Source organism: Protopterus annectens, chromosome 15.part0 (assembly GCF_019279795.1).
Source record: "Protopterus annectens isolate FY-2018-M chromosome 15.part0, PAN1.0, whole genome shotgun sequence".
Classification (NCBI taxonomy): Eukaryota; Metazoa; Chordata; order Ceratodontiformes; family Protopteridae; genus Protopterus; species Protopterus annectens.
This window is the reverse complement of record NC_056749.1, coordinates 47,773,188-47,909,176: the sequence shown is the minus strand read 5'-3', so window position 1 is coordinate 47,909,176 and position 135,989 is coordinate 47,773,188. Positions and strand designations below refer to the sequence as shown.

Here is a 135,989-nt window from a genome sequence, read left to right as displayed (position 1 = left end):
CAGGCTGGACCCGATCGCAGCTGCTCTACTGCAAAAAAATAATCAGTAAGTAATGGCATCCTTACTAAGTGTTTTACTTTTGCATTTATTAATAAAAACATGTAGAAGATGGGTTAAAGGAAAGGGTATTCTGATTTCCTAAGTACAAAACACATATGGTATATTTTAAGTAGCCAGCTGAATAAGAACGCAAGTAAAATAGCAGGAGTTAAGGTAAGGAGAGCTGGAACTAGTTATATGAACTGATGCTGTGATTAATAAAAGTATATAAGGTTTCTATGAATGACCGTATTGTTGGGATTAAGAATAACTAAAAGTATAAAGGTCAGGAAAGCTGTAAAGGTTGTTGGGATTAGAGGTGGGGTATAATATAAAACAAGCCAAGGAGTATTGCCAAATGCTAGTTTGAAAAGCCACTTTACATTCCGAAGTAGGTACGAGGCAGAAGAGCAAATGGGGAGGGAATGGGAGTACAAGTACGTTTCTGTTGTGTGAGGGAGTCGTTTATAGGTAACAAACATAGTGTAGCTAACATAGCTAAGTATAAAACAACATCAGCAAAATATGGGGACTGGTAGAACCACACGGATCTGCAGTTTTAAAGTTGCCTCTCTGTTTCTGTGCTGGCCAGATATAGAGCTCCAGGTGGTTGGTGAATACAGGGCTTGTAAACATCCATAAAATATGGGGACCTGTAGAACCACAGCGATCCGCATTTTTAAAGTTGCCTCTATGCTGGAAAGGTTTTAGAAACGTAATGAGTACTTTCTCTAATGCTTCACTAAATGCAGTCTTAGGCACCTTTTCCTAAGAAACCTAATGGTTTCTACAAGGTGCCAGACTTGGAAAAGTTCTTATAAAAGAACCCTACTTCTGATCCACTTGTTGTTACTCCTTCCACTGAAAAGCCTGCTAAGTGTCTCCTCTCCTATAATGTTTTACTGACCAGTAAAGACGGGCTATTAATGGATATGGCAAAGCAGTTATACTTCTGTCACTCTAGCTTTTAGGAATATCAGTTACCAAACCCATATGATCAAATACCTTTTATCTGTTCTGCGTAACCTGGGTAAGGTGCTTTCAGATTTTGAAGACTAGAAAGCCAAATCTTCTGTATCATCTCTTATCTCTGCTTCTCAGGTTGCTAGGCATTCAATTAAGTGCAGCTATGATACTGCAGATACCCGTTTCAGAGTACCTGCTACCGGTTTGGTTCTTTGCAGGTTTTCCTGGCTTAGACTTTACCTGAGGATGTCAAAGCAGAGCTGTTTGTCTCTCCTTTGTATAGGCAGCATCTCTCTGGTTCTGTGGCTGCAGAGTTTTTCAAAATCTTGCAGGAGAAAGATAGGGATCATTCAGGATTTTAAGTAAGTTTTTCATGCTGTAGTTCCTAAGTAGCTGAGAAAACTACCCATCCAAGGCTGGTCCCTTCTTTCATAAGGACCAAACATCTTCTCAAAAGAGTAGAAGACCCAGTAAAAGAAAATTCCAGGACAAGTCTCAGCAGGATTCCAAGCATTCTAAACCTTCCTTTCCTGTCAAACCAGCTTCTTAGTCACCAACTGCCCCCTCTTCCTCCCCATTCAACCTCAATCTTTGCCAGGTACATCTCAGAAGCTGTCCCTATCTTTTGCCAACCTGGCATTCCATTAAATTGGAAAAATGGGCTATTTACATCATTTAGAAAGGTTACAAAATGATTAGGAATGTTCTACCTTACTTCAAAGGGTTTTTGCAGCTCCCCTCCTCCGAAATCAGATTCATCTTATTCTTCCTCTTCTTTGAAAAGTCTTCAAACAGGGGACTGTAGAATTTGTGGTTCCTCATTTATAAAAGTGTTTTTACTCAGGAATGTTTCTGGCTCCCATAAAAGAGGGCAGTTGGAGACCTATTTTGGATTTTTCTTTCCTCAACACATTTCTTCAATGGTCCAAGTTTCAGGACATTGGCCCTTCTGTCCTTTCTTCCAATGATGTTTCTTCAAGCTTTTTTGGTGACACTGGATTTAAAAAATGCTTACCTTCATATCTCTATTTATCCACAATGCAGCAAAGTCTTAAGGTTTTGTCTGTCTTCGTATCACTTTCAGTTTTCTGCTTTACTCTTTGTTGAATAGCCTTGGAGGAGTGGAAAGACCAAAGTTCCTAGCTCCTGTCATTGGCATCTGCAGACTTTGAGCTATTCAAATTACTCCTTGTGTGAATGACTTCTCATTCAGGCTACTACACGAGAGTTTTTTCTGACTCATTTGCAGTTTGCTTTGGATCTTCTGAGTAATCTAGGGTTCACTCTGAACATAAGGAATTCTTGCTCAACTCCATCCCAGGATCAGATTTTCCTAAGATGCAGAATCAACACACTGTCAGTGACAACTTTTCTTTCAGCTGACAAGATTCTCTTTAGAACATCCTTCCCCTAGGATTGAGGGAATCGATAATTATGTAATACCTTATGCCAAACTCCACATGAGGGACATCTAGTGCTATCTGAAGTCCATTTGGACTCAGTATTGCCATCCATTAATGTTAATTTTTATCTTGTCCTTCATCAAAATGAATTTCTAAGGTGGATCGACCAGACTCCACTCAGTCCAGTAGTGCCCTTAATGGTTTCTTGTTTCAAGGACCTCACAATCCAGTGTGTTTGAGTCAGACATACCCGCCGAAGTGGAAGAACCTGCAGTATGTTATATGAGGTTTACTATCAAAAATTCGAAGCAAACTCGTTCGACTCCACTTCCGTCAAGAATTGTAATGTCGAATTTGGCTATGTCGAACGCTGATATTGCCGAACTACACACCTCTCCCCTATCTTCACCCATGTTAAAACCCGTCCGTAGGTCAAATTTGGTTTGTGATTCGGCAGTCTCGTTCGACAATGTGAGTTTCGAATTCTTTCGGTCGACCATGTGTGGGTCGACCGAGTTCACTTCGAATTTTTGATAGTAAACCGTTATATTATCTCTCAAGGCCCCGTTACCAAGACTCCATTGGAGGCCAGAATATGTCAGACAAACTGCGTCTTGTCATCATGGGGGACTGCACGGAATTCCTCATATCCTTGTATGGATAGAGGTCCCTGATATGTTTACTGAAATGAGACAGGGTTATTAACCTCCAAGGCTTATGCAGGCAGATGTCACCCCCCCCCCCCCCCACAAAAAACAAAGAAGAATGGATGGTCATCTTTCAAGGCTTATTTAAAGCCAACATGCCCCTGAGGCTTCCTTCTTTTTGTCACCCAACTAACTTAAGCCACATCATGAAAGCACCGCTTAGATGATGACTCCTCCCAGGAAGTTCCAGAATTGGATTTTGATCATTCTGTGGATTAACCTTCACAATTCCACTCTCCTGTGCAGGTCCCTTTGGACGAAGGGGACTTCCTTTCAACTGACTCTCCCTTGGAAGAGGCTTCCTTTGGAGAAACTATTCAGAGCATGGTGAGACACTTTGAATGGCCATTGAGGCAAATCTAAGAGGTACAAAAGAGATACTGCAACCTTCTGGAGATGGGTACTCCCATTTCCCTCACCAGATCCTCCAGTCCACAAGGCTGATCACCCTTTCTTCTTCAACACCTGACTTTCAGCCACCACCTTCTAAAAGACCAGACAGGTTTTAGAAAGTCCTTGATGAGCTTAAATACCTGTATAACAATCCTTTGGCTGACCCTGCAGTAGTCACTCTTCTTGGATACGAAACCCATGCTGATTCCCACTGCTAATACCCTCCCCACTGACAAGGCGAACAGGCCCATGGATAGATGGGGTAAGAAATTGTACACCTCTTCCACTATAGTATTCACAACTATTAATTATCAAACACAGATGACTAAATACCTGCTCTCTGTGCTACAGTCTCTGCATAAGGTCATGACAGAACCTCAAACAACAGATTTTAAATGGCAAATGAAGACTGTTCTGTCCCAATCTACACAAATAGGCAGGCATAGCATCAAATGTAGCTGTGTTGCAGGTGACGCTATGTCTAGGGCTGCTTTGACAGGCTCAATGATTAGATGATTTGCATGGATAAAGACCCATCATTAAAGACTTCAAATCAAAAATCCTGGATCCCCCATTGGACAGTGACTTTTTGTTTGGACCGCAAACTACCAGTCTTTTCAAAACTGGGCAAGAACAAGGCAAGACCATGAAAGACTGCAGACAGATTCTCCGTTGTACAGTCCATAGATACCATTGGAACTATCTGGCCAAATCAACTTCCTTTAAGAGGGAGCCTGGGCCCTCTCACAAACCTAGGAAAGCACTTGGGAAAAGATTTTCTGACATGACAGAGGGTTTCTCCTTCAGAGAGGCCTCCATTTGGACGCAAAACTCTGTGACTGTCTTTCTGTCTTCTCTCTCCCCTCCCCATCAAAAAGACTGTCCCACTCTCTTCTGTTCTGGGAGGTGGTAACTACAGACAGATGGATTATGACCATTATGGAAAAAGGTTAATCCATGTCTTTGGAAAGCATCACCTCTGTAAAAGGGACTCTTCTTCCACCTCCCAACCAGCATCCTTTGATCGGTGACATTATTCAGGATTTGCTAGTGCAGTGCACCATAGAAGAAATACCTTCAGTCTTCATAGGAAATGGTTTCTACTCCAGGATTTTCTTGTTCCAAGGAAGGACAGACAGTGGTGACCCATCCTGGACCTTTCCCTGCTAAACACATTCCTGAAGATACCTAACTTCAGAATGCAATCTTCCCAACCTCCTGCCCTTCATTCATTCTTCCTCAGGTGGTTCCTAAACCTCAAGGATGCCTATCTGCACATCCCTGTCCGCTCTTCTTGCTGGACAATCCTCAGATTCTTTTTTGTTGATCTCATTTTCAGTTTGCTAAGTTACCCTTCGGTTTTCCCATTTCCCCATGCATTTTGACAAAGTACCTAGCACCTGTAGTAGCCTTCTGCTGCACTTAGGGAATTCACATTTTCCCTTACATGGATGACCTGTTGATTCAGGCCATGTCCACAGACATTCTCCTCAAACTTCTTCATTTCACTGTATGGCTTTTAACCCATCTGGATTCACCATTAATTTCAAGAAATTTAATCTCACTCACACTCGGGACCTAGTCTTTGTGGGCTGCACACTAAACATAAGCATGATACAGGCCTCTCTTCATCAGGAAAAAAAGTGCAAAGCTTGGTAAGCTTTTTTTAAACCCTCTACTTCTTGATTCACTGCATGGCAGTGGAGATCCTCAGGGCTCTGGGATTCATTGCTGGGTCCATCCCAGTGATCCCACTGGCCAGACTACATATGAGGAAAATTCAGTGGTACCTGAAATCAGTGTGGCCCCAACACTCACACCTCTTGGATACCCTGATCTCTTTGCTGCTCTGCATCAAGGGAGGAGTTTCTCTGGTCGGAAAAACAGTTTTTTCTCTAGCTGGCCTTCCCTTCAACCCCACCCCTCACAACAGAGGTCTGCACACAGGGCTTGAGCAGACCTGGACAGGATGCCACAAAGTACAGGGGAAATGGCCCTCTTGTCTCTTGAGGGAACATACCACCCTGAAGGAAAAGAGGGCCCTTCTGCAAGCTCTGCAAATTTTCTCACACCTTTGGAAACCAGGCGCTGTTCCGGTGTACACAGACAACACCACAATAATGTGGTATATAAGTAAACAAGGGGGTGCATTGTTTTACTCCCCGTGCAAGTTAGCACAGGAGGATTGGCAAATGGCTACTTAATTAAACATGACACTCACAGTAGCTTACATTCCCTCTGTAGAGAGTATTTTAGCGAACTCTCTGAGCAGGGACCTTGTGGACCCCCACAAATGTACTCTAAACAGAGAGACATTTGTACGTCCTGGCCCTTTTCTGGACAAAACAGCATTGGTTTCCCATCATGTTCCTCCTTTCATAGGGAAACCACTGGAAAATTCCAATACAACCAGAGCTAATCACCCAACAAAAAGGTCTGCTTCTACATCCCAAACTAGCCCCTCTGTCTCACGCTGGATGAATGAGTTCTGATCCCAATAAGACAATTATTTCAGGGGAGGTGGTGCTAGTTTTACAGGAGGTATGAAAGCCTAATACCAGGAAATTATACACTGCTAAGTGGAAAAGGTTCTTCATTTGGTGAGACAAGTACAAACTGGAACCACTCCTATCTGAGACCCTCACTGTCTTTCAGTATTTCTGAGTTTCTGCATTTGGGGTTTGCCTAACTCATCCATTAAAGCCCATGTGTCAGCATCAGTGCCTGTTTGTCTCTGGATCCCTTCTGTCATGTATAAGGTAGAGGTCAAGATCTTCCTGAAGAGAGTCCTTCAACTTAAGCCTCAAAGGAAAACCTCTTCCATGGGATCTTAATTTTGTTCCCGAAAAACTCACTCCACCCATCTTGAACCAGCAAGCATCTGCAGTCTTAAAATTCTGCACATAGAAAACTGTCATCTTACTGCCTCTTAACATTGGGCCCGCACAGTGTCTGAACTCCAGGCACTCATGACTGCTACTCCCTTTCTTGTTTTCCACAAGGACAGGGTAACATTTAGGAACAGTCCATCTTTCATACATAAGGTAATGAATGAGCTATCCCTCAGTTCACCTACCCTGCTTTCTTTCCCAATCCTCAAAATGGGGGGAAATAATCTTACCCTCCATAGACATTCACAAGCAGCTGAGCTTCTATTTGGACAAAACAGAGAGGTCCTCTGTGCACACCTTCAGAAAGTATCTCTAGGTCTAGAGCTGCCTTTGCCAGAGCAGTCCTCTCTGGTCTCCTGGACAGTCGTCGTTCACTCTAGCCATCTACCCCATCTTCCTTTTCTCTCTTCAGCTCTGGGAATTATCCATTTGTTATGAATACTGCAACAGTGATTTCATTTAGGACATAGTACAGTTGTGTAAGAACTTACTGTTTCAGTAGATGTCCTGCTGATCGCTATTGCAGTAGTCCTTCCTTCCCTCCTCCTCCTTTACTCTCTTGTCTTTGGTTCCCACACACACATATATATACTCCTTGGAGGTGTTGCCTACTTGTTTGAGCTACAGCCCTCCTAGCTGACCAATTTCTTCTCTCAGTTGTCTTCAGGCCTCTGGCTTGGAGATAATTTAAAGATCTCGCACATACGTCCATCCTGGTACCCTGGTGCACATTAGCTGAGGTCATATGTCAGATGTATACCCTGGGGAAAGTAAAGCTTTGGTACCCTGGCTGAACATCCGTAACGAAAACCCATCTGTCTTGAATACTGCAACAGCGATCAGTAAGACATCTACTGTTATGGTGAGATCTTACACAACTGCTCTTTTTTTCATACATGGAGAGAGCCCCAAGTTTTACTGCTTCTGCTGACTTGCCATTCATCATAAAAATCTTTCTTCAAGCTGTGTACATATTCTCAGAAAGGAACATTGCAGAACTTTTGACCTGATCCATAGCAGGCCTTCATGAATGGATGTTAAACAGAGGAGTCTTTCTAGACATTGTCCCTTGGTGGTTTATTCCACAGATCTTTATGCTACCATTTGCAACAGACAGCTCAGGCTGTTTTGTTCAAGGTTGTCTTGCCCTCTGGCTTGGAGAACGGACACCATGCCCTCTCCTTGGAAAGGGGAGTTTCCTTTAGCCCTCAACTTCCTCTGACTTCCCAAAGTCATTCTAAAAGTCATTCTAAAAGTCAAGGAGGACAACTCTTATTGGTGACTCCCATTGGCCCAGACAGCATTGGCTCCCCCCTTCTCTTTCACTTGGCCAGGGACAATCTTCACGTTACCTCACAAAGATGGACTTGCTGACACAGAACAACGGATTTTTAATTCACCCCAGCCTGCAGATTTTGAACCTGACTCTCAGGCTGATAGTTTGTTCTCTGTGGGCATCGATTTTCTGTGGACATGCGTAAGGTTTCAAAGGTTAGAAAAACAAACCGAAGGAAGTCTTATATTTTCAAGTGGAAAAGATTTCTTCTTTTGGTGCCAAATAAAGAATCATGGTCCATATCAGCAAGGTGTTCTTTTAATTCTTCTCTGAGCTGCTCAATGTTGAGCTGGCATTCTCTTCTATTAAAGCACATCTGTCAGCCATTTATGTCTTCTTATCTTTGGATTCACCACTTCCTTCTCTGTTTGAGGTCAGTTTTTGAAAGGCGTCTTGCATACCAGACTATCAAAAATAGTTATTCCTTTGTCTTGGAATCTGAACCGTGTCCTATAAAATCTTACTTTATCTCCTTTCGAGCCTGCTATGTATCTTCGTTTCTACATTTTTTTTTACTAGAAGGATGGTGGTGTTGGTCATCTTGACTTTTGCTAAAAGGTGTCAAAGTTGCAAGTTTTGATGGCTCTTACACCCTTTCTCATTTCCTGTCAGGATAGGGTTACTCATCAAACTAATCTTTTTTTTGCCCAAGACTGTTAGAGGTCACTTTGACTTGGGCAGCAACTTGCCCACCTTTCTTTCCTTCTCCTAATAAAGGTGGGTTGGGAGGGATTCTGCATTTCCTTGGTGTGCATAGACAGCTCAGGTTTTACTTTGGAAAGACTGACTGTCAGAAAATATGTGCCTTTTCAGGGCAAGAACTTGGGATCTCTGGTTTCTGAACAAATAGCTGTTGCTGGCTATTCATGGCTATCTTTTGTTCCTTCCATGGCAAGCAACATCAAGCTGCTGTTGAAGTGCATTTCATGAAATGTGGCTTCTTCAGGAGATTTCTTCAAGGGTTTTGATTCTAGATCTATTCTTCAAACAGCTACTTGATCATCTACTCACACTTTAACAAAATGTTTTAAGATTGATGTTTTCTCTTGGACTAGGGAAGGTTTTGCTAGATATGTTCTTGAAGGTCTTTTGGACCATAGTCCTGTTAAGGTTTTTTCTTCCCTGTCTCTTTAAACAGTTTCAAGAATCTCCCATCAGTTCACAATACTGCAACAGTGATCCAAGGAAAGAAAAAAAGGTTGTGTAAGAACTTACAATAATAGTAAAATGTCTGACTGACTACTTTTGCAGTACTACATCTCTCCTTCCTTCCCTCTTTCTTTTCCTTCTGTTGGCCTAGGTGGATTCTTATTTTTTTCCTCCTCTCTTTTGTCTTGTGCATATTTAAATAGTTGCCTCTACTTTTGTTTCAGTTCTTTGGTCTGGAAAACAAAAGTACTGAGGTAATTTGTACCCTTGCATCCCTTGTACACCTTGTACTCCTTCGCGACGAGGTCATAAGTTGGACATAGCACAAAGGGAGGGAGCCCAGGCTTTCATATGCTGATACCATCCTCTGCGAAAGGAAAAAAAAGAGAAAGACTGCTAATGCAGTAGATGGATGAAGTTCTTAAGTCACTCCAGAAATGAAGATGAAAGTCAGAATGTTAACAGTTGTTTTAAGAGCTTTCAGAAATTCCTGTCCTTAGGAGTTAGGACTTAGGAGCACAGCAGTAATGGGAAATGCAATCAAAGAGGGTAGTAGCACAAGGTATTGTATTCTTTCAAGGTATCCATACAGAAATGTATTTTGTTTATCCTTTGTTAAGCAAGTTAGTCCCACTAGGCCAGTGGCCTGTTTTCAAGGGAGACCTAAGGGTGGTATGAAATTTAGCCAGAGCACTGTGGAAATTCCCCTAATCTTTTTGAGTGCTTTTGGATGTTTTTTTTTTTTTTTTTTTTACCTCCCCTGCAGCTACCCCTAACTTAGGCAATTATTAAAATTATCCGGAAATCTTAATTTACAACAAGATTTCTTCTTGAGGTGCAAGTCTGTCTGAGTTAAGCAGTTCATCTTAATCACAGGGTTTGGCTTTATCCACAAATATCATCTATTCCAAGAACTGTTTCTCCACCTGGAAGCCTTCTTGACAGCTGATCTGTTTGAATCTACAGGGGAACACAGACTCTGGGCAAGAGTGCATAAGTGCTCTATCAAGGAGTTTGAAAGAAATCCACTATGCATTTCTTCTACTCTCATTCAGATGCTCCTACTAGAAGGCCAGTTTAATACCATCTGCACTGTTTTCATCCAGCAAGCCTTTGTTTTCCCATCTCAGAGTTAGGGAAGCAGATTGGATATCAGGATTTCTTTATGTTGTATTTTATTTTGGGATTTTTTTTTTTTGTTCAGTATTTTTCCATTCTATTCCCACACTTGAGAAGTTCTCTTCTCCAGCTTGACCATGCTGTAATGTCACATGCTAATCTAGGGCAGCATCCCCTCCCACGTCGTCTTCCATTCTGTTTTTTTTTTTGTACTGTTTGAGGAACAGTAAATTGAAGAACCGGGTCATAGATGTCATTTGTGTGGCCACTAAATCCAGGACCTGTACCAGTGTTCTCTGTTACTTACGGGGAGAATACATTGTGAAGTACATCCATAACCTAAGGTGCTTCAGGGAGAATGTCAGACTTGTGTTATGTTTTATAAGATGGTTGTGGTTGAGAGTGCCCTTTGCAATGATTGTAATGAGAGTCTGTTGCATATTCCAAGGCTAGTGCAAGAACACGAGAGGATGAAGGATGTGGTAGGAGGACACCATTCATACTCTTCTATTGGAAAGTCTGCTGCCAACATGATCTTGTGAGCCTTAAATGTCACAAGGTCTAAAAGGTAAAGGACACCCTTCTTTGAAAGGCAAGTTTTCTAAAATTGCTTTGCACAAGTGATATGATGTACCTGCATCTCTGCAGCCTTCTTTTGGGTTGTGGTGACCTAGGTGTCACTTCCGCTCCCCCACACCTATTTGAGCAGGGTTCACCTATGACCCAAACAGTGGTCCCTTGAGTTGTGTGGCTGATACTGTATAGTAGCACTCGTCAGTGAAGAGTCTTTCTTAATCCTTTTCCACTTTTGATGGCCCAGACTGAATAGGGTTCATTAGGACTTCTTAGGCCTGGACTTGCATTACAGCCCCAGGCACTTGACATGTTTTCCAAAGCTGCACTGCCATACTCATGAGGAAAGATCTCACCATATAAACTGTGTGGTCTAATGCCACTGTCAGATGTCAGATCTCAACAAGCTCTCTAGTCGTCATGCTTCTTTTGGCAGTTGCATCTCTGAATACTGCTGCACCATCTCCTGACCCCTGGCATTCACCGGTTACAAATTTGACCTTAGGAGCATTGGTCCTTCCTACCCAAACAATCAACCCTATACCTTAGACCTCTGACTCGTACGTTTTCCTGCTGGCTGGCCATAGCTATATGGACAACTGGAGTGACATTTAAGCCAAGGTTAACAGTTATCCTCAGGCTTTTGGGATATTTTTTTATGCCCTACTTCAGTTTCCACTCCATGCCTGTTGTGCAAAGGTGTCAGGGTAGATAGTGCCACTGATTCTTTACTGGTCTGCATCCCCATTGCAGCAGAGTTGTAGAACTCCTGTGGGCTATAACCCTTGCCAGGGACTCTCTCCCCTTTCCTAGGCTGGAATGTCTTGCAAAAATGCCTCTCCTTCTTAGCTGTGCCAGCTGACTACTTGGGCTCTGGGTCTGCTACTGTAATGTGAATTGTCTGGGTCACGGTTAGGGCAGCATTCTTCAACTCTTATTTCCTTTCTTAAAATCTTATTTCTTCAGCTTTTTGTTAGTCTTTCATTTAGGCTCGACACACAGAGGTCTTTCATTGTCACTTTCTTATTAAATATGTTAAAAATCAGTTCCTTTGTTGAAAACCCACCTTTGTACATCCTAACTCTATTTTTTTTCAAACATAACTTTAACCATTGTATGGGAAAATGATGCAGTACTTTTTTTCTTTCTAACTGTTCACATTTACTCAAAAAATTGTCTGCATATATAATTCTTGTGTTGTGACGCAGTACTTTTTTCTTTCTAACTGTTCACATTTAGTCAAAAAATTGTCTGCATATATAATTCTTGTGTTGTGACAACCATATAAAGTTTGTTTTCAGATGAGTATTCTTAATTTATCTTGTCACCACTCATTCCTTAGCATCAGAACTGCATGATGTAGAAAAGCAGCTTCGGTCAGATACTATGTTTTCATTAAAGTCAGCCTCACATCTAGCAAATGATAACCTCAATGCCCAGGCCAATGGGTCTGTCACTCCTGGGCATCAAATCAAAAATAAAACCCTGGAATCCAAAAGTAAGCAAGAGTAAAGTGTTCTGTTAGAATCAACTGACAGTTTAAGTAGCAAAGAAGGGAACCAGTCAGTTTAAGGTTTTAGTGCTTTTGCCTGTTTAATGTGGAGATGACTTCAATTTTGTTTCTGAAGAAGGCCTCATATTAGAGGTAAAATGTTCAGTTAGATGAATGGCACTTTGTTAGCTGTCTTGAGTTGGTTTTCTTTACTTTCCTGCACCACTGTGCTTTTTCAGGTTCAACTTGAAGTAGTGCCTTGAGGGCAGAAGCGATAGTTGTGGTGGGTTTTTTTTAAGCACAGTTTGTCTAATTGTGTTTACAGAGACTTGTTTCTTGTTTTCTTGCCTGGATTTTTTTTAGAGTTGCTTAGATTTACATTTAGTCACGGCCTGATATTTGTTACTAGCATATTAAACTGTTGGTGATCTGTACTTGTACCTGAATTTTTATCTCTTTATCTGCTTAGTGGCTGACAGTAGTGACTGCTGAAAATATCTTCTCTGCCCCAAACTGTTATAATTATTTTCTTATAAATATTTTATTATAAATAATTATTTGTAATTGTTCATCAGCTTCCTTTTGATGCTATAGGTGCATTTTTATATGTTTTGGCAAGGGTTGCTATTCCCAGGCTTCTCACACTAACTTCAGGTCTATGTCATCTTCCCACCTCTCAGACTTTCTCAAATAGAAGCACAAACATAGAAAGATATGGCAAGGTTGGAGGAAACAGAAGCATGTATGCTCTAACGTCAGATTGCAACAGGTGAAACTGAAAACACTGTAGAGTATATTTCAGCTTAACATTTGGCTTGTACTGTGGAAAGTCAGTTCTGTGTTGGAGTTTATTTTTTATCTATTTATGTATTTGTGTGTGTGTGTATGTTATTCATTTGCAGCCAGGCAAGGCACATTTGTGTGACTGTTTAAGTTGGGGAGAGAGCAACCACCATGTCTTGTGGTTCTAAAGCGTGTTGTGATTACTCATTTCCATTTGTGAGCCGAGTGTTTTTGGTATTGTAACAAATTTTGTCAGTATTTATACTTGCCATACAGAGTCAGCAAAGCCTCCAGCATGGTGGCATTTAACGTTTCATGCCACAGCACTGGTGGCATTAATCACTTAACATACAGGGTATCATCGGCAGTATAAAGTAAATTGGATAGTCTCTGTGTGTGAACGAATTCATCCTTTGTCTAAGTGGTCTCATTATTCCGTCTCATTATTCCTTTTGAATCTGTTAGTCTTCCACTGCTTTGTCCCTATACAGAGGAAAGATGGTCATACACGGGCAACTTTGGCTTTATTTGATCAGACTATGGAAAGGAAAATCTGAGTTTTGATATGCATGTGCAAGACACAAGGCATCCATTTTATGAAAAAACTATTGCAGGCGGCTTGCACACTGTATTTATTTGATATCATCACAGTTGAGGCTGTCAACATTCAGCCCACAAGGATTGCTTCCTCCTCCAGCTTTTCCAAAACCTAAAAGCCTTTCCACATGGACTTGCCTTCGTATTCAGCAAGTACTATAGGTTTGAGAGTCAAGAAGCAGTGCTCTTCTTTAATAGCTGCTTATCCATATCGGGGTGAGGCTGTACTTGGGAACACACTTGTACTGATGTAGTCATTCTCCTCAAAGAATGAAGAGCTGTATAAAAGCACTCATCATGACTCTACATTTTCATAGGTGAGACAGTTGCAACAATATGCTAACCACTTACTTCTCCCTTTAGTCTTCTCCTTTTCTGTTCTGCTTCCAGTAATGCATACAGTTATAGTACATATGTTTTTGTTATTGAGGTGTGATTATTTTTGTTCCTCACATGAGTAACTGAGCATGGCATGGGGAAAATTTGTTTTTGTATTCAGTGGCATATGCCGCCAACATAAGGGCAGCAACATTTATGAGCATTGTTGCTTTCATGCTAGAGATGCAAGTACTTGTAGACATAAGATAAGCAAAAGATGAGTGAAGGTAGGAGGAAGGTCTGTATGTTTCCTACTCCAATTTCTGTATACAGCTCTGCATTATTAGTGTGTTGTATATCGAAGTCTACCTGTCTGTGAACAGACTGCATTATTTTTGGTGTTCTTACATCAGTCTAATTGATGAATAAAAAACACCGTTACTGTCCTGGATTTTCAAAGTTTTAATCAGCCTTATTGTCCCACCCAACTTAAAATGCCATGTTTTGTCATGATTAGATTTAATCTGTTCCCTTTTTTGTTGGATACTTGTAGTAAATTGCTCAGTAAAATTTTCTTCAGACTGACAGTTACTCTAATATATGTTAAATTAATGTAGTGTATTACAAGTTTGTGTGTGTAAACATACATTGTAATAATATATGTTAAATGAATGTAGTGTATTGCACACGTTTGTGTGTGTAAACATAAATTTTATTCCCCTGCAGCATGGTTGAAAAGGGACTAAGGACCCATTTAACAAATGATAAATGAAAGATGGGGGGGGGGGGGTTGATGTGTGTCTAGACAGATTGTATTTTCTCTTGTAATTTCGAAATTCGAAAAAAAAAATGTAATTTCTTGTTTCATTTTCTTTCAGAGCTGATATACAAAGAAGTTCTTGAATGGGAAGAAAAGACAAAGAATGGTGTCATTAGAGGACAGCCACCACCTTTAGGTTAGTTACAAAATATTATGTACACAGAAATTTAGAAAGCATTCCTTTAGTTACACATGTATGTACTTAAGTTTTGATTAGCCCTGTTGGGCTGACCCAGTTTTCAGAAGATAGCCAGGGAGAAAAGCTTTATAAGACAGATTAACAGAAGATGATTATTGATGATAAAGTGCACAAGATAAAGCAGGCCATAAAGTAATAACCAGTAAAAACAAAGTGAGCGTTACAAAGAGCATATAATCAAACAGCTAAAGTAATGCAATGGGAATTAAGAAAACAGTTGCACAGGTCACCATTGAGGTTTCAAACAAAATTCTTTGATTGAGTTTACGACTACTTCTAAATCATCATCATGATAGCATCACTTTCTTGCATGCAAACCAGTTGGTCTTTCATGACTTAAAAGGAATCCATTAATGTAAACATAGTCTCAAAATCATAACAGGATAACCCCCCCCCCAAAAAAAAAATCATAAAAATTATTACACTGTTATCCACTTAAATACAAATTTAAACAAAAATATAAATGTAAATAAACATATTCATATTACATGAACATTAAAGATCCTATTTTAATTAAAAAAATATCTAATAATTTAAAAATATGTAATAATCAGAGTACAGGCCGTAAAGTAAAGTCTTCAAACATTTAAGGCATGATACGGTGCACAAAAAAGTGCGTTAGTCATGCAGTGACATTCACCCCATGAATGTTTCAGCAGTCCTATAAAATAATTTGATATAATATATTTAGTAGCGTCTTTTTGGAGGTCTCTGTCGTCAATGTAGAACATGACTCAGATCCTCAGCTTTCTGACTACTTGAAGTATATATCAGGTTTGAGTATGTGCAGCAGTGCTGATCTAAATCTTATTGTGTTGGAACTCTGGCATTACTACATCTGCAGATTGTTTTTACTGGGTTCATTTTGTATGACTTGTTTAAAAAAAAAGTCTTAACACGTCAACTTACTGAGTCAGGACGACTGCAATTTTTTCCAAACCACTTAAATTTGCCAGATTTCTTTCTGGCATTGTAAGAAAAATGTACACATTTAATGATGGAAGAAAAAAGGCTTAAAAACTCTTAGGACTAAATGTTGGTGTGATCAACAAATACTCAAGTAAGACATTATCATTTTACCTAACCTTTGTGGTGAGTCAGTGTAACAGTAAGTCGGCATTTGTGTGTCATTCCCTAATCTATAATTGTGAAAGCGGTGGCTTTTTTTCTCTTTAGGTACTAACACAGGAGTCATTCTGTCATATACTGATGCAGGTACATGGCTTATTTCTATATCCTGATGTTTGTGTTTCACTGTTGCAGTCATTACTCTTGGGTTATCCTGCTAGCAGGCTGCCCGGAGTCAGCCTGAATTCCAAAGTCCTGGTCCGGCGTCGGTTGCTGTCGCCTCTTCCCTGACGTCAGTGCGCCAGGGGTATAAAAGATGCAGCCGACGCCATTTTCTTCAGTCTTTCTTGCTGCGCGGTGCCCGAAGCAAAAGCAGTTAGCAAGTGCCGGTCGGCCGACTCCTGAGATTTTCAAAATCGAATTTCAGATCCGAAGTCTTCATTAAAGCTAAGTACCCGATTGGGGAAACTTTTTTTCTTGCTCTAGACCAATGTCAGAAAAAGTTAACAATTGTATTTCTTGTGGGAAGCAAATACCTCATAAGAATTTTCATTCTTACTGTATTCTTTGCCTAGGCCCTGATCACGACGTTGCTAGCTGTCGGTTTTGTGCTAGATTTAACCAACGCATTCTTAAGCGGTACGATTTTGCCTTTCATTACTTTGACCGAAGGTTTAATTATATAATGCCGTCGGAACAGCCGATGACCGGAGTTTATAAAAAGCCAAGGAAAAGGACAATCATCCGAGGTCCAAAACCGACGACGAGGCCCCCACTAGGCCAGTCACCGGTTCTCAGTGAGGCACTTTTCGCAGCCCCAGACGCCCGCTACCTCAGAGCCACAGGCCACTTCCGACTCCCACGTGGAGCTGACTAGGCCTCTGGGTACTCAGATGGGTCCAGAGCCGCTGAGCAGGCATCGGCTTCTGAGGGTGTTTTCAGACCTACGCAATTATATGTCAAGCCTTCCTCAGCTTCAAAGACTAAAACAGCTTTAAAGACAAAGAAACAAGTACAGCATTCTCCTGGACAGACTTCCATGCCTAAGAAACAGATGCTTAAAATGGCCGAAGACCTTATTACTTTGATCAGGGGTTCCCATCCCCCTCCTGATAAGAGGTCTAGGCAAGAGACAGAATATGACTCTTCGGATCAGGTTTCAATTTCCTCTGACTCCTCTTCTGAACAGGGATACTCTTTTCCTCCCTATGAGGATTCTGATGCTGAAGAATCTATTCCTTCAGCCTCTCCTCCTGAGGATTATTCTTTTGGGGAAACCCTGCATACCATGAGGGAGCATTTTCACTGGGAGAGCCAAGATTACTCAGAATCTAAGAAAAGGCTCAGAGACTTTCTTTTAATACCTCAGCACAGACCTCTTGCTATTCCACCTGTTCTAGACATTGTAGATGATGTATTTTCAGAGTCCGGCTTGTCTCCTGACTCTTTACCCCCTGCACCTGCTAAGCCAGACAGATACTACAGGGTTCCAGACTCTCATAAATTTCTATAAAAAAACCCTGCTGCTGACCCAGAAACTGTATCTCAGGGTCCCAAAGGGGTCAAGGCTTCCACAGCAGAAAACCCTGTCCCCTCTGATAGGGATTCTAGGGCACTGGACAGATGGGGGAAAAAAGTTTACACTTCTGCTACCTTGGCTGTAAGGGCTTTAAATTGTCAGTTTCATATGCTTAAATATCAGCAATACTTAATGTCACTGCTTAAACAGAAAATGTTGACAAATTCTGAATGTTCTGATAACAAGGAAATGCAGGATTTATTGCATGCAGCTGAACAAGTGGGAAAGCATACTTTGCAATGTGGTTTTGATTCACTGGAGGCCTCTTGCAGGGCCGCTGTTAGGGTTCTGTCATTAGAAGGCATGCTTGGTTAAAGGAACAGAATCTGCCTGATCATGTTAAAGCAAAACTATTGGATGCTCCACTACAGCATGATACTTTGTTTGGTGTTAAGGCAGAAGAGGTGTTGAAGAAAATTGAGGATAAAGCGAAATCCATGCAGACAGTTAAGGATTTCCTACAGGTACAGCCACCCAGATTTAGCAGAAACTGGCCTTCAAAGAATTGGTCCTTTTCAGTGTCAGACAGGCCACAAAGAGGCAGATACACATGCCCCAGAGGCAGATCCCAGCCCCAAGGCTCATACAGGCCTAAACAATGGGGTGCTTCTACCTCCAAAAGCAGAGAAGACAAATCACAACCATACAGGAAACAGTCCCAATGACTTTCCTCTGCCAGAACCAAGCACTTATCTTTTGGCAGCCCCCCTTAGGGGGAAAACTAGCACTTTTTTCACCAAATTGGCACATGATTACCCAGGACAAATGGGTCTTGAACATAGTGTCTCAGGACTACAGGTTCCACTTTCACACCCTGCCAAGGGCAAAAGGTATGCCAGACCTGCCACACAATCAATGGGAAGAGGCACAAAAGCAAGTTTCATCCCTCATGGACATGAGGGCCATTCAACAAGTACCACAACAAGAGCAAGGACAAGGATTTTACTCAAGACTTTTCTTGGTGCCCAGAAAAGACAAAGACTGGGACCAGTACTGGACCTGTCTATTCTAAACACATTCCTGGACGTTCCAAAATTCAAAATGTTGACTCTGCAGCAACTACTGCCCATGCTGGGCAAGAAGGCTTGGCTCGTAACTTTGGACCTAAAAGAGGCATACCTGCATGTCCCAATCAGACAATCTTGCAGAAGATACCTCAGATTCATAGCTGGCTCAATGCACTACCAATTATCTGCACTGCCCTTTGGCTTATCTACTGCACCCAGGGTCTTCACAAAATGCCTGGCACCAGTAACTGCATTTTGCAGACAAAGAGGAATTCAAATATACCCTTACTTGGACGACTGCCTTATTCAAGCAGAGAAAAAGACATTCTACTAAAGCATCTGGCGTTTGTAAAAAGATTACTAATTTGCCTAGGGTACACAGTAAACGAAAAGAAATCAAAACTAATACCCTCTCAAGAGATAATATTCCTGGGTGCAAGCTTAAATACAACTGCCCAGATGGCTTATCTCACACCAGACAAACAAGGGCAGCTGACTTCTTACTTCAAAATGTTGCCAACAAAGACCCAGTTATCTGCAAGAAATATTCTCCAGGCTTTGGCCTTCATGGCATCCTGCATTCTGCTAATTCCATATGCCAGACTGCATATGAGGAAACTACAATGGTATCTAAAAAGTGTTTGGACTTAACATTGCCACAGCCTGGAAACATTAATTACCCTCATTCCCTGCCTGCAACAGGAGTTTCGATGGTGGGCACAGGCCTGTCACCACAGCATGGGGACAGCCATTCACCTTACCCACAGCCAGGCAGACACTAACAACAGATGCATCAGATTATGCCTGGGGTGCCCACATGGCAGGAAAATGTATTCAGGGCACATGGCCCGCAAGCCAGATGCATCTTAATATCAATCAAAAAGAGATGCTAGCTGTTCAAAATGTCCTGACAGCTTTCAAGGATCTACTTCATCCAGGACAACTACTGATAAAGACGGACAATACTACAGTCATGTGGTACATAAACAAGCAGGGAAGCACACATTCCTACCCCCTCTGCAGACAAGCCATGACTTTGTGGGACACAGCATTGACTTATCAAGTTCACCTGCAAGCACAATTCCTGCCAAGAAAAGTAAATACTCTGGCGGATGAACTAAGCAGAAACCTCATGGATCCCCACGAGTGGAAACTGGATCCACAAGTCTTCAGCATGATAACCAGGAAATGGGGATGCCCAGACATAGATCTATTTGCCTCCCCTCACAACTACCAACTACAGAGATTCTGCACAAGGATTTATCACAAGCAAGCATGGAAAGTAGGTGCCCTATCCTTCAGCTGGAAAAACCTAACAGTATATGCCTTTCCTCCACTGCCTCGCCTCCCCAAGGTAATCCTGAAGGTCAGACAAGAGAAGCCAAAAATGATTCTGATTGCCCCAGACTGGCCACACCAGCACTGGTACCCAATCCTAAAGAACTTGTCTCAAGGTCCAGCCTGGACATTTCCTCAAACTTCTCACTTACTGACCCAACAAAACAATCAGATCCTGCACAGCCAACTCAGGACCTTAAATCTGGCAGCATGCCGGATAATATAACCATTCAGAAAACTCCTCTCTCCAAAGCTGTCATGGATGTTATCTTGGAGGCCAGGAGGCCCAGTACCAGAAAATCTTATGCAGAAAAATGGAAGAGATTCCGTACTTTGAACCAGGAACAAGGAATTGACACGTTAGTACCAAATATTCCTCAGATTTTACAATACTTAACTGAGATGCTGGACAAAGGCCTATCCTTTTCATCAATTAAGATTCATGCCTCTGCCATTTCAGCCCATTACAATACGGAACCACCTATCTTTTCTCATCCTTTAATAAGGCAGTACCACAGAGGGGCCAAAAACATGAGACCTCCAACACCTGCATGGGACCTCAATTATGGCACTCATGGCTGTGGAACCTTTTATCATTTTCCATCCAGACAGGGTTTCTCTGAAGACGAACCCTACATTTATGCCTAAGGTGGTATCCAGTGTGTGGCCCTTAACCAAACCATTCACTTACCTACCTTTTATCCAAACCCACAGAACAAGGGTGAGAGACTTCTGCATTCTTTGGACATACACAGCTACGCTTCTACTTGGACAGAACTAAAGCTTTCAGAAAGGCTGAGCAACTTTTAGTGGCATATGCTGCAGGATCACAAGAAAAGGCTATCTCAAAACAGACTATTTCAAAATGGATAGGCTATTGCATTCGTTTCTGTTATTCACAGCATGGCAAATCAGTGCCTAAGGGCATTAGGCCACATTCTACCAGAGCAGCAGCCACCTCTGCAGCCTTCCTCAGAAGAGTACCAAGTATGAAGAGTATGTCTTAGAGGCTGCAACTTGGAGTTCAGTGCACACTTTTACAAAGCACTATCACTTACCTCTCTACTCTAAATCCAGAGCAGGCTTTGCCACTACAGTTCTGCAGGGCCTCATAGCCTCTCCTAATCCTATTTAACCCAGCCACCCTTCCTCAGCTTTGGGATTCAACCCAAGAGTAATGACTGCAACAGTGAAACACAATGAACATAGTACAGTTGTGTACCTACCATAAATGTAGATGTTCGTGTGTATTCACTGTTGCAGTCCAGGTTACCCTCCCACCATCCCCCTTTCATTTGCTGGGTCTTATCTGTACTTCTCTATTTTATACTACCTATGTGGTGTATTTGCTTGTAGATGAAGGAAATGTTTATTTTAGTGCATGCATGTTGATTGGGATAATCTATTTAGCCTACCCTATTGGGGGCACCTGACATCTGGGGCAAGAAAAACTGAAGAAAATGGCATCGGCTGCATCTTTTATACCCCTGGCGCACTGACATCAGGGAAGAGGAGACAGCAACCGACGCCGGACCAAGACTTTGGAATTCAGGCCGACTGCGGGTAGCCTGCCAGCAAGATAACCCAAGAGTAATGACTGCAACAGTGAATAAACTCTAACATTTACATTTATGGTAGGTACACAACTGTACTTTTTGGTAAACCTTCTCTTCACTTTTACTCACCATTTTGAATGTCACACATCTCCAGGTCACCGGAAGAGAAATGTGTGTACAGTTCTCTCCATCTTACCTTTTAGCGATTCTTTTTGTTGATTTGCAGCAAAATGTCTTTATTTGCATTCATTTCACCATGGCTGAAGCCATAAGTAAATTTTAATGCAGAAGGTTAATAGCCCTTAGAGATTTCCTGACCCTCAGCTCACACTGTCGATGACTGTGAACATTGAAAGTTCAAGGGGGTATGGCCAAGATGGTGAGCAGTTAACAGCAGCGGTCCCCAACCACCGGGCCGTGGACCATTTGGTACTGGGCCACCAGGCACAGAGTGAAACGAAAAAGTTAATGTGTTTGAGTGTATATGAGTGAATGCATGCATGAAAGCAGAATGTACAGTATGTGAAAGAAGAAGAGACTGTGTGTATGAGAGAGTGAGCAGTGAGATCGATCAAGCTGTTTGGCACTCGCTAAGCAATGTTTTTGCTGTTTAGCAAGTGTAAAATAAAAGTCAAGGAAACCGAAAAAAGTGTGTGTTTCTGTCTGCATGTGAGTGAATGCATGCATGAAAGTAGAAGAGTTCTGTGTGTGTGTCTATGTCTGTATGTATGCATGTCCTTCTGTTCTCATGTTACAGTATTCATAACCTTTGGGTTAGCCTTTGTCTAGTGACCCAAACATCCGGCCAGTATACAAAAGCTTTAGTCACTGCAAGGTATGTGGGACAGCTGATGTTGGCCATAGGGTGCATGGGCCATAAAAGTGACATCTGCACATAACTTCCTCAGCACTTCTGTGTCTCCAATCGAACGTCAGCTCATCCTGCTGTCTCTGCCTTTGGATCCAGTGATTTAAAGTTAAGTACCACATTGGGGCATTTTTCTTGGTCACTGCATGCCTGCCTAAGTTCATGTCATCCAGTAAAGGAAAGTGTAAGTGTGGACGTCCGATCCCTTATAAGGATACCCACGACCTGTCTATTCTGCCTAGCGCCCAACCACAATCATAAGGCCTGCACAATTTGTCAAGCCTTCATTCCAAAGACTCTTTACAGTTGTCTGCAGAAACCCTTAATATCTATCTAGAGAATCAATGACTCAAAGGTCTTGCTCTTGCGATGGAAGGGCTGTCTGGCCATACTGTCAAGCCACCGGAAAAGAAGGCCTAAGTTGCACCAGGCCTGAGACTACTGCTGCACCTCTTCCATCTGACGTTCCCCCTGTGGCCGAGGTACTGCTGGAGGAACGTACGGAACCAGCAGACTCTGGTATAACGGGTACCATTACGGAGGCCACAAAACCAAGGTCTAAAAGCACGTCTGTTGAGGTAATGTAGATGTCTGATGCCTACGATGAGGAGGAACCTCTGCTCTCTGCGGATATACAGACGGGTCCTTCCACTGCTAGTGAGGCTTCTGAACCTAGGCCCTCCTTAGGACTTTTTTTAAAAAAGAAACTGAAAACCAAGCATGTGACTTCACAACCTGACTGCTTGCCTAATTGGCAAGCTTTCTCTGTGTTTGTTCAATGCCAGTCCTACCAGCCTTCTTAGACACCTTCTCTGCCGCTACTAAAAATCCTGAATCCCAACCCCCTACGCCTAGAAGGCCTGACAGATTTTATAAAGACCCAGAAGGGGCAAAATTTCCAATAAAATACCGTGCTGCAAATCCTGGTACCAGTTCTGTCTCTGCAGACAAACCCTCCAGACTGCTTCCCTCTACCTTTGTCCTACCTTCTAAGGAGAGCAAAACTATGGAGAGGATTGGCAAGAAGGTGTATACCTCTGCCAGTTTGACATTTAGGGCCATCCACTACCAGACACATATATCAAAGTACTCTTTGGCCCTTTTGACTCAAGCTTTAATGCTCTTTGATGACCTTCCTGATTCGGCCACAGTCACAAATCTCTAACATGATCTCCTTGTCCTCACAAGTGACTAGACACTCAATCGGATGGAATTAAGTGCTGAGAAGGTACTCTTGGTTGAGGCTACAACCCGTCCCTGATGATATCAAGGGCTAAACTTCTAGATGCCCCCCTGGGCGATACTGCCTTGTTTGAGGGCCCAAGTGGCAGAACTTTTCAAAACCTTCAAGAGAAGGGGAAAGATTTTCAGGATTTGAAACATTTGTTTGTGTCATCATTTCCTAAATTCTACAGAAATTACCCTACTAAGACCCAATATATTAGAAAACATTCAGCTCGTCCTCCTTCTGCAAGGGGCAAAGAGAGTTCCAGAAAACAGCAGCGACCAGGTCTTTCCAGACACCAACCCAGAAACCTTAGCTTCAGAACAAGGCAGCCAGTCTGTGACTGCCTGCCTCCTCCCCCTCCAAATCTATACCCCTTTCCTAGAGACTGTCTCACCGTCTCCCTTTCTGGAAAAGCATTACCTCAGACAAGTGGGTCTTGTCAGTCATAAAAAAAGGTTACTTCGTGACTTGGGCCATTCCTTCACTCTTAAGAGGCATCCCACAGCCACCAAAGGACCAGTTGCCATTATTCCAACCAGTATTGGACAGCCTCCTCTCTCAAGGGATTGTCCAACCAGTCCTTGCATTAGAAAAGGGAAAGGGTTTTTACTCCATGCTTTTTTAATGCCTCAGGCATTTTTGACCACTTTGGCCATCCTGCATATCCTCTTCCGGCCCAAATACAGGAAGAACTTGCACTTCTCTGTGGGTTCCTCACATTTTCAATTCTCTGCTTTACCCTTTGGACTATCTACTCCTCCAAGGGTATTCACCGAGTGTCAGGCTCCAGTGGAAGCCTATTGCATGGTAATAGGGATACAGATTTTCCCATACCTGGACGACGACCTGATCCAGGCAGACTGTTACAGTACCCTACAGAAGCATTTTCAGACAGTCATTTCTGTTCTGCAGTCTCTGGCTTTCACCATCAGCTTCCTCAAATCCATCCTAAACCCCTCCCTGGACCAAGTCTTCCTGGGGTACAGAATCAGGACAGATATTATAATGGTCTGAAGGAATACCTGATGTTCATCGTGCATACAGCTGCAGTAATCACAGATGGGTTTTCTGCCGTCAGGCGGTCCCTCGGTCGGCCGAATTCCAAAGTCTTGGTCCAGCGTCGGTTGTCGTCGCTTTCTCTTCTGACGTCAGTGAGGCCAGAGTATATAAGACACAGCCAACGCCATGTTCTTCAGTCTTTTTTGCCGCGCGGTGCCCGAAGCAGAAGCAGTTCGCAAGTGCCAGTCAGCCAGCTCCTGAATTACGAAAATTTTGGAAACCGAAGTCTTCATTAAAGCTAAGTACCCCGTTGGGGAACCTTTTCTTGCCTCAGACCGATGTCAGAAAAAGTTAATAATTGTATTTCTTGTGGCAAGCAAATACCGCATAAGGATTTCCATTCCCTCTGCATACCTTGTTTAGGCCCAGACCACGACGTCTCGGGCTGTCGCTTTTGCGCTACCTTCAATAAACGCACTATTAAGCGTCGGGCGGAGTTCGCCCAACACTATTTTGGTAAAGCTTTTGATTACGGACACTCCGACTACCGTTTTGTCCAAAAAACGCAAGGAAAAGGGCCGACATGCAAGGCCCGCGGTCCCCGCCAACACCACGCCAAAACAGGCTACACGTGGTCCGGTTCTCAGCGAGACGCCTTTGCAGTCCCTGACTACCGACGACACTCCTTTGGCGGTGTCCTCTGTACCCGAGACCGCTGGGACCTCGGCCCTTTCCCAGACTACAACCACCGAAGCCTTTGCTAATGTTGAGCCTACTAATGTGGACAGGTCCACTTCCACCCATGGTGTCTTCAGACCCTCATCTTCCTTTTCCATTAAGGCCTTTACTAAATCCAAAGCAGCCAGGCACCCCAAAAGGCCTGTTACACAGGGCCCATCTCCAGGTCCCATGCCTAAAAAACAGATGCTTAAAATGGCTGAGGATTTAATTACTCTTATCAGAGGTTCTCAACCCCCTTCAGAGAGACCCAGAGTGGAGGAAGATTCTCCCTCTTCTGATCAGGGATCCATTTTATCAGAACATTCTGATGCAGAGGAACACTCTTACTCCCCTTTTGAGGATTCGGATGCAGAACAGTCCATCCCTTCTGTATCTCCTCCTGAGGATTTTTCCTTTGGGGAAACCTTGCACACCTTGAGGGAACACTTCCATTGGGAAGGCCAAGACTTTTCAGATTCTAAGAAAAGGCTTAGGGAATTTCTTTGTTACCTCAACACAGACCTCTGGCGATACCCCTGTTTTGGACATACTTGATGATGTTTATTCGGAGGCTTGCCTTAACCCGGATTCTCTGCCTCCTGCACCAGTCAAACCTGATAGGTATTACAGAGTACCCAACTCTCACCAATTTCTATTCAAAAGTCATAATGCTGACCCTGAAACCATTTCACAAGGCCCCAAGGGATTGAAGGCCTCCACTGCCAAGAATCCACTTCCAGCAGAAAGGGAGTCAAGGTCTTTAGAAAGGTGGGGTAAAAAGGTATATACCTCGGCCACCCTAGCCATGAGGGCCTTAAATTGTCAGTTTCATATGCTTAAATATCAACAGTTCCAGTTATCACAATTAAGGAATAAAATGTCTCAACCTGAACAACCAGATTTAAAGGAGTTACAGGATATGATGCATAGTGCAGAACAAGTGGGTAAACACACTTTACAATGTGGTTATGATGCACTAGAGGCTTCAAGTAGAGCGGCTGCTACAGGATCAGTCATTCGCAGACATGCCTGGCTTAGAGAACAAAACTTGCCTGATCATGTCAAAGCTAAACTTCTAGATGCTCCTTTACAAAGGGATGTGCTGTTTGGTACTAATGCTGAGGAGATACTACAGAAAATGGAAGAAAAAGCCAAATCTATGCAAACTGTCAAAGCCTTTTTACAGGTCCAACCTCCACATTTTAGCAGAAATTGGCCTTCACAAAACTGGTCCTTTCCAGCCACTGACAAGCCCCAAAGAGGTAGATACAGACGCACAAGGGGCAGAGGGCAATCACAAGTATCATATAGAGGACGACAATGGCAAACTCCAGCACCAAGAGGTGGCGAGGACAGTGCACAACAATACAGGAAGGCAAACCCAATGACTCCCTCATTTTCATGCCAAGCACGTCTCAGCTGGCAGCACCTTTGGGAGGAAAGCTAGCATTATTTGCAGCCAATTGGCATATTGTCACAACAGACAAATGGATCCTGGACATTATAAACAGAGGCTACAAATTTCATTTTCACATTCTTCCAAAAATGAGATGCATGCCAAACCTGCCACAGAATCAAAGGGCAGAGGCACAACTACAAATTTCAAAGCTCATAAGCATGAGAGCTATTCAAGAGGTACCTACTCACGAACAAGGCCAAGGTTTTTATTCAAGACTTTTTCTGGTACCAAGGAAAGGAACCAACTGGAGACCCATTTTGGACTTATCCATCCTAAACACATTTCTACTGCACAAAATTCAAGATGCTCACATTACAGCAACTTCTTCCCATGCTGGGCAAGGAGTTTTGGCTGGTAACATTGGACCTCAAGGAGGCATACCTGCATGTCCCAATCAGACAAAGCTGCAGAAGATACCTCAGATTTCTTGCAGGTTCAATCCACTATCAATTCTCTGCATTTCCCTTTGGCTTATCTACTGCACCCAGAGTATTCACAAAGTGCCTGGCATCAGTGATTGCCTACTGCAGACTTCAAGGGATACAAATTTACCCTTATTTGGACGACTGCCTGATCCAAGCGGACAGCAAACACATACTTCTGGAACATCTGGCATATGTGACATGGTTATTGCATTCTCTGGGATACACAATCAACAAAGAGAAATCAAGGCTAACACCATCTCAGAAAATAACTTTCCTGGGTGCCAACTTGGACACAAACACCCAGATGGCCTATCTTACGTCAGAAAAACAACTATCTCAGTACTTCAAAATACTAGCAAAAAGTACCAGGCTTACTGCAAGGAAAATCCTGCAGGCTCTGGGATTCATGGCATCTTGCATTCTTTTAATCCCATGTGCAAAGCTGCATATGAGGAAACTTCAGTGGTACCTAAAAAACCTATGGTCTCAACACAGTCACAGTTTGGAAACAATAATACCAATAATCCCATGTTTGCAAAAGGAATTTCTATGGTGGGCCCAAGCATGCCAAGCAAACACAGGCCTCCCATTCTGCAAGCCTCAAGCAAAGCAAGTTATCACAACAGACGCCTCAGATTACGCCTGGGGGGCACACATGACGGACAGGTGCATCCAGGGCATATGGTCTCAAAAAGAAAAGCACCTTCACATCAATCAAAAAGAAATGCTAGCAGTAATAAATGCATTTACAGCTTTCAAGGGCTTCCTGCATCCAGGGCAATTACTGATAAGAACAGACAACACCACAGTAATGTGGTACATAAACAAACAAGAAGGAACACATTCATACCCCTTGTGCAGACTAGCCATGACTCTTTGGAACTTGGCTGTGGAATGGCAAATTGAACTTCAAGCCCAGTACCTGCCAGGATTGGAAAACACGCTGGCAGACAATTTAAGCAGAAATATGACAGATCCACACGAATGGAAGTTACATCCTCAGGTGTTTACAGAAATAACCCAAGTGTGGGGGAGGCCAGACATAGATCTTTTTGCCTCCCACAGGAATCATCAATTGGAAACGTTTTGTTCAAGGACCTTTCATCCAAAGGCCTGGAGAGTGGACGCACTTTCATTCAGTTGGACAGCATGGACAGTTTACGCATTCCCACCTCTGCCTCTTCTGCCCAAGGTACTTTTGAAAGCAAGAGCAGACAGACCGAAGATGATACTGATTGCTCCAGATTGGCCACTGCAACACTGGTATCCACTGCTGAGGAGCCTAACACATACTCCCCCCTGGTCCCTGCCTCTAATGCCTCTTCTGCTGACTCAGCACAGCTACAAAACCCTCCACAGTCAGCTGAAAACACTCAATCTCGCTGCATGGAAAATTCCTTAACACCACAACAGACCCTACTCTCCAAGGAAGTGCAGGATGTCATTTTGGAGGCCAGAAGGCCATCTACTAGAAAAGCTTACTCGGCAAAAATGGAAGCGGTTTTGTTCTTGGAATGAGAAAAAAGGCCAGGACCCTAGAAAACTGAACTTGCCTCAGGTATTACAGTATCTAGCTGAGCTGCTGAACAGTGGACTTTCATTTTCTTCCATAAAAATCCATGCCTCAGCCATTTCTGCAGAATACAACACGGATCCTCCTTTATTTTCTCACCCACTCTTACGACAGTTCCTCAGAGGGGCTAAGAATATTAGACCACCAAGGAAACAACCAATACCAGCCTGGGACCTTAATTACATGCTAGAAAAATTAACATTGCCTCCTTTTGAACCAGCTGCCTCAACAGATTTGCAATATTTGTCCTGGAAAACTGCCTTCCTTCTGGCTATCACTTCAGCTCGTAGAGGGTCGGAACTACAGGCCCGCATGGCAGTGCAGCGCTTTCTCATTTTCCATCAGGACAGGGTTTCCCTTCGTACCAACCCATCATTTATGCCTAAAGTGGTATCCAGGGTAGCTTTAAATCGTGCCATACACCTTCCTACCTTTTACCCCAATCCTCAAAACAAAGGGGAAAGGCTGCTACATTCTTTAGACATCCATAGGCAGCTACGTTACTACTTGGACAGAACAAAGTCCTTCAGGAAATCAGAACAACTCTTTGTGTCCTATGCTGTAGGGGCTCAAGGCAAGCCAGTTTCCAAGCAGACTATTTCAAAGTGGATAGGCCACTGCATACGGTTTTGTTATTCCTATCATGGGAAATCTGTTCCTACAGGTATCAGATCACACTCCTCCAGGGCCACAGCTACCTCTACAGCCTTCCTCAGAGGAGTACCTACCAAAGATATTCTGGAGGCAGCCACTTGGAGTTCTGTACATACCTTCACAAAACACTACCACCTGCCTTTATATTCCAGAACCAGAGCAGTCTTTGCCACTGCTGTTTTGCAGGGCATTCTGGCTCAACCCAGTTCCTCCTAGTACCTACCACCCTGTGCGTAGCTTTGGGACTCTACCCATCTGTGATTACTGCAGCTGTATGCACGATGAACATAGTACAGTTTTGTACCTACCATAAATGTAGATGTTCGAGTGCTAATACAGCTGCAGTACAGGTTTCCCTCCCTCCTTCCCCACTTGGTAAAGGCATGGGGCCTAACAACCTCTTCATACAACCTGACTGGGTTATCCTTCTATGGTTTATTTGCTTGCAACCACTGATGTGAGAGTGTTCAATCTCGCCGTTTGTTCTTACACATGGGTTCGGAGCCGATCCTCGGCTCCATGTCGGCCGCTTGCAAGCTCTGCATCGAGAAGAAGCTCGAGACAACCTAATACCCACAATCCCCCTCTGCCTTTACCCCAGATCTAGTTTGCCGCTGCATCGTTCGCATCACTGGGTCGAGCTCGAACAACTAAAGCTAAGATTAAGATTTTTTTCTTGTTATTTCTACTTAAATTTCTTCTATAAACTTGTTTAGTGACTAAGTGTGTGGGTGTGGTACGGTTGAGGAATTCTCGGTTCCGTTTAAGTTTGATTTTAAACTTATTAGAGTTTCCATCGGGGCCTACCACCCCTTCAGGATTTGACAACTGGATTGACAATTACTGGATACATTTTCTCTTAACTGGATTTGACTATTACACCGGATTTGACTTATTACCTGGACTTGACTTTTCACCCTTTTTTTCCACATTTAGTTAAGATGTCTGAGAAGACTAAATCTGGATTCAAGCGTTGCCAATGTGGGCAAAAAATGTCAATCACTGACGATCATAGTTCCTGCGTCTACTGTCTTGGCCCTCTCCATCTGCAAGAAGACTGTTCTATTTGTCATTCTTTCAGTGGGAGGGTCATGACAGATAGGCGCAGGAAACTCATGGATAGGGGTTTATTGAAACCTTCCTTTCAAGAGGCTCTGGATGCTTCAGACCAGGCATCCAAGTCCTCGAAGGAATCGAAGACGTTGGAGCCCAAGTCATCGGCTCCGAGCTCTTCGGTTAAGGTTCGATCACCGGTTCCACAGACCTCGGGGCCGAGTGTTCAACTGTTGTCAGTGTCCGAGCCTCGAGTCTTGGAACCGGTGACGGAGCTCCCTCCCCCGACACTGTTGAGGTCGGCTCCGTCTTCGATTCCTTCGACCCGTTCTTCTAGGCCCCTCTCCGACACCGATGTTGACCGCGTGGTGCAGAAATTACTGGAGAATCCGGCCTTATCCAAACTTATCTCGGTTTCCACCCAGTTGGTGTCGAAACTTGAAGGCCTTCCATTATCTCCATCTGTTCCTCCTCCGAGACCTGTCCAGTCTTTGGAGCCGGAAGAGGCTGATCTACTGATTGTGGAGCCCTCGGTGCCAGAACCGTCCTTTTCTCAGTCGGCTCCGTTCACCTCGACTCCGTCGGATCCGGTACCGGAGTCTCGGAGCCGGAGATCCATCCTTGGTTCCGGGACCGAGAGTCGAACCGATGTTTCGGTTCCGACTCTTCCTCTCGGGGCCTCGGCTCGGATCGACTCTGCTCCGTCCTCGGGGTCGATGCCTCGTGCCTGTTTGGGATTCTTCCCATTTCTTGAACCGGAGATACCTTGACTCGGGACCCGGGGGCCTTCGATCTCATGAGGAAGGTGTTGTCTACCCAGACAACCACATCAGTAGGAGCAGCCTCTCCTCCCCATAAAGGACCGTTATCCTCCTCTGCACCAACGGTCACATCCAAGCGTCGAGCACCGGTGTCTCAGCCACCCCTGGAGGGTGCCCCCTCTTCCTCGGAGGCTTCCTCGGATGTCCCCCCCGAAGAAGCCCCTAGGAAAAGATTGTGTAAGAGGAGACACTTAGATTCTCCACAAGAATCTTTGACATCCGATACTGACTTGGATGAGTCAGAAGGGTCCCCAAAGTCACCTTCAGAAGATGTCTCCTTTTCTGACATCTTGGAGATCCTAAAGCAGAGAGGTGATTGGCAGTCCCTTCCCCCTTCTGAGGATGAGTCAGTCTTGCTGAAGGCATTTGGTGCTCGCCCTACCTCCTCCTGGGTCACTCCGCCCTTCGATGAGTTAATGGAGCTGATTGCTCGAAGGGTGTGGGAGACACCTGACACAGTGGAACCAGTCCCTAGAAAGCCTAATAAGTACATTACTGCACCCCAAGACAAGGCTTACCTCACAAAGGGAGTTCCAGTGGATGCCATGGTGGTGGCAGCGGCCACGAAAAAAGAGATGTCGGAATCTTCCTCATCTGTTCATCCGCCTAACAAAGATTCTAGAACTATGGACAGGTACGGGAAGCGCATTTTTAGTTCAGCGGCTTTTTCTATGCGTTCCCTGAACTATTTGACCCATTTTACACGTCTACAGAGGGATCTAATCAAAGAGTTGGGAGATACCCTCCAGGGTACTACAGATGCTGCTGTTTCAGAGAAAGTTACAGCACATCTCAATACCCTTACATCCATTGTTAACTCATCCATGAGGCTGATATCATACGCAGCCGAAGGATCGAGTAGGGCAGCAGCTTCAGCGATTGCTCTTCGCAGACAATCCTGGATGCGCTTATGTTCATTTGCGGAAGCCTTCAAGTCTTCCTTTACTAACGCCCCATTTGATGGTGCCACTCTCTTTGGCCCCAAAGTAAAGGAGACCCTTACCTGGTGTGAACAGGAGGGAAAGACTCTGTCTGCTGTCGGAGTCCGTTTTTCCACCCCATCCAGACCGTACCCCAAAGGGCAGCGGTGGAAAAATGTGGTTTCGAAAACCCCAAGGATCTTTCCCAGGCACACAGGGTGATGCCCCCTCTAGAGGCAGAGGAGGGGGCAGAGGTGGAAGACGCCGCCCTGGCGGCAGAGGGGGGTCCGCAAAACCAGGGTGACAGGGATACACCCCCTGGAAAACCCTTCCAGCACTCCTGAGAGGAGGCCCGACTGTCCTGCTCTGGAGGCAGTCGGGGGTCGCTTAGCTTTATACCCACAGGCCTGGCAGAATCTTACTACAGACAACTGGGTAAAAAGCGTGGTTACCAGAGGTTACAGAATACCCTTTCTATCCACTCCCGTTCCAAAGAAAAAACTCCCAGATGTGCCGCCCCATCTGCGAGACCCAGCAGCTATAGAAATTTCAAAGCTGCTAGAAAAAGGAGTCATCCAGCCAGTCCCAGCAGACCAAATAGGATTCGGAACTTACTCAAGGTTCTTTTTAGTTCCAAAGAAGACAGGGGACTGGAGGCCAATTCTGGACCTAAGCAACCTCAACACCTTTGTCAAGAAAGAAAAGTTCCGAATGGTCACGCTTCAATCGATCCTTCCATTCTTACAGAAGGACGACTGGATGTGCTCAATAGATCTGAAGGACGCATACTACCACATCAAAATGGCCAGGGTGTCCAGAGATCATTTGCGCTTCCGGCTGGGAGCCAGTCACTATCAGTTCCGAGCCCTGCCCTTTGGTCTGACCTCAGCCCCCAGGGTTTTCACCAAATGCATGGCAGTGGTAGCGTCTCATCTGAGACGCCTAGGATTCCAGGTGTTTCCGTATCTGGACGACTGGCTCCTTTCTGCCACCACCCGGCGTCAACTGATACAGGCCAGGGATTACACTCTAGAACTTTGTGTTCACCTCGGAATTTCCGTAAATTTGAAAAATCTTTACTACAGCCATCACAGCATATCTTATTCATAGGAGCGAATTAGATACATCATTTAATTCTAAGGCTCCCTCCAGAAAGGATAGCCTCACTACAAAGCCACATTTCTCTCCTTCTGTCATCCAAAAAATCCCCAGCAAAGCTGGTTCTGAAGGTCTTGGGTCTCATGGCAGCTTCTCTCATTGCGATACCATTGGGAAGACTGCACATGAGAGTTCTACAATGGCTACTGTTTGCACAATGGTCGTTCCAACAGCTACCTCTGACACACGAAATTCTGATTACAAACACATGCAAATCACACCTAACCTGGTGGCTTCAGACTTGCAACCTTTCCAGCGGAAGACCATTTGTGCTACCCACGCCAACACCGACGGTAACCACGGACGCTTCTCTGATAGGGTGGGGGGGGCATCTTTCAGGGACAGACAGTTCAAGGCGAATGGACCAATTTGGAGTACAATCTGCACATCAATGTTCTAGAGTTGAGGGCAGTGTTTCTAGCGTTGCAACACTTTGCTCCCCTTCTTCCTCTAGGGACTATTGCAGTTCAGACAGACAACATGTCTGTAGTCTGGTACATAAACAAGCAAGGGGGAACCAGGTCTTATCAGCTATGCAGAGGCCATGAGAATTTGGCAATGGGCGGAGTCCACGGGTCGCTTTCTGATCGCAACGCACATCCCGGGGTCATCCAACGTCATAGCCGACAGGCTGAGCAGAGCAATCTTGTTGCCTCACGAGTGGTCCCTCAAACGGTCAATTGCGAAGATGATTTTTCGCAAGTGGGGCCAGCCTTCCTGCGATCTTTTTGCGTCTCCAATGAACGCCAAGTGCAGGAGCTACTTTGCCCTATTACCCCCTCCAGGGGAAGTCCCCAGGGACGCACTGGTGCACGATTGGCCCCCGGGTCTCCTGTACGCTTTTCCTCCCTTTCCCCTGATTGCAAAATTTCTGCAGAAAGCCAACAACCTTCAAAGGACGATAATCCTCATTGCCCCATTCTGGCCTCGTCAAATTTGGTTCCCCTTTCTGTTGCAACACCGCATTCGGGGACCTTGGATTCTGGACCCAGAGCCAGATCTACTGACTCATTCGTCAGGAGTTCCTCACCCCTCTCTCGAATCACTCCATCTAGCAGCCTGACTGCTCCGCTTCCCTTTTTAGCCAGGTCTGATTCTCTTACACCGGCAGAAGATACTAGTGGCTTCTCATAAAGCTTCCACTACAAAGACCTACACCAGTAAATGGAAGCGTTTCGTCTTCTGGGCAAATTCACATCATTTGGACCCTGTCATAGCTCCGTTAAACAAGATCTTGGAGTTTTTAACAGAATTGTTCCATGAAGGAGCTTCTCCTGCCACCTTAAGAGTGCAATTGGCTGCCATTTCCAACTTTCATGTGGAAGAATGTGGGGTACCTGTTATGGCTCACAGACTTTGTAAGGCCTTTTTAAAAGGATCTTTTCATATTAGACCACCAGTTAGAACTCCTACGTCACCTTGGAATCTGAACCTTTTACTATCTAAATTGATTTTGCCCCCTTTTGAGCCAGCCTCCGTTTGCCCATTGAAGTTTTTATCGTGGAAGACCCTCTTCTTGGTAGCCATTACATCCGCTAGGCGAGTGTCTGAGCTTCAGGCTCTTTCTATTAAACACCCTTATTTGATATTCCACTCTGACAGAGTTTCTCTTCGCACTAATCCATCCTTTCTCCCCAAAGTTTGCTCTACCAATAACATTAATCAGTCCATTGAATTACCCACCTTTTTTAAGAATCACACTAATAAGTTAGAGTATATGTTACACAAATTGGATGTCCATGGACAACTCAGGTTTTATTTGGATAGAACAAAGGATCACAGGAAATCTGATCAACTTTTTGTAGCCTTTGCTGACAGCAGGAAAGGTGTAGTGGTTACTAAACGAACTCTTTCCAAATGGCTAACTGATTGTATTATATACGTTTATGATTCTTCAAATCAATCCTTATCTGTCAAACCTAAAGGACATTCTACAAGATCAGTGTCTACATCATTGGCTCACGCAGCTCGCCTACCATTAGACACGATTTGTGCAGCTGCTACTTGGGCGAAACCGCATACATTCATCTCTCATTACAAAGTGGACAGGGTTTCTAGGGATAGGGCAACCTTTGGTTCCACTGTGCTCAAGAACGTTCTCCGTGAGTTCCTCAGGAACATGGAGCTAGGGCGCTACCCATGTGTAAGAACAAGCGAGATTGAACACTCTCACATATAGAAGTTATGTCCTTACCATAACGTTCCATGTGGAGTGTTCATCTCGCTTTGTTCTTACATTCCCACCCTCCCACCCTCAGGAAGAACGTTCAATTTGGTGCCTGGTCTGGAGTATTCTCCTTCTGCATTTGCAGTGGTTGCATTTGTATAATGTACATGTGTATATATATATATATATATATATATATATATATATATATGTATATAGATGATTCTTGATTATGTAATTTTTGGCATGAGTGTGCTCTCTCTGGCTGCTGGTTTGCTTGCAAACTAGATCTGAGGTAAAGGCAGAGGGGGATTGTGGGTATTAGGTTGTCTCGAGCTTCTTCTCGATGCAGAGCTTGCAAGCGGCCGACACGGAGCCGAGGATCGGCTCCGAACCCATCTGTAAGAACAAAGGCGAGATGAACACTCCACATGGAACGTTATGGTAAGGACATAACTTCTATTTTTTGGATTATATTGCATTGCATGTATACACATATTAGCATAATTTATGTATTGCCTTCCTTCTGGGGGCACCTGACATCTGGGGCAAGAAAGACTGAAGAACATGGCGTCGGCTGTGTCTTATATACTCTGGCCTCACTGACGTCAGAAGAGAAAGCGACGACAACCGACGCCGGACCAAGACTTTGGAATTCGGCCGACCGAGGGACCGCCTGACGGCAGAAAACCCATCTGTGATTACTGCAGCTGTATTAGCACTCGAACATATACATTTATGGTAGGTACAAAACTGTACTTTGTCTGTCATCTACACCCCTGCAATGGCAGCAAGAGAATACCTCAGACTCTAAGGGCGTATGGCTTCTGCAATCCCCATGTTTCCATTGGGAAGATTTCACATGGGGAAACTTCATTGTTACTCGAGGTCCACATGGACCTAACACTCCCACCCCTTGGACCACTCCATTCCCTTTCTACCATGCCTAAGGAAGGAGATCCTTTGGTGGGTGGATCAAGTCTCTCTGAACCCAGGACTTTCCTTATAGCCCCTAACTCCAGTCCAGGAAATTGCACAAATGCTTCATACCTGGGTTGGGGAGCTGCTATGGGCAGCTTGAAGGTGCAAGACACATGGACAGGCCCCTTCAAGGGGAAGCACATCAACCTTAGACAGATGAGGACTCTCATCCTTGCACTGGGGGGGGTTTCCAACATATTCTGAAGCAAGGACCTCGGAAAGTGGTTCACGGACAACAGTACTGTTTGGTATATGAACAAACAGGGAGGAAACAAGGTCATATTTGCTATGCAGATTTGCACTCCAGGCCTGGAGTCTTTTTGCAGGCAGTCTATATCCCCCTCAACTCAGAACACTCAGGCAGACACTTGAGCAGGTCCATGTCACAATCCCACAAATGGATGCTACTCAGAGATGTGTTCTTGGATTTAGTCCATAGGTGGGGTATGCCACAAATAGACCTGTTTGCCTCCCCTCCGAACAGGCAAATTCCACAGTTTTGTACCAGGACACCCAGCCCCCTAGCAATGGCAATGGACGCCCTCTGTATCTCATGGAAGAGGATGTTTCTGTGCGCATTCCCCCCTCTCCACTTTTACAGAAAGTCCTACTGAAAATTCAGAAGGACAAACCAAAAATCTTGTTTGGGACTCCGTTTTGGCCAAGACAGCAGTGGATGTTCTTCGTGTTTCACTGTTGCAGTCATTACATTTGGGTAATCTGCTGGCAGGTTGCCCTCAGTCGGCCTGATTCACAAAGTCTTCCTGCGTCGGTTGCTGTCCCTTCTTCCATGACGTCAGGTTGTCAGGGGTATAAAACATGCAGCTGACACCATTACATCAGTCTTTCTTGCCGCACGGTGCCCGAAGCAGAAACAGTTCGCAAGTGCCAATCTGCCGACTCCTGAAATGTTCATTTTCGAGTTTCAGAACCGAAGTCTTCAACTAAAAGCTAAGTACCCCGTTGGGGAAACTTTTTCTTGCTCCTTACCGATGTCAGTAAAAGTTAATAATTGCATTACTTGTGGGAAGCAAATACCTCATAAGGATTTTCATTTGTACTGTATTCCTTGCCTAAGCCCTGACCACAACGTACCTTGCTGTCAGTTTTGTGCTAAATTTAATCAACGCACTATTAAACGTCGGTATATTTTTGCCTCTAAACATTTTCGCTCACGATTTAATTATCCAGAAATGTCTGTTAGCAATCCGACTACCGGAATACCTAAAAAACGCAAAGAAAAAGACAGAGACAGGCCGTCAAGGTCCAAAACTGACGACTACACTTCTCCTAAGCCAGTCGCCAGTTCGCCGGTACTCAGTGAGGCGCTTTCGCAGCCCCTGATACCAGCTACTTCTGATTCGCAGGCCTCTACTGAGACCCATTCAGAGTCCGGTATGCCACGAGATGCTTCAATTATGGAACCCTCTAGATAAGGTAGATGTCTCTACCTTACATGGGTCCGGAGCCGCTGTGCAGGCACCGGCTTCTGAGGGTGTTTTCAGGCCTACAGATTTGTATATTAGACTGATTACATCTTCAAAACTAAGGCCAAAATCTAAATCTATGTCTAAAAAACTGACACCTGGGCCACATGTGCAGGCCCCTATGCCTAAAAAACAAATGATCAAAAATGGCTGAACATTTAATTACTCTGATCAGGGGTAGCCAACCCCCTCCTTCTAAGAGGCCGAGGCAAGACATTGATTATGAATCTTCTGAACGGGATTCTATTTCTTTTGACTCTACTAATGAACAGGATTTGTCTATACCTACTTATGAGGACTCTGATGCAGAAGATTACATTCCTTCTGCTTCCCCCATGAGGATTTTTCTTTAGGGGAAACTTTACATACCTCAAGGGATCATTTCCACTGGGAAAGTCAGGATTTCCCTGAATCTAAAAAGAGACTTGGGGATTTTCTTCTTCTTCCTCAGCATAGGCTATACCTCCTGCTCTAGACATTGTTTATGATGTTTTTTCAGAATCTAGTATGGCTCCTGATTCTTTGCCTCCGGCTCCTTGTAAGCCAGACAGATACTACAGGGTTCCTGACTCCCACAAATTCCTATTCAAAAATCCTTTTGCAGATTCTGAAACCATTTCTCAGGGTCCCAAGGGCATTAAGGCCTGTACCGCTAAAAATCCTACCCCTTCTGATAGAGATTCCAGGGTGCTGGATGGATGGGGTAAGAAAGTTTACACTTCTGCAACCTTGGCAATCAGTGCTTTAAACTGTCAATTTCATATCCGTAAATATCAACAGCATATCATATGCGACTGCTTAAACAGAAAATGATGTTAATTTCCGACTGTGTGGAAAATAAAGATTTACAGGATTTATTGCATTCAGCTGAACAAGTTGGAAAACCTACTTTGCAATGTGGTTTTGATTCTTTGGAGGCCTCTTGCAGGGCTGCTCTAACTGGGTCTGTGCTAAGAAGGCATGCTTGGCTCAAAGAGCAAACTCTGCCTGATCATGTTAAAGCAAAATTGTTGGATGCTCCTTTACAACAGGACCGTCTCTTTGGTAATAAGGCTGAAGAAGTTTTAAAAAAGATGGAAGATGAAGCTAAATCTATGCAAACTGTGAAAGATTTCTTACAAGTGCAACCTCCAAGATTTAGTAGGCACTGGCCTACTGAGAACTGGTCCTTTCCAGTTCCTTCGAGAGCCACTCAAGTCAAACCCAGACATTCCAAAGGCTCCAGGTTTCAGTTACAAGGGACTTCAATGGAGTGCCTCCACCTCCAAATCTGGAAACAACAAGGTACCTCCCTATGGTAAACACTCTCACTGACTTCCCTCTACACTCACCAAGCACTTAACTTTTAGCCACCATCTGGGGGGAAAACTGGCACTTCATGCAAGAAACTGGCAACTTATAACCCAGGACAAATGGCTTTTAAATATAGTATCCCAGGGATACAGATTTCATTTCCACATGTTGCCAATCCCAAACAGATGGCCAGACCTGCTCCCAAATCAGTGGGCAGAGACCCAGAAACAAGTACTGTCCCTCATTAACATGGGGGCTATTCAACCTGTACCAGAACAGGAAAAGGGACAAGGTTTCCATTTAAGACTTTTCCTGGTACCCAGAAAAGACAAATCATTGCATCCAATTCTGGACTTGTCTACTCTAAACACATTTCTGGACATTCCAAAATTCAAGATGCTGACTCAACAGTTAGTTCCTATGCTAGGCCAAGATGCCTGGCTGGTAACTCTAGACTTAAGAGGCTTACCTGCATATCCCAATCAGGGAATCTTGCAGAGGATGCCTCCGCTTCAAAGCATGCTACTTGCATTACCAGTTCTCTGCACTGCCCTTTGGCGTATCTACTGCGCCCAGGGTCTTCACAAAGTGTCTGGCTCCAGTAATTGCATTTTGCAGGCAAAGAAATATTCAAATATATCCATACCTGGACAATTGTCTAATTCAGGCAAAGGACAAGGACATTCTTCTGAAGCATCTAGCATTTGTAAAAAGGGTTCTAAATTGTCTAGGGTACACCATAAAAGAAAAGAAATCGCAACTGGTACCCTCTCAGAAAATTACATTCCTGGGTGCAAGCTCGAATACAACTGCCCAGATGACTTACCTTACGCCAGAAAAGCAAATTCATTTGGTAACTTAACTTCAAACAGGTGGCCATAAAAACCCTGCTATCTGCAAGATAAATTCTGTAAGCCTTGCGGTTCATGGCCTCCTGCATTCTTCTAATTCCATATGGCCTCCTGCATTCTTCTAATTCCATATGCAATGCTGCATATGAGGAAACTTCAGTGGTACTTAAAAAGTTTATGGAGTCAACATTGTCACAGCCTGGAAACAATGATTCCTATCATACCTTGCCAGCAACTAGAGTTCTTATGGTGGGCAGAGGCCTGCCACCAAAACAAGGGACTGCCATTCACTCAACTCCCTGCTGCCCATACCCTAACTACAGACACATCAGACTATGCTTGGGGGGGGGGGGCTCATCTGACAGGGAAGTGCATTCAGGGCAAATGGAGCCCAAATCAAATGCACCTGCATATCAATCAGAAAGAGATGCTAACTGTACAGAATGCACTGACAGCCTTCAAGGACTACCTTCATCCAGGACAATTAATGATAGACAACACCACAGTTATGTGGTACATAAACAAGCAGGGGGGTACAAACTCCTACTCCCTTTGCAGACTAGCCATGGCATTGTGGAACATGGCCTTGACCTACCAAATACAACTACAAGCTCAATTCCTGCCAGGAAAGCTGAATACTCTGGCAGACGAACTAAGCAGAAATCTCATGGACCCACACGAATGGAAACTGGAACCATGGATTTTCAGCATGTTGACATGCAAATGGGGGAGTCCAAACAGATATTTTAGCCTCACCCCAGAACTGTCAGTTGGACAAATTCTGCACAAGAACTCATCACAAAAAAGCTTGGTAAGTGGATGCTCTATCCTATGCTTTTCCCCCCTCCGCCTTTGCTCTCCATAGTTCTACTAAAAGTCGAACAGGACAAACCAAAAATTATTCTGATTGCTCCAGCATGGCCTCGACAACACTGGTACCCACTCCTGTGCAATGTGTCACACCTTCCACCATGCCACCTGACTCAGACACCTTACTTACTGTCTCAGCAGTGAATCTTGCAGCGTGGCTAATCACCTAAATTCACCCTTGGCCATCCCTCAGCAAACCTGTGATGGATGTCATTTTGGAGGCGAGAAGGCCTAGTACTAGAAAATCTTATGCTGCCAAATGGAAAAGATTCTGTGCCTGGAACCAGTCACAAGGAATAAGCCCAATATTCCTCAGATTTTACAATACTTAACTGAGATGCTTCACAAGGGCCTGTCCTTTTCTTCCATAAAAATCTATGCCTCAGCCATTTCAGCTCATTACAACACAGAACCTCCCCTCTTCTCTCATCCTCTGCTAAAGCAGTATCTCAGAGGGGCCAAAAACAAGACCACCCCGGAGAGCTCCAACCCCTGCCTGGGACCTCAATTCTGTATTGGAAAAACTCTCTTCCCCCTCCTTTCGAGCCAGCTGCTACTGCAGACTTAAACTTTCTGTCCTAGAAAACAGCTTTCCTTTTAGCACTCACTTCAGCTAGAAGGATTTCTGAATTACAGACTCTTATGGCAGTGGAGCCTTTCATTATTTTTCATGCGGACAGGGTGTCTCAGGACCAATCCATCCTTCATGCCTAAGGTGGTATTCAGTGTGGCTCTTAATCAGACCATTTGCCAACTTTCTTTCCCAATTCACAGAACAAGGGGGAGCGGATTCTGCATTCATTGGATGTACACAGACAACTTAGATTTTACTTAAACAGGACAAAATCTCTAAGAAAGTCTGAACTACTACTGGTGGCATTTGCTGCAGGGGTAGAGGGAAAGGCTATTTTAAAGCAGACTATTTCCAAATGGATAAGCCATTGTATTTGTTTCTGCTGTATGCACCATAGTAAAACTATCCCCCAGGGGATCAGATCTCATTCCACCAGGGCTGCATCTACTTCTACAGCCTTTCTCAGAGGTGCTCCTACCAGAGAAGCTGCTACCTGGAGCTCAGTTCATACGTTCACCAAACATTACCATTTACCTTTCTTCTCTAAATCCAGAGCTGGCTTTGCCACTGCTGTCCTGCAGGGCCTTATAGCTGGTCCTAATGCTGTATAATTCCATCCTCCCAACCATAGCTTTGGGAATCTACCCAAATGTAATGACTGCAACAGTGAAACATGAAGAACATAGTTGTGTACACTTGCCATAAATGTAGATGTTCGAGTGTATTGACTGTTGCAGTCCTGGTTACCCTCCCTCCAGCCCTCTGTTTTTTTTCTCTTACTATACTTCTACTTTCTTTTACTATGCTTAAAAGCCTTTTTGGTGCATTTGCTTTTGATTGGAGGTATATTATTTGTGTGTTTAATTATATATATATATATATATATATATATATATATATATATATATATATATATATATATATATATATGGGTCTACTTCAGAGAATCGACAGACCATTTGATCGACATTCATTTGGTCAACAACCAGTATTCAAGGCACTTAACAGGGATTTGCCCCCCCTCCCCAATGTTGTGCGACCCTGGAGTTGGGGGGGGGCACAGCCCCCCACATTGGGGGATGTGGGGGGTGAAGCCCCCTAGCTATTTTCATTTAAAATGTGTAGTTTTTCTTGTATTTTCATGCTTTTAAACAAAAATAGTGGGGGGCTGTGCCGCCCACACACCCCTAACTATATATATCACCTCCAGGGGTCGCACAACATTGGGGAGGGGGGCAAATCCCTAAGTGCCTTGAGTACTGGTTGTCGACCGAATGAATGTAGATCAAATCAAATGGTCTGTCGATCTTCTGAAGTAGACCCATATGTGTGTGTGTGTGTGTGTGTGTGTGTGTGTATATATATATATATATATATATATATATATATATATATATATATATATATATATACTATATATAGCTCCCCATTTGGGGGGCACCTGACATCTGGGGCAAGAAAAACTGATGTAATAGCGTTGGCTGCATGTTTTGTACCCCTGACAACCTGACGTCATGGAAGAAGGGACAGCAACCGACGCAGGACCCAAGACTTTGTTAATCAGGCCGACTAAGGGCAACCTACCAGCAGATTACCCAAATGTAATGACTGCAACAGTGAATACACTCTAACATCTACATTTATGGTAAGTGTACACAACTGTACTTTCCCCCTTCCCCTGCGTTTAGCCAGGGGCAATCATCACAAGTTACCTCACAGAGTGGACCTATTCACACAGTACAAGGGATCTGTAATCCATCCCCACTTAGAATCTCTGTAATCCTGTGGTGATGGAGTTTTGATCCCTTTCAGACATCTTTACTCTGAGGACATGCTAAATGTCCTGCAGGAGGCCAGGAAACCCAATACTAGGAGTTCCTATCTGTCCAGTTGGAGAAGATTCTCCATTTGGTGTCTAAAAAGACAACTAGACCCATTTCAAGGAGAGGTCCCCTTGGTGCTGTCTTATCTGTTTGAGTTGTTGCAGGCAGGGTTGGCATATTCCTCTAAGTCCCACCTTGCTGCTATTTCTGCCAGTCTGCCTCATGACCCTCCACTTGCTTCTAGACTTCAAGTAAAGTTATTCCTGAAAGGAGTGTTACACCCCCCCCAGGAGGCCAGATGTTCTTCGTGTTTCACTGTTGCAGTCATCACATTTGGGTTATCTGCTTGCAGTAGCCCTCAGTCGGCCTGATTAGCAAAGTCTTAGGTCCTGCGTCGGTTACTGTCCCATCTTCCATGACATCAGATAGTCAGGGGTATAAAGCATGCAGCCAACACCATTACATCAGTCTGTCTTGCCATGCAATGCCCAAAGCAGTAGTAGTTCGCAAGTGCCGGTAAGCCGACTACTGAAATTTTCGTTTTCGAGTTTTAGAACCAAAGTCTTCAACTAAGGTAAGTACCCCATTGGGGAAACTTTTTCTTGCTCTAAACCAATGTCAGTAAAAGTCAATAATTGTATTTCTTGTGGAAAGCAAATACCTCATAAAGATTTTAATTTGTACCGTACTCCTTGCCTAGGCCCTGACCACGACATACCTCGCTGTCGGTTTTGTGCCTTATTTAAACAACAAACTATTCGTCATCCGTATATTTACGCTTTTAAATATTTTGGTATTCTGTTCAGTTATCCAGATATGGCTTCGATAAGCAACCCGACTACCGACATTCCGAAAAAACGCAAAGATAAAGACAGAGACAGACTGCATAGGTCCAAAGCTGCCGACAACGCTCCTAAGCTAGACACCAGGTCGCCAGTACTTAGTGAGGCGCTTTCGCAACCCCTGATACCCGCTACTTCAGATTCGCAGGCCTCTACTGAGACACATTCGTAGTCTTGTATGCCCCGAGATGCTTCAGCTGTGGAACCTGCGGATGTCTCTACCTTGGATGGGTCCGGAGCTGCTGTGCAGGCACCGGCTTCTGAGGGTGTATTCAGGCCTACTGACTTGCATATTAAACCTACGACATCTTCTTCTTCAAGGCCTAAAACTCGATCCATGCCTAGAAAACAACGCCCAGACCGCATGGTCAGGCCTCTACGCCTAAAAAAACAAATAAGAATGGTTGAAGACCTTATTACTGTAATCAGGGAAAGCCAACCCTTCCCCCTCTAAGAGACTTAGGACTGAGTTTGCTTATGATTCTTCTGATGAGGATTCTGAAATTTCTGTTTCTTCTGATGACCAGGATTTACCCTTATCTACCTATGAGGATTCTGATGCAGAGGACTCTATTCCCTCTGCCTCCCCTCCAGAGGATTTCTCTTTTGGTGAAACCTTGCTTACTCTTGGGGAGCATTTTTGCTGGGAAAGCCAGGATTACTCTGACTCTAAAAAGAGGCTTAGGGATTTCTTACTCCTGCCCCAACACAGGCCTTTAGCTATCCCCCTGTACTGGACATTGTTGATGATGCCTTTTTGGAATATAGCTTGGCCCCTGACTCTTAACTTCCTGCTCCCAGAAAACCTGATAGATATTACAGGGTTCCTGACTCTCACAAGTTCCTTTTAAAAATCCTACTGCGAATCCTGAGACCATTTCACAGGGATCCAAGGGCATTAAGGCTACTACTGCCAAAAATCCAACCCCCTCTGATAGAGATTCCAGGGCACTAGATAGATGGGGTAAGAAGGTATACACTTCTGCGTCCTTGGCCATTAGAGCCTTAAACTGCCAGTTTCATATGTTGAAGTATCAACAACATATTATTGGATTGCTAAACAGAAATTGATGTTGATTCGTGACTGTGCTGAAAGTAAAGATTTCCAGGATTTAATGCATTCTGCTGAACAAGTTGGAAAACATACTTTGCAATGTGGTTTTGATTCACTAGAGGCATCTTGCAGGGCTGCTGTCACTGGGTCTGTACTTTGAAGGCATGCTTGGCTTAAGGAGCAATCTTTACCAGATCATGTTAAAGCTAAATTGCTGGATGCTCCCTTAAACCAAGACCGCCTGTTTGGCAACAAAGCAGAGTAGCACTTAATATGGAGGAAAAAGCTAAATCTATGCAAACTGTTAGATTTCCTGCAAGTACAGCCTCCAAGATTTAGTAGGCATTGGCCCTCTAACAGTTGGTGCTTTCCTGCCTCTTCCAAGCCTTCTCAGTCCAAACCCAGAACCAGCAAAACACCCAGGCTTCAGTCCCAGGGTACTCACAGGGCTAAGCAGTGGGGGGCTGCCACTTCCAAAGCAGGGAATGGTAAGACCCCCCCCCCCAATGGTAAACTGTCTCAATGACTTAACTTTAAATCTTCCAAGCCCTGCACAACTGACTGTTCCCTTAGGGGATCTCTGCTTAACATCCGAGGTGATCTCTGCTTAACATACAAGGCCATGTCAAACCCAGAGCTGTTGGACATGCTACACTTAAAAGAAATCCCAATCCCTCAGAGCCACATGCTCCAGGGATCTAAACCTAGTCATCACAATAAACAAAACATGCTGGAGGGATAGGTTCCTGACAGAGAGACTCCCCAGACTCTGGAATAGACTGCCCATACATGTCAAGCAGAGCGCCTCTTTAGCCCTCTTCAAAAGGAACCTTGATTGGATGGGAGAAAAGAAATTCACCCAGGGGATCACGTCAGTCACTCTGCTAGACAGGGGTCCAGGGAAGTAAATAGTGTGGGAATTGTTATGGCTTAGCCGATAGCCTAGTACCAACCTATGAACCTATAAAGATTGCCCGGCAGGCAAAAAATTGGGAACTCATTACCCAGGACAAATGGGTTTTAAATATAGTTTACCAAGGATACAGATTCCACTTTCACTCCTTACCAACCCCAAATGGTTGGCCAGACCTACCCCCAAATCAGTGGGCAGAGGCGCAAAAGCAAATTCTCGCTCTCTTAAGCATAAGGGTTATTCAGCCTGTTCCAAAAGAGGAACGGGGACAAGGTTTCTATTCGACTTTTCCTGGTACCCAGAAAAGACAACAACTGGCATCCTTTACTGGACTTCTCTATCCTAAACACATTTTTGGTGATTTCAAAACTCAAGATGTTAACTCTTCACCAGTTTCTTCCTATGCTAGGCAAAGATGCCTGGTTGGCAGCAATGGTTTTAAAGGAAGCTTACCTGCACATCCCAATAAGGGAATCCTGCAGAAGATACCTACACTTCAAAGCAGATTACATGCACTATCAGTTTTCTACACTGCCCTTTGGCTTATCTACTGCGCCCAGGGTATTCACAAAGTGCCTAGCTCCAGTCATTGCATTTTGCAGGCAAAGAAATATCCAAATATACCCATACCTGGATGATTGTCTAATTCAGGCAGAAAAGCAGGACATACTATTGAATCATCTGGCATTTGTACAGAAATTGCTAACTTCCCTGGGGTACACTATAAACAAAAAGAAATCACATCTTGTACCCTGCTGATAAATTGTATTCCTGGGAGCAAGCTTGAACACAACTTCCCAGATAGCTTTTCTCACGCCAGAAATACAAGTTCATTTGACAGCCTACTTCAAACTACTGGCCACAAAGACCCAGCTATCTGCAAGGAAAATACTGCAAGCCCTGGGGTTCATGGCCTCCTGCGTTCTACTAATTCCATATACAAGACTGCATATGAGGAAACTCCAATGGTATCTAAAAAGCCTATGGTATCAACATTCTCAGGACCTGGAATCAATGATTTCTATCATTCCTTGTATAAAGACAGAGTTCCTTTGGTGGACAGAGGCTTGCTACCGCAACAAGGGGCTCCCTTTCACTCTACCCCCTACCGCCCAAACCCTGACAACCGATGCTTCAGACTATGCATGGGGGGCTCACATGGCAGGGCAGTGCTTTCAGGGCAAATGGAACCCGAGACAAATGCACCTGCAAATCAATCAAAAAGAAATGTTAGCTGTACAGAATGCTCTGACAGCCTTCAAAGACTGTATTCTTCCAGGACAACTATTGGTAAAGACAGACAACACCACTGTTATGTGGTACATAAACAGGCAGGGGGGAGCCCACTTGTACCCTCTCTACAGACTAGCCATGGCTCTGTGGAACACAACCTTGAGCTACCAAGTACACCTACAAGCTCAGTTCCTGCCAGGCAAACTAAATTCACTGACAGACGACTTATGCAGAAATCTCATGAACCCACAGGAATGGAAACTAGAACCAAAAATATTCAACCTCTTGAACAAATGGGGGACTCCAGAGGTAGACCTGTTTTCCTCCCCTCAGAACTACCAACTGGACAAACTCTGCACGAGAACTCCCCACAGTCAAGTTTGGAAAGTGGATGGCCCTGTCCTTTACCTGGGAAAGCCTCTCGGTTTATGCATTTCCACCTCTGCCTCTCCTCTTGAAGGTTCTACTAAAGATCAAAACAGGACAAGCCAAGGACAGTACTGATTGCACCAGACTGGCCACACCAGCACTGGTACACCCCCTCTTGCGCAGTATGACACTGCTGCAACCATGGCACCTGCCTCAGACCCCTTCCCTGCTGTCTCAGCAGGTGGGCCAGATTCTGCACCCTCATCTTCAAACACTGAACCTTGCAGCCTGGCTAATTCCTTGAGCTCTCCTCTAGCACCCCTCAGTAAGCAGGTGCTGGATGTCATTCTGGAGGCAAGGAGGTCTGGTACTAGAAAATCGTATGCTGAAAAGTGGAAAAAATACTGTTCCTGGAGCCAGGCTCAGGGGATGGGCACATTAGTGCCCAGCTTACCTCATATTCTTTAGTACTTAACAGAAATGCTCCACAAGGGCCTATCCTTCACATCAATTAAAATTCATGCCTCTGACATTTCAGCACATAATACTGAGCCACCCCTCTTCTCTCATCCCTTACTAAAACAATTCCTTAGAGGGGCCAAAAATTTAAGACCCCCCCCCCTCCCCAGGAGAGCTCCCACGCTAGTCAGGGACCTTAATTTTGTATTGGAAAATTTCACTCTTCCCTCCTTTGAACCAGCTGCAACAACAGAGTTGAAATTTTTTTCATGGAAAACAGCCTTCCTTTTAGCCATCACTTCAGCAAGAAGAGTGTCTGAATTACAGGCCCTCATGGCAGTGGAACCCTTCATCTTCCATGCGGACAGGGTTTCCCTCAGGACCAATCCTTCCTTTATGCCCAAGGTGGTGTCTAGTGTGGCCCTAAAGCAGTCCATTCATTTGCCTACTTTTTTCCCTAATCCACAAAACAAAGGGGAACGAATACTGCACTCTCTGGACATGCACAGACAACTTAGATTTTATTTGGACAGGACTAAGCCTCTCAGAAAATCTGAACAGCTGCTAGTTGGCTTTGCTGCAGGGGCAGAGGGGAAGGCCATTTCAAAGCAAACCATTTCCAAATGGATAGCCCGTTGCATTCATTTCTGCTACAAGTACCATGGAAAACCTATCCCACAGGGGATAAGATCACATTCCACCAGGGATGCATCTACCTCTGCGGCCTTTCTAAGAGGAGTCCCTACCAGGGTCATCCTAGAAACTGCTACCTGGAGCTCTGTACATACCTTCACCAAGCCATTACCACATGCCTATTTTTTCTAAATCCAGAGCTGGTTTTGCCACTGCAGTCTTGCAGTGCTTAATAGCTGGCTATAATGCTCTTTAACTTCCTCCTCCCCAAATGTGATGACTGCAACACTGAAACGTGAAGAACATAGTACCGTTGTGTACACTTACCATAAATGTAGATGTTCAAGTGTATTCACTTTTGCAGTCCTGGATGTTCATCGTGTTACACTGCTACAGTCATTACACTTGGGTTATCCTGCTGTCAGGCGGTCCCGCAGTTGGCCAGAGTTCCAAAGTTTTGGTCCGGCGTCGGTTGCTGTCGCTTCTTCCCTGACAGTGCACCAGGGGTATACAAGATGCATCCAACACCATTTTCTTCAGTCTTTCTTGCCACGCGGTGCCCGAAGCAGTTCGCAAGTGCCGGTCAGCCGACTCCTGAGATTTTCGAAGTCGAGGGCCTGTAATTCAGACAGTCTTCAATAAAGCTAAGTACCCCGTTGGGGAAATTTTTTTCTTGCCTCAGACCGATGTCAGAAAAAGTTAATAATTGTATTTCTTGTGGGAAGCAAATACCTCATAAGGACTTCCACTTTTACTGTATTCCATGCCTAGGCCCTGATCACGACGTCACTAGTTGTCAATTTTGTGTTAGATTTAACAAACGCACTATAAAAAGATGTTTTGATTTTGCTTTGCACTACTTTGGCCAAAGGTTCAATTATACCATGCCGTCGGATCAACCGATGACCTCAATACCAAAAAAGCGCAGAGACAAGGATAAAGACAGGCATCCGAGGTCCAAAACCGACGACGAAACCTCTTCTAGGCCAGTCGCCGGTTCTCAGTGAGGCGCTTTCGCAGCCCCTGACACCCGCTACCTCAGAGCCACAGGCCGCTTCCGACTCCCACATGGAGACAACTAAGCCTCAAGGTATTGGGCCTACGGAAACTAATCCCTCAGATGGGTCCGGAGCCACTGAGCAGGCATCGGCTTCTGAAGGTGTTTTCAGACCTTCACAACTTACCATTAAAACAACAGCCAAGACAAAGGTACCATTAAAGACAAAGAAACAAGTACAGCATTCTCCTGGACAGTCCTCCATGCCTAAGAAACAGATGCTTAAAATGGCCGAAGACCTCATTACTGTTATCAGGGGTTCCCATCCCCCTCCTGAGAAAAGGCCTAGGCAGAATACGGACTATGATTCCTCTGATCAGCTTTCCATTTCCTCTGATTCCTCTTCAGACCAGGGATACCCCCCCCCACCCCCCATGAGGACTCTGATGCTGAAGAATCTATCCCTTCAGCCGCTCCTCCTGAGGATTATTCTTTAGGGGAAACTTTACATATCATGAAGGGAGCATTTCCATAGGGAAAGTCAGGATTACTCAGAATCCTAGAAAAGGCTCAGGGATTTCCTTTTATTGCCTCAGCACAGGCCGCTGGCTATTCCGCCTGTGCTAGACATTGTGGATGATGTGCTCTCTGAATCCAGCTGATCGCCTAATTCTTTGACCCCTGCTCCAGCCAAGCCAGTCAGGTACTATAGAGTCCCTGACTCTCACAAGTTTCTTTACAAAAACCCTTCTGCTGATCCAGAAACTATTTCCCAGGGTCCAAAAGGGGTTAAGGCTTCCATTGCAAAAAATCCAGTACCCTCTGATAGAGATTCCAGAGCTTTGGATAGATGGGGGAAAAAAGTATACACTTCTGCAACCTTAGCAGTAAGAGCTTTAAATTGCCAGTTTCACATGCTTAAGTACCAACAATATTTAATGGCTCAGTTAAAACAGAAAATGCTTGCAAGCTCAGAAGCTCCTGATTTTAAAGAAATGCAGGATTTATTGCATGCAGTTGAACAGGTGGGAAAACATACTCTGCAATGTGGTTTTTGATTCTTTAGAGGCTTCTTGTAGAGCCGCAGTTACAGGTTCTGTGATTCAAAGACATGCTTGGTTAAAAGAACAGAGTTTACCTGATCATGTTAAGGCAAAATGATTGGATGTTTGTTGTTAAGGCAGAAGAGGTGTTAAAGAAAATGGAGGATAAAGCTAAATCTATGCAAACAGTCGAGTATTTCTTACAGGTACAGCCACCTCGGTTTAGCAGAAATTGGCCAACAAAGAATTGGTCCTTTCCAGTGTCAGACAGGCCACAGAGAGGCAGATACAGACGCCCAAGAGACAGATCTCAACCCCAAGACTCAAGCAGACGACGACAGTGGGACATCTCAACCCCAAAAGGAGGTGAGGACAAATCTCAACCTTACAGGAAACAATCACAATGTCATTCCCCTTCGTACGCCAAGCACGTCCCTTTTGGAAGCCCCCTTAGGGGGGAAACTAGCACTTTTTTCTCAAAACTGGCAAGCAATCACCCAAGATAAATGGGTTCTGAATATTGTGTCTCAAGGTTACAGGTTCCACTTTCATACTTTACCAAGGCTCAAAGGAATGCCAGACCGGCCACAAAATCAATGGGCAGAGGCACAAAAACAAATTTCAGCCCTCATGGACATGAGAGCTATTCAAAAAGTACCACAACAGGAACAAGTTCAAGGATTTTACTCAAGACTCTTCCTGGTCCCCAGAAAGGACAAGGCCTGGAGGCCCATACTAGACCTTTCAATTCTGAATACTTACCTAGATATTCCAAAATTCAGAATGTTGACATTACAGCAGCTTCTACCCATGCTGGGCAAGAAGGCTTGACTTGTTACGCTGGACCTCAAAGATGCATACCTGCATGTCCCTATCAGACAAAATTGCAGAAGATACCTCAGATTCAAAGCTGGTAGAATGCCCTACCAATTCTCTGCACTGCCCTTCGGCTTATTTACTGCGCCCAGGGTCTTCACAAAGTGCCTGGCACCAGTAATTGCATTTTGCAGACAAAAAGGAATTCAAATATATCCATACCTGGACGACTGCCTCATTCAAGCAGGGACAAAGGACATTCTTCTACAGCATCTGGCATTTGTAAAAAGGTTGCTAATTTCTCTAGGGTACACAGTAAACGAAAGGAAGTCAAAACTAGTGCCCTCGCAACAGATTACATTCCTGGGTGCCAGCTTAAATACAACGGCCCAGGTGGCTTACCTCACGCCAGGCAAACAAGTTCAACTAACTCAATATTTTCAATTACTGGCAAAAAAGTCCCATCTCCCTGCAAGAAAAATTCTGCAGGCCCTGGGATTCATGGCATCCTGCATTCTACTAATACCATATGCCAGACTGCATATGAGGAAATTACAATGGTACCTAAAAAGTGTTTGGACTCAACACTCTCACAGTTTAGAAGCAATAATACCAATGATACCCTGCCTACAACAGGAGTTTCGATGGTGGGCACAGGCATGTCACCTAAACAAGGGTCAGCCTTTTACCCAACCAACAGCCAGGCAGACTCTAACAACAGATGCTTCGGATTACGCCTGGGGAGCACACATGGCAGGAAAATGCATACAGGGCAAGCGGACCACAGACCAGATGCATCTTCACATCAATCAAAAAGAGATGTTGGCTGTTCAGAATGCCCTAACAGCTTTCAAGGGCCTTCTGCATCCAGGACAATTACTACTAAAGACAGACAACACCACAGTAATGTGGTACATAAACAAGCAAGGGGGCACTCATTCTTATCCCCTATGCAGGCAAGCCATGACCTTGTGGAACACAGCTCTAACGTATCAAGTTCACCTGCAAGCACAATTCCTGCCAGGAAAGAAAAATACTCTGGCAGATGATCTAAGCAGAAATATCATGGACCCTCACGAATGGAAGTTGAATCCACAAATCTTCAGCATGGTAAGCAAAAATGGGGATGCCCAGACATAGATCTGTTTGCCTCCCCACTGAATTGCCAACTACAAAAATTCTGCACAAGGACTTATCACAAACAAGCGTGGAAAGTGGACGCTCTCCTGTTCAGCTGGAAAAACCTAAAAGTTTATGCCTTCCCGCCACTGCCTCTCCTTTCAAAGGTACTCCTAAAAGCCAGGCAAGAAAAAACACAGATGATACTGATTGCTCCAGACTGACTACGCCAGCACTGGTACCCTATCTTAAGGAACTTTGCTCAAGGACCACCATAGATTTTGCCTTAAATTCCACACCTTCTGTCTCAACAAAACAATCTGATCCTGCACGGTCAGCTCAAAACCCTAAACCTAGCTGCATGGCAGATACATTAGCCAAACAGGCAACACCTCTCTCTAAAGCTGTTATGGATGTCATTTTGGAGGCCAGGAGGCCTAGCACCAGGAAAGCTTACTCAGAAAAATGGAAGAGATTCTGCGCCTGGAACCAGGCTCAAAACCTTGGCCCTCTTGTTCCAAACATTCCTCAGATTTTGCAATACTTATCTGAGATGCTGGACAGAGGCCTATCCTTCTCATCAATTAAGATCCACGCCTCTGCCATTTCGGCACATTACAACACTGATCCTCCTTTATTCTCTCATCCCTTGCTAAAGCAGTACCTCACAAGGGCTAAAAACATAAGACCGCCCTGGAGAGCACCAACACCGACTTGGGACCTCAATTTCATTTTGGAAATACTGACCCTGCCACCTTTTGAGCCAGCCAATACAGCCGATCTAAAATTTTTATCATGGAAAACAGCTCTGCTCCTGGCAGTAACTTCAGCACGAAGAGTCTCAGAGCTACAGGCATTAATGGCAGTGGAACCTTTTATAATTTTTCATCAGGACAGGGTTTCTTTAAGGACAAACCCTACCTTTATGCCAAAGGTGTTATCTAGTGTGGCTCTCAACCAAACCATCCATTTGCCAACTTTTTATCCAAACCCCCAGAATAAAGGGGAGAAACTTCTGCATTCTTTGGACATACACAGGCAGCTACGCTTCTACTTGGACAAAACAAAAGCTTTCAGGAAAACTGAGCAACTGTTTGTAGCATATGCTGCAGGATCACAGGGCAAGGCTATCTCAAAGCAGACTATATCTAAATGAATAGGACACTGTGTATGTCGTTACTGCTACACACAGCATGGAAAATCAGTCCCAAATACCATTAGGCCACATTCCACCAGGGCAACTGCCACTTCAGCAGCCTTTCTCAGAGGGGTACCTACCAAGGAAATTTTGGAGGCTGCAACTTGGAGTTCAGTGCACACCTTTACCAAGCATTACCACCTGCCTCTTTACTCTAAATCCAGAGCAGGATTTGCCACTGCAGTTCTGCAGGGCCTCATAGCCAATCCTAACTCTTTATAGACCTGCCACCCAACCTTAGCTTTGGGATTCTACCCAAGTGTAATGACTGCAGCAGTGTAACACGATGAACATAGTACAGTTTTGTACCCACCATAAATGTAGATGTTCGAGTGTTCACACTGCTGCAGTCCAGGTTACCCTCCCTCTATCCCCTCTGAACTAGCTGGACTTATCTATACCTTTCTATCCTATACAACCTTTGTGGTGTATTTGCTTGTAACTGAAGGTATTGTTTTTATTTTATATGTATATTTTTTATTAGCAATATGTATTGCCTACCTATTGGGGGCACATGACATCTGGGGCAAGAAAAACTGAAGAAAATGGCGTCGGATGCATCTTATATACCCCTGGCGCACTGACGTCAGGGAAGAAGCAACAGCAACTGACGCCGGACCAAGACTTTGGAACTCTGGCTGACTGCGGGACCGCCTGATGGCAGGATAACACAAGTGTAATGACTGCAGCAGTGTGAACACTCTAACATCTACATTTATGGTAGGTACAAAACTGTACTTTACCCTCCCTCCAGCCTCCTGACTTCTCTTGGCGCTACCTTTCCTTCTTGTTTGGTATATTTATTTTTTCTGGTGTATTTGCTTTTTGATGGGTTGTTCCATAACATGTAATTTCTTCCCCTTGTGGGGACACCTGACATGTGGGGCAAGAAAAACTGATGTAATGGCATCGGCTGCATGTTTTATACCCCTGATGACCTGACGTTATGGAGGAAGAGAGAGCATCCGACACAGAAATCCGAAGACTCTGGTATTCAGGCCGGCAGAGGGCTACCTGCAGGCAGATGACCCAAATGTGATGACTGCAACAGTGAATACACTCTAACATCTACATTTATGGTAACTGTACACAACTGTACTTTGTGTAAAATCTTAACCATAACCATAGATGTCCTTCTCTTCCATGTTGAAGTATTCTATCCCACCCTCCTACCCCCTGAAAAAAAGGGGGGGCTTTGCTGGATGATTCAGGACTTGTGCAGCTATCCTGGGACTGGCGTTTGATTGACGCATTAATTTCTGAGGCAAGTAGATGCAGACATCACTTTTATAGCCCACACACACTATGGCCAATGTCAGATGTCCCACGTACCTTGCAGTGACTAAAGCTTTTGCGTACTGGCTGGACGTTTGACTCGCTAGGCAGAGGCTAACCCATAGGTTATTAATGCTGCAGCAAGGAAGAGAAGGACATTTGTGGTTATGGTAAGATTTTACACAACTATCCTTTGTGCCTGCTTGTGTGAGTGAATGTGCGCATGAAAGCAAGAGAGATAGAGAGATTGTGTGTGTGTGTGTGTGTGTGTGTGTGTGTGTGTGTGTGTGTGTGTGTGTGTGTGTGTGTGTTTCCAGGGGTGGCTCGTGCTATTGGACTGCAGCCCCCCCCCAGCTGTAAAAGAATGGGAAAAAAGAAATAAAATTAGCTGCAAGTCCTGGAACTCTGTGCATGCGTGCGGGAATCCGGACTGCTGTTTAACTAGTCCAGATTAGAAATAGAAGGCATCAGAGTACATATATGCCCAGAAAATAGACTGGAAGGGGATCGGACTTGAATGTCTGCAGGCACATATGGATAGCTGATCGAAGCTGCTGCATAGCAGGAAGGAGGACTTTGGAGAACAAACCTGGTGTGAAGAAGGTACTTTGGAGAACGAGCAAAGCTGGAATTTGTGTGTGTGTGTGTGTGTGTGTGTGTGTGTGTGTGTGTGTGTGTGTGTGTGTGTGTGTGAGAGAGAGAGAGAGACCTGGTGTGAAGAAGGTACTTTGGAGAACGAACGAAGCTGGAATTTGTGTGTGTGTGTTTGTGTGTGTGTGAAATTCCCCAGTTAAATATACCTGATGGCTAGAAAAAAACTCGGGCTCAAACCCTGTACCTTAGGTGCAGGATTTTTTGCAAATTTTTGTTCTGTTCTGTTCCTCATAAAGTCTGTAGTTTTCTGGATTCTGATGTCACTAAATAATGACAGGCAGTTGCATTTCAGACTTCATATTCTTCAGAATGTACATGGAAACACAAAGCCACCTTTTATTCTAGCAAATTTCTAAGTTTATAAGATCAATATTTGAAATTTGTCCCTGTTTTTGGGGCTGTTTTCCCGTTATTGGCTTTATCCAGGTGTTTTGTGCTAAGAGGTTGAGAGCTATGGTGAGAACTGAATTCACTAAATGATAGCCATTTAAGGTTGTCTTCCTGTCTTTCAAGAAACAGCTGATTTGGCATAGTGGTATGTTGCTCTGACTGTAGTGCACAGGGTCCCTGGGTTCAAGACTTGGCAGTGAAATTTATGGTGTTACACATTTTATTCTAGCAACTTTCCAAGATTATACAAGCAATGTTTAAAATGTGTCCCCATTTTTTTGGGCTTTTGCCGCCCCCCCCCAAAAAATAAATTTTGGCTTTTTCCAGATTTTTCTTTGCTGCAAAGTTGAGAGATACAGTTGAATGTCGAGTGGATTTTACACTAAGCGGTGAGCTTCAGAGGAAGAGACGTTTAGTGTTGCTTATGCTGAGTCTGCTTACATTGTTAATAGCATAACAGGTTGAATACTTGCTTTTGATGCAGAAGGCTGTGGGTTCTATTCCCACAGTATGTAGATGATGCATTGCTGATACTGTACTTTTAAAGGGGATGGATGCTGCAGTCCTCATAATGTCCTCTTTGCCGGACATACTTAATCAGTTTGCCATCCATTCCCTTTTGCAATATTACTAGCTTATCATTTTTTTTAAATGTAACATAGGCAATTTATTCCTCAAGGGCAACAGGCACTTTATTTGTAGATGAAACAATGAAATATAAAGTTGTTTGCTAGCAGCAATCTCTTCATTAGTTACAGATCTCTTCAATGTGGAATTATTTAGATGACTTTTACTTTTGCTGCGATTGTGCATATTTACTGATACTGGTGGATTCTAGAAGTTTGAGTAGACTTTTATGTTGGAAATACTCTGAATTGGGCAGTTTTGTCATTATTAGTGCATGCATTTTGTTTCATTGTTTACTGGAAAATGTTCAAAACAAATTTAAAATGCCATCTAACAACGGTACTGTATTATACAAGGAATATAATTTAATACAATCAGTAAGGTGCATCAAAGAATATGTTTCATGTGCAAGGGTCCTATGATTTGAAAACAGCCCAAAGTTGATCTTTATCTGTCACTAGCCAGATGTATTTTCTTTGAATGTGGGTTTCAATGAGTTTGAGTTTCAAGGGCAGAGAAGTTTTAATGCCAAGTCTATTTTCATTGTGAGACTGCATTGCTTTGTTTAGCAGATGTCTATAAGTGTTTGTGCTGTAAAATATAAAATAAAACTTTTAAATGAAATACAAATCATCGTAGAAGTAACCAAGTAGAATAAAAAGTTCCGTACTAAACAGACAAAAAAATCTTTAATTCACAGTTCCAACAATAGAATGAGCGCTTTCGTCTGCCCACAGCAGACTTCTTCAGAATAATAAACCTCTGGTGCCTTAGTTTTTTATACAGTCCTAAATTGTATAATTAATCAATAATTAAACCAATTAAGCCATCATTGTCTTTTAAAGGTGAAAGGGACTGGAGGTAGGGAAATTACCCTTGCGTCAAGTCCTTTATAATATATTAAACATTTTTTATGTATGTGCTTGAACATCCTAAATAAATAACTGAAATGTTAGAAATTCTACACAGCAAATTAAAAAATTAAAAACATTACAATACAAGATTTTAAATCAAAAATATTATTAAAAATTGTATATGAAAGAAATATATGTATATATATAAATTGTGTTAATGCAGTTCTTTTCATTAATTTAATAACCATTGAATGTTCAATTTTCATGACTCTCCTTGTTGTTTGTTTGCTATTAAATAACACATAGGGCTGGTTTCAAGAACATTTTCTCTTCTCATCAACTACCTATTTCATATAGAACCATACCCGAGTTAAAACCAATAAAATATTCCATTAAAATTGATGTTCTTTGTATATAGTAATATTAATAATGTTTTAAACTAGTGTTCAAAAAAGTAGTAATAGTGTGAAAATGCATAGAACCTGGAAACAGAATAATGTGGTGAAAAAACAAAATACGTCCAAAGGGCCAGTATCTGAAGGTAAAAACAGTGGCAAATTGTGACAGGGAAAAACATCCCCTAGGAAAATTAACTCACACGTCCAACTGGATGGTGAGTCAGTGGGATTGAACTATAGTTTCTATACCTAGGGTGTGTATGACGTGTGTAAGGGGATAGGTAAAAAGGAAAATATGTTAATCCAAATAATGTTTTTTTGTATGTATATAAAAATAACAAATGTTCACATTAAAATGCATTTGTAATATTGAAATTATACCAAAGCAGCTTTTTCTATTAAAATGGCTTTTATGTTAATGTATTCATTGAGGCCAGGAGAGTAATTGGACCTCAGTCTTAATTGCCACTTTATCTCTCTTTGCAACAAAAGATTTTTGATATCCCCTCCCCTGTTGTTTTCTTTAATAGAGTCCAGAATGCCAAAACAAAACCCTGTAAAACCGTCACACACTATGGAATGTTTATAGAGAGCACTGGTATCTTTCTTTACTTTGATGTCATTTGTGTGTTCATATATTCGCTCCCTAAGTGTTCTCTCGGTTTTGCCCACATAGAAAGAGGGGCATTTTTTGCAGCTGGCCAAATAGACTAACATTCTGCTACGGCAATTACCTTTACGAAAGAAAACCTTACTATTCAATCCATTTTTCAAATTTATATCTTCCTTTAAGTTTATATGTACACACTGTCTACAACAATCACATCTAGTTGTTCTTTCTTCTTGTCAACAGTGGTTGTTTCCATTTCAAACAGTCTTTTAAAATTTATACCCGTCCTGTATGAAAACATAGTTTTTTTGCCAACTGTTTCATATATTTCCTTATTTGTCTTAAAAATAGACCAATTGTTTTCTAAAATTTTAGTGAAACAGTCTGAAAATCCGTTGTATTCAACTAAACAGGCTCCAGAAAAATTTTTCTTGTCAGAGGTGATGTTCTCTTTAGGTACCAACTTTTGACCTAGCAATGGTTTGTATTTAGACCCCCAACCTAGGTACACTTCCTCCAAAATTTCACCCACTATGTGTTTTGGATAATCCCTTTCTAAAAATTTTTCCATCAGAAAGGCAAATTCAAACTGTAAGTCTTTGTGTTCAGAGGTCATTCTCGCTATTCTTACCGCCTGACAATAATAAAATACTTTTTTCTGATGAAAGGGATGCAGGCTATCAAAATGTAGATAGCTATTACACCAGGTATTTTTTCGAAAAATGTTAGACTTGAAGCCTTGAACTGTTTTACTGAGAGTAATGTCCAAATAATTAATGCTCTGGTTCTGTATTTCATGAGTGAATGACAAAAAGGTAGTAGTTTCATTTATGTATTTCATAAATTCCTCAAATTTGCCCTTCTTGTCATCCTCCCATACAAGAAAAATATCATCTAAAAACCTAAGGTAAATTTTTATATTGTTCATGAATGTACTAGAAAAAATATATATCGTAGAAGTAAAGCAGTATGCACATTACAGTGTTTATGGTAAATGGGGTGAAATAACCAAGTAATGGGACATTGGAATGACTGCAGGGGGAAGGCCCCATTTGACCATGATTTTGTGAGAGGGGAAGGGCGCCAAACTCGGACAGCCCCGGCTGAACTACACCTCTCAACTTTCCAGATTTCTGCTGAATGAATACATTTTTACTTATTTTTGGTTTGCTCCTCATAAAATTTGTGGTTTTCTGGCAAATCATTTAGGAATGAAGTCACTAAATGACAGACATTGAGTTTTCAGACTCCATACCCTTCAGAAAAATGCATGCTAAAGAAAGACCTGTTATTCAATCAACTGTTTTAAGTTTATACAAGAGCAATTTTTAGTACTGTTTGTGTGTTCCTTCAATATATTTGGCCTTGTCCAGATTTCCTGCATTAAGAGGTTGAGAGTTATGCACAAATAAATTGCTTTATAGAATTAGGTAAATCTAAACCTTTCAACTGTCCCCGATTTTGGCTCAGAATTTTGCTCTCCCCCTAATAATCCCTCTGCAAAATGGCAATTTTGGAAGAAAACATGGAGGGTTTATAATTAATAAATAATTGTACTGATCAGTGTTATAGATTACTTTTATTTCAGAAATGCATGTAGATTCTCTTATTTTGTCAGCTGCTCAACCTAACAGTAGTAATATTAAAAAGTGTCCCTTCTTTGACAGGTTCCCAGCTGTATTGTGTGGCTATTTTATATTCTTACATCACATATTTGGTCCGTTTTTCATACAGTTGTGGATCTGAAGTAGTTCACTTCATTTGGTCTTCAACCTGTGGGTCTCGGATCCACATCGGATCCAACACAGATGCATTTTCCAGCTATGGAGCCGAGCTCCAGACTCCTCCCCTTACCCATAATGCCCCCTTGTCTCCCTTCTCCCTTCATATCTCGTTTGTCACCATACTGGTGGTTTCTGAGCTCCAGCAAGTTGATCATGTAAGTGAACAAAACTCCTATTTTTTTCTGTTGGATTTCTTCCTTACATCTTTTCATTCCTCCCCGCGTCTGCATCGGACAAATAAAAAACGTTCTTCTCTCTCCTTTTATCTATCTAGACTGTGTGTGTGTGTGTGTGTGTGTGTGTGTGTGGGCCTGTTTTTGGGAATGGTAGAAGCTCCTAAGGCAGGTTTTAGGAAATGCACAGAGTGCGGCCATAAGCTATCTCCAGCAGATGGCCACACTCTGTGCGTGGTTTGCCTTGGTGCAGACCACCTTAAGTCTCCCTGTCCTATTTGTGCTGGCTTCAATCCCAGAACACTTAAGGACAGATGTGACAAACTGATTCTGAAGGGTTTCCTACCCTCTTCAGGGACTACTGCGGGGGAAGCAGTGGCTGCTGCATCTACTTCCTCTTACCCGGCCTCAGGGACTCAATCTCCTGACAAGAGGTCTGGGGAAGGGGATAAAGCTAAGAAAGACTGTTCTCGCAAGCGGTACCCTGACCGCTCATTGCAGGCAGGTCCACCACTTAGGCCTCCAACTAGGCCTGGGTCTCCTTTGTTGCGCTCACCCAGGTTCTCCCCCGAGCCCAAGGAGACTCATAGCCAGTCACCAGTTAGGTCTTCTCCCACCAGCTCTATTGACCTCTTTCGGTGGTGTCCTCCCACTCCACCCGGAGTCTCAGTGAGGCAGAAATGGACAAGATGATGCGGAGATTTCTCTGCACTCCGATCCAGACGGGGGTCTTGCCGGCACCCCCTCCCTCCAGAGGGGGCTTCTTGCAACCTTTTTTCCGACCAATAACTCCTTCTCCAATCTGACCGGTGGTTTTGGAGTTTTTGGATCCAAGGACCCTTGGGGTCGAGGTGTCAGTGCCAACAGTACCATGATGCCGGCTATAACCTTGAGCTTGTTGGATCCAGTGGGATCGGATCCCAGCTCTCGGAGCAGTAGCCTCAGGGTCAGATCCGAGGGGGTGCTCTCTACTCCGAGCACTTCAGAGTAGAGCATTCCACTCAGCATCTTAGCTCCTGAAGGCTCTGCTCTGACTCCTCTGTCGGGTCGGGGGGGGGAACGGGCCCCGCCAGCACGTCCCATGAGGTTCCTTCCCCCTCAGCATTCAACCTGGTGGAGAGGGTTCTTACTGTGTCGAGGTCTCTGAACATTTCATCCTTGGACTCCGTCCAGACCTCCTTGGCTCTGAGTGCAGTTCCGACCGTCTCGCCGTCTCAGGGACAGCCCGTGGTCGCCATGCCCCAGGAAGTTCTGGTGGATCAACTAGTGGTTTGTGAGTGTCTCCCTGAGGTGGTACCCTGCAAATGTAAGTGTAAGAGGAGGCACTTGGACTCTCCTCCAAAGTCCCTCACAGAAGACACAGACATGAAGGGGAAGATTACCCAAGGTCACCCCTCCCCCCAGGAATGTCTCCTTTGGAGACTATATAGAGCTCCTTCACCAGAGAGGGGGTGGTCAGCCCCTAAACCGACTTCAGATGAGTCTGTGTACTTGGAGGCATTCGGCTCGGGCCCATCTCTCTCTTGGGTGTCCCCTCCTGCTGATCCATTCGTGGATCTGATAACTTCTAGGGCATGGAAGGAGCTGGACACCATAGAGCCCATTCCTAAGCACCCTGACAAAGTGTTGCGCCCCCTGTCAGACAGGACACATTGGAACAAGGGGTCCCCGGTAGATGCGATGATGGTGCTGGCTGCCACCAAGAAGCAACTCACTCAGGAGAGCTCCACAGTTTTATCCCCCTGATCAAGAATCAGGAGCAATGGACCGTTTTGGGAAGCGAGTATATGCTTCAGTGACCTTCTCGGTGAGGGTGCTGAACTGTGTATGGCACACGTCCTGCAACTCCATAGAGATCTGTGAAGAAAATCACATAGTCTACCCCAGAGTCCATGTCGGCGGAGGACAAAGACGTTTGCCAGAATGGCCACTCTAAAAGCGGTTGCCAACACATCCATGCGACTTCTCTCATGCTAAGGAGGGAGTCACAAGGGCGACCAGAGCAGGCATTGCTATCAGGCATCACACCTGGCTCCAGTTGTGTCAATTTTCGGAGCCCTTCAAGGCATCTTTCACCACCGCCCCCTGTGATGGTTCTTCCCTGTTCAGGAAATCGGAGAAATAGACAGTGGTCCAGAGTGAGAAGGAGAGGAAGACAGTCTGCTGTCGGGATCCGCTTCTCATCTCCTCAAAGATCCTTTTCCAGGATTCAGCGAGGAATGAAGATGTGGTTCCAGAAGTCTCAGGGGTTTTCCCGGGACACTCAGGATTCTCCATCCCCCAGGGGCAGAGGGGGTCACAATAGATGCCTGAGAGGCAGAAGGGGGTCCTAGGAATTTCGGGTCCGGAGAACCTTTCTCGGAGGGACCTGGGCAGCAGCCCTGAGGGGCTGCCCGACTGCTCATCTCTGGAAGCAGTTGGGGATCGTCTGTCACTACACCCAAAGGCATGGGAGTCCATTACAACAGATCGCTGGGTGTAGCAAATCATATCCAGAGGATATTTCATTCCATTCAAGGAACATCCTCGTCCGTACAAGCTTCTCCCAGATGTCCTACCCACACAATGGGAGGAGGCAGTGCTAGAAATAGGAAAGCTGCTGAAGAAACAAGTCATCCAACCAGTCCCCCAAGACCAGTCCTGACTCCATTTACTCCAGGTTCTCTTTAGTGCCAAAGAAAATGGGGGACCTCAGACCAATCTTGGATATGCCCACATTGAACCTGTCAGTAGCCAAGACAAAATTCCGGATGGTCACCCTTCAGTATATCCTGCCTGTTCTGCAGGCCAAAGACTGGATGTGCTCGATCGATCTCCAGGATACATACTACCACGTCAAAATGGATAGGTGCTCCTGGAGGTTTCTTCACTTCCAGCTGGGAGCTAATCACTACAGTTCAGAGCCCTTCCCTTTGGTCTCACCACAGGGTGTTTACCAAGGTGATGGCTGTTGTAGTGACTCACCTGAGGCTCCAGGGCATTCAGGTCTTTCCGTATCTGGAAGATTGACTCTTTTCTGCCCCTTCAGAGCATGTACTGTGCCAGGCCAGGGATTACTTCATTTGGTTAGCGAGCAATCTGGCTATTACCATCAGTCTGAACAAATCTTCTCTAGCACTGGTCCAGATTCTGGATTTTATTGGGGTGCATTTGGACACTCTTCAAATGAAGGTTTTTCTCACCTCGGACAGGATACTCAGTCTAAGATTATATGTGTTACAAATTCTTTACGCTGAAGTCTCTACAGTTGAAGCAGTTCTAAGGGCATTGGGTTCCATGGCGGCTACAATCAGTCTCCTGCCTATGGCTCGCCTTCATATGAGAGTTCTTCAATGGACACGTTTGCGGTCCAGTGGTCCCTTTAGACCTTCCTCTCTCCTTTCCAGTGAGAATCTCAAGGGTATTATATGTGTTACAAATTCTTTACGCTGAAGTCTCTACAGTTGAAGCAGTTCTAAGGGCATTGGGTTCCATGGCGGCTACAATCAGTCTCCTGCCGATGGCTCGCCTTCATATGAGAGTTCTTCAATGGACACGTTTGCGGTCCAGTGGTCCCTTTAGACCTTCCGCTCTCCTTTCCAGTGAGAATCTCAAGGGTATGTAGGGACTGTCTTCAGTGGTGGATTCAATCTCCGGATCTCCTCAAGGGATGCTCCTTTCACCATGCCTTTCCCAAAACCACGGTGACCACAGACACCTCCCAGCTAGGGTAGGGGGGGCGCTGCTCGGGAAGAACAGTCCAAGGCATGTGGTCCTCCTCCGAGGCCGAGTTGTGTATCAACATTCTAGAGATGAGGACGGACCTTCTTGCGTTGTACTCACTTCATGCCCATCTTTGTCTAGGGACGATTGCCATTCAGACAAACAATATGTCAGTAGTCTGGTACATAAACAAACAAGGGGGAACCAGATCTTATCCCCTCTGTCGAGAAGCCATGAGAGTGTGGGAATGGGCGATCGGCCGCTTTCTAGCAATGCACATTCCGGGGTGATCCAACATTCTAGTGGACAGGCTCAGCAGATTACAAGTGGTCTCCGAATCCTTCAGTAGCAGAACAGATCTTTCTAAAGTGGAGTCGGCCTTGCTGTGATCTCTTCGCTTCTCCTTCCAATACGAAATGCAGCGAGGTTTTTGCTCTGAACCCCCGGCTCACAGCTCTTCTTTCAGCAGTCTTAGATTTTCTGGCAAGCATCTTTCATCAGGGTGCTAGTTCTTCTACAGGTAAAGTGCAACTGGCAGCTATTTCCAGTTTCCATGTGGGAGTGAATGTCTTCCCTGGCTTCTTCCAAACTTTGTAAGTTTTCTTAATGGTGCTTTTCTACTTAGACCCCCGGTTAAGGATCCTATGCCTTCATGGGATCTTACCTTAGTGTTACAGGCATTGGTTTCTGCACCCTTAGAATCTGCAGCATCAGTTGATTTGCAATTTTTGATCTGGAAAACTGCTTTCTTGTGGCCATTACCTCAGCCAGAAGAGTGTCAGAGCTTCAGGCTCTTTCTGTTAAGGTGCCTTGAATGATCTTCCACAAAGACAGTGCGTCGCTGTGCACAAATCCATCTTTTCTTCCTAAGGTGACCTCAGAAGCCAATATTAGACTATAAATTTACCAGGTTTTTTCCCCAACTTCCAGGACAAAGAGGAATACAAGCTGCATCTGCTTGAATGTTCATAGACAACTGAGATTTTATTTATACAGGACAAACCCCTTTCGTAAGTCTGATCAGCTATTCCTATCTTATGCTAAACCCTTTTTAGGCAAGCCAGTTTCTAAGGTAACAATTGCTTGCTGGATTTTTCTATGCATTGCTCGAGCCTATGCTGTGAAAGGTAGGTCTCTGCCAGGGCAAGTGAAGGCACATGCCACCCGTTCTATGACTACATCAGCTGCCTTCTGGTCTAGGGTTTCTCTGGACGATATCTGCTCAGCAGTTACGTGGTCCTCATATCATACCTTCATTTCTCATTACAAGCTGGACATTGTGTCTAGGAACAGAGCTTCCTTTGGCTCTGCAGTGCTCAGGAATATCCTTCCATGAGGGCCACCCAGGAATTGAGCTGGGTACTCTTTCCCACAGGTTTAAGACCAAATGAAGTAAACTACTTCAGATAAAGAAGTTATGTACTCACCATAATGTTCCATCTGAGTAGTTGTACTTCCATTTGTCTTCAGCCTTTCTCTCCCACCTTCCCCTTGACCTTATCATTGATGCAGTCTACATTTAGCTTTGCATAAAGTGTGTGGTTCTTGACTCAGTGTAGGCCTGGGAGTGTCATGGAGATTCATGTTATGATACGGTGATATTGGGTCTGGTATCTGATACTTCTTAGGCAACAAACTCAATCTGAAGGGAGAAGGGAGACAAGGGGGCATTATGGGTAAGGGGAGGAGTCTGGAGCTCTGATCTATAGCTGGAAAATGTGTCTGTGTCTGATCCGATGTGGATCCCGAGACCCACAGGTTGAAGAGAAATTAAGTGCAACTACTCCAATGGAATGTTATGGTGAGTACATAACTTCTTTTTTTCTGGCAGATTAGTGGCAAATCATTAAAGATTGAAGTTAGAAAATAGTGACAGACATTTGAGTTTCAGATTTCATACCCTTCAGAAAATTCATACTAATTAATGCAAGACCTACTATTCTATTATCTTTCTAAGTTTATAAGAGCAATATTTAAAAATTGTCCTTATTTTTGGGCCTTTGTCCCAGTTCTATTTATGGATTTGTCCAGATTTCTTGCTCTGAGGTTGAGAGGTATGTGTCAGGGCCATCACCATCAGCCAGAGACATTTCAAATTGCGACATACTTGTTGTACCCCACTCCCCCATGTAGCGACTCTGGATGTGTCCAAGCAAGGCAAGGAGCAGTTATGCAGTGCAAGTGTGCAGAGTATCCCCCATCCAAGGTAGATAAGTACTACGGTGGCTTTTCATCTCTCCTGGATTTTGCAGAATGTTCTGGTTTTCTGTCATATTTTTATACTGTTAATTTATGCTTCTTATTATTCAGGAAATGCATGTTGTTGCAGTGTCTGTTGCTCTGTGTTTAAGTAACAACGCTTTAATGACCATCGGGTAAGCTTATCTGAGATTGTAAGATGCAAGTAAGCTTTAATAAGCATACTGTTAAAGAATTACCAACATTGAAAATGTTTTTGTTGTTGCCATGCAGAGAATATTTACATAACTAGATAACGTATAAGCCTTAGGTATTGAAATGCATATGACAGTATTTGTAAAAAAGGACAGGATTACAGTATTTTTAGAAGCTCATTACACTTGTTGGAGACTTGCAGTCATCTTTGCAGGCTTTACCTGTAAGCTAAAAGAATGCCAGTCTATCGTGTGGTCCATAACCTGAGCAATAATCCTTTAAGCAATTTATCTTCAGCTTGTTTCTTGTTTGCTGTTCATTTTTTACTTTGGTCATGTTTTCCCCATGAAACAAGTAGATAGTTGTCAGGTGGCATGTCTTTTTGGGATAAGAAACATTTTTACAAGTCTGGGTATCACAGAGATTGCTTCTTTCAGCATTTTACTTAGTACTTTTATAAAGCTGAATATAAGTTATAATTAGAACTGCAGTGCAAGGAGAAGTGGTTTGAGTTGAGTGCTGCTTGTTTTTTTGTACTTTATTTTGACTGGCATTCTAGTAATGTAATTAAAAAGTAATTTATTTTTTCATGCCTCACAGCCTTTTTGATTTCATCTAGATATTAAATAAGCTGTCATGTAGCCAGTGTATTGAAATATTTTTTTCTTCACTTCATTTTGTCTTGATAGGACTCATAATGACAGTTTGGCACCCATGGGAGCGTATTTAATTAAAGTCCCAGTTTTTGTGGTTTTGAGCATAGCTTCACCCCTTTCTAGTTGGCCACACCCTCCCTGTTGGCCCCACCCATTCAGCTGTCTCCTGCAGCCCCCCCCCTTTGATTTGAAGTCACCAGCCGCCACTGCTTAGAGAACACATCTAGACAGAATAACATCAGGATTTATGGGATGCCTGAAAAGGAGTGATACAGTATGATTATGTTCCTTAATACATGGCTGCCTAAACTTTGAACCTGCCTGAAAGTTTTTCCTTTGACGTTGAAAGGGCTCATAGATCACTTTCCAAGTAATCTTAAAAAACACCTTTTTCAAGGTCAGTGATTGTAAGATTTTTCTCAAGTCAAGATAAGGATTTAGTCTTAAAAGGTGCATGGACTAATTATCCGGTTAAATATAAAGGAAATACTATAGGATTTGACCATGACTATTCTATATTAGTGATGTCCAAGAGACAAGTGCCACTTGTTAAAAGCTTAAAGAACAATATTAAAGCACAAATCTAGTTTTCAGCAAAAATAAGGATTTGCAGTCCAGAAGGAAGAATTTTAACACCTTGGAAGATGTAGTGGACTTTATACAGAAAAATAAATTTCTAGAAAAAAAAAAACAGAAGAAGTGGTCTGGAATCTTGTCAACTTCTTTGAAGAGAAATACAAGAGATGATTAAAGACAAAAAGAGTAAAAACTGAAGGGCAAATTAAATCAGTGTATTTCGCAGTTATGAATTCTTATTAATTTAAATAAGTGCTTGAATTCTTATGAACAGGTGCTGTATATTAATTTTTATAAGGTAAATAATTTTTCTTTCCCTACTTCAAATTACTAGTTCCAGTTCTAAAATGTTAGAATTTGATTCTTTTAGCTATATATGAAATTAAAACCACTTATTTTCACTTAGAGTTTAAAAGGTTAAAATATTAATCAAAAAAATCAACGTGATGGAAAAACGGACACCACTTGGAGACAAAATAAAGTTTAATATCACAAAAGTTTAGCGCTTTTGGCCTTGCACAGAAGCCTTCATGAGAACAAAGTACAAAAACACAATCCCATTAATATACACACTTCAGTTAAGTTGCACCAATCACAAAACCTTACCAAGTTGTAATCAATTACAAAACAAAACTTTCTTAATGAAATTCACATCTTATAAAATAATGTACTTTAACCCCAACAATATTGATCAAAAATCAATGTTATTAAAAGCACATTAATTGTACGCTTTATTTACATTTGTTGAAGTCTACTTTCTTGTATAAAACTGCTTTGTAGTTTGCAACACCATTTAAACCTGGTATATTGTAAGCAAAATGCAACTTGCCATTTAAATTCTTTTAATCCAGCTCCCCTTCCCTATTCCCATTAAAATCATAAGGTAGATGGTCAGATTTTGCAAACCGAAACATGTTTAGCGAATATGTTGTCCAAATTCTTATTTTTAATAGCATACAAATCCTCATACATTTTCCTTTTTAACTGCCGGTTACTTTTTCCTATATAAAATGAGGTACTACAGGTGAAATATCCTGGTACCTCCCAAATTTTGTAACTAGTACAAACTTTGAAATATGGACCCTCAGCAACAAACCTACAATAGTTACAACTTGAACAAGTGAAATTACCTTTAATACCCATCTTTGACCCATGATGCTCCCTCTAATAATTCTTTGAAATTATTGGCTCTTTTATTAATAAACATAGGCAGTGGCCCCAAAATACCCTTCAAATCACTTCTGAAATCCTCCAATTATTTTGAATAATATTCCTAATGCTGCTACTGTCAACAATGAAAACCAACGGCATAGACATTGTCCAGTCTCTTGTAACCGGAGGATGTGAAGGATAGATATCCCCAACCATCTGACCCTGAATGCAAGTATTTATCACTTTTCAAGGGTATCCCCTACACCTGTTTTGTAATTGTTCCACCAATTAATCTAAAAATGACTCATCTGTAGTGATCCTTTCTAATCTAACTAACTGACCCTTGATAATAATGTGCTTCACATACGATGGATGCATGCTGGAACAATGTAGCAAAGTTTTATTAGCCACATTCTTAAAACTAATAACTGATCCCATCTTGAAGGTTGTTTCATCTTTAAATATTTCCAAGTCTAAAAAACACATTTTAGAATGGTTGCAAACATGAGGAAAGCAAAAAATTAGTGCTAATGTTTAATGCATCCACAAATAAATTCAAGTCAACCACATCACCCTTCGAAACAAAAAAGTAAATCCTCAATAAACCGAAAATAAAAACTCACTTTATCCCAGTCATGTATTTCTGGAAGAACATACGTCTCCCAATAAGCCATCACTAAATTGGCATAGTTTGGGGCCATCCTTGCCCCCATTGCCCACACCTTGCTTGTAGAAAATATTCCCCTTCGAAAGTGAAAAAATAGTTGTAAAGAATTTGTTCCATACACTGAAGCATAAACTTACACTCACCTACTTCAAACTCGTTGCTCCTAATTAACATGTCCAACCCATTCCAAACCCACTTCATGTGGAATGCACGTATCGCATCTATTGTCACCAATAAATCATCATGGCCCACTACTTTGTCCTTTATTTTGTTTAAAAAATCAAATGAGTCCCTAATAAAATAATGACTTGGCTGGACCAACTCTGACAAAGCTCTATCTACAAATTTAGACAGTGGCTCCAGCTTAGAAGCTGGTGCCGATAGAATGGACCTATAAGAAAGATTCCTTTCATCCTTGTGTACCTTTGGTATTCCAAACAAACATCCTGTCCTAGGTTTAGGAACTGAAAAAAAAGAAAACATTCAGTCTGAAATAATACCATCCAAAAAATTCTCATTTAACCAAGAATCAATGTACCTGTATGCTTTAAAAACGTCACGTCTACTAACTTTTTTATAAAAAAACTTTTGTCATCCACTGAAGTCTACATACTGTTAATATAATCACATTTATTAACCACAGCCATAGCACCCACTTTATCCACCTTCATCACTGTAATAGAAGGATCTATTTTAATAGACATAAAACAGTCTATCCAGTTCTGATAAATTGTGAAACTCATTAGCACTTCTTTTAGCCGATAATTCCCTTGTCTCTTTTTTGCACAGTTCTTCAAATGCTGTAATAGATGGGTCTCAAGGAGGATTGTAAACATGAGGAACAACAAAGTCAGGCTTACATTTGTCATTTTATCACTAAAAACGAATTTCAAATTGAATTTCCTAGTGTACCCTTTTAAGTGAATGATAGTTTGCACCAAGTCCGATCTACCAGATGGAACAAAAGAGAAGCTTTTTAACACACACATCTCTTTTTCAGTTAAACATTTGCTGGGCAAATTTATAAACCTTGATTCAATGGCATTACCTTTTGGTCGTGAATACTTGATTGTACTTCCTTCTGTGGAAGAAAAGGATACGTTGTCTGTGATATGTGTGTACTTAACTGCCTTTGCCTAGGTGTTACCTGCAGCTTCGGCAAATGTACCCTAGGAATAACCTGTTTTACCACTGCTGCTTGATGTTGATTCAGATGGTTGTCCATTACCCTCTTTTGTTCTAGCCATTGGATCTCTGTGGAGACAAAAAACTTACTGTTTGCTGTACTTGTCTTGGCTGACCCCACTACTGCTCGTAGACTGATGTTCTTTACGTCGCACCACATTGTCCGTATGTGCAGTCAGATTCCACTCGATTGAATTAAGGTGGACTCTTCCCTAATTCATAAAAAACTCGGATGTCTGACAAGTTTCTTTTCTTTTTCTTTCTCCTAATTGTCTTACTTAGCCTGTTATAGATTAAGGTTGACAAGCTAAGTCAGTCATTAATCTCCCTAGGAGCTGCAGCTAATAGTTTATCTAAGAGACCATCAATCCATTTGCACAATTTGATCTCTTCCTGCTGTTGGTGCTCCCTTAAAAGTTAAAGAAATGCCAATCCTGTTGCTTTGCAAATATCGTTCCACTTTTCTTGGAACGGAACCCCATAGTACCCACTGGGTTTATTCAAAATCCTTAAACCCTTTGGTACTCTCTTGGCTTTTTTTTTACTTTTGTTTGCAAGCAAAGTCCCAATGTAGACATTTGTGTTTAAGAAGGGAAGCTTCTAAATCTTTAAAAAGCCAGGACTTGGCCAGATAAACTGTGTGTTTGTTGGAACCTGGAAGCAGTTCATTCAACCATTGTAGCCATCCTAATCTCATTTAACTTATTGTGCCATTCATTGTTCTCATCATTAAGTTGGTCAACAACTTCACTAGTAGTATTACCGTTCTCCACTAGCTGCATTGCCATTGGAATACTGTAAACCCTTGCATCCAAAATGCTGTCCTCATGAGGCATAATGGTAGTGACAATAAATGTAAAAAAATAACCTCACTCAAGCCTCTGTTTATATGAGATAAAACAAAAAAACCAAAAAAGCAGATTTCAACAAATGTAAATGAAGTATACAATTAATGTGTTTTAATATCACTGATTTTTGAGTAATATTGTTGGGGTATAAGATGTGAATTACTTTAAGAATGTTATTGTTTTGTAATTGATTACAACTTGGTGAGGTTTTGTGATTGGTGGAACTTATTTGAAGTGTGTATATTAATGGAATTGTGTTTATGTACTTTGTTCTGATGAAGGCTTCTGTGTAAGGCAGAAAGCGCTAAACTTTTGTGATATTAAACTTTATTTTGTCTCCTAGTGGTGTCCGTTTTTCAGTCGGGTTGATTTTTTTTGTTTTATCACGTATAAATAGCCTTAAGAGTGTTGTTTTTTTGTGTAAACAATTATAGGTTCATAGGTTGGTACTGGGCTATCTGCCCAAAGGCATATATTAGCCCAGCCATGTTGTGCAGTATTCACCACCCCTTTAGTAGTTCCCTAGATCCTTGCACTAGCAGCTAGTACCCTTGGCCCCTATCTAGTAGTGCTGTTGGGGTGATCCCCGGTGTGAAAACTCTAATATTTTGAATATTAACACTTAGTATTTTTATACATTTGTATTTTTATACATTTTTATTTTTAAACAAGTTTAAACTAAGTGTTAATATTCAAAATATTAGAGTTTTTTATAAGTATCAGTTAGATTTGTCTTTGTGGGTTGTGACTGTATTCTGTAGAGTTTGTTATATAGAAGTGTATTTGTAAGTGTTTTAGCTTTAATAGAATGATTAAATGATAGGTGTATGTAAGGATTTGATGAATAGCTACCATTCCCTCTGATGATGCCATTGACTTATGGTGAAAGTGTGGAGCAGCATTAAAGGCTTCGGATTTATCATGTTGTTCGTGGTGCATTTTTTTGTTTTTTGATTATTACTGGAATGTTATCAAATAGAATAGCGTTCACACTTTTACAAGTTAAACATGGATCACATACTTGATGCAAGTTTATATGCTTTGTCTCCTTTAAAAAAAAGACAGTCTGCTTTGTTAAACATCTCATACAAATAGTGCGTACTGAGTCATTAAATGTATCTGATATTGTCCCTTTCATTCTTCCTCACTGATGTGACACTGATCAGACCCTTGGATCTGATTTGGATGCATTTCAAAGACTTGGATCCACGTCTCACGCTCCTCTCTCTTCCTATACCATCCCCAAGTCTTCGGATCTCATTTGCCACCGGTGTGGTAAGACTGAAGATCCTTAAGTCTCTTCTAAAGTCTCAAGTTGTAAAAGAATTTTTATTTGACTAGAATTGTTTTTACTCTCTAGATTTCTTCTTCAGTACTGATTTTTTTTTTCTTACCGATTCCTTCCTCCCTTGTTTACTGTTTATTGCGTCTCAGACTACAAATAGTACCACTACCCGGTGTAAGTGGCTATTATCTGTTCTTGAAGGTAGGTAAGTTCCTTTCAAAAAGTATTTTTTTATTTTTTCCTTTTCTTTTTAAAACTGCAGGGTTCTGCACCACAGCAGATAGTTCCTCTGATTGGCTGTGGCTGAGTATACAGAATTTTATGTCTGTGTGCATCTGCCCAGTGTAAGAGCCTAGTGTTAACGTTGGAAATCTATCTTTATCTAGCACTGTGTTCAACATCTTCCGGTGTTTAACTACTACGGTTTTCAGGCAGTCGTGTTTAACGTTAATGCTGGGATAAAGCTAGATTTCTGTCTTCAACATCTTCCATTTTAAGAACCTGCTATCGTAAGCATGCATTGAGCCTACCTATTGAACTCACACTCAGCATTAGCTCTAATAAGGAAAATTTTGGAAACCCACTGAGAATGGGTGAGACTTTTTCTAGTTGATTTTTAGTTTATTTGTAATGACCGTAACATTTCTGCCCCACAGATGTGTCCCTTTTTCTGTAGTTGGTTCCTTTTTTTTCAAAGGCGGTCAGAAATCTGACAGACATTCGGTTTCTCAGACATTATGTGACTATCTTAGCTGATGGAATGTACGAGTTTTGCATTTTAACTCTGCACTGGCTTCTGTTCTTAGTGTTTTCTTTTCAGTTCAGGAATGTGGTTGTTGGGAACAGTCTTGAAGCTTCCCCAGGTTAAGAAGTTGTCACTTAAGGAGAGTTTTATGTTGTATGGACCAAAAATGTGAGTCAAGATTTGAACAGTGAAACCTATGGCTCATAGATGTGAATTTTTTGATTACTGTCTGTTCATTTTTAGGGGCTCACCCCTGTCCTTTTAAAAAAAAAAAAAAAAAAGAGCAAGAGAATCGGAACCATCATGACCGTTCTCGGACCCCTCTCCCTTTGGACCCATGCTTCTAGACGCTACCTTCAAGTCTTAATCTCTCTCATATCTGAAGGGTCGTTCTGGTAACTCTTCCAACTAATTTCTCCTTCATTGTATCCCAAGTTCCCGGATCCGAATGACTGGAGTTCTGGGGAGGCAGAACTGCCTCATCCAGTCTCCGAGGATGTGCCTTGTAGGATCCTACGGTTAATGTTGGATGTGGCTGTGTTGCTCTTGAATCACTGTGTCTGTGGATCCAGAACTTTGGAGTGAATGTTTTCTTTCGGACCCAAGGATCTCTGGTCTGACATGGTAGGTCCGAGACAGCACCATGGATTTGAACAGGTTTTCTGTAATCAAACACTACAGATTATTTGAAACAACTTTGGATTCAGGGTATTTATATCTGATCGGCTGCAGCTTCCCCTGAAGCATTTCTTTCTCTATGGCAGTCAGCGTTTTCTTGATAATCCTTTTCATCAAATCCTAGCCCTGGGATCTGACAGATCCTCATATCCTAAGCTTAGGATCCGACAGATAATTTATTACCAGGTGTACCTTCAGATCTGAATAGTTCCTTGGATCCGATGGCGTCACTGTTAATCTAATCTTTTCTTCCTCAGAACCTAAACCTAGGATCCAACAGGCAAGACTCAGTCACTTCTGTGATCTGGACCCCCTTCAGATTTGAGCCATTGAGCTAATGCAGCTTTTAACCAGACTTCTTCGGATTCTACATCTGGGAGCTGAAAGGTAAGTGTTGACCATTTCTCGAGTCTAGCACTCCCTTCAGATTTGAGGTTAGACCAGTGCAGCTTCCTTGGAACCAGCACATCCCTCTGATCTGATGGCCTCACTGTTTATTGTTGCTTTCCGGCATAGGGGGTCTGGTCAGTTCTTCACCGTCAGGACTTAAACAGGCATTCAATGAGTATGTTTTTTCTGGCCCAGGATACCGTTTTGCCTTCCTTGCAGGCCTTGGCTTGTTGGCTATTTTGTCCATTTAATTGTTTCATTTACTGAACTAAAGTTGGCCAAAGTCGCATGATATAGATGGCCATTACAGGCCCATTAAACTAGATTTGTGGCGACAAAAGCTGCGTTATGACTTATTCTTTGGATCTTTTCTTTACTCCCTTTCCTATTTGCCAGACATGCTCTCTTGGGAGGTGAAGTGGTGCATTGCTTCTCTTGAGTCGGACTCTGATGGATGTTCTCACCTATTCCACAAACTGGTGACTTTGTGGATGCGCCCACTGTATCTGCTTATCTGTTTCAGGACACAGGCATTCCTGGAGGCTAGGTGTTGGAGCTTGGACCTCAAAAGCTGAGGTGCTCTGCAAAACTAGAACTTGAGGATTTCTCTGACAGTCCCTTTCAGTGTCCCTGCAAAGCTGTCTGACTGCCCATCTATGGAAGCAGTCGGGATGTTTTTTTCACGACATCTGGACTCCAGGACCAGCATAACAGACGGTGCCTGGTTGCTAACCATAATATGCAGCGATTATTACCTTTTCCCTTCTTCCCATTTTGGATCTAAGCAATGTATGGGTAGAGAAGTAAGTTCCAGATGGTCCTGGTTCAATCTGTCCAGCCTTTCTGCGCAAGGATGATTGGATGTACTCTAAGTCCTTTTGAGGCGTGTACTGTTGCATCAAATTAAACAGGTGCTCCAACACATTTTCGTTTCCAGCTGGGACACGGTCACTATCAATTCAGCCCTCAATCCTTCAGACTCACCACAGCCCCCAGGATGTCTTCTCATATACATGGCAGTAGTAATTGCTCACCTGTGGCTCAAAGGTTTTCAGGTGTTTTCCATTTCTGAATGACTGTCCTCTTACTGCTCCAACCAGGTATCAACTGTTCAAGCCGGGAATTACCTTTTTCAAATTTTTAGACACCTGGGCATTACTATAAATCTGGCAAGATCGAATCTATCCCCTGTACATAGTTTGGGGTTCACAAGTTCTCACTTGACTACGATAAACCAGGTAGAATCTTTGATTCTTCACCAGATTACTCCAGTTAGAAGTCAAGTGTAGGACTCTGTTACTTCAGTTCCTTTTCAGCAAGATTGATTTTGCAAGCTTGTGATGCTGTTCCTCTATAAAACCAATTTACAAATGTCATCCTTGGTAGTGGATCTAGTCGAACATCTTGTTTCTAGGTAGGCTGTTCTTTTCCCCCCTCCATAGCCATAGTAACAGCAGATGCTCCTCATCTGGAGTGGGGAGGTAGATCAAGTGAAAGATGGCCGAAAGCACCTAGTCTTCCATGCAGGCTAGGTTGCAGTCCTAGAGATGAGAGCTATCCTACTTGTATTGCAAGCCTTTTTAGGATGTTCTCCCTCTGGGGACCATTGCAGTACACACTGACAACATGCCAGTAACTTAGTATGCAACAGTCAAGGAGGAAACCTTATCCCTTGTGCAGAGAGGCCATGAAGATTTTGGGAATAGGCAAGTTCTCCAAGCTGCTAATTGCAGCACTCCTACTGTGAAAATTGGAAGACACCCATTAGGTTTAGTCTGATTCTTCATGAGTGATCCCTCGATCAATCAGTTGTGAACCTGTTTTTTAGCCATTGAGACCTACCTTATGTCCTTGCTTTCCTCCCTAACTGCAAATGCAGCATATGCTTCTCTCTAGTTCTCCCTATGGGGGAATTCCCCAGGGATGCTCAGTTTTGTGACTGGCCCCCAATCTTTATGCTTATTCCACTCTACCAGTGATCTTGAAGTTGCTAAAAAAAAAAAAAAGGGAAGCAAGTTGTAGAACTCTGTTATCCTCATTCTCTTTCTGGCATCATCTAGTATGTTTTTTCTGTCTTGGGTCTTGTCTGAAACATCCTCCATGGATACGTTGGAATCTCTTGTGTTACCCTTAGGAGATCCTGCATCTTGATCTCCATGCCGTCAAACTAACCGTATGGTTTCTGTATTTCCAGTGATTGTAAAACAGTGCATGTTCACTTTCCTTGCGCGTATCCTTAGCCAGCAGTTTCAAGATCTCTGCTATTTCACTGCTTATCCTGACATAATAGGGTACGCTCCTAATCTCTCTTTCTCGCTCTTCCCCTTCTACTTTCTGGCCATATGAAATGTTTATTGCAAAATATTCACCACTGTGATTGTTTGCCATGTTATATTTGCATGCTTTCGGAGTTTCTCCCTGAGTCTCCAATAAAAATGGGTTCTGCTGAGTCATTCAGACTATCCCTGTTAACAAATGTCAGATGATAATAAATTATCCATGTGGGTTTCAATTTCAAACAATGGACTTCTCTCAGCTACTATTCCTTTTCCTTTCTGACTATTTTAAGAAAAAAACAAGTATTTCTGTACTATTAAACTGAACCAATCCTACATTTCTGCCTGAAGTAGCCCATGGAATCAAATATTAACCAGTCATTCTGTTATTGGTCTTTCCGAATCATTGCGTAAAGATTTTTGATATGGGCTTCTAAAGAGAACATTGATCTTTTCAGCTCCTACTCTGGCCATCCTTTTCTCAACACTCTTGAAGAAGAAGCTTGCTAGATGTCCTTCTATTCTCATGTTGCAGTATTCTTACTGTGGGATCCTCTGCCTCAGGTTACCTGAATGTCATTTCCTATGCAGAAGTTCAAGCCTGGCTGCTGCTAGTGCTTGGGACGTCTCACGCAAGGGCATAAACCAGGGGCCTTAAATGTGATGTCTGCATGCACAGACCTCAGAACCTCTCTGCCACAGTCGAACGTCAGATCGATCGCTTTGCCCCACTGTCTTCAAGACATCTAAAGATAAGTACCCCATTGGGGTTACCTTTATCATCATTGCTTGAGCTTTGGTTGTTGCTAGTTTTCTTAGCCGATGTCCGCTAGAAAGGGGAAATGTAGGTGCGGACTTCAAATTCCACACAAAGATTCCCATGAACTTTGTTCTGTTTAGGCCAGGAATACAACCATACTACCTGTAGCATCTGCCAGTCGTTCATTCCCAAAACTCTACACAGTCATCTAGCAGCCCTAAATTTATACCTAGAGAACCAGAGGTTAAAAAGACTAGCTTCATGAATGGATCCAGAGTCAGCCGTTGAAGCAGAGCCATCTAAAAAAAAGGCCAAAGTTTCAAGGCCTACCACTTCTGCTTCTCTGTCATTGGACGCCCCTCCAACTGCCGATATAGGGGTTGAGGGATATCTGCTAGAACCGGCACCTTCAGAGACTATCCTTGAGGAAACTGCGTCCGAAGTAGCGGTAGGCACATCCTCGGAGGTTAGTCCGTCTGCTGCTGCTGAGGTCAAGGGGGAACCAGGCTCCACCAAACGCCCATCCGCGGTACAGGAATCTGAAACCTGGCCCACAGGCCAGATCCCTGAAAGTATGGCCTCGCCATCTACCAAATCAACTCCTTTAAAAAAGAAACAAGACTAAACATTTATCTGCTCCTTCTGAGGAATATCCTGACTTGCAATCCTTTTCCCAGTCCTTGCTGCAGGCCTTCATGGCCCTTAGGCCCTCGGCATCTTCAGCAGCCACATTGCCTGTTCTAAGCCTCAGGCCAGCCTCAGCTGTCTCTATTCCTCCTACCTTTCCCCAGGAGGAAGAAGCCTCCTCCTCCTCCTGATGAGTCCGTTACCTACTGCTCTCAAATAGCTTCTCCCTTGGACTATTACTCCCCAGATGAGGACTCCATTGAGGGAGACTCCCCTGTGGATATTACATTTGGAGAAATGATTACTAAAATGAGGGAGTACTTTAAATGGGATACAGGTCAGATGACAGAAATCCCAAAAAGGTATTTTGTGTTGCTCCAGGTGGAATCACCCTCCCCATCAGCTAGCCCCCCTGCAATTCCAGCATACCTGGATGCCTTTGCATCAGCCTTAGACTCCTGATTCTCAACCTCCTGCTCCCAAGAGACCTGACCGTTTTTATAAGGTCCCTGATGAGCACAAATTTCTTGTAAAGTCCCCCTTGGTGGATCCTGCAGTTATAGCAGTGGCCCCTGACAACCAGTCCAGACTTGTTCCATCCTCCTCACTCTTGCCTTCAGACAAGGATGTCAAGGTAATGGACAGGCTGGGGAAAAAGATATATACCTCTTCCACTCTAGCCTTTAGGGCAGTTAATTACCAGACTCACGTGGTCAAATGTGCTCTTGATTTGGTTTCACAGGCTTCCTCCTTGCCTGACTCCCCAAACAAGTCACAAATAGCATCCAGACTGTCCCTGGCATCTCAGATAGCCAGACGCTCAAAGTGCAGCTATGATGCAGCTGAGGCCTCTGCAAGATCTTCAGCATCAGTTTCTGTTTTAAGCAGATATTCATGGCTTTGACTACAGCCCCTGCCTAAAGACTTTCAGACCAAGATTTTGGGTACACCCCTGGACAATAAATTCCTGTTTGGCAAACAGTCTGCTGATCTATTTAAAAGCCTCCAGGAGAAGAGTAAGGAACTCCAGGACCTGAAACACTTACTGGTCTCCCCAGTACCAAACCTTTATAGGAATTATCCTGCAAAGACTTTTTTGTCAGGAGACCCCCTTGCCCCAGCCACCTCTTCCACCTCCAGACATAGAAAAGGGTCCAGGAAAACAACCTCCCCAAGGGCAGCCGCTTCACAGCACCCCCAGCAGGCAGCCCTTTTAGCACAGGAGTAATAATGGGTGACTGCGTCAGCCACCTTCCCCTCTCATCCTGCCTCTCTCATTGTCTTCCCCTCTGGAAAAAAGTCGCTTTAGACTGCTGGGTCCTGGCACCTGGCACTAGTGGAAAAAGGATACTTCATGTCTTGGCAGGAAAAAGCCATTCCACTAGGCATCCCCTTCCCTCCCAAGAACCAACTACACCTTATCACTCAGATTATCCAAGAGCTTCTCACCCAGTGGACCATAGAACCCATCCCCCCAGGCCAAGAAGGAAAAGGGTTTTACTCCAGGTTATTTCTGGTACCAAAAATCTGCACAAAGATACTTCACAAAGAGCCTAGCTCCAGTAGGAGCAAGGGCATTGAAGTCTACCCCTACCTTGATGAGATCCTCATTCTTGCAAAAGAAGACACCCTCAGAAATCATCTGCTGTTATCCATGTCACTGCTGCAGAGGTTGGGATTCACACTCAGCCTGAAGTCTTCCATCACCCCAGCACAGGACAAAACCTTCCAGGGATGCAGGATAAGGACCGACCTGATGAAGGCTTTCCTCCCTCAGGACAAGGTAACCTCCCTTGTCAGCCACTTCCAGGACCTTCTCCTGGTCAACCACCTGTCAGCCAGGCAATTCATGCACCTCCTAGGCCTTATGCCAGCCACCATTCCTATGCTGCCAATAGCCAGGTTGCACATGAGGAAGTTGTAGTGGTACCTGTAGAATATGTGGTCACAACACAGCCAACCACTGGCCTTTCAGATACCCTTCCTTCCATGCGGAGAAACATAATTGAAGTGGTGGATTTAGAAGGTACAACAAAATCCTGGCCTACCCCTACAACCCACCATGCCAAGACAACTAATGCACCCAATGCTTCAGATCTAGGCTGGGGAGCAGCCATGAATGGCCTCAAGGTGCAAGCCCTATGGGAGCCATCCCTCCAGAGAAAGCACATCAATGTAAGGGAGATGACTGCAGTCCACCTAGCCCCTGCAGGCCTTTCTCCCTCTCATGTAGCCAGGCCCCCTACAAATCTTCACGGACAACACACATCAACAAATGAGGGACCAGGTCTTACTTGCTCTGCAGGCTAGCAGTGCAAGCATGGGAATTAGCCTGTCTGAACAACATTTCACTGCAGGCATTCTATATTCCATCCCAGGACAATCAGGCAGATGCTCTCAAAAGATCATTCTCTCTGCATCACGAGTGGATTTTGCACAGAGATGTATTCCTAGACATTGTCCACCAGTGGGGCACACCTCAAATAGATTTATTTGCCTCCCACCAGAACAGACAATTGAGAATTTTCTGTGCCATGGATCCCTCCCCACCATCTCGTGGAAGGGACTATTTCTTTATGCTTTTCCCCCTTACCTCTTATTCAGAAGGTCCTCCTAAAAATCAGGAGGGACATGCCAAATATCTTGCTGGTGACTACCTATTGACCAAGGCAGTATTGGTTCCCCCCTTCTTCCATCTCTTGCTAAGGGCAGTCACCACATGATGCCTCACAAAGTGGACCTGCTCACACAGTAGAAGGGATCTCATTCACTCACACCTGGTGATGTTTTGCTTAACCCTCTGGGTGATAAACTGTTAATTCCCTTCAGACACCACTACACTGAGAATGTGCTATCTATCCTGCAGGAGAAAAGAAACCCAATACTAGGAGATCCTGTGTTTCCAGATGGTGTCTCCAAAGGCATAGGGGACCCCTTTCAAGCAGATGTTCCTCTAGTCTTAGCCTATGTGTGTGAGCTCATAAAATCAGACCTTTCATCTATCCTGCAGGAGAACAAGAAACCCAATACTAGGAGATCCTGTGTTTCCAGATGGTGTCTCCAAAGGCATAGGGGACCCCCTTTCAAGCAGATGTTCCTCTAGTCTTAGCCTATGTGTGTGAGCTCATAAAATCAGACCTTTCATTTCCTTCTCTGAAGGTTCACTTATCTGCTATCTCTGTCTGCTTACCTCTGGACCCTCTTCTACTCTCCATATTGGATGCTAAACTATTCTTAAAAGGGGTTTTGCACATTAGGCCACCAAAGAAGCCTATCCTGCCACCTTGGGACTTAAGCTGTGTTCTAGAAAAACTTACACTTGCCCCATTCGAGCCAGCCAGCTGTGCATCCTTGCAGATGTGCACATGGAAAACAGTCCTACTGGTAGGCCTTACCGCAGCCAGAAGGATTTCAGAATTACAAGCGCTAATGGCATCCCCACCCTAAACTATCTTCCTCAAAGATAAGGCGACTCTATGCGCCAACCTCTCCTTTATGCCCAAAGTGGTCAATGAGCTGTCACTAAATATCTGTTCACTTACCCAGATTCTTTCCTTCTCCTGAAAATGATAGTGTGAAAATGCTCCACTCCCTTGGTGTCCACAGGCAACTAGGGTTCTATTTGGACAAAACTAAGGCCATTAGAAAGTCTAACCAGCTCTCTGTGTCCTTCCATTCCAGGGTCATGGGAAAGGCAGTAGCCAAACTATCTATCTACTTCTGCTTTTCCTACTGTGGAAAACAGGGCCTCAAATGCCTGGACACAACTGCCATCCTTGAGGCAGCCACCTGGTCCTCCCTACATACCATCACCAAATATTACCAACTGGACCATATTTCCAGAGCCAGAGCAGGATTTGCAAGAGTAATCCTGCAGGGATTCCTGGACTCTGCTGCTACTTCCTCCCTGTCTCCTCCTTAAGCTGTGGTACTCTCTCACAGTAAGAATACTGCACCATGAGAATAGAAGGACATGCCTAAGTTGCCATGGGAACTAACATTAACCAGTCGATTCAACCAGTCTTTCCCAGCTTTACTAATAAGAATGAATATATGCTGCATCCTCTTGACGTTCATAGACTCCTATGTTTTTATCTTCGCAGAACAAAAATTACAAGGAAAGCTGATAAACTGTCTTTCTCACCCAACTGTTTAGGTCAAGAGTTTCTAAAATTACTTTGGCTAAATATATTACTGAGTGTATTTCACTGGTTTATTCTCAGAAAGGTTTGGAATTGCTTCATCCTCCTAAAGCCCACTGTGCCAGTTTTTTAGCTCCCTCATCTGTTCTTTTCTGAGCTTCATGTGATAATATTGTGCTGCAACTACTTGGTCAAAGACTCAATACCTTTGTCACACATTACAATTTAGACAGTCTCCAGAAACGGTGCTTCAACAGCAGTGCTCCAACATATCCTTCCTTGAGTGCTGCCCAAGAGTAAAGTAGCTGGGGATTCCGACACATCAGTGTGGAAGAATGAAAGGGACATCAGATTTAGAAGTCCTTACCATAACTTGGCATCTGTGTTGTCTGTTTCATTCTTCCTCACCTTTCCCCCCAACCATCCCCTGGCATTGTCACGTCTAAGATCATTGGATGGTCTTGGAACCTTTAGGTTCCAGGTTTGAGCCTCAGCCTTTCTTTTATCTGTCCTGTCTCTATAATTCTGTAGGCAGTAGGGCAGCAAAGTCAATCTGAGGAGTTAGAGATGGTGTAATGCATTATGGAAAGAGGGAGGAGCTTGAGACTTGGATCCAAGTCTTGGAAATGTGGCCGAGTCAAATCCGAGGGTCTGATCCTTGACCCATCAGTGAGGAATTAAGAAATGGACAGCACAGATGCCAGGTTATGGTAAGTACATAACTTTTAATTCTTTAAATATAATAGCTTTTTAGTGGTTGATGTACTTTTAAATGGTTTGTTTTGTTTTCTCAGTGGTTTGGAAGGTTTTGGAGGATTTATATAAGTAGAGGTGGCTTCAATTCACTCGTGAATGTTGAATTGTGACTGATAAACTGTTCATTTGCAAGCCCTTGTCATGAGGACCAGCTTGAAGCAGCTTAATTAGAATCATGAACAGTTTTATGATGTGGGAGTTCTAAAATTCTGAGAACTGTACAGGTTGCTTGTGTAAAAATAAGTAATCATATTTTGAATCATATTCATATATATGAATCAAGATGCCAGTAAGTACAAGTTAGATAATGAGCAAAGGTGAATTGCATTCTACACCACTGTCAGTTAAGTACCTCTGAATGCTTGCAGTATAAAAGGATAGTTTATATATTAGCCTACAGAATTATGCTTCTGATAAAAAAATAGGATTGTGTTTCTCTCTTATTTTCTCTCTTTAATGATAAAACTTAATATCTCAGAACAATTTATTATGGAAGGTTTGAATCTTTAAAGGGAAGTTTTTCAGATGTTTGTTCAGATACTGTTAGGCATAACATTTAAAGAAATATAGGACTGATTTGAACAGTAATAAATTATCAAATATATAAGGGTAAATATGAATGTTCTGTTATATGGTGCGCTACATTAGCATTATAGCTAAAATATAAAACTTAGGAATATAGCAGTAGTACAAGACATAGTGTGCAAATAGAAAGATCAGAATAAGTAAATATGTATGTCGTTAAAGAATATAAATATGTATTCAAGGGTGGGAAATGGCATAGTGGTTAACGTGTTCAGCTTATAAGCACAAGGTGCAGGGTTTTCATTCTCACATGGGATAACTGGCTGGCTTGGAATGACCCACTAGGAGAGTTAGCCTGGTACTAATTTATGAACTTATGATCCTGTGAACAACTTTACACATAGTAAATAAAATAGAAAAAATATAAAATCATTTGACCTATAAACTAATAAATTTGAATGACTTTCTCCTATAGTAGTAGACCAGGGAGATAATATGGGCTACAGGAAAAAATTACTAGTTATTCAGTTTGGTCAACTTATAATAAAGATTATAAACACCTGTTTAACTTTTCTTATTCACAGTAACTCCCTTATGATCTTTAAAATAATGCATACTAAAAATATGAGATACATAAATATGAACTAGAAGCATGAGCTAAACTTTGTTAGTTTATTGGAAAGTTTGAGAGGTAGTTTGTCTACCTTTTTCAACAAACCAGAAATACATTATTCCATGGTAGAATGTTTTAGGATTATATCATTAGGTAATTTTTTGTTTCAAATGTTTTGTCCATAGCTAAAGATTTCATATCTTAAATATAAAGTATATATTAAATTCGCTACACTTGTGTTTTTCTTTTCTCTTTCATGTAAATGTCATGTCTATTAGTATTAATAGATTGAATAATCCAGTAAAGAGGGGAGTCTGTTCATGCACTCGCAATTACATAACGTTCAAACAGTATTTCTACAGGAAACACATTTAATTAATAAAGATGTAAATAAACTTTCATAAAAAATATTTTGGTTTTAGCAAGTTCTGGCTTTCGAGCTAAAATAAGCACCCTCATTTTATGGAATAACTCACCAGGAATATCTAAAGTAAAAAGTAGCTATGCTGATAAAAATGGTGTAAGCATTGAAAACTGTATGCATTGTTGAATTCTTATTGGATTCCAGGGGTTGGAGCTAAAGATGCAAAAACTTAGACACTGTAGCCTATTACGTGAAAGGTAAAGTCATAATGGCTGGTGATTTTAATTGTATTTTACCAAAGATTCCACCGCAGATAGAAAGCTGAGCATAAGTGGAAGAGTTACAAGCTGGTATATTAGTAAAACAATAGAATTGGAGAAATAATTGAATACACTACAGGCCAAGATAAGACACTGAAGTTAAATCTAAAACGAAATGACATTATCGGTCTGTATTTAAAAACTTAAATATAAAATATGTCAGAATTCTAAATCACAGAGTCAGTAAACCTGGAAAAACAAACTTCAGGCATATTCTGTAAACCCTTTAAGCTTGCATAAACATGCTCTTAGATGAAAGAAAATTAATAAACTAAATCATATCAAAGAAATTATATAAACAAAATAGAAAGTAGAACAGATATTAAAGGTATTCATGATTTTAAAATATTTTATGAAAATATAATAATACAGGCAACCTAGATAATGATGTAGTTGAAACTTATCTAAGGGAAAATATAAATAATACATTAACAAGTGAATAAATAAAAAAATGACAGTCCATTCACAACAGAAATAAAAGATCAGTTAAAAAAATTAAAAAGGTGCCAGGCTTAGATGGTCTTATACCAGAACTATATAAAACCAGATAATGCAGCTAAAATATAAGGTAAGGTCTATAGAGAAATAAAAACTGCTGAACTTCCCCTATCATGGAAACATTCCTTTACATCACCTATTTTAAAACAAGGTAAGGATCTAACAACGATGTCCTTCATGGATGCATCTGCAGTCATAACAACTGGGTTGTCCTGTCGTCAGGCAGCCCTTCAGTCGGCCGGATTCCAAAGTCCGGGTCCGGCTTCGGCTGATGTCGCACTTCACCCGACGTCATCTCTGTTGGTTTTGGGTTATAACGTCATCAGCCGACGCCACTTTCCTCACTCTTTCTTGCCGCGTGGCTCAAGCAGAAGCTGTTCGCAAGTGCCGGTCGGTCGGATCCAGAGATTACTTCTACCGAATACTACTAAGACTTCTAAAGCTAAGTACCCGCTGGGGACTCTTTCTTGCCTCAGCCGATGTCAGAAAAAGTTAATAATTGTTTAACCTGTGGGAAACAAATACCTCATAAAGATTTCCACTCTTATTGTCTGCCTTGTTTAGGCCCAGCCCACGACGTAGCAGCCTGTTCGCCCTGTGCTTGCTCAACCGACGAACGCTTAGGCGTCGGTCGGAGTTTGCTGAACAGTTTTTCGGTTCTGATTTTGCATACATTATGCCGTCGGATCCTCCGACTACCCAATCTGCCAAAAAACGCAAAGATAAAGACCGACACTCGCGGTCCGCGGTTTCAGCCGAAACCATGGTTAAGCAAACCGCGAGTGTCTCAGTTTCGGCCGAAACCGAGAAAACTGTTCAAAGTACAGCTGAATCTATCTCTACAACTGAGGCCCCTGCTACCACTCTTGAAACGGCCTCAGAAATTTTATCCACTACGGTGGTTGCCACTGACTTATCAGACACCATTCCCTTGGATGTCTCTACCCCAGCACGTGGTGCTGCTAGGCCTCCAGCAGCCATGTCCATTAAGGCCTTCGCCAGGGCTAAAGCAGCAAAGACTACTAAAACAGTGCCTGTTAAACCCCCTACAACCAGGCCCTCCTCTAGTTCTCAAATGCTTACTCTGGCAGAAGATTTAATTTCATTAATTAGAGGATCTCAATCTCACCCAGACAGGGCCTCTCAGCCCCCAGAGAAGAGACCTAGGGCAGAGCCCCTGAGCCAGTGTCCTCTGATGAGTCTGCCGATGAATCAGACATAACTGATCAGCCAGAGGCTCCTTTCTCCAATTTTGAAGACTCTGATGCTGAAGAATCCATTCCAGCTGCTTCCCCACCAGAAGAATTCTCCTTTGGGGAAACCTTACATGCCATGCAGAGCAGTTCCAATGGCAGCAACAGGATTTTTCAGACTCCAGAAAATACTTAGGACCTTTCTGCACCTTCCACAGCACAGGCCCTTAGCTATACCTCCTGTTCTCTCTGTGGTGGATGATGCTTTCAATGATGTCTGCTCCGCACCAGATTCTTTACCTCCAGCCCCTGCCAAACCAGACAGATTTTACAGGGTGCCAGACACTCATCACCACCTTTACAAGGCCCCACTTGCAGACCCCGAAACTATATCCCAGGGTCCCAAGGCAGTAGCGACCATAGCAAAAACCCTATTCCTTCAGAAAGGGAAGCAAGGTCATTAGACAGATGGGGCAAAAGGTCTACACTTCAGCTACTCTCTCAGCTAGAGCTTTAAATTGTCAGTTTCACATGATACAATACCAAGAGTTTATGCTTGATCAGTTAACTAAAAAACTAACCACTGATGAATCTCTTGATAAGACATATGTATTAGAAATGGTAAATAACATACAACAGGTTAGTAACCATTCCTTAAAATGTGGCTATGATGCACTGGAGGCTTCATTTAGATCAGCCATGACTGGCACAGTGATAAGAAGACATGCATGGCTAAAGGAGCAAGCTCTACCGGATCATGTTAAAGCTAAGTTGCTAGATGCTCCTATGGATAAGACAAGTTTGTTTGGTACACCTGCCCAGCAGGTTATGAAGAAAATGGAAGAAAAGGCAAAATCTGTTCAAACGGTTAAAGATTTCTTGCAGGTTCAACCCCCAAGGTTTAGCAGGAACTGGCCTGCCAAAAATTGGTCCTTTCCTGACTCCACAAGACCTCAAAGGGCAGGAATAGACGTTCCAAAGGCAGAAACCAATCCAGGGAGGTGCCTACAGAGGACGACAGTGGCAAGGTAACAACAGAGGCACAGACACAACCTCTGCCACTACATCAACTCAACCACAGTGACTTAACCCTAAATCCGCCTACCAGGGAACAAATAGCAGCTCCTCTAGGCGGAAAATTAACCTTATTTTCAAAGAACTGGCACTATATAACAAAAGACAAGTGGATTTTACAAACCATAGATCAAGGTTACCGGTTCCACTTCCACACTTTACCAGTCAAAAGAGGAATGCCAAATCTACCGCCAAATCAAAAAACAGAGGCTCTACAACAGATAATGCAGTTAGCAAACATGAGAGCTGTGGAAAGAGTGCCAACAGCAGAGCAAGGAAAGGGGTTCTACTCCAGACTATTCCTAGTTCCAAGAAAGGAAAAAGTTGGAGACCAATTCTCGACCTGTCCGCCTTAAATACATACATCATTGTCCCAAAATTCAAAATGCTGACCCTACAGCAACTTCTTCCCATGCTGGGCAAGGAGTGTTGGCTGGTAACTCTAGATCTCAAGGAGGCATACCTGCACGCCCCCATTCGACCAATCTGCAGAAGATACCTCAGATTTCTTGCAGGATCAGAGCACTATCAATTCTCAGCATTGCCCTTTGGCTTATCTACTGCCCAGAGTATTCACAAAATGCCTGGCATCAGTAATCGCCATTGCAGACTACAGGGAATTCAAATTTACCCATACCTAGACGACTGCCTGCTACAAGGGGACAACAAAAGCAAGCTGACAACAGATTTACAAAGGGTCATTTACTTGCTGCAAGCACTGGGATACACAGTCAATCTACAAAAGTCAAGGCTGATACCATCCCAAACAAGGACATTCTTGGGCTGAATTGGACACAGTAAAACAGATGGCATTCCTAACAAAGGAAAACAAAAAGAACTCCCTCTTTACTTCTTGGCACTAACAAAACTGAACAAGTTAACAGCAAGAAAAGTATTGCAGGCCTTGGGCTTCATGGCATCATGCATAATCTTGGTTCCACTTGCCAGACTACATATGAGAAAACTACAGTGGTACCTAAAGAATTTATGGTCTCAACACAGACACAGCCTAGAAACAGAAATCCCACTAATTCCATGCTTAAAACAGGAGTTCCTATGGTGGGCTCAGGCATGCCAGTCAAACCCAGGGCTACCCTTTCGCAGATGTCAAGCAAGCCAGACCATTACAACAGACGCTTCAGACCTAGGATGGGGGGCCCACATGCTGGACAAATGCGTGCAAGGATTGTGGACACAGGATCAACTTCACCTGCACATCAACCTAAAAGAAATGCTGGCAGTAAAACTGGCAATCCAAAAGTTCAGACCATTTCTCAAAGAGGGCCAGTTGATGATAAGGACAGACAACACCACAGTCATGTGGTACATCAACAAACAGGGAGGCACTCATTCATACCCCCTATGCAGAATGAATTTGGAGCTGTGGACCCTGGCACTCAGCTACAACATCCAGTTACAGGCAATATTTGTACCGGGAAAAGAGAATACTCTAGCAGACATATTAAGCAGAACCACATCGGATGCCCATGAATGGAAGCTGCACCCGACATCTTCAAGACCATCTCAAAGAAATGGGGAATGCCTCAGATAGATCTATTTGCATCACCTACCAATCACCAGCTCAAAAAATTCTGCACGAGGACATTCCACCCACTAGCATGGAAAGTGGATTCGCCCTGCTTCAGCTGGAAAGGCCTAACAGCATATGCATTCCCACCTCTTCGCTTGATACACAAGGTATTACTAAAAATCAAGGAAGAACGCCCAAGGATAATCCTGATAGCTCCAAACTGGCCAAGACAACACTGGTACCCACTGCTGAGGAGCATGTCTCGAACAATATGTGGCCAATACCCTGATGCCTTTGATGTTAACTCAGAACAACTACAGCATCATACATCCAAACCTAAAAACGTTGCAACTGACTGCATGGAACATCACATAGCAGCAGCTAATCCAGAACTTTCCCAAAGAGTTAGAGACATTATTCTTGAAGCACGCAGACCTTCAACAAGAAGAAACTATGCTGGAAAATGGAAAAGGTTTGTCATTTGGAGTACTGAAAGAGGAAAAGATGTGTCAAACATAGATATGCCTAACATTCTGGAGTACCTAGCCGAACTTCTTCATTCAGGCCTGTCCTACTTCTCCATCAAGATACATGCATCAGCTATTTCAGCAGAATACAGCTTTGATCCACCTGTTTTTCTCACCCTTTGCTCAGGCAGTTCCTCAGAGGAATCAAGAATGTAAAACCTCCAAGGAAACCACCATTACCAGCTTGGGACTTAAACTTTGTGCTAGAAAAAATTGACACTATCACCCTTTGAACCAGCAGCAACAGCAGACCTACAACACCTGTCATGGAAAACTGCTTTCCTACTGGCAATTACTTCAGCAAGGAGGGTTTCAGAACTACAGGCTTTAATGGCAGTGCAACCCTTCCTAATCTTCCACCAAGATAGAGTGTCCATGAGGACTAATCCTACATTTATGCCTAAGGTGGTATCCAGAGTGTCTTTAAACCAGGCAATCCACCTTCCTACCTTCTTTCCCAACCCACAAAACAGAGGGGAAAGAATATTGCATACCTTGGATGTACATAGACAGCTACGCTACTACTTGGACAGAACAAAAGTAGCAGAAAGACTGACCAACTTTTGTAGCCTATGCAACAGGAAGGGAAGGAAAAGCTATTTCCAAACAGACAATCTCCAAATGGATAGGAAATTGCATACGATTCTGTTACTCCTTCCATGGAAAACCAATTCCACAGAACATAAGACCTCATTCTACAAGGGCAACAGCCACTACCACAGCCTTCTTACGAGGAGTGGCAACCAAAGACATTATTGAGGCGGCTACTTGGACCTCCGTGCATACATTTGCCAAGCATTACAATTTGCCTCTATATTCCAGATCCCGAGCAGGGTTTGCCACTGCTGTACTGCAAGGGATCCTAAACACACCATAATCTAGTTTTATCCTCCTCCCTTGTTGGCTATGGTATTCTACCCAGTTGTTATGACTGCAGATGCATCCATGAAGGACATAGTACAGTTTTGTACCTACCATAAATGTAGATGTCCGAACTGGATAGCATCTGCAGTCAGGATTACCCTCCCTCCTTCCCCTCTGTGGTACACCAAGGGTGTATACCCTCCTAATAGCTAGCTGGTGGGGGGGAGTCTTTTATGGTGTATTTGTTTGTATATATGTGCATACATGCTTATTTTTGTGTTTACCTCTATCTTTTTGGAAACATTGGCATCTATCTAAATTTTTGCCTTCAAGAGGGCTACTGGCATCTGGGGCAAGAAACACTGAGGAAAATGGCGTCGGCTGATGCCTTTATACCCGAAGACCAACAGAGATGACGTCGGGTGAAGTGCGACATCAGCCGAAGCCGGACCCGGACTTTGGAATCCGGCCGACTGAAGGGCTGCCTGACGACAGGACAACCCAGTTGTTATGACTGCAGATGCTATCCAGTTCGGACATCTACATTTATGGTAGGTACAAAACTGTACTTTTTCATCATAGGTTCATAGGTAGGTACTAGGCTATCTGCCTGAAGGCATTTATAAGCCTAGCCGGAATGTAGTGGCTTTTGCTACCCTCTTAGTTTTATTCCATTCCACTTTTAAATGTGGGCTATAAAATGTTCATGTCCATTTTAACTGACAATTAGTCAAGTTATACCTAAACTAATTAACAATGATTAAACTGTGTTTATTTTACGTAGACAAGTACCGGATAATGTAATAACCATACATATGTTAATAGACTATGGAAGGACTTTCTGTCATTAATCTCTATTTTAGTTAAGGCTTTTGGCTCAGTTAATTGGTCATACTTGTTTAAAGACTGTGTGTAATTTCTCACCTGAGCTAATTGTATTAATTTCTAAGTTGTACAGTAACTCTTGTGCTTATGTTAAAATGTTCTTTTCTTTCTAATTCCTTTAAATTACAGAAAAGAACAAAACAATGCTGTCTGTTATCACCTTTACTTTTTTGCATTAGCTGTAGAACCCTTTGCTGTTAATATTAGATCCAATAAGAATTTTAATGATATCAAAATAAGATTTTGAAGTAAAGATTCATTTCTTTGCTGATGTTTTACTAACAATAGGAAATATCGAAAAATCATCAGAACTAGTCAGTTTGAAGAAATCTCAAACTTAAGATTTAATCATAATAAAACAAGTACATTATTAATAAAAAAATTCATACAAAAAATATTCTAACTTCAGTCAATCAAATGAAATGCCTTTGTATAACCAGGATATCCAATAGTATAGAAATTATTCAAACAAACTTCCAGCAAGTTGTTGATAAAATTTTAAGTTTAGTCACAAATTGGAACAAATTCTTCACTGTGGAAGAAGGGATTAATGCTTGTTAAGATGGTGATTCTGTCTAAACTATTGTTTGTCTTACAATCTTTAGTACTGTCTCCACCAAACAAATTCATGAAGAAGATAATAATCACTTATTTTTTTGGCATCCTAATAAACCAAGAGATGTTAAGTTGTCAATCTCGCCTTCATTCTTGCTGGATGGGTTCGGAGCCGATCCTCGGCTCCGACTCGGCACTTGCTTAGCTTGAGAACTCCTTTTACCAGCTCGAGGCAACCCTATATCCCATGATGCAAGGCGGGACTACCTCAGATCTCGTTTGCCGCTTTGCGAAGAGGTCTCTTTTTTTTGCCAGCTCAGGTAAGTTTGAATTTTCAAACAGTTTAGTCAGGATTTTGTCTCTCCCTTGTTCCATATTATAGTGTGTAGTGTTTCTACAGCCCACCCTATTTCCCCATATATTTTAAAAAAAAAAACTTTCTAGTTATTGTAAAGTTTAATTTTTCAGTTAGGCCTAGGCCCCTTTTCTTAATCCCTATCTGTGTGTGTGTGTGTGTGTTTGTTGGGATTAATTGTGTGACTGTTTGGGGTGTGTGAGTGTTATTTTTACTTGGACTATGTCTAAGGAAGGAAAGGTCTCAGGCTTCAAGAAGTGTGACTCGTGCTGTCAGAAAATGTCTCTGACAGACGGTCACACTTCTTGTGTTTACTGCCTGGGGCCTTTACACCTGCAGGACTCCTGTGCCATATGTCACTCTTTTAGCCAGAGAGTCCTGCAGGAGAGGAGGAATAAGTTGATCCTCCGTGGCTTACTAAAGCCAGAAGGTTCACCCACTAAAACTGGGTCTAGTAAACCTTCCAAGCCACCTAAGGTTCAGGCTACAGTTTCTAAGCCTTCCCCGGTGGCTCACTCTCGAGTCGAGATCGCTCCGCCGGAGCCGATCTTTCTTCTTCTGAGGTGGTAGTGTCGGTTCCGACACTCAGTCTACTGTTGCCTTGTCGGCTCCGGCTGGAGCCGACATATTATCCAGTATCGGAGCCGAGAAGCCTTCGGCTCCATCTGGAACCATTGGACGTCGGCTCCGATGGCTTCGTCCAAGAAGAGATCTCGGTCCCCTTCTTTGGAATCTATCCACTGCCCGGTCTCCTCTTTGTCGGAGCGAGTCATCGGAGCCGATCTTCGAGATCTTCCAGGCTGTCTGACCACGATTTAGAGAGGGTGGTAAGCAGGCTGTTGAAGTCACAGGCACTAGCCCAAATGCTCCATAGCCCGCCTCAGCAGACTTCGCTATTGCTCTTCCCTTGAACTTCCTCCTCCGACTCTCCAGAGTTCGGAGCCGAGCTTCGGGACAGCGACCGTCGGCGCCGAACCGATAATCCCTTTGGCTCCGGCTGCCTTCAGCTCCGATCTCCTCCATGAGACCTTCCTTGCAGGGATCCGTCGCCGAAGTTTCCTTGTTGGTTCCGAGGGGCTAGTGGCATCGGACCCTTGTCCGACCCCGCCTCCTCTCGGGCTTCGCTTTGGTAAGCTCGGCACCGACATCGCCTCGAGCCTTCTCTCAGTGGAGCCGGAATTCCTATTTCCTCGAACGGGAATATTCCGCCTCCCGGAGAGAGGAGCCTTTGAGGTGATGAGGAGTGTCCTGGCACCTGAGCCAGGTCAACGGTCCATCCCTTTAGCTCCTCCCTCTTCGGTGCCTGTGGATGGCTCTTGCTAGCCTCTTGCTCTTAGGCCCAGGGATCCATCGCCCCAGGTTTCCCCATTGGGAATAACTTCCTCTTCCGAGGTTTCTCCTGATCCGGCAGGGGAACCCCCTCGGAAGAGGACGTGTAAGAGGAAACACACAGACTCCCCTGAGTCTACAACATCTGATACCGACTTAGATGAGTCGGAGGGTTCCCCACGGTCCCCCTCTGAGGATGTCTCCTTTTCAGACATCCTTGAGCTCCTTAAACAGAGGGGGAATTGGCTCTCCATTGACCCCTCCGAGGATGAGTCTGTATACCTGGAGGCTTTTGGATCCCGACCCTCCACCTCCTGGGTGTCTCCGCCTTTTGACCCACTTATGCAGGTAGTGGCTCGGAAGGCATGGGCAGCTCCAGATTCTGTGGAACCAGTCCCCAGGAGACCATCCAAATTTATTACGGCCCCTTCAGACAAGCAGTTTCTTTCTAAGGGCGTCTCTGTGGATGCTATGGTGGTGGCGGCGGCCACCAAGAAGGAACTTGTGGATCCTTCAGTACCTGTTCATCCTCCTAACAAAGATTCTAGGACCATGGACAGGTATGGAAAGCGGATGTTTTCTTCAGCGACCTTTTCTATGCGTTCGCTGAACTACCTTTGTCACTTCACCAGGCTTCAAAGAGATATTCTCAAGGAACTAGGTGAAGTGGTTCAGGATCCTTCAGCTGCTGGGGCTCAAGACAAGATTGCCTCACAGCTAGCAATCCTAAATTCTTTAACCAACTCCTCCATGCGGCTCATATCCTATGCAGCCGATGGAGAGAGCAGAGCCGCAGGCACAGGAGTGGCTCTTAGACATCAAGCCTGGATGCGGCTTTGTAATTTTGCGGACCCCTTTAAGGCGTCCTTCACCAATACCCCCTTTGACGGTTCGGCTTTGTTCGGACCTCAGGTGAAGGAAACCTTGACCAGGTGTGAGCAGGACGGCAAAACTCTTTCTGCCGTTGGAGTCCATTTTTCCACCCCTTCTAGACCCTATCCCAAGGGTCAGAAGGGAGGGAAGATGTGGTTCCGTAAATCCCAAGGAGCAGCCGACACACGTGGTCAGTTTACCCCCAGAGGCAGAGGGGGTAACAATAATAAACACCGCCCTAGAGGCAGAGGGGGTCCTCAGAACCAGGGCAACAGGGAGTCTCTTCCTGAGAAGCCCTTTCAGCATCCCTGAGGTGTTGCCCGACTGTCCACCCTTGGAGGCAGTCGGGGGAAGGTTTTCGCTGTACCCAGTAGCCTGGCTGCCTTTCACAAGATATGTGGGTACAGTCGATCATATCCGAGGGTTACAAAATCCCCTTCAAAGGTATCCTGCACTCACCAATCCCTTCCAGACATCTCACCCGTCAAAGGGATTTGGCAGAACAGGAGGTTTCAAAGCTCCTAGAAAAAGAGCCATCCAGACTGTTCCAGCAGACCAAGTAGGATCCGCGCCTACTGAGATTCTTTTGGTCCCCAAAAGGACGGGAGATTGGAGACCAATATTAGACCTGAGCAATCTAAACAGGTTTGTCAAGAAGGCAAGATTCCGGATGGTCACGCTTCAGTCCATTCTGCCCTTTCTTGGCAAGGACAACTGGATGTGCTCGATAGACCTTCAGGACGCTGCACTATGACATAAAGATACACAGGCGCCCAGGAGGTTTCTCCGCTTCGCTAGGGACCAGTCATTATCAATTCAGAGCCCTGCCCTTTGGCCTCACTTCAGCCCCCAGAGTGTTTACCAAATGCATGGCAGTGGTCACAGCTCATCTGAGACGTCAAGGATTCCAGGTGTTTCCTTATTTGGACGACTGGCTCCTCTCCGCCACCACCAAGCATCAGCTTCTTCAGAGCAGAGACTACACTCTGCAGCTGTGCAAAAGTTTGGGAATTTCAGTGAATTTCAAAAATCTTCTCTGTTGCCTTGCCAATCTATCACCTTTATAGGCGCAGAATTAAACACCGCCAGTTTGTTAGCCAGACTAACAGATCAGAGAATTCTGGACATCCAAAAATACGCTCGATTTTATTGCAGAGCAGCAAAGTCAAAGCCAGATTGATACTGAAAGTTCTAGGTCTTATGGCTGCGGCCATTGTTCTTCTACCACTGGCTCGCCTACATGCGCCTTCTGCAGTGGATGTTATTCACTCAGTGGTCGCTCCACAGCCTTCCTATGAGACACGAAATCTTAGTTACACAATCGTGCAGGACTCATCTAAACTGGTGGATATCTTCCCTCTTCTGCATCAGGGCCGACCATTTGTTCCCTCCTCTGGTTGCCACAGTCACTACGGATGCCTCTCTGATCGGGTGGGGGGGGGCATTATCAGGGCAGGATGGTCCACGGGACGTGGCAACCCATAGAATACCATCTGCACATAAGTGTCCTGGAGATGAGAGCGTGCTTTTAACGCTGCAAGCCCTCAACGACTTTCTTCCCAAGGGACTATTGCAGTGCAAACGGACAACATGTCTGTGGTCTGGTACATCAACAAGCAGGGCGGACCAGGTCCTATCCGTTGTGTCGAGAAGCTCTCAGACTTTGGCAATGGGCAATCTCCTCTCATCGGTTTCTGATAGCAACGCACATCCCCGGCAGGTCCAACCTTTTGGCGGACAGGCTGAGCAGAGCCATTCTCATGCCTCACGAGTGGTCTCTCAATCAATCTATAGTGGACCAGATATTTCTGAAGTGGGGCACCCCTTGTTGCGATCTTTTTGCTACACCCCAAAACAACAAATGCCCCGACTTCTTCACCTTTTTCCCTACCAGGCCAACCCCTGAGAGACTCTCTAACCCAGGATTGGCCCCTGGGACTTCTGCACGCTTTTCCTCCCTTCCCTTGATTCCACAAGTCATTCAGAAAGCTACCGTTTTGAGGGCCAAGTTGATTCTCATTGCCCCTTACTGGCCTCGGCAAATTTGGTTTCCGACTCTGCATCGTCACCTCCTGGTGCAGCCTTGGCATCTGGACCCAGTTCCGGATATTTTGATCCACCAATCGGGTCAACAGCACCGGGCCATTCGTTCTCTCAACCTCACTGCTTGGTTGCTCCACTTCCTTCCCTAGCCAGGCTTCCTATGATCTCTGATCCTGTCAGAGATATCTTAATAGCTTCTTTGAAGTCGTCCACCAGAACGATTTATGCTAGCAAGTGGCGACGTTTTTCCCTTTGGGCAAACTCCAGGCACATTGATCCCTTTACTGCACCTGTGCATTATGTTTTAGATTTTCTAGCTGAAGTTTTTCAGTCAGGATCTTCTTCATCAACAGTTAAAGTTCAACTGGCGGCTATTTCCAAATATCATGTTGGCTTGCAAGATCAAAGCATTGTCACACAGACTATGCAGAGCCTTTCTGAGAGGAGTTTTTCTCCTGAAGCCGCCAATAAAACATCCTCCTCCACAATGGGATCTGAATTTAATGTTAGCATCCTTGATTTTACCACCCTTCGAACCGTCTGCTTCATGCTCCTTGAAGTTATTGACCTGGAAAACTATATTCTTACTGGCTGTCACTTCAGCAAGAAGGGTATCCGAGATTCAAGCTCTCTGCATCCGTCCCCCTTACTTGGTTTTTCACAAGGACAGGGTATCCTTGAGAACAAATCCATCTTTTCTCCCCAAAGTTGTTTCTCAAACTAATATTAATCAATCCATCGATCTACCAGTTTTTTTCCCAAACTATTCTGACAGAGCTGAACAAAAGCTTCATTTTTTGGATGTCCATCGTCAGCTCAGGTATTATTTGCATAGAACTAAACAATTCAGGAAATCAGACCAATTATTTGTCTCCTATGCAGAAAACAGGAAAGGTCTCCCAGTATCAAAAGTGACCTTATCCAGATGGTTATCTTCCACCATTTCTTATGTGTATTCGCTCAGAGGCAAGCAACTACCCTCTAAACCGAAGGCACACTCAACCAGGAGTCTATCCACTTCTACAGCTTTTCAGGATAGGCTACCCATTGATTGGGCCACTCCTCATACCTTTGTCTCTCATTACAAATTAGATTTGGCCTCCAGGGACAGAGCCAGTTTTGGTTCCACAGTTCTCAAGAGTCTGTTCCATTGAGCCATCCGGGATACAGGTGCTAGGGACGCGGTCCCATCCAGCAAGAATGAAGGCGAGATTGGCAACTTAACATTTAGAAGTTATGTACCTACCATAACATTCCATGTTAGTTGTCTTCTCTCGCCTTCTTTCTTGCGTCCCTCCCTCCTTCCCCCTGGCCTGGACAGATCTTGAAGGGTTTCTCTTCTCACGTTGTTCTCTCCTGAGTCTTCAATAGAAGATTCTATTGTTTTAGAACTTGTTTTTTTCCTAGTTCCACTAGGTTAGTCTTTTAGCAGGGTATTTTAACTACCAAACGAGATCTGAGGTAGTCTCGCCTTGCATCATGGGATATAGGGTTGCCTCGAGCTGGTAAAAGGAGTTCTCAAGCTAAGCAAGTGCCGAGTCGGAGCCGAGGATCAGCTCCGAACCCATCCAGCAAGAAAGAAGGCGAGAGAAGACAACTAACATGGAACGTTATGGTAGGTACATAACTTCTAATTTCACTTAATTGGCACAGAAAAGTTTGGGATAATGGTGGAATATGATTCCCTGCTATTTAGTTGTATGCTACTTCAGCAATTGTAAAAGTTCTAACATTGTGAATAAATTCATGTTATGATTCAAAATGGAAACAAATACATCAAGAAATAGTAAATAAATATATCACAACCAGTCATAACCATATAGCACCTAATAGTTTTATCTGGTTATTAAACGATTTTTATGTAAATGGCATTACACCCTCTTCTCAAATTCCCTGTTTAAATAACATAATTTCCTCTTTCCAAATGTTCACATATTCATTGTATTAAAGACTTAATATTTTCTATGTTTCCAATTGCATATACAAATGACTGCTTAGAAATTCATAACTTCAACAAAATGCTAGTATTGAAACAACAAAATAATTTATTGGCCTCAAATTTTAAATGGTACTGATTATGTATACTGTTGAAAATTTAAGGTCCAAGTAGAATCAAGATTCTGAGAATTGGTTAATTTTATAAAGATTTAAAGACTTGGTGAACACAGAGCTAAATACGATATTTAACTTAGATAAGAAATTGTTCCCCAAATTATTGGAATTCTTAATAAATATCAATAATGCAATGAAAGCTAATTTGTGACAAATTTATAAAATTAAGTTAGAGTTCACATTTAGACAATTTCTATTGAACTACTCATCAAAAGTTAATAATGAAGACTTCTTGAAAACTTCTCTGAAGAATACAAGAAATTAATTTTAAAGTATGCAACTAAAACTACATCTTCATTATATTGGAACATTTTCACTTGGAAATTTTTACACAGAGCATTGTCATTCTTAAAATTGCAATTATGTATAAATCAAATAGAATTAAATGCTGGAGATGTGATTTTGAAATGATAGCTGATTGGACACGAGATGTATGAATGTGAAGCCATCTCCCCTTTTTGGAAAGAAATTGATAACTTTATTCAACCTCTGTGGTCAGATAGATGTACTATTTCTAAATTTTTAGCTTTATTTAATGCTCCGTTTCCTGACATAATTCCAAAAACCCAAGTGCCTCCTGTTTGGTCTATTTTTGCTATAGTCAGAAAAGTAATTGCTAAAAATTGGAAAAAGTAAAGTTACCCCCTTTATTGTTGAATTTATTAGTATGGCAACAACTTGTTGGCAGTAGTAAATTCCATGCTATAAAGATGAGAACTTCTGATATTACACATTCATATAAATCTTGGCTTAAACTTAGAGTTGCTTGAAAAATATTAATTGTTGATGTATAACTTTGATGTATTAATCAGCTGTAGACATATATAAATGGTTGTTTTATAATTGATTTGTTTATTGTTTTCCAACCAAGTAAAAACACAAAAAAAAACCACTGAAAGTTCAAGCATTTTACCAGACTTCAGAGGCAGAAAGTGTTGGCACTTGGGTGTTGAAAAAAGACGCATGTTATTGAAGAAGAAAATATCCAGAAAAGTATTTTTGTTGAGCTTGAGAAATTGGAGAAGGGTAAACAGTTATTTTTTCTTAATGGTCTCTGTTCTTTATATCTCCTTACCTATGGATTCGAGGACTTTTGTAATGTATCAGGCGGTGTTAGCACATCTATTTTATCAACTCCCAATGTCAAGGAACTAGGGATCAGTTGTATTGGTGCTGGTGAAGCCCCAACAGGCTTTAATGCTTAGTTTTAAAACCTAACTGGCACCTCTCTAGGTATCAGCAAAGGACCCGGCTCTTTCCATCTACTTTGTTTTTAGAAAAGAAGGAGAAGGAACTTGGGGAAGAGCCTGAAACTTGCACACTTCCAAAGTTAGGTCTTGCCAGACCTGAAGCATTTCTCCTTGCAGAAAGTAGAGCATGTATTTTCAGCCTCTTTAAAATGTATTCAGAACTAGTGTTGCTATATCCTAGGAACTAGCATAAAATTTAAATATCCACTATCTGGGTCAGTAGGAACCAGTTTTAAAGGCTCCTTAAAGGTCAGAAATCGCTACCATTCTACATTATTATTCATTTTGGATGAATGTAGCTTTCAAATCTGTCACATCTGTCCTCATCTTATTTTGAGTCATGAAGGTCCTCAGGCTGCCCCATTCAAGATACTGATTCTTAGTAATGCCATTAATGCAGTGGAGAAAAGTTTAATTAGCCTGTTGCAGAAAATTCTTTCCCCAAAGGAGAGCTTACTCAACTGCTTCATGTTACAGAATTGTTCTGGAAACCATGAAGAGAGAGTCCCATGTCTTTTTTAAAAACACTCCAAGATGCATGGTATAAAATTCAATGTATCCTGTTCTTTTGCACCAGCCAATATATTAGACAATTTTATATATTCCTTTTATTTAAAAATATATCTTTATTTTAATTTAAAATTGGTTCCTACTACTTTAGTGATTCTAACACAATGAGGTCACTATTACATTTTCCTTTCCTGTTGGTACTTCACCCCTTACTAGGGAAGGGAAGTTTTTGCACAGGTAAGAGTGTTTATGCCTATAACATTTTGGCATGGAGAGCTCATAGCTTGTCTGTGTTATATTCTATCAGAATTCATCATTTTGTTCTGATGCTGGAAAATCCCTTTTACTTTACAGATTCCAAAGAGGAGTTTTTCAAAAGTGTCAAGTCTGTATGTTTTTTGGCACTAATATGAGCAGTATACTACTGTCAGTGATACTTTGACTGGTACTGGTTGCTGTGTTCGGCAGTGGGTGTGCACATACTTACACATCCAACCACCAGAACATCTCAGCTGGAGCTGGATGTTCAGTAAAAAGAGGCTGGTGATACAGGCAGATGAGTGGAATGTGGCTCTGCCTGAGATAAAATACATTTGTGTCATTGTGTAAATTGAACCAGATTAAAGTAATTCATAAATAAATGTATACATAGAATGGGAAAGGGAGATTAACACAGGATGCTGACTCAGTTCAGACTGTCCTGTTTTTCATACAGGTTTAAGTTTGAGTCAAGAAATTAAGAAATGTTAGTTGCAGAGTAATACACATTTTTGACACATTAGACATTTTCTCCATAAGTACTCCAATTATACTTAAATGCATCTGGGTAGGTCCTAGTTTGATAATCACTTGGTCAGTGAATTTATCTTTTATCATGGAGAGCAGTTCAGGTTGAGTTTTGAAACATTAATATGTAACACTGTCCTCATTTCAAGCCACAGGATCAAGGATTCATTCCAGAAAAAGACATGCAGTCAAAGTAGATTTAGCAAAGTTCCTGAGAGAATTTGTCAGAAAAGCTGAAAGTTATAGGAAGCAAGTTTGACAGTTTCACTGTGAGTTAACCAAGGAAAGCTCTGTCCAGATCAGAGAATTAAGGACATGAATTAAATTGAAAAAAATATATAGTGATACATAGTGTTCAACTTACTAAGAGAGCACGCAAACTACGAGACTTTGAGGTTATTCCTAGTAACCAAAACTGTATGCATTTATGAAGGTTGAGACAGCAAACAGAAGAAAGAACAGTTAATAAAATAAAGACTTGTTTGTAAGAGATGCTAAAATATTCCTGGAGAGAGAGAAAACTTTTTCTTAATTTAGGCCTGCTAATTCACAGGCAGGGACTAAAGGTGGAGGTGTGTCTATTTACATCAAAAATAAATATACTTCAAGGCTGGTCAAACAGGACAGTACAGTTGAACTGCTCCATGTTCAAATCACCATAGGTAAAATCCAGTACCACTTCCTTGCAAGCTATAGGTCCCCCTCTATGACCCAGGAAACCCATATTATGTATTTAAACTTATTAGAAACACTAACCATCCACCCCAATACTATATTCATGGGTAACTTTAATTACCCCAGTATTAACTGGGAATCCTATATGACATCAAACATTCATCCAGAGAGATTTCTGGATTTTGTAAACACAAACTCCCTGGACCAGATAGTCAGTACACCAACCAGGGGTGCAATCGTAATGGATCTGGACCTCACTAATATGGGCGAGTGTTGCACACCTGAAACTGTGATGCCTTCCCTGGTAAGGTCAGACCACAATTGGTCTCTTTTGAAGTAAAATTAGACCTGGAATATCCAAAAACTATTCTAAGGCTAACCTCCTGCTATTGAGAATCTGGCAAAATTTCAAGTCCCCATAAACCCTGAGAACACTGCTGCCTTTGCAGAACTATTTACAGAAACCCTATATAAGCATTTTAATAGCTACATAAAGGCAGCTTGTACCCACCAGGAGGAAGTACAGAACTAACTCAAAAAAACAAGCCACCCTGGTGGAATCACAAAATCAGTAGGCTGCATAACAGAAGGAAGAAAATCATGGGAAAAATTAGGAGGTGCAGCACCCAGCAGGATAAAAGCACTCTCAAACAAACTCAGAGGACAAATAAAGTTTACCAAAGCCTAATTAAGTTTGGCCTCCCAGACCAAGGACAACCACAAAGCATTCTTTAGCTATGTCCACAACCTCAAAGGCAATACACAATTGTGTGCAGAGCTCATCGTAAATGGAGCCGCCTATACTGAGCCAGTAGCTATAGCAAACCTCCTGGCTGAAATTCAGCTCCAGCTTTACCCCTCTCTCCCCTTCAACCTTCCCTCAGGAAATATCATCAAATATAACTCCCCTTACTGTCACTAGGGAACAGGTCCTTGATGCTCTCTCTAAGACCAAGAACACTGCATCAATGGGCCCAGACAATATCCCTGGATGCCTTTTAAATAGCATAAAACATGACTAATCAGGGCCTCTAGAATTACTATTTAACTGTAGCCTCCAAACAGGCTTTATGCCTTATGAATGGCGCAGGGTATCAGTCATCCCTCTGCACAAAGTTGGGCCATCTACAGACCCTGGAAACTACAGATTCATAAGTCTCACTAGTCTTGTATGTAAAGCCATGGAAAGAATTATCATGGAGGTGATTAATAGAGGTGTAGTAAACCTCCAGACACTGGACTCAACACGATTTGGTTTCAAGAACAGGTCATGCCTTCTTAACATGGTGGACTTCTTTGAGAAGGTCACCAAAGCAGTGGATGGGGACAAAATCCTTCACACTGCGTACCTTGACCTGGCCAAGGCATTTGACACACTAATCCACTCAGGCATTGTTGACCAACTCAAGAGGTTAGGTACAAAAACGTATGTCACCCAGTAGATAGCCAGCTGGCTCACAGACAGAACCCAGGAAGTTAGAATCGGGGAGTCCACCTCTACAAAAAGGTCAGTCACAAGTGGAGTCCCCCCAAGGATCAGTCCTTGGACAACTCCTTTTGGCATTCACTTCTCCAGTAGTCAAGGCCAATGTCAGTGGTCTCTGGCTGACTAAATTTACAGATGATTGCAAATTAGGAGCTGTCATTGATTCTCACACTGACACGCATGATGTTCATCGTGCATACAGCTGCAGTAATCACAGATGGGTTCTCTGCCGTCAGGCGGTCCCACGGTCGGCCGAATTCCAAAGTCTTGGTCCGGCGTCGGTTGTTGTCGCTTTCTCTTCTGACGTCAGTGAGGCCAGAGTATATAAGACACAGCCGATGCCATGTTCTTCAGTCTTTTTTGCCGCGCGGTGCCCGAAGCAGAAGCAGTTCGCAAGTGCCGGTCGGCCAGCTCCTGAATTACGAATATTTTGGAATCCGAAGTCTTCATTAAAGCTAAGTACCCTGTTGGGGAAACTTTTCTTGCCTCAGACCGATGTCAGAAAAAGTTAATAATTGTATTTCTTGTGGGAAGCAAATACCGCATAAGGATTTCCATTCCCGCTGCATACCTTGTTTGGGCCCAGACCACGACGTCTCGGGCTGTCGCTTTTGCGCTACCTTCAATAAACGCACTGTTAAGCGTCGGGCGGAGTTCACCCAGCACTACTTTGGTAAAGCTTTTGATTATAAAATGTCGTCGGACACTCCGACTACCGTTTTGACCAAAAAACGCAAGGAAAAGGACCGACACGCGAGGCCCGCAGTCCCCGCTGACACCACGCCAAAACAGGCTACACGTGGTCCGGTTCTCAGCGAGACGCCTTTGCAGTCCCTGACTACCGACGACACTTCTTTGGCGGTGTCTTCTGTACCCGAGACCGCTGGGTCCTCGTCCCTTTCCCAGACTACAACCGAAGCCTCTGCTAATGTTGAGCCTACTAATGTGGACAGGTCCACCTCCACCCATGGTGTATTTAGGCCCTCATCTTCTTTTTCAATTAAGGCCTTTACTAAATCCAAAGCAGCCAGGCAGCCCATGAGGCCTGTTGTACAGGGCCCATCTCCAGGTCCCATGCCTAAAAAACAGATGCTTAGAATGGCTGAGGATTTAATTACTCTTATCAGAGGTACTCAACCCCCTCCAGACAAGAGACCCAGAGTGGAGGAAGATTCTCCCTCTTCTGATCAGGGATCCATTTTATCAGAACATTCTGATGCAGAGAGGAACACTCTTACTCTCCTTTTGAGGATTCGGATGCAGAACAGTCCATTCCCTCTGTATCCCCTCCTGAGGATTTTTCCTTTGGGGGAAACCTTGCACACCTTGAGGGAACACTTCCATTGGGAAGGCCAAGACTTTTCAGATTCCAAGAAAAGACTTAGGGAATTTCTTTTGTTACCTCAACACAGACCTCTGGCTATACCCCCTGTTTTGGACATACTGGATGATGTCTATTCGGAGGCTTGTCTTAACCCGGATTCTCTGCCTCCTGCACCAGTCAAACCTGATAGGTATTACAGAGTACCCAGCTCTCGTCAATTTCTCTTCAAAAGCCATAATGCTGACCTGAAACCATTTCACAAGGCCCCAAGGGATTAAAGGCCTCCACTGCCAAAAATCCACTTCCTGCAGAAAGGGAATCAAGATCGTTGGAAAGGTGGGGGAAAAAGGTTTATACCTCGGCCACCCTAGCCATGAGGGCTTTAAATTGTCAGTTTCATATGCTTAAATATCAACAGTTCCTGTTATCACAATTGAGGAACAAAATGTCTCAACCTGAACAACAAGATTTAAAGGAGTTACAGGATATGATGCATAGTGCAGAACAAGTGGGTAAACACACCTTACAATGTGGTTATGATGCCCTAGAGGCCTCAAGTAGAGCGGCAGCTACAGGATCAGTCATTCGCAGACATGCCTGGCTTAGGGAACAAAATTTACCTGATCATGTGAAAGCTAAACTTCTAGATGCTCCTTTACAAAAGGATGTGCTGTTTGGTACTAATGCTGAGGAGATACTACGGAAAACGGAAGAAAAAGCCAAATCTATGCAAACTGTCAAAGCTTTCTTACAGGTCCAACCACCACGCTTTTAGCAGAAATTGGCCTTCAAAAACTGGTCCTTTCCAGCCACTGACAAGCCCCAAAGAGGTAGATACAGACGCACAAGGGCAGAGGGCAATCACAAGGATCATATAGAGGCCGACAATGGCAAACTCCAGCACCAAGAGGTGGTAAGACAGTGCACAACAATACAGGAAGCAAACCCAATGACTCCTCATTTCGATGCCAAGCATGTCTCAGCTGGCAGCACCTTTGGGAGGAAAACTAGCACTATTTGCAAGCAATTGGCATATTGTCACAACAGACAAATGGATCCTGAACATTATAAACAGAGGCTACAAATTTCAATTTCACACTCTTCCAAAAATGAGAGGCATGCCAAACCTGCCACAAAATCAAAGGGCAGAGGCACAACTGCAAATTTCAAAGCTCATAAGCATGAAGCTATTCAAGAGGTACCTACTCCCCAACAAGGTCAAGGTTTTTATTCAAGACTTTTCCTGGTACCAAGGAAAGGAACCGACTGGAGACCCATTTTGGACTTATCCACCCTAAACACATTTCTAATCATACCAAAATTCAAGATGCTCACATTACAGCAGCTTCTTCCCATGCTGGGCAAGGAGTTCTGGCTGGTAACATTGGACCTCAAGGAGGCATACCTGCATGTCCCAATCAGACAAAGCTGCAGAAGATACCTCAGATTTCTTGCAGGTTCAATCCACTATCAATTCTCTGCATTGCCCTTTGGCTGATCTACTGTGCCCAGAGTATTCACAAAGTGCCTGGCATCAGTGATTGCCTACTGCAGACTTCAAGGGATACAAATTTACCCTTATCTGGACGACTGCCTGATCCAAGCCGACAGCAAGAACATACTTCTGGAACATCTGGCATATGTGACACGGTTACTGCTTTCTCTGGGATATACAATCAACAAAGAGAAATCAAGGCTAACACCATCCCAGAAAATAACTTTCCTGGGTGCCAACTTGGACACAAACACCCAGATGGCCTACCTTACACCAGAAAACAAGGGCAACTGTCTCAGTACTTCAAAATACTAGCAAAAAGTACCAGGCTTACTGCAAGGAAAATCCTGCAGGCTCTGGGATTCATGGCATCTTGCATTCTATTAACCCTATTTGCAAAGCTGCATATGAGGAAACTTCAATGGTACCTAAAAAACCTATGGTCTCAACACAGTCACAGTTTGGAAACAATAATACCAATAATTCCATGTTTGCAAAGGAATTTCTATGGTGGGCCCAAGCATGTCAAGCAAACAAAGGCCTCCCATTCTGCAAGCCTCAAGCAAAACAAGTCATAACCACAGACGCCTCAGACTACGCCTGGGGCGACATGACGAACAGGTGCATTCAGGGCAAATGGTCCCAAAAAGAAAAGCACCTTCACATCAATCAAAAAGAAATGCTAGCAGTAATAAATGCAATTACAGCTTTCAAGGACTTCCTGCATCCAGGACAATTACTGATAAGAACAGACAACACCATGGTAATGTGGTACATAAACAAACAAGGAGGAACACATTCATACCCCTTGTGCAGACTAGCCATGACTCTTTGGAACTTGGCTCTGGAAAGACAAATCGAACTTCTAGCACAGTACTTGCCAGGATTGGAAAACATTTGGCAGACAATCTAAGCAGAAAAATGACAGATCCACACGAATGGAAGTTACATCCTCAGGTGTTTGCAGAAATAATCCAAGCATGGGGGAGGCCAGACATAGATCTTTTTGCCTCCCACAGGAATCATCAATTGGAAAAGTTTTGTTCAAAGACCTTTCACCCAAAGGCCTGGAGAGTGGACGCCCTTTCATTCAGTTGGACCGCATGGACAGTTTACGCATTCCCACCTCTGCCTCTTCTGCCCAAGGTGCTTTTGAAAGCAAGAACAGACAAACCGAAGATGATACTGATTGCTCCAGATTGGCCAAGACAACACTGGTACCCACTCCTGAGGAGCCTAACCACATACTCCTCCCTGGTCCCGGCCTCTAATGCCTCTTCTGCTGACTCAGCACAGCTACAAAACTCTTCACAGTCAGCTGAAAACACTCAATCTCGCTGCATGGAAAATTCCTTAGCACCACAACAGAACCTACTCTCCAAGGAGGTACAGGATGTTATTTTGGAGGCCAGAAGGCCATCTACTAGAAAAGCTTACTCCGCAAAATGGAAGCGGTTTTGCTCTTGGAATGAGAAAAAAGGCCAGGACCATAGAAAACTGAACTTGCCTCAGGTATTACAGTACCTAGCGGAGCTATTGAACAGTGGACTTTCTTTTTCTTCCATAAAAATCCATGCCTCAGCCATCTCTGCAGAATTCAACACGGATCCTCCTTTATTTTCTCACCCACTCTTACAACAGTTCCTCAGAGGGGCTAAGAATATAAGACCACCTAGGAAACAACCAATACCAGCTTGGGATCTTAATTACATACTAGAAAAATTAATATTGCCTCCTTTTGAACCAGCTGCCTCAACAGATTTACAATATTTGTCCTGGAAGACAGCCTTCCTCCTGGCCATCACTTCAGCTCGTAGGGTTTCTGAACTTCAGACCCTCATGGCGGTGCAGCCCTTTCTCATTTTATTTTATTTATTTTTTTTATTTTAACATTTGTTGACCGGGAATGTCCGACTAGGTTCCACAGAGCCTGTTTTCAGCGGAGGCCCGGGGAGAAATGCTCCAGATGCATGTCTTTGGAATGTGGGAGGAAACCGATGTACCCGGAGGAAACCCACGCGAACACAGGGAGAACATGCAAACTCCACACAGAAGGCACCCCAGCCGAGAATCGAACCGGAGAACCTCTTGCTGTGAGGAGACAACGTTAACCGCTGCACCACTGTGCCGTCCATTTTCCATCAGGACAGGGTTTCCCTTCGTACCAACCCATCATTTATGCCTAAAGTGGTATCCAGGGTAGCTTTAAATCAAGCCATACACCTACCCACCTTTTACCCCAATCCTCAAAACAAAGGGGAAAGGCTGCTACACTCCTTAGACATCCATAGGCAGCTTCGTTATTATTTGGACAGAACAAAGTCCTTCAGGAAATCAGAACAACTCTTTGTGTCCTATGCTGTAGGGGCTCAAGGGAAGCCAGTTACAAAACAGACTATTTCAAAGTGGATAGGCCACTGCATACGGTTTTGTTACTCCTATCATGGGAAATCTGTTCCTGCAGGTATCAGATCACACTCCACCAGGGCCACAGCTACCTCTACAGCCTTCCTCAGAGGAGTTCCTACCAAAGATATTTTGGAGGCAGCCACTTGGAGTTCTGTACATACCTTCACAAAACACTACCATCTGCCTTTATATTCCAGAACAAGAGCAGGCTTTGCCACTGCTGTTTTGCAGGGCATTCTGGCTCAACCCAGTTCCTCCTAGTACCTACCACCCAGTGCATAGCTTTGGGATTCTACCCATCTGTGATTACTGCAGCTGTATGCACGATGAACATAGTACAGTTTTGTACATACCATAAATGTAGATGTTCGAGTGCTAATACAGCTGCAGTACAGGTTTCCCTCCCTCCTTCCTCACTTGGTAAAGGCATGAGGCCTAGCAACCTCTTCATACTGCCTGACTGGGTTATCCGGCTATGTTTTATTTGCTTGCTACCACTGATTTTGGATTATATTGCATTGCTTGTTATATGTATATAAGCACTATTTAGGTATTGCCTTCCTTCTGGGGGCACCTGACATCTGGGGCAAGAAAGACTGAAGAACATGGCGTCGGCTGTGTCTTATATACTCTGGCCTCACGTCAGAAGAGAAAGCGACAACAACTGACGCCGGACCAAGACTTTGGAATTCGGCCGACCGAGGGACCGCCTGACGGCAGAGAACCCATCTGTGATTACTGCAGCTGTATTAGCACTCGAACATCTACATTTATGGTAGGTACAAAACTGTACTTTCTCCAGGATGGCTAACACAGACAAACAACTGGTGTCAGAGCCATGGACTAAAGCTAAATGCCAAGAAATGCATAATAGTATCCTTTGGGAAGTTATCCATCCCTGGTGATTGTCATATTGAAAACACACCCCTTAGAGTTGACACAATAGTTAGGGACTTAGGGACACACACAGATAGTAATCTAGCCTTTGACCATCATGTGTCTACAGTGGCAAGGAAGTCATTCTTTGTTGTGCAACTTATAAACAAAGATATGGCATCTAAGTCCAAGAAAGTTGTTGTTCAGCTGTATTCGGCATTCGTCAGACCTATCATTGAGTACAGTGCCCTCTTTGGTATGTACCTAACCAGGCATATCCAGTAATTGGAATGTCCACAGTTTCAGTACAGGACGTAAGTAAAATGTCCTATGCAGCCCGTCTCAAGGCCGTATCCCTGTAGTCTTATCTCCTACAGGTTTTAAGTGGAGATGCCTGGCATACAGGGCATTTTCAGACCCCACTCTGATGGACCTCCTGCTTTTCCACAAAAGAAACAGCACCAGAATTACCTGATGTTCTTCGTGTTTCACTGTTGCAGTCATCACATTTGGGTTATCCCTGCCAGGGTAGCCCTCAGCCAGCCCGTGTACCAGTGGCTTAGCATTCTGCTTCGGTTGCCGTCGCTTCAGGACTGATGTCAGGTAGTCAGTAGTATAAAGTAGGGCGGATCCTGAAGCAGAAGCAGTTCGCATGAGTGCCGGTCAGCCACTACCTGAGTTTCATCTTCCGAATTGAAGCTGAAGTCTTCTAAAGCCAAGTACCCCGTTGGGGATCCTTTTTTCTTGCACTAACCAATGTTAGAAAGTTAAGTTATCTCGCCTGTGGAAAGCAAATACCACACTGAGACTTTCATTCTTACTGCATCACATGCTTAGGCCCAGACCACAGTGACCCCGCTGTCACTTTTGTGCTTTGTTCAATGCCAGAACCATACGTCTGGCCCTTTTTGTAGCTAGATATTTTTGCTTACAGTCATCGAATTCTGATATGGTTTTGGTAAGCCATCCAACAGCCGATCTTCCGAAAAAATGTAAGGATAAAGACAGAAACAGACCACACAGGTCCAAGCCTACCGATGACGCTTCCGTTAAGCTAGTCGTTCTCCTGTCCTCAGTGATGCGCTTTTGCAGCCCCTGATGCCCACTTCTGTGGATTCGCAGGCTGCTACCAAGACCCTTTCAGAGTCCGGTATGCCGCAGAACTCTTCTTCGACTAAGGATCCTGCGCTTGTCACTCCCTTGGATGGGTCTGGAGCCGCTGAGCAGGCACCGGCTTCCAAGGAAGTACTTCGCACTACCAATTCTCGACACAAACAGACGACTTCTTTTGCATCTACCGTTCTTTTGAAAATGACTTGAGTTTCTAAAGCGCAGGGTATGAACCACACCCAAGAAACAGACCCATTCTCAGGCACCTGCTTCCTTGCCTCAGTTTCAAATGCTTAAAATGGCAGACGACCTTATGCTTATCAGGGGAAACCAAGCTACCCCTTCCAAAAGAAAGAGATCTATCCCCAGTAGTTTTGTCTGAACAGGAGTCTGATGACTCTGATGCATCTGAATACAAAGACATGCAACCCCTTTCTGCTTATGAGGATTCTGACGCAGAGGATTCCATTCCCACAACCTCTCCACCTGTGGACTTTTCCTGTGGGGAAACCCTTCTTACCTTAAGGGAGCATTTCCAATGGGAATGTCAGGACTACCCTCAGTCTAAAAAGAGACTCGGGGAATTCTTAGATCTTCCACAGCACAGACCCCTGGCCATTCCACCAGTCCTGGATGTTGTGGACGATGTTTTCTTGAGTCTAGTTCGACTCCTGACACCCTACCTCCTGCACCCTGAAAACCTGACTGGTATTAAAGTCCCTGACTCACACAGATTTCTTTTCAAAAATCCTACTGCAGACCCTGAGGTAATTTCTCAAGGGCCTAAAGGTATTAAAATAACCTTTCCTAAGAATCCCAGCCCCCTCACATTCCCGAGCACTAGACAGATGGGGTAAAAAAGGATACACCTCTGCTACTCTTGCTATCAGAGCACTAAATTGCCAGTTCCATATGCTAAAATTTCAGCAACATACCATGGAACTCCTTTAACAAAAAGTGTCTTCTTTTTGTGCTTGTGCAGAATCTAGAGAATTACAAGAGTTGATGCATTCTGCAAGTCAAGTAACTAAGCACACTTGACACTGTGGTTTTGATGCCCTAGAAGCTTCTTGCAGGGCAGCAGTCACCAGTTCTGTCCTTAGAAGGCATGCATGGCTTAAGGAACAGCCCTTGCCAAGACCATGTTAAATCTAAATTGTTGGATGCACCCTTGCACAAAGGCAACTTATTGGCACTAAGGCAGAGGAGGTCTTAAAAAAAGATGGAAGAAAAAGCTAAATCTATGCAGACATTTAAGGATTTATCACAGGTCCAGCCACCCAGGTTCAGTAGGCATGCCCCTCCAAGCACTGGTCCTTTCCTGCTCCCAGCAGGTCAGTTCAGCCCAGAGCCCCCCCCCCCCCCCCCCAGGACAGCAGGTAATGCAGAGATCAAAACAGTGGAATTCCTCCACTTCAAAAACAGGGAGTTCTAAGCCACTTCTCTTGCCAAGAGCTCCCAATGACTCTCCTCCACCACCCACTCCCTCTGCCCAGCTGCCCAGCTTCACTGTACCCCTAGGAGGAAAACTGTCCTTTCACGCAAGCATCTGGGCCACCATTACCAGCGACAGCTGGGTCCTCAACATAGTGTCCCATGGATACAGATTTTCTTTCCACACACTTCCAACCCCAAAAGGATTCCCAGATCTACCTCCAAACCAGTGTGTAGAGGCACAAAAGCAAGTTCTTCCCTGTTCTCTGAGGGCAACAGAGCACGTTCCTGCAGAACAGAAAGGCCAAGGTTTCTGCTCCAGAATATTTCTGCTACCCAGAAAAGAGGGCACTTGGGGCCCCATCCTCGATCTATCCATTCTAAACAACTTCTTGGTGATACCAAAAATTCAAAATGCTCACCCTCCAGCAACTGCTACCCATGTTCTCCAAAGATGCTTGACTAGCCACCCTAGACCTAAAAGAGGCCTACCTCCACATTCCTATCAAGAAATCATGCAGGAAATACTTGCATTTCAGGGCAGGATCTCTGCGCTTTCAGTTCTCTGCACTTCCCTTTGGCTTATCTACTGCCCCCAGAGTTTTCACAAAATGTCTGACTATGGTCATTGTCTTTTGCAGACAAAGGAATATCCAAATTTACCCATATTTAGAAGACTGCCTAATTCAGGCAGACATTCAGGAAAAGTTGCTCAAGCACCTGGCATTTGTGAAGTCCCTACTGACCTCCCTAGGGTACACTGTCAACGAAAAGAAATCCAAACTAGTACCCACCCAAAGGATTATATTCCTGGGAGCAAGCCTAGACACAGCATCCCAGATAACATTCTTTACACCAGAAAAGCAACTTACCTGACAGCCTACTTCTCTCTACTAGCCGCCAGACCCCATTTATCTGCAAGGAAAATCCTGCATGCTCTGGGATTCATGGCATCTTGCATTCTACTCATTCCATATGCCAGACTGCATATGAGGAAACGTCAGTGGTACCTAAAAATCCTTTAGTGTCAACACTCTCAAGACCTGGAAACTGGAAACTCTTACACCCATAATACCTTGCCTCAGGAAAGATTTTCTGTGGTGGGCAGCAGCGTGGGCAGCAGCATGCTCCTACAACAAGGGACTACCTTTCTCACCACCCCCGTCACCCAGACCCTCACCACAGATGCATCAGACTGTGCCTGGGGTGCACACCTGGACGGCAGGTGCATACAGGGCCAATGGGAGCCCACAGCAAATCCATCTGCACATCAACCAAAAAGAGATGTTAGCTGTCCAGCACACATTGACAGCTTTCAGCCCCCTTCTCTCCCCAGGGGCTCTCCTGATCAAAACAGACACCACCACTGTGATGTGATGTATCAACAAACAGGGAGGGACTCACTCATACCCTCTATGCAGGCTGGCCATGACTCTTTGGCACACAGCCTCTGCCGTGGAACTGCACCTGTTAACACAATTCCTGCCAGGTCCTCTAAACTCTCTGGGAGATCACTTAAGCAGAAATCTTCTGGACCCACACGAGTGGCAGCTAGACAAAAGAGCCTTCACCCTAATAACTCAGAAATGGGGCACCCCGAAGGTCGACCTCTTTGCCTCCCACACCAACCATCAGCTCAGCAAGTTCTGCACCAGGGGGCATCGCTGCAAAGTGGATGCCCTGTCCTTCCCCTGGGTCAATCTATCGGTGTATGCCTTTCCTCCACTACCTCTCATTACTAGGGTACTGCTAAAAATAAGGGAGGAAAAAACAAGGACAATTCTTTTTATTGCTTCAGACTAGCCTCACCAGCACTGGTACCCACTGCTGAGCAGCCTGTCCTCACTGCCACTGTGGCATCTCACTCAGACCCCAACCCTCCTGACCCAGAGGGAAGGAGAATTGATGCATCTCCAATTGCAAATCCTCAGTTTGGCAGCTTGGCTTATTCCCTAACCATAAAACACTGGTTTAATAAGCACTTTCGGTAAAGCAAATACTTCACCTTCATCAGACAAAGAACCATCAATTAACTGTGTTTAAATACATTTCATAAAAGAATTAAGTAAATTAGATTATTACTTAATTATAATTCATTGCATCATTTCCAAAAAAAGCAAGACTATTTACAAACACGGCACAACATCAGAAAGTTTTGTGATGCCAAACGTCACTGTTGTGAATTGTATAACAAATGCTAAACACAAAGTAAAGGTACTAATCACAATAAAAAATCATTAAAAAATCATTTGAACATAAATAAAATGAATGAAAAACCTTTTTTAAAACAGCAGCACCAGAACGGCTAAACTACGCTAGTAAGCACCAAAAAAAGCTAATATCAAGTTTAAATCTCACAAACTTAATGAATTCTCAAGCTATAATTAAATCTTAGGAATAGCTTTATCATCAACAGGCAATTTACCTTGCTTAGTGAAAAGCTATTACTGTTAATAGTTAATAAACATTAATAATTAATAACATAAACATTAAGTGTGCCAACACAAGCTCGATTTTATTTCATGTCATCTCTTCAAAGCTAACCATTTGAGGATACACTTAATAGACAGATGTTCGTTGAGACCTGGATATGCACATGCTGTGGTTCTTATTTGCCACATTAATTCATCAGTCTCCAGTAAGAGCTGCCAAGGACCCCCTCTTGGGTCATTTTGCCTTTGATGTAAAATGACAAATTTAAAATTATGATCTATATGTTCGGAAATATGTTTTGCCAAAGCGTTATTCATATCTTTTTTGCTAATAGCATAACAGTGCTCATAAATACATTGTTTTATTTTTCTTTCTGTTTTGCCTATATAAAAGGCTTTGCACTGATCACATAATGCGGCATAAACAACTCCCTTGCTCTCTCAGTGGTATCTCTTATTAATTTTATAAAGCTTATCATTAATAAGTACTTCTTTTGTTACTAAAATTAATCTGCATTGTGGACAAGAACCACATTTGAACATGCCATAAGATCTAGTGGTTTGTGATCTCGTCTTCTTTTCCAACAATGCTTTAAGGTTGAAATTCCTTCTATACGTAAGTTTAGGATTGCTCCGAATTTTAATATGCCAACATCTTCTCCCATCACTGTAGTGGACAACAATTCAGGTCCAGCTAGTATACAATCTGTCGGGAGAGGTTTGCCTAATAATGGGGTAACAATGCAAGAAAGTGTTTCCCTCCATGGCCAGTTTTCTTCATAACAATTTTTTTTCTTGATAACAATTTTTTTGTTCCTGGAAACCAAGTGGACAGTCAACAGCATAATGAACCTATGGTGAGTGCTTTATCTACTACTATCAATGACTCTGATTATAAACTTTATAGATGCAGGAAACTGCAACTTGAAGTTGCATATTTGCAAGAATGCATAGAGAAGAAAATAATACCTAAAGGTTTACGTCAATGGCGTTACCCGATGGGACTTGTGGAAAACTCCCTTTTCCATCGTGAATTACTGGCATTGTTCGATAGACAAGGTATAGAGTTTTTGGGGGCCTTGATTAACTTTTATAAAGTTGAAATTGGTGACTTGAAGGCTGACTTGGAGATATTAGAACATCTTATCAAAAATCATAACGAATTTCCAAGATACAAGTACGAATATGCTCGTATTTTTACAAGCATAGAGGCGACTATGACCAAGTTGCTAACAACTAAAAAGAAAAAGATAACGCGAGATATATCTGACTATGCTAATAATAAAGCCTATCCTAGACCCCCTGTTTACCACCCTGGGACTTTAAATGCCCCTAATTATCCTACTGGGTCTGATGATGATAATAGACTTGAATCACGGGACAATTTTTCTAATGGTGACTCTGGTTCTGATGAGCCACAAACACAACCATTGAGGCGTAGTGAACGGCTTAATAATAATAATAATGCCTCCAGGAATAACAATACAGCTCATAACAATAACCAGTATGGTGGGTTAAATAATAACAATAATAATAACATTGATGGGGCAGTCACTTTCAATCAACAGGGTTTTCACAGAAATTCCAATGGGACACAGAACAGCCGCCAGTCCAACAAGAAACAACCTGCATCACGAAACAGGAGAAGGCAGCGGAGGAGGTAGTGAATGAATTTGGGCAAAATTTTTACCCTTCAATACATAAAAGTACTGAAGGAGATTTTAACATTTATAATTTTACGGAACTGAATATTACACAGGAATGGGTTGACTTCTTTTCCAAGGGTTTATCCTTTGTTCCCAACAAGAAAATGGACTTAGTCAAAACTATTATTGACTTAAAATTATTTGTTCGCAAGTTAAATCTAGACGTTTTAATAGGTGATAGTACATCTCTAGTTAGTTCTAGAAGGGTTTCTAGTGTTTTTCATCCAGTGTTACATCCCAGTCTTGGCCTATTTGAAAGAATGTGTGAAATGGACTTAAGAGAGATGCATGAAGTTAATAATAACCATTTTAACAGCTATTGGAATATTAAACCATCTGAATATGAAATCATCCAACTTTTGAACGCATGTAATATCCGTGCAATGAAACCAGATAAGGGTGGGGGGCTGGTACTTATGGATCATGAAATGTATGTTGACTGTATGACAAAACATCTTAATACAGATTTTATATGAAAGTTTCGGTTAATGAGCTTAATATAGCTTATAAAAAGATTAAAAATATTTTAGAAGATCTTTTCCTGGAAGCGTACATTGATTTAGATCTGTATCAATACCTAATAATGTTAGCACCTAAGGTACCAGCATTTTTTGGCACTCCTAAACTACACAAGTCAATTAATAATCCACCCTTTAGACCAATAGTTGACGGGCGAGGATCAGTGACGTACGCATGCGCTAAACACGTGGATAATTTATTAAAGCCTCTTATTGAATCTGAATTACATATTTGTAGGGACTCATGTTTTTTTTTGTACAATATTAATAGCCTAGAATATCAGACTGAAGCATGCTTCTTGACAATAGACGTGAATGACCTCTATACTGTCATACCCCAAAATCTAGGGATTGAATGGATTAGGGAGTTTTTGGTTTCCAGGGACGTTCCAGATAACACTATATACTTAACTGAAACACTGTTAGAGTTGGGGCTATCAAATAATTTTATGGCTTTTGAGGGTGACTTATATCTACAAAAATCCGGTGTGGCCATGGGCTCCCTATGTGGGGGTAGCTTTGCTAATGCCATCATGGCTCACTGGGAAATTACTTTACTTTTTCCTCACCCTCTGTTCCAAGAGCATGTCACCTGGTACACTAGGTACCAGGATGACATGTTTCTTATTTGGAAAGGACCAAAAACCCTAGTCCCTGTTTTCATAGCAAGTATTACTAAGTTGACTGATTTTTCTGGAATTTACTTATAACTTGGATGAAAACTGCATCAATTTTCTCGACATTCTTCTTGTTAAAGATTAGTAAGATTTACAGGAAACCTACATATTCTAATGTTTTCTTACATTACAGTAGTTGCCACCCTTTCCATCAGAAGAAAGCAGTCGTTAAGGGACAGATGGTCAGGGCGGCAAGGATGACTACTGAGTTCATTGATTTTGAAAAAGAATGTGAGAACTTAGTAAATATGTTTATCAATAGAGGTTTTCCTGTAAACCTTGTGATTAACACTAGGAATGGAGTTATATCTAAACGTCATTCCGGACATTTTAAACCCCTATTGTGTGGGCAAACGGCAAATATTGCAAACACTACATTACTAGCTGGCCAATATGAGGATGCCCGGTCATCTACTAAGAATAACATTTACAAGACTAGCTTCTTGTGTACTTTCTCCGTAGATTATCAAATAATTAGACGTATTATGAATAAAAATTGGAGAATTATTACTGAGGACCCCAACCCTTCATAATAAGTTAGGGTCGCAACCTAAAATTACGTATAGAAGGAATTTCAACCTTAAAGCATTGTTGGAAAAGAAGGCGAGATCACAAACCACTAGATCTTATGTGGTTCTTGTCCACAATGCAGATTAATTTTAGTAACAAAAGAAGTACTTATTAATGATCAGCTTTATAAAATTAATAAGAGATACCATTGTGAGAGCAAGGGAGTTGTTTATGCCGCATTATGTGATCAGTGCAAAGCCTTTTATATAGGCAAAACGGAAAGAAAAATAAAACACCGTATTTATGAGCACTGTTATGCTATTAGCAAAAAAGATATGAATAACGCTTTGGCAAAACATATTTCCGAACATATAGATCATAATTTTAAATTTGTCATTTTACATCAAAGGCAAAATGACCCAAGAGGGGGTCCTTGGCAACTCTTACTGGAGATTGATGAATTAATGTGGCAAATAAGAACCACAGCATGTGCGTATCCAGGTCTTAACGAACATCTGTCTATTAAGTGTATCCTCAAATGGTTAGCTTTGAAGAGATGACATGAAATAAAATCAAGCTTGTGTTGGCATATTTAATGTTTATGTTATTAATAATTATTAATGTTTATTAACTATTAATAGTAATAGCTTTTCACTAAGCAAGGTAAATTGCCTGTTGATGATAAAGCTATTCCTAAGATTTAATTATAGCTTAAGAATTCATTAAGTTTGTGAGATTTAAACTTGATATTAGCTTTTTTTGGTGCTTACTAGCGTAGTTTAGCCGTTCTGGTGCTGCTGTTTTAAAAAAGGTTTTTTATTCATTTTATTTATGTTCAAATGATTTTTTAATGATTTTTTATTGTGATTAGTACTTTTACTTTGTGTTTAGCATTTGTTATACAATTCACAACAGTGACGTTTGGCATCACAAAACTTTTTGATGTTGTGCCGTGTTTGTAAATAGTCTTGCTTTTTTTGGAAGTGATGCAATGAATTAAAATTGAGTAATAATCTAATTTACTTAATTATTTTATGAAATGTATTTAAACACAGTTAATTGATGGTTCTTTGTCTGATGAAGGTGAAGTATTTGCTTTATCGAAAGCGCTTATTAAACCAGTGTTTTATAGTTGCCGGCTCCTATTGTTTTTTTCTCGCTTTTGTTTAAAAGTTTGTTTGCGGGTTATTTGTGGTGTTATTCCCTAACCACTGATCAATCTGCCAACTTCAGTAAACAGGTTCTAGATGTTATATGTGAGACCAGATGCCCTAGCACTAGAAAGTCTTATGCTGAGAAATGGAAAAGGTTCTGCACCTGGATTCAGGCTAAGGGAGCCAGTACGGCACAGTCCTCCCTCCCTCTTATCTTGGATTACCTAGCTGACCTGCTACACAGTGGTGTCCTTTTTTTCCTCTATTAAAACTCATGCCTATGCTATCTCTGCTCATTTCCCCACTGAGCAGCCCCTTTTCTCACACCCTCTGATCAAACAATTCCTAAGAGGGGCTAGCAACTTGAGGCCACCCAGAAGAGCACCTACCCCAGCTTGGGACCTTCACTTTGTGTTGGAAAAGCTCACCCTGCCCCCCTTCGAACCAGCATCTTCAGCAGAGTTGAAATACCTCTCCTGGAAGACCGCTTTTCTTCTGGCCGTCACTTCAGCCAGAAGGGTCTCTGAGCTACAAGCCCTCATGGCTGTGGAGCCCTTCATCATCTTCCATGCTGACAGATTTTCCCTCAGGACTTAACCCATCCTTCATGCCCAAAGTGGTGTCCAGTGTAGCTCTCAACCAATCCATTCATTTGCCCACTTTTTTCCCTAACCCACAGAACAAGGGGGAAAGGATCCTGCACACTCTAGATGTGCACAGAGACAGCTCAGATTCTATCTAGACAGGGCTAAATCATTCAGAAAGTCTGATCAGTTGCTGGTTAGCTTTGCTGTAGGGGCATAGGGCAAAGCCATTTCCAAACAATTTCTAAATGGATAGCACACTGCATCCATTTCTTTTACAAGCAGCATGGAAAGCCTCTCCCTAAGGGGGTCAGGACTCACTCCACCAGAGCAACCTCCACCTCTGCAGCTTTCCTCAGAGGAGTCCCCACCAGGGACATCCTGGAGGCTGCCACCTGGACATCTGTTCACACTTTCACCAAACATTGCCACCTACCTATCTTCTCCAAATCTAGGGCAGGCTTTGCCACTGCAGTCTTGCAGGGCATCCTAGCCAGCCCCTAGTCTCCTTGACTGCCTCCACCCTTTTCCTCAGCTTTGGGAATCAACCCAAATGTGAGGACTGCAACAGTGAAACACACAGAACATAGTACAGTTGTGTACATTTACCATAAATGTAGATGTTCGAGTGTATTCACTGTTGCAGTCCTGGTTTCCGTCCCTCCATCCCCCTCCTCTCTCTCTCCTTACAAGGGACATTTTGGTATTTACTTTCTAGTGGTGGGGTTCTTCCACCATGACCTGGCTCCCACTTGGGGGCTTCTGAAAGTTAGGGCAAGAAAAACTGATGTTATGGTGTTGGCTGCCTTACTCTATATTACTGACGACCTGACGTCAGTCCTGAAGCGACGGCAACTGACGCAGAAATACTAAACCTCTGGTATTTGGGCCAGCCGAGGGCTACCCTGGCAGGGGTAACCCAAATGTGATGACTGCAACAGTGAATACACTCAAACATCTACATTTATGGTAAGTGTACACAACTGTACTTTCTAAAGGCTTAAACTTTGCCTGTGATATAAATAGGACCTGCTGGAGAGATGTATGTATCCTAGAGACTACCCCATATGTAGAACAGGCTCCCCATCCATGTGAAGCAGAGTTCCTCCCTAGCCCAATTCAAGTGCATATTGGACAGTTGGATGGAAATCAGAAATTCATCCCTGGTTTAGCAGTTATGTCTCTAATGGACATAGGCAACCTGTAAATGGTTCATCTCCCAAGCCCATGCTTACATTTATCAAGGGTATTAGAACTTGTCAGAGATTTAGGATGCATGGCTAGGTTTAAAAAGGCCCTTGTGGTCTTTAGCGTAGTAAACACCTGTGAATCTATGTGAACAAGTTATATGCGGAAGATGTCACAAAAGCTGTTAGGAAAATAATAATTTTGTGTCTTTCTGAATAAGCTTAAGTCACTTCCAGGCAGATTTCTTAATAAGAGTTTACATTAGAGGCACTGCAACTAAGGACTGGATCGGGAAAAGCAAAATCACTTGGCCCTGGTGGCTTGCCTATGTTTATTCAGCTGACTGCCCCCCCCCCAATCCTGGTAAGACACTTAAGTGCTGTCATCTTGAAATCTGGTAAATACCTTCTTTTAGTTTGATAACACCCATTATCTATTTTCTATCTTGATTAAAGTTTTCACTACCCTCTTTGTTAAATGATTGCCCAGAATACTTCCCCTGTTGATTGACTTAAACTGTACGGGATTCGTACCTGCCAGGACCACTTGTGATAATTTGATAAAAGCTTGCTTATTGATAGAAAACATCACTATAAAGAAATGAGCTGATGCTGAAAAAGCATTTGACAAGGATGAGCAGGCAGTGTATTTTTCAGATATTGTATATGAAATTTCATGAGAGATTTGCTAAATTACTTTAGTCACTATGTCAAGGTACCCTTGCCTGAGTATAGTTGGAGATTAAACTTTCTTAGGTGCTAAATTTAGTAAGCCACAAGACTAGGCCTGCTCTCTCCACTTTTGTGTCATCCTTATTTTGATCCCTTAGCAAGAATATTAAGGCAAATCCTAGTTAATGGAGACCAGAAAAATTAAAGTTAGCAGTCATGCACGGTTATGTTGCACTGGGCACTTATTTTGATTGTGTTTATGGATACTGAAAAATGACTTAGGAATATGCAGATGTTAATAGTTCTAGTTCATGCAGGTGTTAATAATTCTAGTTCATGCAGATGTTAATAATTCTAGTTCATGCAGATGTTAATAATTCTAGTTCATGCTGAAGTGCATTGTCCTCGTTACTATTTTCATTAAAAGGAAAATGTATAGGTTTGTATTCACAAATCATTTTATATTCAGTATTTCTTAATGTATGTCAACCATGTTATATTCAGGATTTCTTAATGTCTGTGAACTAGTGCCTTGACCATAAATATTAGTCAATGCTTCATATGTAGTTATTTCTTGGATGGCTGCATAATTATATCTCACACCTGTATCAATTTTTTTTTTTTTTTTTAATTTATTTTATTTAAGGTAGCAGTGACCTATTGTTTTGTCTTATGAGATTTAACTCCTGAACGTCATTTGTTGTGCATTGAATTTGACATTTAGAACTGAAGTTTGCAGCTGCAATCCTGCTTCATGAAGTTTTTCACTGTCTTACAATATATTAATTTAATGTTAATTCATTATTGGATAGTGTAGACAAAGTTGTGTGCTCTTTATCCTTTTGGCATTTTATTTTCCTTTGAATGTTAACTTGTTGCTTTATTTCTCATAGCACAGGTGCAGCAGTGATTAATGGCTCTCAGAACCCATCATCATCATCACCATCTGTCAACGATGTGTCCTCCATGTCCACAGATCCGACATTGGCCTCTGACACAGACAGCAGTCTAGAGACATCAGCTGGACCACTGGGTTGTTGCAGATGACTATTGGCCTCCTTTGGTTCTGTTGTTCATGCCCGATGGAGCAGCCTGTAGACAACCTTTTCAGCAAAGAAAGCTGTTCATTTTTCCAGAGCTAATTTTACAGACTTTCCAGTTAGGACTTTTTCATTTAATTTCGAATGCTGCTGTAAAGTCTGAAATGCTTTATAATGTTGTGGAAGTTCCTTCAGTTTGTAATTTATGCAGCTGTTCTGCTGCTTATTTTATTTTTAACTTTTTTCCAGGACTGGAGCCGTTTGTTTCTGTACTTGTAAGTAATACACTTATCTTGGATAAGTTAGTAGTATGTTTTGCAGTTTATAAAAAGAAAGAAACTGCCAACACCAAATATGCAACTGGTGTTTCCTTTAAAAGGAATATGTATTCCAGTGGATAGTCTGGTACACTAAACTGAAATATGAAGTGCTCTTTTTGTATGTTGCTTAATTGTGGCTTTTTGTTTATATTGCTACATTAAGCTGTTTCCCACTTCCAGCAGTCACTGCAGTAGTCTAAATGAGACTGCACGGTTTAGGAACTGCAGTTTCATAAGAGGTGGTGCCAACACTATCTTGGATGGAACTTGAGACAGTCCAATCTTGCTTAACTGAACTTTGTGTAGCAGCAGAGTAGTATATACCAACAAAGTGTGTGAACTCTTGAGTACTGAACTTTCTCCATTTGCTAAGCCTTGTTAGTAGACTGGAAACAAGTTTGTATAGAGCATTCCTTTAAACTTAGTTCCATTGTTAAAATATTTTACAGTACCCTAAGAAATGTGGTTAGGAACTGATGTCCCCACAGTACCGGATGTCATGAAATAGATGATGCATCAAACCAGGAGGTCACGTCTGTTTACCAAAACTGCTGAGTCAGTATGCCTGCATGCAACTCTTCTTAATTTAAAAAAAAATACAACTTGCACTAAAACATGCGAAGTAATCGGCCTTTCTTGAAAGTGGCAAGTTGCTTAAATTGACTAGCAGTGCAGATTTTTTTCTTTTGCACTTATGTCCACTGCCTGCCAAGCCAGATTCAGCCCTGTCATGATTGATTGGCCTATTTTGATCCCCTTTGGGGGTGAGTGTCAGTCAGAGGAACCAGCCAGGCAGCTGTCACTGGTTTTCCTTGTGTGGCCGTAGCCTTCCTCATCAGTAGCGTGACATATATACTTGCCTAGGCAAGGCTTACTGTGCTTTCACTGGTTTCTTCATTGCTTGAGACATTAGTCTGTGGTTGCCTGGGTCACAATCAGTGTGTCACTCCTCTTTCCCAAGGAATTTAGTCTGGCAATGTAAGTTTTTGAATGAAAATGATGTAGTAAACCCCATGTGTGCTACATCTTGTAAACCACGGTTTGATTCCTATTCGTTACTTTTGTACTGCAGAGTTGATCAGAGCTTCATCTTTCCTGGAGAGCTGCTTTACATGACTGTGTGCATCTGGTGTATGATTAGTGTCACATTTAAGCACAGTTTGTTTGCTGCATGTCCTTCATCCCACAAGCCAGCTATTTGCAAATGTTAAGTTTTTCCCATAACCATGTGCAAAGTCCATGGTTCAACTATTTTCCTGTTCTTGTCTGCATCCTAGTCTGCAGTCTCAACACACCATTTTGGCTTTCTTTGACATTTATTTCCTTTTACAATTCTCATAGCAAGTGATGCCTCACGTGACCCATGGCACTAGGTTCTGTTACTGAACATTATTCACCAAAATAGTGGCCATCATAGTCAACACTGGCATGAAGCTTGGCACTCATAACTAAGTGGTATGGTGGTACTGGGTATTCTTGAAACAGAAGGTGTACTAAACACTTGTTTTGGCCTTTGTTTCTTGCTGGAAAAAATTGACCTTAAATTCATTTTGAAGAGTTTGTACCCAACAACAGTCAGGCAGTGAAAAAAAATCTGCTGGAAACATCTTCAGAAATGCAGAAGAAAAAGCTGTAACCCTAGATATTTTCATTCTAAATCACTGGAGAGAGGATCATGACAAAATTAAGTTGCTCTGTTGTGGGGGACAGACATTGTAGGAAGAGACAGCTTTAGCAGGAAAAAAATTGCGTCTGTGAAAGCCCCAGTGACCTTTTGGGGCAGAGCAGTTTGGGTAATAACACTGACCTTTTGATGACCCATCTGGACAATAGTTGTCCATGAATTTACAATAATGGAAATGAGACCGTATGATGTGTTATGTTAGCAGTTCTGTCATGTTATGCCATTTAGCTGTGAGCGATTTGTGAGTCTAACATTATTTAAGACCAATCCAGTGAATTGTAGAAATGAATTCTCCAGGGAAACCTTCATTCTTCAGTCTTACAGAATCAGTCGATTAATTCATTGTCCATATCTACACATAATATGGAAGATTTCTAATTGCAAGTTAATAGCAAATTTGGAGGTTTTTTATATCATTTGAACAGTTCAGGAGTTTAACTGTCATTAGAGAAGTAATTTCTATATAGTAAATGGAGCGCAGATGCTTATTGATGAGCTCTGTATAGTAAATGGAGCGCAGATGCTTACTGATGAGCTCTGTATAGTAAATGCAGTGCAGATGCTTACTGATGAGCTCTGTATAGTAAATGCAGTGCAGATGCTTACTGATGAGCTCTGTATAGTAAATGAAGTGCAGATGCTTACTGATCAGCTCTGTGTGCATACCTGTCAACTGTCCATATTCTCTCAGAGTTGCCAGATTTGTCATCCATTTTTCATAACATTGGTCACTAAAAACAGACATTTGAGTTTTCATACTTCATGCCCTTCAAGAATCGAGTGCTAATGCAAAACCTATTATTCTAGCAAGTTTCTCCAAGTCCATAAGAGCAGTATTTAAAATGTGTCCCTGATTTTGGGAATTTGACCTTGCCGTTATCTTTATCTCTGTCTAGATTTCTTGTAGTTAGAGGTTGAGAGGTATGTCTACATGTAACTGCTACAAAAATGATCAGTTTTCAACTGTTGGCAGACTGTTTGTTTTTTTTTTTTTTTTTTTTTTTTTTTTAGAACTGCTCTGTTTATTTTACCTGGCTCAGTAGTATTTTAAAACCCCAAATTAATTTTACATTTTGAGGATTGAGATAGGAGTACTTTTAGTTCATTGAGATACTACACTTCTCTGTAAACTGTATTGCTTTTTTTTTTTATTTTGTTTTGTTTTTATTCTTAATCTGGAAAGTAGTTTGGAACATTGGGCTATGCATTCTGAATAAAAAAAAGTGGCAGACTGCACTGCTTTAACATTTTTGGCAAAAAAAAAAATCACATGTGAAAAGCAATATCACTTTTACAATGGACCAGCATTTTTTCCTCGGAGCTGTACCTCGCAAGGACACAAGCAACATCAACAGGAGTGGGAGAGTCTGTCAGTAACTTATGAATCTTATTTTGGTCCATTTCATCCTGGTGTAAGTTAACAATGTAGTTGCATGGTTCAGTTCCCAGTTCAGTTCTGTTTTTATTTCTTACATTTGTAGTACGCGTTTCTTGCATTTTCCAACCTTAAAATAGTTTTGTTGTATTCCAGGCTTATGTTTTTTTTTCTTTCACAAATATAGTTCTCCCTCCTGTTTTTACATTTTCCCTGTACTGCAGGCCATTGTGTTAATGATTTACATTTTCAAACCTTGTTAAAACAGTTTGTTATAAAGATTGGCATTTAATGTTGTATGTTTTTGTCCTGATGATAACTTGATTTGTGATACTTGCAGCTGTCAGTTAAAGTCATAATAAGTGAAAAAGTATGCTGAAGAAACATGCATTTCAGCTGGAATGGTATCTGTGGAAGAATGAAAGGCTGACAAAGTGTAAGCAGAGGACCAAAAAGTAGGTGTTTGCCCAAGTCCCTTCCCCTCATGTGTGCCATCACCTTTATTAGAGGAGTCGAAGACTTCCGTTACTTAACTAAAGCATCCGAGTGTCTTGACTGTTGTGATGTACCTTTGGTGTCGCACATTCTGCTGAACTTAAAAAGAGCATCTAATTCTTTGCTGTGGAGTACTTTTTTCATAACATGTAGCTTATGTGTCTGTCTGGGAATGCAGTGTTGATAGAATTTTGTTCTGGCTTCGATACTGAAACTTGGAGAGTGACATTTATTTTTATGTATGTAGATATGAAGAAGTATCACCTTGATGTCCTGATCAGAGGTGAAGTAAGATTTTTGTATGACAATAGAGGTTTAATTTTCTGCGATGTAATTATTCCTTATAGGAAAACGTGAATTACTGCTTAACTGGCTTTTTTTTAGTACTGTTGACTTTATGGTTTTAGTTGAAGCAGTGTATCATCGTATATCATTGCCTACCTAAATTAAGCAGTGTATCATCTTATATCATTGCCTGCCTAAATTATCTGCTTTAATAGAGGTAGCCAGGAAAACATCATTGAGAAGAAGCTGGATTTCTAGTTGTAGTGTTAATCTTGCATTCAGGTATACTGTTTATTGTAGCCATTTGCAGTTTGTTGCCTCCAGCATCTTTTTTACATAATTAGCAACTATTTATTCAGCAGAAAGTTGGGCATCTTGTTGCTCACCATCATTTAACATGCATTCATTCATTTACAAAAGCACATTACTTAGGTCTCTAAGAGTAAAAAAAATAGCTAACCAAATTATTTTTCGGAGTAATGTATAGCTCATCAGTTGTAGAGATAATAACTTATAAGAGCAGACTTTCTGCCTAGGAAATTGACGTCATTTGTGGACATGACAGTTTTGAGATGCACATTTTGAAATTGATTTTGCATTGATAAATATCACTTTTAACACGCACAAAATGTCATTATATTGATTTAGACAGCTACTTTCTCTATGAACATATTTAGTTGAGTTTTAGTATGTACAAAAGGGTATGCAACAGCAAAAGTGAAAAATTTAAATTACTAAGCTATGCTGGCACATCAGCAGTGAGTGTCTAGGGCAGCTGTAGGAAAACTGACTGAAACTGTGTCTGGAATCAGGGGGTTTAAAATGTTGAAATGTATGTATATAGACCTTTTTTAATTTAATATTGCAGTATTTGACCACCTTAGTGGTAGTAGGTCACTAGTTATTTCTTTATGGGAATAAACTGTGGTGCTCTGAATAGGAGAAAATTCTGGAAACGGTATGTAAACTGGGTTTAGCAAAAGATGAATTGTAACTTGAGTGTTTCCTGTAATTTTATTCTAAATTCAAAACTGCAGTTTAATTACAGTTCTTAGTTAAGTGCTCTTAATATATTGAGGGTAATGTCTTTATTGACTTTTTTCTGCATCAGTCATTGTCTGTAACTCATTGATGCCGTATGTTTTCCATGACCTTTGCATTTAGGTAGCTTTGCTTTGGCATATGCTTTACCGTTCACAGACGATTTGTAAAGTTTTGAAGTAGGCCGTTATGAACTACCTCGCACAAAAATGTGTAATTTCTTGACATTAAAGCTGCCGTCACTACTCGTAGAGGCTGAATGTGAAAAGATGGCACATGTTTATTTTAAGTGCCCTGCAATGACAGTCGTTTTGTTGTTGAGGGCATTTTTAATATCTTTTTGTCTGTATAATATATATTCCATCTAGAAAGATGTTATGTATACTTTTATGTGCAATAATTTTAGCAGATTGTAACTTTTGTGGTTGGTGAAGATATTTTTTTGAGGTACTTATAATTTGATACTGTTAAATTGATTTGTTAAGCAGTCGTTTCTGCCCATCTTGTGTGGTTTAACTAATGTAACAGACTTTATCATCGCACATTTTTGAAGGTTCTTAAATTTGATGTCTTACATACCACAGATCTTTGACAAAACTTGCTTTCTACTTAAGATCACATAGTAGTGTACTTTTGTAATGGAAGTTCTTTTCTTCCTTTAAATAAAGAGCACTGCTCTGGCATGGTTTTCATCTACTGTTTTAAAATGAAGTATTAAAAATTCTGGCCATCTGTTGTAACTGGTTTCTTCAGCAAAGATGTGTCTTTTACTGAAGTTTCCATAAATATTTATGTATTGTGTATGGTTATACATTTTTTAATTGGTGAGGTAGTGTGCCTCTTGTGCAAATTGTTGATTTAATTTTGGGTATGTCAAGCTGCCACAGCTCCATTTATCATGCGCTTTTGGAATATGTACATTATTATCCACAACTATCATCAATAGCAGAAAAGTCCTGCAAATAAACCATAAACATTTTACCTTTTGTGATCTGTTTTTCTTTGTCTTGAGCTTCTTTTCTATGAATTTGTAAAATGCGATGTTGATAATTTGAAATTCTTCGCTGTGAATATGGTCTAATGGCATTCTGTCATTGTCTGTTTTTATATTTGAAATCTTTAAGGTTCTTTACATGTTACCTGTTGAAATGTATATTTTCTTTCAATAGAAAATATTCTAGTGATTTGAGCACCTTATTCATTTTTTTAAAGTTTCCATAAATTACATGTTGTGTCCTCGTTATATATTTATTTACCAGGAAATTCCAACTGGACATGGGTCCTTTGTCAGCGGAGGCCCGGGGCGAAAAGCTCCACAAATATAAATGAGCAAACATACATGAGTGATTGAGTTTACAGTAAAGAACATGACATACAATAAAAACAGAGCAATAGGTACTTGTAACAATAATAAAGAATCAATAATAAACACGAGTAACTAGTAGATGTAAACTTAGCAGACTATTTCCTTCAAGTTTTGGATAGTTGTGCACCATTTTTAGTTAGATGAGTTTGTTTACCACTTCTTGTCATTAATTTTTTCAAAGAAACTGGAGTGTCATTATGCTGAGGTAGTGGAGATGAACAGGAGTCGAGCATAGAAGCTTTTGCAGTACACATTGCATTAGCTTGGTGGCAGAAAGACAAGCCTATCTAGTCTGCATATTAAGGGCATTAACATTGTATATTATCTTTGTCCTTACCTTCACCATTAACATTTTTCTACCAGTCCCATGCTCTGTTGTATACTTTGGATTCCTGTTCCACAACCAGTTCCAGTAATCCTTTCAAAGGATTCCATAAATCAATCCCTTTCTCTGTGTCTCTCTGTCTGTCTGTCTCTTTCTCTCTCTGTGTGAAGTAGTTTTCAAATATTTAGGGAGCAGCTAGCCACCACAGTCTGCTGTTTCTTCCACACGTGTACTTTCTGCTCAAAATGATTAACATTAAATCGTTGTTCCTAAATTATGCTAGTAGATCTGGATTACATTTTCCCCATTGAAAAACATATTTTATATAAAAGTTTCAGAAAAAAAAGGTGAACTCTTCAGGAGGGAAATCTGAAGTAACACTTTGCACAGAATCTTGTGCTTGAGGAGAAATCCCTGAATACAAATACTCTCCCAACATTTTCTATTCTTCTGACTGGGAATCTGTGCTAGAATGTGAATATTTGTAGTTGGTAAAGAAGCAGCAGAAAGTAATCCCTTAGCAAATCCCAGCAAGTCTTAACAAGAGAAATCATTTTTTGTTTACTTTTTCATGAGGACTCCATGGGCAAAGACGGACTCATAGCAGGAGCACTATCCCAGGAGTCGGGTACTCTAGCCAGGATACATGGTAAACTTTCACCTGCTTCTTCCAAGACTGACAACAGTGGTTCCCCCTTGTCTGGAGGGGGCAACCTTATAGCTGCAGAGGGAATGTTTTAACTTGTGGCCCTTACTGGCTTCTTTAGGAGCTGCACCTGGAGGTGGGGTTCATAGACATTGATGAGTGGTCTGAGGAACCAAGTCAGACAATAATCCATTACATCTGAGTGATGCCTCCAGGTGCATCTGCAGTAAAATCCTTCTTATGCCTGTAGGCATCAAATATTGCTTGTTCATGTTTGCATCAGTAATTTCAAAACCATGCTATGTACATGGTTTTAAACAATTTCATCTTCAAGCTTACACAATGGCAAACTCAATTGCAGGTAAAGAAATATTAACTGTTTTTGTGTTATGAATTTATATAGATATAATTTTCACATTTTTCTAAATATCTCAACAACTACGTAACAAACAGAACTCCTTAGCCTCATATGAAACCTCTCAGCTAGATGAATAAAATGCTGTTTGACAGTGTGTGTGTAATTTGAGTGGTTGCTGAGATATTGTATATTGTTTACAAAATAATACAAACTTAATAGTTACTGTAATAAAAAAAGCAGGTCTGTTTAGGGGGAAAACTTTTAATAGAACAAAATCAAACATGAAAAGTATGTTAAAAAATGGTAAGTGCTTTCGCAGGAAATACTGCTTCTTCAGACCATAGTCAAATTAATCAAACATTCAGAATAAATACAGCCAAATAGTCAATACAATAGTATACTCATTTAAGACAAAACAGTCTCTTATGCTTTAATTTGGGTCGTAAAGAGACAGTATAATTTAAACGATAGTCTTTATAAGCTTGTAAGTGCAATATCCAATGCAGTTTCCCTACCTTCTGCAATATTACTAATATTGCCCAATTGTCTTCCTAGGGTAATAACCTCCATGGCTTTAAACTTATCTTAAAAGCACCTTACCTTTGTGTGAGAGGAGTGCCGGTCTCTCGGACATATTCTAGTAATATTGGGTCTATTTGTGGTGTTATAGAGAAGAGCTGGCATGTTCTTATGTTTGACCATTCTTTGGATGGGGCATTAGGGAGTAGACCATCTTTTAGGTTTAGGAATAGGAAGTCTGTCAAACGTATTTTGTAACAACCAAGGACAAGAGCCACAGCCCTTGGAGTTTGGCACTTTTCCATGTAGTGCATGCAATTTTTATTACCTTATAAACAGTAGTAGTACTACATCCCATCCAAGAGGGAGTACCACTTTAAGGCTCTTGCCTTACTCAGCATCTTGTTTATCTAGCTCAGTGTCAGGTCTGTGGTAAGTTTTATGTGGGGAAGGCAGAACGGTGCTCTAAAGATAGAATTAGAGAGCATGTTCGAGATATTAGACAAGCAAACAATATGAATTCACAGACATGTTTTGGAGATGGGGACCACCATTGTTTTAAGTTTAAAGCCGTGGAGGTTATTAGCCTAGGAAGACAGTTGGGTGATATTAGTAATATTACAGAAGGTAGGGAACTGCATTGGATATTGCACTTACAAGCTTATAAAGACTATGGTTTAAATGGTAGGTTCTCTTTAAGACCCAAATGAAAACAGAAGAGACTGTTTTGTCTTAAATGAGTGTATCGCTTTTATTGGCTATTTGGCTGTATTTATTCTGAGTGTTTGATTATTTTGACTATGGTCAAAGAAGTGTTACTGTGAAAGTGCTTACCTTTTTTAATATACTGTCTGATGTAAATCTTTATTCATTCCTTACTGATAGGACTTCGGTTCCATCCTCGGAACTGACACAGCCATTTCCAAGCTTGCGCCAGCCAAAAACTCTCAGCTAAGACCTACCCATAATGCCCCTCTTAGTCTCTTCAGATCTCGTTTGCCGCATTCCTCATCAGACATGTCAAGCCTTCTCTCTCAAAGCTAAGTGTAAAATTTGTGTGTTTTTGTGTAGTTTCTCTCAAAACGTTACCCTTTGTAGTCAAGTCTCGCTAATTTCTCCTCTCTCCTGTAAACTTCTACTTCCTACCCTCTACCTTTGGTAGTTACCCTTATACCATTGTTGGTACTGTCCCTCTCTCCTGCCTTTGGTAGACCTTCCTTTTACCACTTGTGGTATTTCTAGGTACCATTGTTGGTACTCTTCTCTTTCCTTGTGTGTGTGTGTGTGTGTGTGTGTATATATATATGTATATATGTATATATATATATATATATATATATATATATATATATATATATAATATATATATATATATATATATATATATATATATATATATATATACAAAAAAAAGTTCTCTTTTCACTTGTTTCTTTTCTTGATAGTTTTTTGTCAGCATACATTATGTCAGAAAAAGCTAAATTGGGGTTTAAGCAGTGCAGTAAGTGTGGGCGTAAGATGCCCAACTCAGACGGTCACGCTCGGTGCATTTATTGTTTGGGCGTAGACCATATAAATGCTTCTTGTGACATCTGCTCTAGTTTCAGTAATCGCACTTGCCAAGCGCAAAAACAAACTGATTCTGAAAGGTTTATTGAAAACGCCTTTTTCGGAGGCTGTCTGGGACAGAGGACTCACCACCTCCTATGACCAAAAAGCACAAAGAGAAACAGAGTCACTGGGTTCCTACATGTCCGTCCTTTACAGAACCAAGTCGACAAGAGTTTCTCCAGTGCCTTTGGCGCAGACAACCTCGGCACCAGGTTCAGTGTCTTCTTCCTCGGTGCCGTCTCTGATGTTGACTCCTGTTACGGTTCCAGCTTTGGCACCATCATCTTCGGTGCCATCCTTTGTTTTGACACCGGCTTTGACAACCATACCCACTTCGGCACCATCTCCGGCCATGGTGCCGATAGCTTATTCGGCTCCACAGACTATGACCCCATTGGTTCCAAAGGTTGAACACCTTCCAAAAACCAGATATTCTCCAACTTAGACCCCTTTTTAGGGCACAAATTTAGCCCCTTTCTTGAAAGACCAGACTCTCCTTCAGCAGCCTCCTATAGATCCACCAGGAACCTTTCAGAACAAGATGTAGTGCAGTTGTGGACCAGCTTCTGGCAGCTAGGGGATCGCCCACCCCAGCTAGACCTTCCATCCTCTTTGGAATGGAAACCTTCACAGTGTACTCACCAGTATATCCTCCTCCGGCCTCCCCCAGGTTCTGGAGATCTTGGTACCGATGTCCACCCCGGTGCATACTGTCTGCTCCGACTGCGGAGTTTCCCCAGTCGGCACCGACTACCCATGGTGCATCAGCTTCATTGGAACCAGTGCACTCTGAGCAGTGTTTGGGCTGTCGGCACCATGGTTCCCAGTTTGGCGCCTATTTTTTCACTGGCACTTTCTGTGTCCACAGCTCCACCGACCGCTACCAGTCCTCTTTGAGCTCCTCACCTGGAGGCGGGGCTCCTCAGAGTGGGGTATGACCCTGGTTCCGAGGTTATACTCTTCGGTTGCAGGCTCCCATCCTTCCTCTGGAGGGCCTGTTTTCCAGGTGATGGATAGGGTCCTTGCCTCCACAGGCTCTGTCAGCACCAATGGCATCGACAACAGAACCCTCCTCTAGCATGCAGCTGTCCCAACCCCCTACTCTAGGATCCTGGGCACGGGAGTTGCAAGACCTTCCCTTTTAAGGGAACTCTTTCTCCAGAGTCCTCCTCAGAAGGTCCCACTGGGGAGCCGCCCCGGAAGAAACAGTGCAAGAGGAAGCACCTTGATTCCCTTAAGGAATCCATCACTGAGGACACCGATTGCAATGAGGGAGAAGGGTCCCCACGGTCTCCCCTAGAAGATGTCTCATTTGGAGACATTCTCAGAATCCTCAAGCAGAGGGGAGACGAAGTCCTCTAACCCATCTTCATAGGAATCTGTGTTCTTGCAGGCCTTACGTGTCCGGCTATCTACTTCCTGGGTAACCCCACCTGCGGATGAGCTTGTAAAGCTGATCGTGCAGCATGCATGGAAGGCTCCGGACAACTTAGAACCTGTCCCCCAGAGGCCGGGCAAAATTTTATCCACCCCCTGAAGACTAGCCCAGTTGGTTCAAGCAGTTGACAGTTGATTCCATCGTTGTGGCGGCGGCCACCAAGAGGGAACTGGCAGAAGATGGTTCCACTGTTCATCCCCCGAACAGGGAATCTCAGGCCATGGACAGATTGGGGAAGAGTACGTACACTTCAGCAACCTTTGCTGTTTGGTTGCTGAACTATCTGGCACACTTCACTCGCCTCCAAAGAGACCTAATTTCTGAAATGTATATCTCTTTGATGGGGGTACTGCCTGATGAGGTGCGTGACACTGTTGCCTTGCAGATATCTACCTTAGAATCTGTCTCGAACTCCTTGATGCGATTGATATCTCACACCACCGAGGGATGGATGCATTTGTGTGATTTCGCAGACCCCTTTAAATCTTCCTTCGTCAATGCGCCTGTTGAAGAATCTACGAGGCACACTATCACGAAGTGCAAAAGATTGAAAGACCTTGTCTGCCGTGGACGTACGTTTTTCCACCCCCTACCCCCCCCCCCGAGGTCCTATTCCAGGAACCAGAGGGGAGAGAAATTGTGATTCAAAAAGTCCCAAGGATCTTGCCGTGACACTCGTGGTGAGCAATCCCCCCGGGGCAGAGGGGGCAACTTATCTGGAAGTCACCCCTTTCGGGGCAGAGGGGGTCTGCATAACCAGGGCGCTAGAGATTCCTTCTCCGGCCGACCCTACCAGCGCTCCTGAGCAGCGACCCAATTGCTTTCCTCTGGAAGCAGTCAGGGGGGGTCATTTTTCTCTGCACCTACCAACCTGGTAACTTATTACTACCGATGTATGGGTGCAGAAAATAATATCCAGAGGCTACCATATCCCATTCGATCTTACCCCCAGACCCATCAAACAAATCCCCGATGTTCCACATAATCAAAGGGGAGGTAGCAGCCTTAGAAATGGAAAAGCTGCTAAGAAAGAGAGTCATCCAGCCAGTCTCACCTAACCAGAGGGGATCCGGGTTTTACTCAAGGTTCTTTTTAGTGCCAAAAAAGACAGGGGACTGGATACCAATCCTGGATCTCAGCCTGTTGAACAAATTTATAAAACCTCAAAAATTCCAGATGGTCATGGTACAGTCCATTCTTCCTTTTCTAGGGAAGGACAACTGGATGTGCTCCATAGATCTCCAGAATGTGTATTACCACATAAAGATGGACCAGCGCTCCCGGAGATTGCTCTGCTTCTGTCTGGGAGTCAATCACTACCAGTTCAGGGTACTGCCATTCGGCCTCTCCACAGATCCCCGAGTGTTCACCAAATGTATGGCCGTTGTAGCTCATCTTCGACTACAAGGATTCCAGGTGTTTCCTTATCTGGATGACTGTCTCCTTACTGCCACGACCAGGAATCTTCTACAGCCTCTCTTACACTCAAGGCC

General features: G+C 42.7%; 1 long non-coding RNA gene across 1 annotated transcript; it reads left to right on the top strand.

The window, feature by feature from the left end:
* Positions 1-14,642: 14,642 nt before the first annotated feature.
* On the top strand, positions 14,643-129,212 carry LOC122789997. Its single transcript, XR_006362903.1, has 2 exons — positions 14,643-14,722; positions 122,887-129,212. It is a non-coding gene; the product is annotated as an uncharacterized LOC122789997 (long non-coding RNA).
* Positions 129,213-135,989: the final 6,777 nt, after the last annotated feature.